The sequence below is a fragment of the Xenopus laevis genome, chromosome 8S (genome assembly GCF_017654675.1).
Source record: "Xenopus laevis strain J_2021 chromosome 8S, Xenopus_laevis_v10.1, whole genome shotgun sequence".
Classification (NCBI taxonomy): Eukaryota; Metazoa; Chordata; class Amphibia; order Anura; family Pipidae; genus Xenopus; species Xenopus laevis.
The window spans coordinates 102,214,085-102,358,054 of record NC_054386.1 but is presented as its reverse complement, the minus strand read 5'-3'; the positions used below and the strand labels follow the sequence as shown (position 1 = coordinate 102,358,054).

Here is a 143,970-nt window from a genome sequence, read left to right as displayed (position 1 = left end):
TCCCCCTCTCTTGGTAGGGAATCCCATAACCTGACTGTCCTTACAGCAAAGAACCCCTTCCTATGCTGATGGTGAGATCTCCTTTCCTCCCCACCAATGAATGGCTGAATATAAAACATGAGCTGAGGCTTCTGGGAAATTCTGAATCTGCACCACAGACCCCCTCTCTGTGCAGTGCAGGGGCAATAACATATACAGTAAGTGTTCCCATTGCCTAATGTATCTATAATTAGCTGCTAGTGGTATTATTGGAACCCTGGCCCAAAGAACTTACACTCTAGAGGTATAATAAAAGACCCTGTCCCAGGGAGCTTACACTCTAGTTGTATAAAAGGAGACCCTGTCCAAAGGAGCTTACACTCTAGTGGTATAATGGGAGACCCTGCCCCAAGGAGCTAATACTCTAGTGGTATAAAAGGAGACCTTGTCCCAAGGAGCTTACACTCTAGTGATATAACAGGAGATCATGTCCCAAGGAGCTTACACTCTAGTGGTATAAAAGGAGACCCTGTCCCAAGGAGCTTACACTCTAGTGGTATAATAGGAGACCATGTCCCAAGGAGCTTACACTCTAGTGGTATAATGGGAGACCCTGCCCCATGGAGCTTACACTCTGGTGGTGTAATGGAAAACCCTGCTCCAAGGAGCTTACACTCTATCATATAATGGGAGACCCTGCCCCAAGGAGCTTACTCTCTATTATATAATGGGAGACCCTGCCACAAGGAGCTTACTCTCTATTATATAATGGGAGACCCTGCCACAAGGATAGTTAATTACTTAATTCAATGATTAATTAGTAAGAACTGAAATGCTGTATTAATAAGTAATTTTCTGTGTTAATGAGTAATGAACTAATAAAGTTGGCAGGTGCAGGGAGTTGGAGGCAGTGTAGGTATGTGACCTGACAGATATGTGTGATGGGGGGGGATTATTATCTACTCCCTGCAACTCCCCGCACCTCCCTGCTTTGTTCTGTACATTCCTGGCTGTGCAAGTGGGAGGGTTTGGAATGGGGATAAAATTCTTGGAATGGGAAAAGCTTTTTCACCAAAAAGAAGAGAGAGAACAGGGCCTTGTATTTGGCTGGAGGAGAGGGAGGGATATTATGGGATGTGACTCAGCCTGAGATTCAGATTTCAGGGGCAGGTCCTGTTCATGGGAGTTTCCTTCCTCCGTGTATAGAGCAGCGCAGAGTATCTCACCCACAGCCCAGACACCAGCTCAGCCCAAGGCACAAGGTGAGTCCAATTTACCCCTGTACTCTGCATGCAGAAGAGCTTACACTCAGTGTGTTACTTGACAACTTCCTGCCTGGTGCCTGGATTATTCCTGTATAATCTGTATAATCTGTTTAATGGGGTAATCTGTATAATCTGTATAAGGGGGTAACCCTGCTCTTGCCAGCGGGGGGTCAGTATAAAGGAAAAGAGACCTGTGGCTCTTGGGGATACAGAAAGACTAATGTGATTTGTCATTGTAGCCAATCAGTGTGGAGGATTCTGGGCCCTAAATCTGCTGTGGGCCCCGTAATGTTACTGAATAATCCCAGACACCCGTCTGCCCCACCCCAACGCCCTCCAGCTCTTCCCTAATCCTCGTTAATCTCCCCAAATTACCTCCCCCCACTGGGTGCCCAGAATTATTGTCTCTAAGGGAAAATTCTTATTTTTTATCTGACCAACTGCAGAGAAGTAGTTGGAAGAAGTCGGGGTGAGGGGGGGCAGCTCTTATTCACTTGCTCAGTAGAGACCTGATTAGTCTGATATTTCGGGGCACAAAGGGTGTCGGAGCTGCCCCACCCCGGCATGTGAGGAGCCCTTGGGGGCTGGAAACATCATTACAAAGGGGAGATTATTTGATGCAGCAGCTGTGAGATGTAAATTCAGTGTTGGTGTAAAACTACAAGTCTCAGCAGTGTGAGAGCTGAACAAGAGCAGAGGTAGTGGCAGCCCTGGGGCGATTGCATCAGAGTATTGAGTGGCAGACAGTACAAGATGCCAGGGCTCAGCAGTTAGTAGCCACAGGGAGGGGCAGTAGCCACAGGGAGGGGCAGTAGCTTTCTTGTGCCCAGTCTGGGAATGTCCCTGGAATCAGTCTGGGGAAGGTCAGTTATTTGTGTAATAAATACAGACAATTGTGTCTCTTTCTCTCTGTACAACTCAATATTTGTTCATATCAAATACAATGGGACCCAGGGATTGGGGTGATACAATGGGACCCGGGGATTGGGGTGATACTATTGAACCCAGGGATTGGGGGGATACAATGGAACCCAGGGATTGGGGGGATACAATGGGACCCAGGGATTGGGGTGATACAATGGGACCCAGGGATTGGGGTGATACAATGGAACCCAGGGATTGGGGGGATACAATGGAACCCAGGGATTGGGGAGATACAATGGGACCCAGGGATTGGGGGGATACAATGGGACCCAGGGATTGGGGTGATACAATGGGACCCGGGGATTGGGGAGATACAATGGAACCCAGGGATTGGGGAGATACAATGGGACCCAGGGATTGGGGAGATACAACTGAACCCAGGGATTGGGGAGATACAATGGGAGCCAGGGATTGGGGGATATGGTGTAAAACAAGAATTGGGGGGATACAGTGTAACACATTCACCCCATATGTTCCAAGTTGCACAGGTTTTTCTATTTTCTGGGGTTGTAACAGGAAGAAATATTAGGGTTCCCTCATCTGCCCCAAAACAAGGCATTTTGCTCTGTATACCACTCGTTATATATGTGAATCCTACTCTGCACACATCAGTACTGAGCATCTCAGCTGCAGGCCTAGGTGGGGCCACCCTGCTTGTTGTTTGTATGTAAATGTGTCCCATCCATCATCTCTCTGGGTGTCTTCATTAATATTCATGTGCCTGTGGGAAACATCGGCACCTCCCGTGAAACCTGAATTCAAAATTCTCTATAGATCATGAGAGTTGGAGCGTAAGCTCTGCAGCCAAGAAAAAAAAAATACCTTCTGTTTAATGCACCTTTGTATTAGCCGTAGTTCCTGAACCATAAAGCTTTTATTGTATTGACATTTCTCTGTGGGGTGTCGGGTACATGGGGAGGGCTGTGGGGGGGGGGGCTGGTGGCAGTTTGTGACAAGGACACGTCCATTGCAACTGTCAGGTCACTCCCTGCAGAGAATCCTATAACCTCCGGGCAGGGTGGGAATCCTACACAAAGGTCAACAATTTATAAATTAAATAAACCAGGGCACAGGCGGACCTGCAATTGGTCTCTATAAACAGAGAATCTACAACTGACAATGGACTGATAACCTGGGGCTGAGAGTCCACACTCACAGTAACTGCTGCCACACCTTGTTACACTACAGTCTCACGGATTTCTTACTCAACACTTACACCCCCCTCTGTTACACACTCTTACCCTCTCCCTGCACACTCACACGCTTCCATATTCTATATTCATCTGAAAATGCTCAAAATAAAAGGAGAAATATCAGTTCCCCCCCCGCACATGAGCTCAGAGTGGAATTTTCCACTGCAATTGACCAGTGCAGGTAGAGGGTGATGACGACACAATCCCTTTGGTGGTGATGAAACAATAACGAACCATATGGGGGTGATCAGAATATATTAACTGTGCCTTTGGGAGTAGTTAGAAGATACAATTGTTTTGATATTGATGACAAGACAAGAACGATCGATTTGCAGGTGATGATGACACAATAACCATATTGTTTAGCCAAGTAGTTAATTTTATGGCTCATGATCCTGTAGGACCCAGAGTTTGTTTTCCTCACTAGGGAAAGGGTGCGGCAGGGAAATTGTTGGGATTCCTGGAGTTCTGTTGAGTATCTGTGATGATGGAACAGTGAGACCCTCCCTACCTGAGCCTGGGAAAGGGCAGTACTGTGGGCAGATAAACCCTGGGGGAGACATAGATAAGCCTGTGCCTCTAGATCAGTGATCCCCAACCAGTAGCTCGTGAGTAACATGTTACTCCCAAACCCCTTGGATGTTGCTCCCAGTGGCCTCAAAGCAGGAGATTATTTTTGAATTCCAGCCTTGGAGGCAAGTTTTGGTTGTATATAAACCAGATGTACTGACAAACTGAGCCTCAATATAATTTTGCAATCCACATAGGGGCTACTAAATGGCCAATCACAGCCCTTATTTGACACCCCAGGAACAGTTTTCATGCTTGTGTTGCTCCCCAAACCCTTTTACTTCTGAATGTTGCTCACGGGTTCAAAAGGTTGGGGGTCCCTGCTCTAGGGCATCGTATTCCTTACTGGCTGCTCATTCATAGAGGGTATGGGAAGAGGGTACAGTATGAGTACAGTAAGAGGGTATGGGAAGAGGGTACAGTAAGAGGGTATGGGAAGAGGGTACAGTATAAGAGTATGGGAAGAGGGTACAGTAGGAGAGTATGGGAAGAGGGTATAGTATGAGAGTATGGGAAGATGGTACATTATGAGGGTATAGGAAGAGGGTACAGTAAAAGGGTATGGGAAGAGGGTACAGTAAGACGGTACAGTAGGAGAGTACGGGAAGAGGGTACAGTAGGAGAGTACGGGAAGAGGGTACAGTAGGAGAGTATGGGAAGAGGGTACAGTAGGAGAGTATGGGAAGAGGGTACATTATGAGGGTATAGGAAGAGGGTACAGTAAAAGGGTATGGGAAGAGGGTACAGTAAGAGGGTACAGTAGGAGAGTATGGGAAGAGGGTACATTATGAGGGTATAGGAACAGGGTACAGTAAAAGGGTACGGGAAGAGGGTACAGTAAGACGGTACAGTAGGAGAGTACGGGAAGAGGGTACAGTAGGAGAGTACGGGAAGAGGGTACAGTAGGAGAGTACGGGAAGAGGGTACAGTAGGAGAGTATGGGAAGAGGGTACAGTAGGAGAGTATGGGAAGAGGGTACATTATGAGGGTATAGGAAGAGGGTACAGTAAAAGGGTATGGGAAGAGGGTACAGTAAGAGGGTACAGTAGGAGAGTATGGGAAGAGGGTACATTATGAGGGTATAGGAACAGGGTACAGTAAAAGGGTACGGGAAGAGGGTACAGTAAGACGGTACAGTAGGAGAGTACGGGAAGAGGGTACAGTAGGAGAGTATGGGAAGAGGGTACAGTAAAAGGGTATGGGAAGAGGGTACAGTAAGAGGGTACAGTAGGAGAGTATGGGAAGAGGGTACATTATGAGGGTATAGGAACAGGGTACAGTAAAAGGGTATGGGAAGAGGGTACAGTAAGATGGTACAGTAGGAGAGTACAGGAAGAGGGTACAGTAGGAGAGTATGGGAAGAGGGTACATTATGAGGGTATAGGAAGAGGGTACAGTAAAAGGGTATGGGAAGAGGGTACAGTAAGAGGGTACAGTAGGAGAGTATGGGAAGAGGGTACAGTAAAAGGGTATGGGAAGAGGGTACAGTATAAAAGTACAGTAGGAGGGTACAGTAAAAGAGTGCAATAAGCAGGTATGGGAAGAGGCTACAGTATGAGTACAGTTACAGTTTGAGAACATAAGAGGTACAGTAGGATGTTATGGGGAGAGGTTACAGTAAAAGGGTATGGGAAGAGGGTACAGTAGGAGAGTACAATAAGGGGTACAGTAGGAGAACTTAGGTATAGTACGAAGGGATAGGGAAGAGGGGAGAATATAAAGGTATAGGGTATTACATGCTCAGACTTTTCTTTCATTTATAGTCATAAGTGGGGGCTGCCATATTGCTTCCCTGTCTTACACAGTACAAGGTACAGCTTATTGGATGCCCAGTACTTCTCTTCTGTATAATGTTGTGAGGGGGGATTGGGGGTCAGATCAGGAGACAATAAGGCCCAGGATAAACAAGTCATTCAGTGCAGATTAAGTGAAGTGATTTCCTCACTGTCAACTTTCCCCTCTGGGCATCTGTATCAGTTTCATCTGAAACTACAACTCCCAGCACTGGCTGTTATGCAGGGAATGTATCCACTGTACCTTATATACCTGTATGTACCTTGTGCTTGCTAGGGATTCTGGGTTTTGTAGTCTGTTTAGCAGAGTTACATTATCACTGTTATACCTACTGACACAGTGAGTATATGAGTGTGAGCTCACCTGTCTAGCAGTCCATTGATGGAAACAACAGAAACTCTGAGTCATTAGGGAAGAAATGTATTTGCACAGAGACCCCTGTTATAGAGACTTTATAGACGACAACATGTAGAGATTTACTGCCATGTATTTCCCACATTATGGTCCCCGGATATACGGGCTAATTATACATTTTAAGAGCTATTTTCTAATTGCACAGAATTACCCCCAATTAAGGGCTCTTAGGAGCCATCGTCTTCCCATTTAGAGCTCCAAGTTTCCGGCTACACCGGGAGTTAATTGGCCACTTCATCTGGGCACGTGCAGAATAATAAGGACTGGGCTACAGGAGGAGGAGAATAATTGGCCCCTGACTCATCCCTTTCCATTAGACGAGACACGGGGCCTAAATATCCCATTCATTTGCCTTTGTACCGGAGACACAAGCTTCCTCCTACACTTCCCTCACCTGATCATTAATTCTAATACAAATAGTATTGGGCTGTTATTTGCCCTGATCAGTTTTATTTTGATCTTAATTAAAGGTACAATACACCAGATTTATTTAAAAAATTATTGGCCAGCCTTTCCCAATAACTGATCCCTTCCATTTCCTTTATCAGCTTAGTCGCTCTTCTCTGTACTTTCCCTATTTTATTACTGTCCCTTATATATTTATATATAGTGATCATATCCCCCTTATATATTTATATATAGTGATCATATCCCCCTTATATATTTATATATAGTGATCATATCCCCTTATATATTTATATATAGTGATCATATCCCCTTATATATTTATATATAGTGATCATATCCCCCTTATATATTTATATATAGTGATCATATCCCCCTTATATATATTGTACCTCACACACTTGAAAAAGGGCCTTTTTGCTGCCCGAAACATGTTGTGTGGACGCACAATAAAGCACTGATTAGCAGGTATTCTGCTGTTTGCCTCTGATTTCCATACCCATGATTGAAGTACTTTTGTGGTGACTTGACGGAACACCAGAGGGAATCAAGGCTTGCAAATAATGCTGGGCGATTGTGTGTTACCCTGTGAGTGAAACAAGTCATTCAGTGCAGATTAAGTGAAGTGATTTCCTCACTGCCGCATAACTGATCCCTTCCATTCCCTTTATCAGTTTAGTCGCTCTTGTCTGTACTTTCTCTATTTCAATCTCTTTTGAGCAGTGGGGACCATAACTACGCTAAACAGTCTAGATGAAACCAGCACCTTCACATTTTATACCTATAAAATGACACCATTAAGACCAATAAGACCAGTAGCAATGACACCACTGACACCTCATGCGCGGGCTTCTATCTAGGCTATTAATGAGACAAGGATAATCCTTACTCTCCAGGGGGCAGAATGACCAGAAACCATATCTTGATGGGCCTTGGCAGCTGCAGACTGGCATTGAGTATTATCAGTGAAGCCATAGCAAATATTCCTGGATTTCAGAGATCCAGATAAAGCCATTAGGGTGTGGATCAATCAATCAATGTGTTATACAATAAGATCAAATAACATTGGGGTGGTCTCTATTTTACAGAACCAAAACCAGGACAAGTCAAGATGGTGGCCCCCTCTGAGCTAGAACATGCCATGGAGAAAATGATGTTAACTTTCCACAAGTTTGCCGGAGAGAAGAACTACATGAACCGGGAGGATCTGCAAAAGCTTCTGGAGAGTGAGTTCTCCGAGTTCTTGAAGGTGAGTATGAGTTGGCCCTCAGCCTGCAACGACCATGTGACTGTTTGGCCCAATTGACTAGTGACCTGTTGCTAATGTACTAAAACTAAAGAAAATCAGGCCAAGATCTAGTCTCAAAAGACCAGCTCTTGCCTTCATGATGTCATCATACATTAGATGACCTAATCTTATGCATCAAGATGGGGTCATCACATCATCTGATGTTGCGCCAGATGATGCATCACAATTTTTGAAGAATGTTTGGCACCGGTTCTGCTCCACACCAGCCATCAGGAACCTGTGCTGGTAAATGGATCTAGAAAAGTCAAGACATATTCAGGAACCCCCATTGATCTAGAGTTAGTGTGTCGTATATATAGATATCAGTCATATTCCATAACCACAAAGCACTGAATACAGTTGGTCCCATACAGTGGTTGCTGGGCCACATTCTCTCGTGTGTGTGAAAAGGACGGGTAACAATGGCAACTTAGGCAAGGCTGAAACTGCATTTGTGTTTGTAGTCAGTCTATGAACGTCACGCTAGCCATGCTACTGTTATATTTCCCGTCAGCTCTTTAACCAATTACCCTGTGTCCTTTGCGCCTGTTTAGAACCAAAATGACCCACTGACCGTGGACAAAATCATGAAGGATCTGGACGATTGTCGCGATGGGCGAGTGACCTTCCACAGCTACTTCTCCCTCATAGCCGGTCTCCTCTGCGCCTGCGACGACTATTATGTCAAACACATGAAACCCTGAAGGAAGTGAAGACCCGGAGAAGGACCAACATCTTGATGTTGAAAAACTCACCAGAACCCGGAGGCCAATGTCTCATTTCCTCAGCAGCAACTCCCACTGTCACATGACCAAATCCTAAATAAACCCCCAATCTTGCTTTTTTATATTTTTGCCTTCCAGTGTCGTTCTTTTCTCTGGTGCCCAAAAGGTCCATTTTAAACTTCATGGTTAATTGGAAAATACTGAACCAGTTTGCCCCACAGCAAACCAGTGTGGAACCAACTGGACTCAGTACTCGGTTTCAATGACCGTTGTTATGGAATACGACTGATACACGGGGAGTTCTGAAAGTAAAATATTTACAGAGTCAGGGGACCCCGAATGTAACGTGGGGGAAGAACTGGTCTTGGGTTCTTTTCCAGATTCATTTCTCAGAATGAGTTCCTGGTGGTTGGTGGGAAGAAGGAGGATTGGAACTGTGCCAGGGTTTGTAATGAAAATAAAACATTATCCCAATGGCAATTCCATGTATAATACCCCAGAACCCACAGCAGATAAATACAGGGCCAATTCCATGTATAATACCCAGAACACACAGCAGATAAATACAGTGTCAATTCCATGTATAATACCCCAGAACACACAGCAGATAAATACAGTGTCAATTCCATGTATAATACCCCAGAACACACAGCAGATAAATACAGTACCAATTCCATGTATAATACCCCAGAACCCACAGCAGATAAATACAGTGTCAATTCCATGTATAATACCCCAGAACACACAGCAGATAAATACAGGGCCAATTCCATGTATAATACCCCAGAACCCACAGCAGATAAATACAGGGCCAATTCCATGTATAATACCCCAGAACACACAGCAGATAAATACAGGGCCAATTCCATGTATAATACCCAGAACACACAGCAGATAAATACAGTGCCAATTCCATGTATAATACCCCAGAACACACAGCAGATAAATACAGGACCAATTCCATGTATAATACCCCAGAACACACAGCAGATAAATACAGGACCAATTCCATGTATAATACCCCAGAACACACAGCAGATAAATACAGGGCCAATTCCATGTATAATACCCAGAACACACAGCAGATAAATACAGTGTCAATTCCATGTATAATACCCCAGAACACACAGCAGATAAATACAGGGCCAATTCCATGTATAATACCCAGAACCCACAGCAGATTAATACAGTGCCAATTCCATGTATAATACCCCAGAACACACAGCAGATAAATACAGTGTCAATTCCATGTATAATACCCCAGAACCCACAGCAGATTAATACAGTGCCAATTCCATGTATAATACCCCAGAACACACAGCAGATAAATACAGTGTCAATTCCATGTATAATACCCAGAACACACAGCAGATAAATACAGGGCCAATTCCATGTATAATACCCAGAACACACAGCAGATAAATACAGGGCCAATTCCATGTATAATACCCCAGAACACACAGCAGATAAATACAGGGCCAATTCCATGTATAATACCCCAGAACACACAGCAGATAAATACAGTGCCAATTCCATGTATAATACCCAGAACACACAGCAGATTAATACAGTGCCAATTCCATGTATAATACCCCAGAACCCACAGCAGATTAATACAGTGCCAATTCCATGTATAATACCCAGAACACACAGCAGATAAATACAGGGCCAATTCCATGTATAATACCCAGAACACACAGCAGATAAATACAGGGCCAATTCCATGTATAATACCCAGAACACACAGCAGATAAATACAGGGCCAATTCCATGTATAATACCCAGAACACACAGCAGATAAATACAGGGCCAATTCCATGTATAATACCCAGAACACACAGCAGATAAATACAGGGCCAATTCCATGTATAATACCCAGAACACACAGCAGATAAATACAGGGCCAATTCCATGTATAATACCCCAGAACACACAGCAGATAAATACAGGGCCAATTCCATGTATAATACCCAGAACACACAGCAGATAAATACAGTGTCAATTCCATGTATAATACCCCAGAACACACAGCAGATAAATACAGTGCCAATTCCATGTATAATACCCCAGAACACACAGCAGGATAAATACAGAGCCAATTCCATGTATAATATCCCAGAACACACAGCAGGATAAATAAAGGGACAATTCCATGTATAATACCCCAGAACACACAGCAGATAAATACAGGGCCAATTCCATGTATAATACAGTCTGTATTTCTTTAAAGGGGAACTCCACTCAAAATTGTTTGCCTAATGAAAGAAAATGAAACTTTATTAGCAGGCTCATGCAGCCACTACACAACAGGAAGCAACTCTAACACCACAGAAACTTTAAACAATTTACCAATCAGATAGATGAGTACATATGGACATATAAATATTCCTGTGTGGGCATGGAAAATACTAGTCACTGTTGTGTGAGAGCTAGAGAGTCAGATCTGATGGCGGAACTGCTTTCTATTTAACATGCTAATTGTTGCTATTCCCAGTAATTAGGGAATGAGTTTTATTGGCATGCCTTTGTGTTAGACGTTAAGTCAGCCGAGCCCTGTGCCAGAATAGACCCCGCCTCTTGAGCGAGCCCCATCTTGTACATTAGTATTTATTATTCTGCACCTTCCAAGGGCGTAACCCACACACATGGGGAGAGGGGTGGGAGTGGTGTCAGGCACAATATCAGGGGAGAAGGGGAAATATTGGATTCAGCTGAGCAGAGGTGCCAGCACTCAATTCTGTGAAGCCATGTTGAATCACAGTGGAACTAGAGTCAGTTGGTAGAACAGGCAGCTTGGCCAGGGTTGAACCTGCAGTGAGACATCTTATGGTTAAACATTCATCTCATCTATTTCTTTTGGTCAAATATAATGAAGAACATATAAAAAGTCACTAAATTAAGGTTATCGGTCACTTTCAGGGAAAACAATTCCAGTGAGTCTGACCAATGAATACAAGCTGGTCTGTTAATAACAAAATAACAATATTACTGGGACTTTATCCTTCAGCTTTTTTTTTTTTTTTTTACCAATTACCCCATATTCTTTGCGTCTGTTTAGAACCAAAACGACCCCATGACCGTGGACAAAATCATGAAGGACCTGGACGACTGCCGCAAAGGGCAAGTGACCTTCCACAGCTACTGCTCCCTCATAGCCGGTCTCCTCATCGCCTCCAACGAGTATTACGTCAAACACATGAAAAAGAGGTGAAAGAGTGGGGAGGACTCAACACCTTGATGCCGCCAAACTCGCCAGAGCACCGCAACGCCGCAGTCAATATCAAAATTCGCCCATTGTCCCATGACCAAATTAACAATAAACCCCAAACTTTTTTTTTGTTGTTATTTTGCCTTCTTTTATTCTTCCTTATTTTCTTTGATTCCTGTCCATAGGAAATAAAAGGGACCAGTCATCCTTAAAGGGATAGTGTCATATAACCACGCCCCTTTGTGAATAGCCTGATTTATTATTCTACACAAGCTTTATGGAGAAGGTTTTCTGCCTCAATTAGTGGTTTGGAATTTTTTTAATGTTATTTTGAAATTGGGTTTGTCTTTTACACTCTCTAAATCTGTCAGGGCCTTTCCAGCCAGCAGTGCTGTAAATGTTGGCAGGTCTTTAGCAGGGGTAAAAAATTGAGAGTAAATTGCCATAAAGCAAGATCAGGCTGTGTTACTGTTCTTTAGCTTCTGCACTGAGCTGAATCATTTCCTGACTAATGAGCAGTATGGGGAAATGCCATACTGATTGTATGAGCAGAGCAGCACCCCTAATAAATGTCAGTGAAGCAATATGGCAGCTCCTGTGTCTCCATAGGAAAAATAATCCCTGGCTTCCTTCTCCCATATGTGACATTCCCACAGAGCAGGTTACGGGTGGCTCTTCCTTCTCAACTCCCCCTGTTATAGTTGGCGCGGGTGCAGCAGATACGGTGGCGCAAGTCCAGTTGGCGCCATTACTGGTGTGGGAGGGGCTTCCTTTGTGATAGATCCAGGAATTGACAGTCAGTTCATTAGAGGCCCGGGCCCTATCTGAGAGCCTCCTGTTATTGTTTTCTCTTATCTTTCAGTTGAGATCTTCTCCTATCCATCTACACTCCACTGCCTAGTTGCTAGGGTAGCAGGACCCTAGCAACCACATGTTTATATGAAATAAAAAAAATAGATTAAGTGGCCTGACAAAGGATAATTCTATTTAAAGGGAAAGTTCACTTTTTAAGGTAACTTGCAATACGATGTGGCCATTACTATACGAAGAAACATTGCAATTGGTCTTCAGTTTTTATTTGTAACATTTATTAAAACTATTTACAGTTCTTGAACCCTCGGGAGGGCAGGTTCGCGTGAATTGATTAAATGGGAGGAGCAGCAGCCAGATCAGCAGGTTCCACCCAAATTGCCCAAGAATAAATTGAATTTTTGTATAAGAAATGGAAATGTCTCGCAGGGGAATTGTAATAATGACGGCGGCAGGAACCAGCGCAGCGAGTCTGGGTGTCACCTCGGAATTTGTGCCGTTTTATTCCCTGGTTGCAAATTAAATCAATTTCTTCCCAGGAGAAACAATCAAACAAAGCAGGGTCCCTTTAAGAGAAGTCCTGCAGGTATAATATACTTTATATTGTTCCCAGGGATCTGCACTGGCCTCATAAAAATTCCTCCCAAATACCCACAACATGTCACCAACATACCAGGGATTAGTCACTCCCGCGGGCAAAGGGCCACATTTATGGGTTAACTGCCAATACTGTCTGAGAAGTCAATGTTCCCTTTAACAAATATCGCTGCAGAACTAAACTGGCTCAAGAAGCTTACACTCGAGTTGTATAATGGGAAACCCTGTCCAAAGGAGCTTACACTCTAGTGTTATAATGGGAGATCCTGCCCCAAGGAGTTTACACTCTAGTGGTATCATGGGAGACCCTGTGCCAAGAAGCTTACACTCTAGTGGTATAATTGGAGACCCTGCCCCAAGGAGCTTACACTCAAGTGGTATAATGGGAGACCCTGTCCCGAGGAGCTTACACTCTAGTGGTATAATGGGAGCCCCTGCCCCAAGGAGCTTACACTCTAGTGGTATAATGGGAGACCCAGCACCAAGAAGCTTACACTCTAGTGGTATAATGGGAGACCCAGCACCAAGAAGCTTACACTCTAATGGTATAATGGGAGACCCAGCACCAAGAAGCTTACACTCTAGTGGTATAATGGGAGACCCTGCCCCAAGAAGCTTACACTCTAGTGGTATAATGGGAGACCCAGCACCAAGAAGCTTACACTCTAATGGTATAATGGGAGACCCAGCACCAAGAAGCTTACAGTATAATGATATCATGGATAACTTGTGACACAAAACTTACATGATAGTTGTAGAATGAGAGTGATGAACCAAAGAGCTTACAATCTAGTGCATTATAACGAGTAAAATAAGGAACTGGATCAGAGAGTGGGAAGGCAGAAGGGAACTGGGGAGGGTAAATATTTACCCAGAGTAGAAGAAACAATGAGGCTCAGACTCTGCTCAGACTGTGGTCCTTGTTCTTATCAGCGACATTGGGAAGGGCAAATATTTACCCAGAGTTCCTGAGGACAAAGAACAATCCCTTTTATCCGGGTTTATGGCAGTGCGAGGGTGCGGGGGGGGGGGTGCGGGGCAGGAAGGATTCTGGGACATGGGGCCATAAAACTTCTGAAGTGAACTTGGCCAGGAATGCTGGGAGTTGTAGTCACACAACAACTGAACTGTATTATTATTTCCTTGCTGAATGTCAGGGCTCAGGGGACTTCTGTTGTTTCAGCAATAAAATGTAGCGAGGCTTTTGGCTAATCCCCGGCCCCTTTGGCTACTCATCCTATTTACTTTGGACTGGGACTCTCTCCCCCCGGTGATGCTCTGACTTTGCTTCCTCAGCCCTGCCCTGTTTGTGCAAAATAGTCCCAGTTACCGTGGCGATGAGGCTGAGCTCCCCCAGTGAGCGAGTGAGCGAGTAGGGAGTGAGGGAGTGAGTGAGTGAGTGAGTGGGGAGTGAGTGAGCGAGTGAGTGAGTGGGGAGTGAGTGAGGGAGCGATCGAGTGAGGGAGCAAGTGAGTGAGGGAGCTAGTGAGTGAGCAGGTGAGTGGGTGATTGAGTGAGCAAGTGAGTGCGTGAGAGGGTGAGTGAGTGAGCAAGTGAGTGAGTGAGTGAGTGAGTGGGTGAGTGAGTGAGTGAGTGAGTGTGTAAATAAGTGAGTGGGTGAGTGAGCGAGTGAGTGAGTAAGTAAATAAGTGAGTGAGTGAGTGAGCAAGTGAGTGAGTGAGTAAATAAGTGAGTGAGTGAGCAAGTGAGTGAGCGAGTGAGTGGGTGAGTGACTGAGTGAGTAAGTGAGTGAGTGAGTGAGTAAGTAAATAATTGAGTGAGTGAGTAAATAAGTGAGTGAGTGAGTGAGTGAGTGAGCGAGTAAGTAAATAAGTGAGTGAGTGAGCGAGTGAGTGAGCAGGTGAGTGAGTAAATAAGTGAGTGAGTGAGTGAGTGAATGAGTGAGGCGTGGGGAGATGTGAATGAGTCCAGTATTTAGGAATATCCTCTTAACTACTGAATGACTAAATGTAACCTTCGTGCACCAGCATCAATGTACTGACATGCTCTGGGCACACACTGTACTGACATGAACTAAACACACAAAGTATGGCAGCTCCTGCCCATGTGAATCAATACAATTATCTTTGTTCTTTTTCAGTCTCAACTTCTAGGGCCCCAAGTATCAGACTTGTGTCACCCCCCTCCCCCCAAAACATGAGAAGTGATTGGGCAGTGATGTGGGGGCTCTGGGCCAGTGAGAGATCAGAGGAAATGAAGCCCAAGGTGGGGCCCTTCAGCACTGGCTCAGGACAATCCATGGAATATTCATGTGTCTCTGGGAGGAACTGGTCTCATACAGTGACCGGCACATTGTGGGGCTCATTTACTAACGGGGCGCAATTCACAACGTTTCTTTACCCACAATGCAGTGTTTTTACTTTCTTTTCCTATAAATGTTCAGTAAAACCTACTGCCAGTTATTCTGCCCCACAAGTGTCATTTACCTGCAGGTTTGGATTTATTTGCCAGCGGGAGCTGCCATACTGCTCTGTACAAAGCTGAGAAACATCGCCCTCTGGTGGCCTGGTGATTAAATGACAGAGCAGCCATGTTTATATCATCTGGGAAAAATAAATATTTGAAATGATTACCCCTCATTAGTGTCCTTTCCCTTTAACTGTGTATTGTCCTGGATTGGTGAGAGTGTGTGACATCACCTGGGAACAAACCAATAGCCCCAGCAGGAAGTAAATCTGCTCCTCCCCTCACTTGGTTTGCCCCGGCAGTGCATGGAAGGTCTCACCCTGCTGTTTATTGACTTGTTGGGCCCCAGTGCTGATTGGCCGAAGCCTGGGAATGAGACAAGAGATCTGCCTGCAGGGGGCGCTGCTTCTTATTCTAATTCATATACCCCTCCCCCAATTATTATTTACCCCTGTGTCAGGTATTTATAGGCTCAGTAATTAGCTTGGCTCTCCCAACAGCGCCCCCTTGTGTCTCTAATAGGCTCCTCCCCCAATATCAATGGGAGGGGTAAGAGTTTTGCTGCCCCTTCCCTCCTTTGTACTCAAAGCACAAGGAAACTTCTCCTTTACTATAAACTGGATGCGCCCCCTGCTGTTTGTTCTGCAGTACTGCACCCTATTCCTTATCACTCATGTTCCTTTCACTGGGATCTGTGCACCTGCTGTGGCTTCTGGGGGTATTTAAACATGGAATTGCCCCTGTGCCGTCCATTGGGGGTATTTATGGACCTGCTGTGTGTTCAGCCTTCAGTTTTTATTGTTTTTAATTCATTTGCCTTTTTCTTGTGGCCTGGCTTTCAAATTGGGGTCACAGAATAGACCCCCAGCAGCCCTGAAACTATAGACTGTAGCTTTAAGAGACTAAATGTTATTGTTATTGGAATTTATTACTAATCTCATTGAAACCTGGTTGGCAGGGGAATTCGGACCTTAGCAACCAGATAGCTGTTCAAATTATTTTCAAAAAAGCTAAATAATTAAAAACCACAAATAATAACAAATAAAAACCAATTACAAATGGTCTCAGAATATCCCTCGCTACATCATACTAACAGTTAATTTAAAGGTGAACAACCTTTGCTGCTTGATCAGATTTATGTTTTCTTAGAGTTGCTTCTCTCTTGGCTCAGCCAATCACAAGTCACACTTTCTGTTCATGTTTCAGTGATCTCATTTGCTTGTCTGGGATCAAGAGACAGAGCTCATTGGCCGTTTCTGTAGTGATTGTAGTGGCACAGCCAGGGTTAATATGCTAATTATCCATAAGATCTGCAGTTAATATTCTGATTATCCATTTAATACTGGCGTGACTGAGTTATGTTTTGTTAGACTGGTTGTGTTATTTAGGGGGTGTGGCCAAAAACCACCAAAAAAGGGGCCCACAGTTGCCTCTTTGCCCAGGGGGCCCCCCAAGGACTTAAAATGCCGCTGCTTGGGTCTCATTAGAAACCACTCGCCCACTAGAGTTCAGCCTTGGGAATATCTGGAATCTCTGGGCTGGAAATGAATGAAAGTTGCCAAGTGTTGGGGGGGTCTCCGCAATGTAACTGAGGGTGTGACTGGGAAGAGAGGGGCGGGGTTGTCGGCTGAAGGGGAGGTGCTTGGTGTCACCTTAGCTTGGGCGGAGTTTGCTGGGAGCTTCTCTATTCATTAAAGGGGAAGTTAAGCCTCTGGCTCCTCAGGCTGCGAGTGTGGGAATGGGGAGGCCCATTGGGGGCAACAGTGAGTTGAGGCTGAGGTTATTAATAGGGAAACAAGAGACTTTATTATTCGGAGGGTCCCATTCTGCAGTCACTACACAGGGCACAGAGACCCCTTCCCAAACACTGAGGGCCCCATGCAAAGTTGCCTCCCTATATTTATATGTTTCTCTACCAGTGTGAACTCACTGCCCTCCCCTGTCACCTCTCCCCCAGAGACATCCAGTCAGCACCCAGTCAGCACCCAACCTCCCTGCTGTACAATACTCACAACGTGCTGATTTGTCTCATTCCAGATCTCTCTGTCTGATTCACTTGCAGGTGCCACAATGATACAGAGCTGAGCCAGACTCATCTGTAAGGACATTGCCCTCCCCAGGCATCACCAGACTCTCCACTCACTTCCCTGCTCTTATACAGTAAGTACCATCTCTGCTGGGCTCCCCCTCCTGCCCTGCACTCCTACATCCCAGGCAAGGGCCTCTGTTATATGGTCCAGGCTGTTCCTGCTGGATTAGGGCCACACTAGAGGTTGGACTCTCCGGTCGTCCTGCAGTTGCTCTATGAGGTCTCAGAATTGAATCACTAGAGGGCGCTGTTCTATTGGAGTCAATATAATGTGTCCTGGTTCGCTAGAGGGTCTTTTTTCCCTTTAAAGTACAAGGAAAGTTAAAATAAAGAAGTAGGTAGAAATGTTGTACATGATGTTTTGTGCTTCTGTACCAGCCCAAGGCAACCACAGCCCTTTAGCAGTAAAGATCTGTGTCTCCAAAGATGCCCCAGTAGCTCCCCATCTTCTTTTCTGCTGATTCACTGATTCACATGCTCTGTGCTGCTGTCACTTACTGAGCTTAGGGAGCCACTCACAATATACAGTACACATAGAATAGAAATGTCACAATATAAGGCTGATTAGTAATTAATACACATAATTACTACATGGCAGCACAGAAACCAGTGCAATTAGCATCAGAATTGAATAATCAGCAAACCTGTAGCATCAGCTTATATTACAGCCAGGGAAGCTCATTTTCTGCTGGATAATTAGTGACGAGCCCTAAGCTTAGCTTCTCAACAGCCAATCAGAGCCCACTGAGCATGTGAGTGTCACAGACACTTTCCAAGATGGTGACCCCCTGTGACAAGTTTGAAGTCCTGGATCATTGCTGCTATTGACAAGCTCAAACTTTAGCCTCGTGCAATAAGTTCACTATAGAAAATAGGCCATTTTCAGCCTCATTCATTTTTAGGGTTTAGTTCTCCTTTAATTGCATGCATAAGGGGTGGGGACAAACTTGGGCACTGAGCTTGTTATTGAATTGGGTTTCTTCCAGGCTCCGAGGTTCTACTCTCAAGAGGCGCCGAGAGATTACGGGGTCGCCAACGCAACATGGAGCAAGAACCTGCTGGATCTGTACAACAAGTACATGGAGGGGAGCAAATTCGGCCCCTCCTATAACGCTACTGTGCACTACATAGAAGGCAAGTTGGGTTTCTTGTTTCCATGGAGACAGAAACATATCCCATAATATAGGCTAAAGCTAGCAAAGGCATGCGGGGAGTTACTCTAATCTTCCAGTAACCCTCCCTGTACTGCGTAGGGTCCATATCAGTTCATAGGGCCCGTTCTATATTCCCGTCTCGCCAATAATGACTCCTCCCACCATTATGTTTCAGGGGCCCCTCCAGTCCGCAAGAGAGAAAAGAGACTCTTCACAAGGAACCTGGAGCAGGATGGAGTTGGCTTTGAGTATTTCATGTTCTCCAACAAGGTTTGTCTCTTCCAGCCTGGGCCTTATCTGGAGGGACCCCCGGGGTAAGTGCAGTGTGGACCCCATGGGATGAAATGTTGGGGTGCAGTGGGCATGGTCAGTAGCTGCTCCTTCGTCTCTGTATAACTGCAGATTGTGCCCAAGCAGTGGTGCTGCCCAGCTCCTGTTTATGGAAGAGATTTGGCGCCACCAGCAGGCACAGGGGGGTACTGCAAGTAACATTCACAGTAACTGATGATCACAAGTCGCTCCCTAATCCTTTCCCTCTCCAGTTTCACCCACGGAGGCTGCATAGCAACCATAATCGACAGCACCACCGGCGCCGGGGTGGTTTACCTGTGCGGCAGCATCATGACGGCCAATTTAACTGTCGATTGTCACCGCCGAGCCGCCAGTTGTATTGGGAGCACAAGGCTTGGGGGCTCATTCAGGCTCTTTGCTATAGAAACAGAGTAACAACGGGGCATATTTATCAAAGCGTGAAGTTAGAGATCACCGCAGTTCTCCAAATTCCGCCACTCTCCATTCATTTCTATGGGATTTGTGAAAGGCGTATTTATCAATGAGTGAAAGTTCGTCCTTTGATAAATAAAAAAAAATGCCATAGAAATGAATGGAGAGTGGCGGAATTTCACTCCAGCTAATAAAATATACCCCTATGACTTCTTATTTATATGTATTGATGCTCATATCTCTCTCCCCCCGCAGTCCTATCCCCTAGGGGTACATTGTGATCCTCTATAGTAAAGTGTCGTGAGTGGAGGGCAGGAAAGTGTTCAGCAACTGTCACATCCGTAGCCACGACGACTCCACAGGTACCTACATGTGTGTATGGCAGCTCCCGCCCTGCTGTATGAATAGAGAGAAGGATTGAGCGAACACGAGACTCAGGAGGTTACGTAACGTTACACACAACACTGGCACGTGCCACCCCACACTGAGTCCCTTCTCTTCCTGATGCCCCTGGGCCTGTGCCAGTTGTAGTTACACTATCATTTGTTTTCTTTCAGTTCTGTTTGTCAAGTTGGGCCCATGAGATGCCGAATGCACGTGTACCCCGGGGCACCCTGGTTTGGGATTCAGTCGTGACGGAGGGAGATTAAAGTGACCAAGCGCATGCCGACGCCTCCTGCTGCATCATTATAAGCCTCCCCGGACTGTACCATTCTAGTGTGGCCACCCCCTGTACTCTATAGGCCATGGTGTATGATGGGCATTAGACTTATAGTAATATAGTGGGTTTATTACTGAGATGTTACATTCCAGGGGGGCAGCTGGGAATTTAATTCATTTAATTTCAGGGTATCATCTGTAACCCTAAACTAAAACAACTGGGTATTGGATCCCTGAAACGGAGACCGAAGCACTGGCCATTTTGTTTTACTGACCCTTTAAAGTTTCTACTTACTCTTTAAAGCACCACCTGTTCTCACTGTGACCACTTTAGAGAACCCACCGTATCCCCTTCTGCTAAATGACTCAATATCAGTTGCCCCGGTGATACTGCCCAATTTATGGCCCATTCTGGGGCCCACCAGCCACACACTGCCCAGGACACTAGTTATGTAATAAAAGGCACTACGTTTGCCCGGGGGCAGTAACCCATAGCAACCAATCAGCAGTAAAACAAAATGCCCAGTGCTTTGTTCTCCGTTTCAGGGATCCAATACCCATTGGGTAATAAACCCAATCCATAAAGTGCTGCTGTGGGCTGAGGCACAACAAGGGTTAACAGTGTCAGTAGTGATTGGGCCTGGCTGTGAGTAAAAGTAATCACGTGTGTGTACCTCGCTACTGTACTCGCCAGCACCACTGCCAACCTCGTGCCCAGGAATGTGCAGGAAAGAGTAAAACTTGGCACAAGGGATGGGACTTGTTCCTCCTACTGGAGACAATTATTCCAGAACTTGGCCCAGGCCCAGGAGTGAAGCCGCTGCTCAGCATTGCACTGCAGGGGTCTCATTTGGTGCTGCTCAGCGGGTCGGGTCACCAGCCAATAGGAAGCTTCTAAATACCGTAATGGGGCAAATTCACTAAATGGCAACATTTTGCATAAACTGAGCACTTTTTCCTATAAATAATGCACCTTCCTGTTGCGCCTCCATCTGACGTGGAACCTGGTTGCTAGGGTCGTTAAACTCTTATCTGGTTGCTAGGTTGCTTATGTACATAGCCATCCCAGGCCCATTAACAGAGCTGCTTCCCTGTTTGCTTTCATACTGGGACATGGAATCAGCTATGTGTGCCTTTAAATCCCGCCGCTGATCAATCATCACCACGGTCTTCAGCAGGTATGAACTTAGTGAGCGTGTCTCTTTAATATCCGACTATCAACCTTCCAGCAGGTGATAGTGAGCTCGCTCGCCTTTTAAATCCACTCACCGTGTCAACTAACCAGGAATGAAATAGTGAGCTTGCTTGTCATATCCCATCAACTCACGCAGGATTTGGATTAGTGCCAACACCTGTGGCTTTAAATCCGCATCACCAGCTTCAGCAGGATCGAATCAGCTGAGCTGTAGCCTTTATAAATGCCCCATCAACGCGACGCACATCCACCAGGATCGAATAAGTGAGTCGCTGTGCTATATAAAATCCATCAACTCCAGCAGGATGAATAGTGAACTGTGCCTTTAAATCCCATCACCTTCAGCAGGATGAATAGTGAGACACTGCTGCCTTTAAGATCCCATCCGGATCCTCGGCAGCAGGATGAAGTAGGTGAAGCTCGTGCCTTTCGAAATCCCATCACTCCAGCAAGATGAATAGTGAAACGTGTGCTGTGTATATCTCCATCAACGCTGTACAGCAGGAAGTGAATTAGTGGAGCGCTGTGCCTTTAAAGTCCCATCACCTCCGCAGCAGGATGAATCAGGTTGCGCAGTCTGGTTGCCTTTAAAGTCCATCACATCCCAGCAGGATGAATAGTCCGAACTGTAGCATTTTAAGAGATCCCGGATTCACTCTTCGCGTAGGCAATGAATAGTGAGCTTGCTGCTTTAAATCGCCGATCGAACGTCTCCCAGTAGGCATGAATAGTTGAACTGATGCGTTTAAATGCCATCAACGTCTTCACGCCAGGGATGAATAGTGGTATGTCTGTGCTTTTACTAATTCCCCATCACGTGCCAGCAGGGATGAATAGTGAGCTGTGTTCCTTTAAAATGTCTGCCAGTTCACCGAGTCCATGCAGGGATGAATAGTGAGTCTGGTCGCCTTTAAATCCATCAGCCTCGCAGGAATAGGAAGTAGTGAACCCTGGTGCCTTCTACACCTACCTCGGATCACCTTCAGCCAGGTGCACTGAAATAAGTGAGCCTTGGTGCCTTTAAATCCACATCACCGACTCCCAGCGAGGATGAATAATCGTGAAACTGTGCCCGTTTAAATCCCATCAAACTTCAAGTCGAGGATGAATCTGCGTGCAGGCTCGTGGCCTCTTATATCCCATCACCTCAGCGTAAGAGATGAAAGTAGCTGTTGTAGCATGTGGCTCTTTAAATCCTCCGAGCATTCACCGGTCCAGCAGGGATTGAATAGTGAGCTGTGCCTTTAAGCCAAATCCCTGATGGTCAGCGGATGACGGCCAGACTTCCTCAGGAAGATTCCCTGTGACTTTACAATCTGCTCTTCAACACATGTTGCTTTAAGGAGAGTAATACGAATGGTGTCTGCGCTGGTCTTTCATGTGTTGAGAGCTCACTCGTCCCAGAGACTTTCTTTGCTTTGGTTTTACTTCCCCTTTAACCTTTAATGTAGATGAGGGCTGAGCGCTGCAGTCAATCAGTAGTATAAATGTTTGTGCATTCCCAGCCAGGGTCACATTTCTCACATTATATATATATATAAATCCCTGCCATAAAGCAAAACAAAACTGCTGTGATTTGATGGGAAGGAAGCAGCGTGAGTAACAAAGAGAAAATGAATGTCTGACCTGTAACTGGACCTGCAGAGGAATTAATGATTGAATTGAATGGAAATGTAGTTTTTTTATACAAAAATTGAGAAGTTCAGCAAAACTGTTGCCCCCGGTGTTTCAATTCACTGTGGTACCGCCCAGCCCCCTCCCCTCTCTGATGTAAAACTGCACCAGGGCAACAGAATAATGAGCAGCTAATTCCCAGGGTTATTTATATCATGGCACAAGCAGTGCAGCACCTTGATTAACCAGCTGTGCGGCTTAAAGGACTGTGCCGTTTAAATGAGTGTGTTAATGAGTAAATGCACGCGATAACATTAATTAGGAGCCATTGTGGTGTGGAATTAGTCATGTCTCGCACACTGGTCCCAAGTGAAATTACACTCTAAGTACGGTAGATATTGTGAAATGGGAGATTGCCCTGCTCCCAGTAGGAGCTTAAGTCTTCTTCTACGAGTCGGTATACTATACGGCAGACGAACTGGCGCCTTTAAGCAACGAGCTTACACATGCTAGGGTGGTATTTTACTATCGAATAGGGAGACCGCCTTGGCCCTGAAGGCTTTATCAGTCTCGCTAGAGTATATGCATCGGGAAGAGACTCTGCCGCCAAGGAGTTTCACTCTGTAGGTATAACTCAGGGGAGGAGCAGCTTGCTACCACATCAAGGAGAGCTTTACACTCTACGCATGGTTATATAGATGGGAAATGCCTGACGCCCAAAGGAGTCTTACAAATCTAGTAGGTATGTGGAGACATAGACCGCTGCTCCATAGGAGCTTACACACGTGGTAATACATGTGAGAGCCCTCTGCCCGCCAAAAGGAAGGGTTTACACGGGTCTAAGTGGTATACTGGATCGAACAATAGTAGGACCTGCCCTAAGGAGCTTACACTTGTGGTATTTTCTTTGGGAGACTCTGCCCCATATTGACACTCTAGTGGTTTATAATCGGGAGACCCTAGCCCATTAGTGTAGCTTACATCTATTGATAGAGTATAGGATGGGAGACGTCTGCGCAAGGAGCTTCTTACACATCGTTTGTATAAGTTCTATGTTAGGGTTGTAGGTCCTGCCCAAGTGAGCTCTTCACTTCTAAGTGCGTATTTAAATTGGGGAGAAGCATGGCTCTGCCGTCCAGAGGACAGCTTAACACTGCTAGTGTGTTATTATATGGGATAACAACTTACGCTTCCTCAATGGCTTAGCTACTCTAGTGGCTCATGAATGGCGCAGATACCACTGTCTCAAGGAGCTTACACTCAAGTGGTAAAATGGAAGACTCTGCCCCAAGAAGCTTACACTCTAGTGTATAATTGGAGACCTTGTCCCAAGGAGCTTACACTCTGTTGGTATAGGGTATAGGAGCTTGCAATCTGCAGGTTCCTTCCAGTACATTTTCGCTGTGTTGTGCTGGAGGAAGGAGTGGGGGCCCTCAGGCACCTGTATACGGCCGCACAGACAATTCAGAAGCAGATGAATGAGATGAAAGGCGCATAACTGAAGTGCATGCTCATTAGCCGAGCGCAGGGACGTTACCAGGAGAGACACTGTATCTATTCATGTGCAGTTCCATTGTGTAGAGCAGAGTATTAGTAGAGACCACTGAGATACTGGGGAGAGACAGAGCTGAAGAGACAAACAACTGAGCACAGGCAGAGAAGGTAAAGAAGCAGGGGGGCCCCACAGCCAAACAATAAAGGGGCCCCACAACTTCCAGAAATTGACCTGCTTTACTAATATATATCTCAAAAGTGCTCATTATTTAGGGACCCGTGGGCCCCCCTGCATCTGAGAGGGAGATTAGGGTTCCCTATTCACAAGAGCTCACAATCCGAAGCTTGAGGAACAAGTGGGACCCAGGGGAGTTGGGGAAAGTGATGATCCAGAGCAGCACTGCCACTGAAGGGTTAAATCCGCTGGACTGGGACCAGGAAATTTAGAATAGAAAACAAATTGTTGCGGCAAAGCCAACGAGTCGGAGCAACGAGCTTTCCTAGAAGGAAGATTCCCACTCGGAAGACTGAAGCCGAGCCAAGGCCGGGGGGCCGGCACCCTCTAACACTGGTGCCAAACACGAGGCGTGGGCCGGGCAAGTGACGTAGCACCCAATGTGGCTATAAAGGTGCTCACATCATTACACCACTCACTCATGGAACTCAGCTAGCCAGGTAAGTGCCCCACTGGATTCTAATAGTCACCCGGGAGTTGGGGTGTCTCCTGTCTAACTGGGGGTTCCTTCCATGTGATAACTGGCAGCAAGGAAAGGGTTACTTTTGTGCCTTCACATTTTAACAGAGATTCCCAAAAAGTTGTCTTTTTCTGGAAATAGGTGTGGGAGTTGTAGTTCAACAACAGATGTGATGCCTGCGGAATATATTATTTCTGTACTACAGAACTGCAACTTCAGCCTATACATACCTGGCCTACTGAGTGCAGCCAATGCAGAACAGCAACATGTGCTTTGATATGGAGTGTCTTTGTATTTATATAATGTATATATATATATATGTGTGTGTGTATATACTGTATATAGATATATATATATGTGTGTGTGTATATACTGTATATATATATATTATATATATTATCTGTGTGTGTATATACTGTATATATATATATATATCTGTGTGTGTATATACTGTATATATATATATATGTGTGTGTGTGTATATACTGTATATATTATGTATAATATATATATATATATATATAATATATATATATATATATATGTCTTTGTATTTATATACTGTATGTGTGTGTGTGTATTTATATACTGTGTATATATATATATATATATGTGTGTGTATATACTGTATATATATATATGTGTGTTTTGAATTTATATACTGTGTATATATATATATGTGTGTGTGTGTGTGTATATACTGTATATATATATATATATGTGTGTGTATATACTGTGTATATATATATATATATGTGTGTGTGTGTGTGTGTGTGTGTGTGTATATATATATGTGTGTGTGTATATACTGTATATATATATATGTGTGTGTATATACTGTATATATATATATATGTGTGTGTGTGTGTATATACTGTATATATATACATGTGTTTGTATTTATATAATGTATATATATATATATGTGTGTGTGTGTGTGTGTGTGTGTATTTATATACTGTATATATATATATATATGTGTGTGTGTGTAGGACCCCCATCCCCAAGAAACCCCTGCGCTGGACCCACAGGGAGACCATTTCTGTGCTTGGCCAATAGGAGGAGGCGGCACAGGTCACACTGCGGTGACTTCCTTTCATTGAGCCACACTTGCCTTATGGGACTAGTAGGAAAGCCCAGGACTGAGTCACCGACTGGACAATAAGGAGCCAATGGGGAAGCGGATGGGAGGGAGTCCTGGGAATTGTGTCTTAACGGGAAGAGGCTTCATTAAGGAACGAGTCATATTCCAGGGAAATGGGGGCGCAAATGCCATTTAATTCTCGAGGTTCCACAAGGGCCACATTTCAGGGATCTCCCTAATTAGTGATGAACAGTGTGTGACATATACTTGCCTCTCTGTAATGAACTGGGGGTTCAGGGGGAACGATCAGGAGAAGAGGGAACGTCAGCAGCTAAAGTACAACCCCTGCACTCAAACTAAATGGACTGATCAATGGAAAGTTACACTTTAATGATAATATTGGAGGTTACACATTCATTATTTGATTCTGTTTTGTTATTTCTATGTTTTCATTATCCTGTGTTCTGAGCAGTATTTATTGACTTGTTACTGTGTTATAGTATTTTATCAATAAATTGAATTCCTACATATAAAGTCCTGCATGTGGTATATACAGTAACTCATATTAGTCCTACCACCCCTGCTGGGAGTCTGTTCCCTGTATCTATCCCCCTTTCACTCTCCCTCCTATTCCTTTACTGTATTAGTCCTACCACCCCTGCTGGGAGTCTGTTCCCTGTATCTATCCCCCTTTCTGTAAAGTATCACTTCCTTATGTTCCCTTTCACTCTCCCTCCTATTCCTTTACTGTATTAGTCCTACCACCCCTGCTGGGAGTCTGTTCCCTGTATCTATCCCCCTTTCACTCTCCCTCCTATTCCTTTACTGTATTAGTCCCACCACCCCTGCTGGGAGTCTGTTCCCTGTATCTATCCCCCTTTCACTCTCCCTCCTATTCCTTTACTGTATTAGTCCCACCACCTCTGCTGGGAGTCTGTTCCCTGTATCTATCCCCCTTTCTGTAAAGTATCACTTCCTTATGTTCCCTTTCACTCTCCCTCCTATTCCTTTACTGTATTAGTCCTACCACCCCTGCTGGGAGTCTGTTCCCTGTATCTATCCCCCTTTCACTCTCCCTCCTATACCTTTACTGTATTAGTCCTACCCCCCCTGCTGGGAGTCTGTTCCCTGTATCTATCCCCCTTTCACTCTCCCTCCTATTCCTTTACTGTATTAGTCCTACCCCCCCTGCTGGGAGTCTGTTCCCTGTATCTATCCCCCTTTCACTCTCCCTCCTATTCCTTTACTGTATTAGTCCCACCACCTCTGCTGGGAGTCTGTTCCCTGTATCTATCCCCCTTTCACTCTCCCTCCTATTCCTTTACTGTATTAGTCCCACCACCTCTGCTGGGAGTCTGTTCCCTGTATCTATCCCCCTTTCACTCTCCCTCCTATTCCTTTACTGTATTAGTCCTACCACCCCTGCTGGGAGTCTGTTCCCTGTATCTATCCCCCTTTCACTCTCCCTCCTATTCCTTTACTGTATTAGTCCTACCACCCCTGCTGGGAGTCTGTTCCCTGTATCTATCCCCCTTTCACTCTCCCTCCTATTCCTTTACTGTATTAGTCCTACCACCCCTGCTGGGAGTCTGTTCCCTGTATCTACCCCCCCCTTCACTCTCCCTCCTATTCCTTTACTGTATAAGTCCCACCACCTCTGCTGGGAGTCTGTTCCCTGTATCTACTCCCCTTTCACTCTCCCTCCTATCCTATTAGAGGCAGTATGAGGCCAGACAGCAGATATACAGAGACAAGTGATACCAGGAATACCTGCAGGGCACATTGTTAAAGCTGCCAGTAGACAAATAAGGGGGTGGGGCTACCAGACGTTTATGGGAGGGGCAAAAAATAAAAAGCCGCAGGCACAAAGGCTCACACTCTGTCCCGTGTGTCTCTAGGCAAAGGAGTGAATGGGTGAGATTCTTTTTTCAGTCTGAGCTACAGTGTCGCTGCTTTCCTTTCTCTGTGTGACACTTGTCTCTGTGCCGGATCTTTACACTGACAGTTAATTGCACCAAACGCCCCCGGAATGTCCAACCAGGAGATTTATATTGTGTCGCCTCCCACTCACATCCACTTATTCCTTCTGTGATTGGCTGTCTATTGTATCTGCCCCAACCTCTGCCCCTATGTCTCTGCACATAAACCTTTTTATCTGGATATTAGTGTGTGTCACATCTGCTCCCCCTCTTACTAACCGTACAATCATATATATATATATATATATATCAGTAATAATATCCTTATCATTTACAGTAGGGGGTACATTATCCTTTATAATACATGAGTGATACTCAGAGTTCCCTGTATAACTCAGCCTGCAGCCTTGTGCCTTTATATGGTCACAGAACAACCCCTCAGTGACTTCTAATATCCTTATCATTTACAGTAGGGGGTACATTATCCCTTATAATACATGAGTGATACTCAGAGTTCCCTGTATAACTCAGCCTGCAGCCTTGTGTCTTTATATGGTCACAGAACAACCCCTCAGTGACTTCTAATATCCTTATCATTTACAGTAGGGGGTACATTATCCCATATGTTGATAGTACAGTATTTCTTGTTGAATACATATAATAATGATATATATATATGCTGCTTCTTTGTATATTAGGGTAGCCATGGAAACAGAGGCCTTTGGTTACACAGATCCAGTAAGGATTTCTGAATGATTTTTACAGGTAAGCCATGGGGGTGGGGTATCAGATTTGGGGGTGCAGGTTTTGTGTAATCCCCTCACTAAATCTCTATATTTTGGTGCCATTACAGACCCAGTGTCATCTGGCATCACATTTCCACCCAACCCCAAGAAGCCTCTTCCAAGGTCATGTTCTGCTCCAAGAAGAAGGTGGCGCACTCCTACCCCAATATCCTCACCCCTGACCAGATCCCCAAGTTCTTCATCCCTCCAAAACTTTCCCCAGCGCTGGTCAGGGCAGGACATGGCAGAACAGGGATGGAAATGAGACATGAAGGGTTCAAACCCAGCCCCAAGGCTTTGCTGAAGTCAGCGCACCGCCATGTTATTCAAGTTGAAGATGTAGAGGGTGAGATGGAGGCATCAGATCCAGTGACTCACGGGCCTTTCTCTGCTCCTCTAATGGGGGGTCTCTATTTGTCTGAAAGTCCCAACACACGCAGAAGAGAGTCTCTCTTTCATGAGAGGTGCCCCACTCATGGACCTTCTGAGATGACCTCACTGGATGGAAGTACCACACCAAGCTGGAGAAACTCAACCTCAGACTTGGGGGTACATCAGGTCTCACTCGGAGCCATGGACAGTGACACCACTTCTTCTGCCGACTCCTCTCCCTTCAATTCTCCTCTGCTCACCCGTTCCATGGCTGGGAGCTTGGTCGGCCAAGTCTATGATAAGCAACGCCTGTTTGGTCGCCCTCTAAGCAGCAAAGCCTTGGACCGGACAAACTCCCTGTCCACCGAGGAGACCAGTTCAGCAGACACCAGCCCCTTTGTCACTCGCAGAGACAGCCAACGTGGGCTAGGACTTTCCATGGTCCATCTGGTCCCACCACAAGTCTTTCATTTGGACTTTATCTGCTGCCAGGAGAGGTTGACCAAAGAGACGGAGATCCTGATGGACAAGGGAGGGCTTCTGCGCTTGTCTGCTGAGCACATAAAGGAGATGGGGCGCCTTAGGGTGAAGCTGGTCAGTGCAGAGAACCTGTACCCACCCTATCAGGACCCCAAGAACATTAGCTGCTGTGCAGTGATGAGCCTACAGCCTGGGAAGCAGCAGAAGCAGAAGAGCACGGTCATACGAAGAAGTCGCAACCCAATCTTCAACGAGGACTTCTTCTTTGAAGGGGTGGAGAAGTCAGAGCTGGACTCCAAGAGCCTTAGGGTGAAGATTGTTAACCAGGGGTCCGGCATGCGCAGAGACCAATTACTGGGTCAGACTGAGCTCAGGCTCTGCTCCATTCTACCCCCTTAATAGATTGGCCCAGGGTCATGGAACCTGTTGTGGTTGGACAAGGCCAAACATTATTCTATCAGACTTAATGACTAAGCACCGACTTTAACCAAGGACTGGTCGCGGTTTATATATATATATGTGTGATATATTCCCAGTTATACATGTAATATCAGTTAGTAGTGCATAGATACGCTCCTATCTGTAACCCTCCATAGTAACCCACTAACTGTCCCAGTGACCCCAGTTCCCTATACACCCCATTAGACTCATGGGAAGTGGATCTACTCACAGGACTTGGGGTTCCCCTTTAAAGTTACGTTTGCAGAGTAAGTGTTAGGGTGCTGCTGTACAACAGTGGGTGGGGCAGGGCACATGGGGGTGTAACTGGGAAGACTGGGATGTGGCATACGTTGCCTTTTTATCCACGGATTTGTATCCCCATCAGTCTGTCCATCATAAAGTGCGACTGTAGCGTTGCTCCTGTGTGACTTGTCTCATTGACTTACATTGAACAGAAATGTATCTACAAGGGAAGGGATAAAACAGCAGCTCCTCAAGCTCTAACCCAAAATATCTACAAACCAACCATGCGAGGAGGATAAAGGCAATATATAATATAATACACAAAAACCACAAATATCTTGTAAATTATATCCTTATAAACGGTGACTAGTGATGTCATCAGTTATAAACGGTGACTAGTGATGTCATGACTCACTGAAACTTGTGTATTATAATAAATAAAGCGCCCCTTGTTGGAAAATATAAGGATATTAGAAGTTCCATGACCTGTATAAAAACACTCGGCCAATGGTCATGGAACTCCTCAGTGACTTATAATGTCCTTATATTTTACAATAGGGGGCACTTTATTGACTGTATATAACAGAGCTGATCATTATAGGGAGAAACGCTAATAACTGCCACAAGGGGGCGGTACAACCCAATGTTCTTTGCCGTTTCAAGGTAAACTGATCCCTCTCTGAGAAAGAAAACCATTTCTAATTAGATTATAAATGTATTTATATGATTATAATTATCATTATTATTATTATTATTAATAATAATAATAATAATACAACGACTACATTGTGTCGGAAGTCAGAACCAGAACTGCGCAGAATATAAAGGGCCAGACGCAATTACACACAAACTGAGGAATGATGAATAAATGGATATTAGGGAGTGTGGAATTTTAATTTCTTTTCTGAAAAAAATGTTTTTGTTTTTTTTTTGCTCTTCCACCTGTCTGGTTGCTAGGGTTGCAGCTGTTAGCAACCAGGCAGTGGTTTGGAGGGTCTGAATGACAATAAATGACACATTAATGACCAAGTAATTCTCACACTAACAGCACATTCTTCCAATCATTCCTATTGGTCATTGTGATGCCGCTGGCTCAGCAAATGGGAGGAGTCTGAACTTCAGCGCTCCAACTCCCGCCCCTCTGTTTCCCTGGGCTGAATTCTGCTTATAGAGGGGAAAGTCTTTAAAGAGACGGCGTCTGATGCTCTGGGGGAAATATCTGTGGTTTCCCCTGTGTCATGTGACAGTGTCTGTGGTCCTGCTGTCACTTTGTCTGTCATTCTCCACCTGTCACAGAGGAACAAACTGATAAACCACGAGATACAGGGACGATCTTGTATCTTCTTTAAAGGGCCAGTATCTGGTTATATTGGGCTCTTGTTGTTTAGTAAACTAAGGGAGCACCAAAGTCTGACTGTTTCCCTACCAGGAGAGGGGGAATGAGTGATTCATTGGTGGGGAGGAATGGAGATCTCACCATCAGCATAGGAAGGGGATCTTTACTGTAAGGACAGTCAGGTTATGGGATTCCCTACCAAGAGAGGGGAATGAGTGATTCATTGGTGGGGAGGAAAGGAGATCTCACCATCAGCATAGGAAGGGGTTCTTTACTGTAAGGGCAGTCAGGATATGGGATTCCCTACCAAGAGAGGGGGAATGAGTGATTCATTGGTGGGGAGGAAAGGAGATCTCACCATCAGTATAGGAAGGGGTTCTTTACTGTAAGGGCAGTCAGGTTATGGGATTCCCTACCAAGAGAGGGGGAATGAGTGATTCATTGGTGGGAGGAAAGGAGATCTTGCCATCAGCATAGGAAGGGGTTCTTTACTGTAAGGACAGTCAGGTTATGGGATTCCCTACCAAGAGAGGGGAATGAGTGATTCATTGGTGGGGAGGAAAGGAGATCTCACCATCAGCATAGGAAGGGGTTCTTTACTGTAAGGACAGTCAGGTTATGGGATTCCCTACCAAGAGAGGGGGAATGAGTGATTCATTGGTGGGGAGGAAAGGAGATCTCACCATCAGCATAGGAAGGGGTTCTTTACTGTAAGGACAGTCAGGTTATGGGATTCCCTACCAAGAGAGGAGGAATGAGTGATTCATTGGTGGGGAGGAAAGGAGATCCCACCATCAGCATAGGAAGGGGTTCTTTACTGTAAGGGCAGACAGGTTATGAAATGTTCTTCTGTGTCAGATTACTTATCTTTCCGCCCCTCTCTTATTTATCCTTTGTTCTTATTTCTAAGCAGCTATCTGGTAGCTATGGTAATAAGCCCTAGTAACAAGGTAACAACCCTCAGAGATTCAGAATAAAAATTTTCTTTTTCTTTTAAAATACCAAAAATGAAGATTGATCGTTTCAGAATATCATTTACAGGTATCAGGTACATTATTAAGGGGAATGTACTCAGTGTGTGGATGTTGCAGAACCAGTAGATCAGTGTGTGGTGCATTTATATATAGACTGGCCAATTTACTTTTCAATTGGTCTTTATTTTTTATAGTTTTTTATTATTATTATTTAGCTCTTCTTCTGATTCTTTCCAGCTTTAAAAACGGGGTCACTGACCCCATTTAAAAAACAAATGCTCTGTAAGGCTACACATTTATTTTTATATTACTCATCTACTCTCATTACTCTTCTATTCATATCCCAGTCTCTTATTTAAATTAGTGCAGGGTTGCTAGGGGAATTTGGACCCTAGCAACCAAATTGCTGAAACAGCAAACTGGGGAGCTGCTGAATAAAAAGCTAAATAACTTGGGGGGAAGAGGTTGGTTAGTTCAGTCTCACTCCCTGGGTGTTACACTAACCAGTATTTGTATATGTTGATTCTGTTCGGACTCACCCCCCAGTACCACTGCTGGTTCCAGTAGAGTGTCAGCTCACTTGCAGTTTGTCTCTATGGTGGGCACTGCTCATTAGGGATGTAGCGAACTTCGACTGTTCGCGTCTGCCGAATGTTCGCGAACGTCGGGCGACGTTCGCCAATAGGCGTTCGCGTCAAAATCGTTCGACCGTTCGACCATTCGACCATTCGATCGCTAAAATCGAAGGATTTTCGTTCAAATCGAACGATCGAAGCCATTGGATTGAATGAAATCATTCGATCGAATGGCTTCGATCGTTCGATTCGAACGAAAATCGTTCGATCGAACGATTAAAATCCTTCGATCGTTCGAATCGAACGATTTTCGGATGTTCGAAGTTCGCGAACAGTTCGCGAATTGTTCGCATTTTTTGCCGGTGTTCGCGAACGGCGTTCGCGAACACATAAACGGCAGTTCGCTACATCCCTACTGCTCATAATGCATGTGCCAGCACTGAGCTCTGCGGCTTTACTTCTAATGGATAATGAGTATATGAACCCTAGGTGTGCCGGTAGTATTACTACAGAAGGAGCATATTAACCCTAGGTGGGTCGGTAGTATTACTACAGAAGGAACATATTAACCCCAGGTGTGCTGGTAGTATTACTACAGAAGGAACATATTAACTCTAGGTGTGCCGGTAGTATTACTACAGAAGGAACATATTAACCCCAGGTGTGCTGGTAGTATTACTACAGAAGGAACATATTAACCCCAGGTGTGCTGGTAGTATTACTACAGAAGGAGAATATTAACTCTAGGTGTGCCGGTAGTATTACTACAGAAGAAGAATATTAACCCTAGGTGTGCCAATAATATTACTACAGAAGGAGCATATTAACCTTAGATGTGCCGGTAGTATTACTACAGAAGGAGCATATTAACCCTAGGTGTGCTAATAGTATTACTACAGAAGGAGCATATTAACCCTAGGTGTGCCAGTAGTATTACTACAGAAGGAGCATATTAACCCTAGGTGTGCCTGTAGTATTACTACAGAAGGAGCATATTAACCCTAGGTGTGCCAGTAGTATTACTACAGAAGCAGCATATTAACCCTAGGTGTGCCGGTAGTATTACTACAGAAGGAGCAAATTAACCCTAGGTGTGCCTGTAGTATTACTACAGAGGGAGCATATTAACCCTAGGTGTGCCGGTAGTATTACTACAGAAAGATCATATTAACCCTAGGTGTACCGGTGGTATTACTACAGAAGGAGCATATTAACCCTACGTGTGCCGGTAGTATTACTACAGAAAAATGATAACAGGCATACTAACCCCAGATGCTTCTGTTTTATTAATACTGAAACTAGATGATGAGAATTATAACCACAGACATGCCAGTATAAATATGACAGACAATTGATAATGGGCCTATTAACTAGGGATGCACCGAATCCTTCTGCCTGGCCGAACCAAATCCGAATCCTAATTTACATATGCAAATTAGGGACGAGGAGGGAAATCATGTGACTTTTTTGTCACAAAACAAGGAAGTAAAAAATGTTTTCCCCTTCCCACCCCTAATTTACATATGCAAATTAGGATTTGGATTCGGTTCGGTATTCGGCCGAATCTTTCACAAAGGATTTGAGGGTTCGACCGAATCGAAAATAGTGGATTTGGTGCATCCCTAATATTAACCCTTGATGTGTTTTCATGAATACAGCAAATGGATAATGACCATATTAACTCTAGATGTGCCAGTATTATTTCCACAGAAAATGGATCATGAACATATTAACCTTAGCCATGCCAGTATAATTACTACAGAAAACGAGCATATTAACCCTAGATGTGCCAGTGTTAATACAGAAAATAGATAATAAGCATATTAACTTTTGACATTTCAGTATAATTACTACAGAAAATGGATAATGGCCATTTTAACCCTAGGTGTGCCAGTATTATTACTGCATAAAATGGATAATGAGCATACATACAAGTATAATAACTAAATGAAGAAGATAATGGGAATATTAACCCCAGATGTGCCTGCATTATTAATACAGAAAGTGGATAAGGAGCATTTAAACCTAAGGCATGCCAGTAAAATAATTAAATGAAATGGATAATGGGCATATACTGTAAACCTTAGAAATGCCAGTATAATAACTACAGAAAATGGATACCAGGCATATTAACCCTTGCTGTTCCATTATTACTGCTACAGAAAATGGATAATGAACACATTAACCTTAGCCATGCCAGTACTATATAACTATAGAAAATGGATAATGGCTTATTAACCCCATATGTTCCAGTATTATTACTACAAAAAAGTGGATGATGATCATATTAACCATAGACATGCCAGTTTAATAACTACAGAAAATGGACAATGGGAATATTAAACCCAAACAAACCAGCAAGATCAGCAGGTTAAACACATTCGCTAGAGTCGCACAGAAGACCAACTGCAACATTTTCTTCTTTCCTTGTGCCCCCCCCCCCCATAGTGTTTGGCATTTTTCTTCCTGGAAAATTAAAAAGTAATTGAAAAAAGTCGTTTTTTTTCTGCTGAATTCTCTGAAAACAACTGAACTGGACTAAAAAGTATTGGAAGGTAACTGGGCACCTTGTGTCCATAACAGGGTGTGGTCTGGGCAGTTTGGGGGGAGTCACCTTTAAAAGGTTGGTGTTTCTGTTACTATTAGTGGGATTCAATGAGGTTGGATTTGGGGAGACAAGTGTGGATTTGGGGAGACAAGGCCTGGAGCCATATTGTGTCTCTGGTTCTGACTTTTGAAACAATGTAGAAATCAGTTCTGCTTAAAAATCTGTGTTCTGCTACATTGTTTCAGGAGTCAGAACCAGCAGAGCAGATAATATAATCACATATTTAATCAGACGCTGCATCCAATGAATGACATTTCTCATGAGGTAAAGTCTCTTGTTTGGCTTTATTTCCCCTTTAAGATAACTGGCAGCTGCCGGAAAGCATCGAATGTGTCAGACATTATGGGGAGAGGAATCTCAGTGCAGTCGTGTTGTTTTCCTTCTCACTGTGACATTTAGATTTTTTCTCGGTTCCTTTCTTGTTTCTCATCAGACTCAAGAGAATCTCCCGTTTGTCCCCCCAAAGTCTCACAATGAATCAGCTGCCGCCCCCAGACTGGAATCAGAGTCTCTCCCTCACTGAGTCTCACTGGCGCTCTCTCATCTCACTTCAAAGGACAAGTCTTCCCTTTTCTCACACTCACATGTCTCACTCACATCTCACTTAGAGGTCTCACTCACATCTCACTCAGTGCACTCACTCACATCTCACTCAGTGGTCTCAATCACATCTCACTCACATCTCACTCAGAGGTCTCACTCAGAGGTCTCACTCACGTCTCACTCACTTCTCATTCAGTGGTCTCACTCACATCTCTCTCAGTGCACTCACTCACATCTCACTCACATCTCACTCAGTGGTCTCAATCACGTCTCACTCACATCTCACTCACATCTCACTCACGTCTCACTCACTTCTCATTCAGTGGTCTCACTCACATCTCTCTCAGTGCACTCACTCACATCTCACTCATGTCTCACTCACATCTCACTCACATCTCATTCAGTGGTCTCACTCACATCTCACTCAGTGGTCTCAATCACGTCTCACTCACACGTCTCACTCACATCTCACTCACGTCTCACTCAGAGGTCTCACTCACGTCTCACTCACTTCTCATTCAGTGGTCTCACTCACATCTCTCTCAGTGCACTCACTCACATCTCACTCACATCTCTCTCAGTGCACTCACTCACATCTCACTCACGTCTCACTCACATCTCACTCACGTCTCATTCAGTGCACTCACTCACATCTCACTCACGTCTCACTTAGAGGTCTCACTCACATCTCACTCACGTCTCATTCAGTGCACTCACTCACATCTCACTCACGTCTCACTCAGTGCACTCACATCTCACTCACGTCTCACTCAGTGCACTCACATCTCACTCACGTCTCACTCAGAGGTCTCACTCACGTCTCACTCACTTCTCATTCAGTGGTCTCACTCACATCTCACTCAGTGCACTCACTCACATCTCACTCATGTCTCACTCACATCTCACTCACGTCTCATTCAGAGGTCTCACTCACATCTCACTCATGCCTCACTCAGTGCACTCACTCACGTCTCACTCACATCTCACTCACGTCTCATTCAGTGCACTCACTCACATCTCACTCACGTCTCACTTAGAGGTCTCACTCACATCTCACTCACGTCTCATTCAGTGGTCTCACTCACATCTCACTCAGTGCACTCAGTGCACTCACTCACATCTCACTCAGTGGTCTCACTCATGTCTCATTCAGTGGTCTCACTCACGTCTCACTCACGTCTCACTCAGTGGTCTCACTCACATCTCACTCACGTTTCACTCAGTGGTCTCACTCACATCTCACTCAGTGGTCTCACTCACGTCTCATTCAGTGGTCTCACTCACATCTCACTCACGTCTCACTCAGTGGTCTCACTCAGTGGTCTCACTCATGTCTCACTCAAGTCTCACTCAGTGGTCTCACTCACATCTCACTCACATCTCCCTCAGTGGTCTCACTCACATCTCACTCACGTCTCACTCACGTCTTACCCTGACAAGATTCGATAGTCAGACTCATAAACACGTCCCCATCATCATCATCATCATCATCATTTCCCCTCTCAGTTCGTAAAAGAAACTCATTCCAGACACGGGGGCACATAACAAGGCGACATTTTTGAGCACACCCATTTTTCTGGCCACGCCCTCTAGTTACCATGTTAATTTACATATTTCTGTGTTTTTTATGTGTTATTACAGTTTTGCTAATGAAGGAGAAATGTCCTTTAAGCTGCAAGTCACAGTTTCCCCAATAAACCTGCTTATCTTAAATTGTTACAATTCATTATCTGCTTATCCTAAATTTTTACAATTAATTATCTGCTTATCTTAAATTGTTACAATTAATTATCTGCTTATCTTAAATTATTACAATTCATTATCTGCTTATCTTAAATTTTTACAATTAATTATCTGCTTATCTTAAATTATTTCAATTAATTATCTGCTTATCTTAAATTGTTTCAATTAATTATCTGCTTATCTTAAATTGTTACAATTAATTATCTGCTTATCTTAAATTGTTACAATTAATTATCTTCTTATCTTAAATTGAAATTAAATTTCTGGCTGTTCAGTGCTGGAGATCAAAGAGAAAGTCGGAAGATTTCAGTAACAAACTTGGGACTGCGGGTTGAGCTGTCAAAATCAGGACTGTCCCGTGAAAACGGGACATTTGGCAGGTGTGTTATATGACTTAAATCTCAGCCATAAAGCAGAGCAGAATTGCTGCATCCACACTGCTACTTTACATAAGAGCTGTACAACATACATAATATGTGGGAGAATCCATCTCTGTTAATAACGTTCCTTTAGCCTCTGCCTGGAAGCTCAGCCCTGACTGTATCACTGCTTCAGTCCTGCCTTTGTCTTTCCCCAGATTATGGCTCAGGACTGGGTGCGGATCCTGTAACACGAGTATCGAGTTCCTTGTCCCCAGCTGATCTATATCAATTACAAGGACGACAGTTACAGGAGACAGCTCAGCGGTGCATCCAAGTGAACCTTTAATTAATTCAGCAAGTTTAACACTTCCTTCCGCTTAAGCCCAAGGATAAACCTAAAGCGATGATCATACTACATTTCCCATCATCCTCAGGCAGCCACGGGTTTCACTTGGGTCCATCTCCTTAAATATCTTTGAAGATTGCGCAAAGCAGAGCAGACAGTAACCCTTCCAACACTTTCCTCTTGTCTCTATATATTAGGTACCTATCTAGTGTTACCAATCCCTATTTCTGTAGGGAAATGAGAGAGAGCAGACAGTAACCCTTCCAACACTTTCCTCTTGTCTCTATATATTAGGTACCTATCTAGTGTTACCAATCCCTATTTCTGTAGGGAAATGAGAGAGAGCAGACAGTAACCCTTCCAACACTTTCCTCTTGTCTCTATATATTAGGTACCTATCTAGTGTTACCAATCCCTATTTCTGTAGGGAAATGAGAGAGAGCAGACAGTAACCCTTCCAACACTTTCCTCTTGTCTCTATATATTAGGTACCTATCTAGTGTTACCAATCCCTATTTCTGTAGGGAAATGAGAGAGAGCAGACAGTAACCCTTCCAACACTTTCCTCTTGTCTCTGACTCTGTCTCTATATATTCCCCCGAATTGAATGAGAGTCGGATCCTCTAATCTGTTCTGAGAAATCCTTTCAGGAAGAAGCAGTGAGAATAATGTTCGGAGATTAGAGACGGGACACATGTAGCTAATGACATGCACGCTGGCCGCACGCTATAAGATCCACAAGATATAGTAGACAACATGATCCTCTGCCGAGATATAGGTCAGATTTCTCTTTTTTGTCATCAGAAGTCTCCAGGCAGCTAACGGACCCTCCATGGGAACTCAATCACCGTGATGAAATAGGGACAATAGGTGCTGTAATGTAAATCACTACCTGCTCATTCCTGCCTATCTCTTATACACTGAGAACTTCAGTGATAGATGTCCGACCATGGAAACAGCATCAACTGCAACTGAAAAGCTCTCTATAGAATCTTCTCTCTGTCCCCTGGGGATCGGGTCTGTAGAACTGAACCCAGAGCTCTAGGTGAGACCTTACCAGGGATCTATAAAGTGGTATCACTGTCTCTCTCTGTCCCCTGGGGATCGGGTCTGTAGAACTGAACCCAGAGCTCTAGGTGAGACCTTACCAGGGATCTATAAAGTGGTATCACTGTCTCTGGCCCCTGGGGATCGGGTCTGTAGAACTGAACCCAGATCTCTAGGTGAGACCTTACCAGGGATCTATAAAGTGGTATCACTGTCTCTCTCTGTCCCCTGGGGATCGGGTCTGTAGTACTGAACCCAGAGCTCTAGGTGAGACCTTACCAGGGATCTATAAAGTGGTATCACTGTCTCTCTCTGTCCCCTGGGGATCGGGTCTGTAGTACTGAACCCAGAGCTCTAGGTGAGACCTTACCAGGGATCTATAAAGTGGTATCACTGTCTCTGGCCCCTGGGGATCGGGTCTGTAGAACTGAACCCAGGGCTCTAGGTGAGACCTTACCAGGGATCTATAAAGTGGTATCACTGTCTCTCTCTGTCCCCTGGGGATTGGGTCTGTAGAACTGAACCCAGAGCTCTAGGTGAGACCTTACCAGGGATCTATAAAAGTGGTTATCACTGTCTCTGTCCCCTGGGGATCGGGTCTGTAGAACTGAACCCAGAGCTCTAGGTGAGACCTTACCAGGGATCTATAAAGTGGTATCACTGTCTCTCTCTGTCCCCTGGGGATCGGGTCTGTAGAACTGAACCCAGAGCTCTAGGTGAGACCTTACGCAGGGATCTATAAAGTGGTATCACTGCCTCTCTCTGTCCCCTGGGGATCGGGTCTGTAGAACTGAACCCAGAGCTCTAGGTGAGACCTTACCAGGGATCTATAAAGTGGTATCACTGTCTCTGTCCCCTGGGGATCGGGTCTGTAGAACTGAACCCAGAGCTCTAGGTGAGAACCCTTACCAGGGATCTATAAAGTGGTATCACTGTCTCTCTCTGTCCCCCTGGGGATCGGGTCTGTAAGAACTGAACCCAGAGCTCTAGGTGAGACCTTACCAGATCTATAAAGTGGTATCACTGTCTCTCTCTGTCCCCTGGGGATCGGGTCTGTAGAACTGAACCCAGAGCTCTAGGTGAGACCTTACCAGGGATCTATAAAGTGGTATCACTGTCTCTGTCCCCTGGGGATCGGGTCTGTAGAACTGAACCCAGAGCTCTAGGTGAGACCTTACCAGGGATCTATAAAGTGGTATCACTGTCTCTCTCTGTCCCCTGGGGATCGGGTCTGTAGAACTGAACCCAGAGCTCTAGGTGAGACCTTACCAGGGATCTATAAAGTGGTATCACTGTCTCTGTCCCCTGGGGATCGGGTCTGTAGAACCGAGCCCAGAGCTCTAGATGAGACCTTACCAGGGATCTATAAAGTGGTATCACTGTCTCTCTCTGTCCCCTGGGGATCGGGTCTGTAGAACTGAACCCAGAGCTCTAGGTGAGACCTTACCAGGGATCTATAAAGTGGTATCACTGTCTCTCTCTGTCCCCTGGGGATCAGGTCTGTAGAACTGAACCCAGAGCTCTAGGTGAGACCTTACCAGGGATCTAAATGGGCTAGGCATATGGTATTAACCCATCACAATGCATAAGTAATGAGTAAGTAGGGGACATGTGATATGATAATAAATTACAGGGCTTGGAAAGCCCATAAAGCTCCATCATGTAATTGAATCAATCTCCGGTATGAGTGAGATGAGTGAGAGCTGGTGTGGAACCTACTGGTCACTTCCCCTGTGGTAGGAAGGGAGAGTAATTGAGGACAGACAATGTGAGAGGCAGTTATTGTGGTCAGCGATGAGTTGCTACAGCTCAGGCTCTGGTGGAACAACTGCAGGTACGTCCTGGTTCCCATTACACAATTCTTAACATCGCCTGCTTGTTCCCCACCCTCTGCTCAGTATCTGACCTGCACAAAACGGCTTCCTCTGAGCAAACCACAGGCTCTGCATCCCCTGCCTGCCCCCGGCAATTGCATAAACTTGCCTGTAACAGTATTTGCAATGGGACTTTGTTGTCCACATATCCTGTTAGGTCAACTCTCACTAACCAACGTGATAACTAACCGCCCAACGGTGAAGGAATAGGGCAGGCCAAAGCCCCCACCATCCTCTCCCAGACCACAATGAGTAGTTATTGGCCTCTAGGAACAAATATGACCCTTATTAAACATGTACATCCTGGGCTTTGAATGCAAAACGTATGAAGACCACCACTCTGGAGAGGTCTTTCCCCCGGATGGTCTTCATGAGGGACCATGAATAATGCCAATGCTGGGTCTCCTTCTGCCCTTCTATAATAAAAAATATGTATCACAGGTGCAATGATATTTTTAGTCTACTCAGAACCAACATAGAGGAGGGATTGAGCCAAGGAGCTCACTCACAGCCATCACCCCCCCCCCCCCAAAAAAGCTGTTTGTTTCTTTAAAATAACCTTTTGATGGTGGCACTCATCAGGCTGACAGCTGACAAATGTAACAAGCCACAGATTTATCCAGATAATGTGAGAAGTGCCTCTTCCTTTCTCTCTGCCTCCCTGTCTCTCAACTTATGCCTTGTCACCTGGGCTGGCCTCGTGGTATAGGGGTCCCCACACAATGAGGATAGATAGGGGGCTTCATTAAACATGGAGCCACTTTCAATAAAAATGAGACTTTCTGAAGGTCAGTGTTTCTCTGCCCTCGCTGTTGTGACTTTCCCTAGCGTCTACATTGGGGGGTGCTGCTTCTGCCATATTGAACCCCAATAGCATCACCCAGATGGCAAACATTTCAGTTAAATCACAAAGGATCAATAATAGGAATGTTTATCATGTGCCCTGTTTTGAGTTCCCATGGAGCCCACCAGTAGGGGTCAACCTGGGCTCCCCCAAGATGTCTGGAGAAGATGTCTGGAGAAGATGTCTGAAGAAGAGGTCTGGAGAAGATGTCAAGGTCTGTTTGGTTAGGGTTAAGATGAGACTGGGGAGAAGATGTCTGGAGAAGATGTCAAGGTCTGTTTGGTTAGGGTTAGGATGAGACTGGGGAGCACTTATATAAGGGCTATGGTATTTTGATCAGAGGGGCTCTATGACACCCCATGAAGTCCCCAGATCCCCTGGCAGTTGACAGCAGTGGTTGTACCTGGAGAGCATCGGCCAGAGCCGTGTGCCGAGCACCTACTGAATGTGTGAGTCTCCTCCTATGAGTAACAGTTCTCAGTGGCATACGTGCAAGTTGTGTTCTTGCTCAGGTTGTGGTGAGGCAGCTTTCCCCCAGCCCGATGCTCAGAAATTACACTCTGTTTTACTGCACTTTGCAACGACCTACCTAGACTGCAACTGTCATCTACCAACTGTGCCCCCACATTTACTAATTCTACCAATGGTTTACCCTTTGCCCTATGAATTCAATGTTATATTCTTTTCTGAAGTGACTGTGTATCCCCATTTCACTCCCATGAGCACAGAAAGTACCTACCCCAGATACCCACTGTAGGGAAGCAATCTTATGCCCACCTTCTCAGACCCCTCTAACATCCATCTCCCCTTTCCCAGCGCCCGGCTAATAGTAGTAGTGCTCGGTGCCTCTGTACATAGTGCTGTGTAAGCTTTTTATAAGTGCTGCTGTGGTTAGGGCTTGAATGTCATTGCTGTGTGGTTAACACGCTACAATAGGTGTGAAGTCTTACAAATTTGAGAGAGCAAACAAAGGGTTTGATACCCCAGGCCGGTAGTGTTAAGGAGCACACAAGGCACGAGGCAGGCGGGAGGCTGGGGAGGTTAGTGGAGGTGTTGGGGGACAGGCATTTCATAAATGAAAGGGCAGATAGGAACAGTGTGGAGGTGGAACTAATAATAGCTATAGAATTTGCTATGTGGCTTCCTCAGTGTGTTTCTGAGAATTCTGGGAGATGTGATTCTTTATTTATATCTGTGAATTCACACTCACTTTCACAAACTTTCGTGGGAGCCCTTCTCGGATCCGTACCAGCTGCCCCTCCACCTGCAGTGCCTCCCACCTCACATTTTGCAGTTGGTTTGATTCATGTGCTACTGGGGGTCTTGCAAGATCTTGTGCAGCTGTGTTCCCAGAATCCCACTGTGCAAGCACTTAACTAACCCCACTGTGGAATTCCTTAAACCAGGGATCCCCAACCAGTAGCTCGTGAGTAACATGTTACTCCCCAACCCCTTGGATGTTGCTCTCAGTGGCCTCAAACCAGGAGCTTATTTTTGAATTCCAGTCTTGGAGGCAAGTTTTAGTTGTATAAAAACCAGTTGTACTGCCAAACTGAGCCTCAATGTAGGTTGATAATCCACATAGGGGCTACTAAATGGCCAATCACAGCACTTTTTTAGCACCCCAAGAACATTTTTCATGCTTGTGTTGCTCCCCAACTCCTTTTACTTCTGAATGTTGCTCACGGGTTCAAAAGGTTGGGGATCCCTGCCCTAAACCCTTCCACCATTATAGTATTCCTTCCAAGCCAAATGTATAGGGGGGCCCATATGTGCCCCATGGCAGATCCTTGCTACTGTTTATGTGCAATGGAGTTCTAAGCATAGAACTTTCCACCATTGTCATTGGTTATTAGAGTTGACAAAAGTCTCTGCCCCCTGCGCGTCATTGGCTGCCTCCCAGGCAGAGGGAAGGATGTCACCTGTGGTGAGATGACCACATGGAGAGGATGAGAAGTTGCAAGAGTGTAGGGGACTTATTAGAGGTGACAGAATGGGACGGACATCAGCTATGAGAGGTAGGTACCCTCACAATCCTTATTGTACAGTTTAGGGACATCTGTAAGAACATGTAATGAGGAAGAAGAAGAAGAAGGACGCAAAGACTTTCGCATCACCACCTGAATCTCTTTATCAGACTGAAAGCAGCTAAGCTGGGGGGTCTACATAATAGAGCACAGGTAATAGAGTCACTACCTCACCAATGGGTAATCTGGCCACTAAAATTCCCCTAGTGTAACTAGTCACTTTGTATGATATCTGCTCTCTATAGTCTATTGTTCTACTGAAACAAAAACACTTTCTTCTATTGAACTTTCGGTATCGGTGTATGAACGGTGCGTGCTATATATATGCTCCCCTTTTTAGGTCTACTCTCATAGCCTGGGTAAGGATTCTTGCAATGTAAAAGCAATGAGAGATCCTTGTAAATGTAGACTAATGTACAGTGTTAGACTGTAGATCATGCCAAGAAATAAGAAGGGATGATGTTCTTCCAACAAGGTATTCTTGCTCTTCTCTATATACTTGTCAGTGCATCGTCAGCGAATTTCCTCTTCAAACCAACACAAAAGAGATACAAATAGGCTTGAGGAGATGTGCACGGGGGGTTATACAGCAAAATGTTGAGGTTCAGTGCTGTTTAGAGACTCATGTGCTTTGAGAAGAATGATGAAGTTAAGGATGGAGATATCTGTTGTGTAAGATGAACGGGGGTCAATGACGTAGTTAAGGTTGGAGATGAAGACTAAACCATAAGACCAGAGACAGTGTGTTAATTAGCTCAATATACTATAATGGATGAAGAAATAGGATCACTAGTCTAAAAGATCTCAGTTTACTAATGTTGAGGAGGGAAAGGTAGAGTAAGAGCACACAGGCCACTTATGTTAAAGGGATACTGTCATGGGAAAAAAAAATTCTTTCAAAATGAATCAGTTAATAGTGCTGCTCCAGCAGAATTCTGCACTGAAATCCATTTCTCAAAAGAGCAAACAGATTTTTTTATATTCAATTTTGAAATCTGACATGGGGCTAGACATTCTGTCAATTTCTCAGCTGCCCCTGGTCATGTGACTTGTGCACTTTAGGAGAGAAATGCTTTCTGGCAGGCTGCTGTTTTTCCTTCTCAATGTAACTGAATGTGTCTCAGTGGGACCTGGATTTTACTATTGAGTGTTGTTCTTAGATCTACCAGGCAGCTGTTATCTTGTGTTAGGGAGCTGCTATCTGGTTACCTTCCCATTGTTCTGTTGTTTGGCTGCTGGGGGGGGGAAGGGAGGGGGTGATATCAGTCCAACTTGCAGTACAGCAGTAAAGAGTGACTGAAGTTTATCAGAGCACAAGTCACATGACTTGGGGCAGCTGGGAAACTGACAATATGTCTAGCCCCATGTTAGATTTCAAAATTGAATATAAAAAAATCTGTTTGCTCTTTTGAGAAATGGATTTCAGTGCAGAATTCTGCTGGAGCAGCACTATTAACTGATGCGTTTTTTTCCCATGACAGTATCCCTTTAAGGATGAACAATGGAGTCCCTAAGATCAGGAAAGGTGCTGTTTAATAGGAGAAATTGGGTCCATGTATGATCAAAAAGTATAGGGCAAGAGATGTTTGACATTAAGATCTACTTACATTAAAGAACAAATCAACAGGAAGAAGCCAGGAAGACCATGACATTAAGGAGAGCCCTGTCTCTTATCTTGTAGATCATTCTCGCTGCTGAACAAGGAGGGAATATGTTGTGTTAATGAGCGAATAACACTCTGCGTTCTTGTCAAGTGGTTTGAATTTCCTCAGTAAATCCACAGAAAGGGGACAAATAGACTTGTACAGATGGGCAGAGGTTAGTATTTTATGGACGAGTCTCTGTATATCTCTGTCTATGTAGCTGATGATGAGGGTCACCCTAAACTTGTGCCTTCCTATTAGAGTGCATTTCCTTGCCATGGAATGGCCCTGAACTTCAACTGTGTGTAACACACCAAGATCTTTATCATAACAAAGTCTTACAGTTTCACGAGGCATAAACGGTGTTTGTTTTGTACCAATCTCATTATGTGTCACTATGGGGACAAGAGAGTAGACAAGACAAGCACAAGAAAATACAGTAGGGGGGTCTATATTTGCATTGCGGTTTATCACATTGTGTTTAACTAGATTCTATATCCTTCCTCAGGTGCCACCTGTTTATATTACCAACCTGTAAACTGCCCCCATTACTTCATGGGTGTTTTATGTTGCGCAAAGGGAGACCGATCCAACATAATAGAACAGAGAAATGGAAATTCACAATTAAAACTGAAATCTAATGTTTCTGTTTAAGAATTCCAAAAAGCTGTTCCACGCCTTAAAATGAAGCCTCTTCTTTCTTTTAATTTCAATTGTGACTTCTGGAAAGATTTTCTAGTGCACCAAGGAGTTTACACTATATAGGGGCCGATTCACTAAATGCGAGTGAAGGATTCGAAATAAAAAAAACTTCGAATTTCGAAGTATTTTTTGGGCTACTTCGACCATCGAATGGGCTACTTCGACCTTCGACTACGACTACGATTCGAACTAAAAATCGTTCGCCTATTCGAACATTCGATAGTCGAAGTACTGTCTCTTTAAAAAAAACTTCGACCCCCTAGTTCGCCATCTAAAAGCTACCGAAGTCAATGTTAGCCTATGGGGAAGGTCCCCATAGGCTTGGCTAATTTTTTTTGATCGAAGGATATTCCTTCGATCGTTGGATTTTAAACCTTCAATCGTACGATCGCAGTATTTGCGCTAAATCCTTCGACTTTGATATTCGAAGTCGAAGGATTTCAATTCCTAGTCGAATATCGAGGGTTAATTAACCCTCGATATTCGACCCTTAGTGAATCAGCCCCTAACTCTACAAATGGGTCTTAGTCCCTTTAAGTAATGATTCCTCCAACAATCCCAACTTGACCAGCCATCCTCCATAAATAAGATCTCTATTCCCTTTACTAGTTTTCTCTTTCTTGTCCCATAATGCACCTTTCTAAGACCGACATTTTTTTACTGCATATTCTAAATGGGGGCTTTCCACTACTTTATAAAATATACAGTTTTTCAGGTTTGCGGCATGTTACCCTACATTTTATTCCACATAATAATTCAATATATCATGTTTTACAATGCCATCGCTGGTCACCTTTCTAAACTGGTCCTATAGTAAATGTAACATCGTGATCATTTATCAACTCTTTTATAATTCTCACTCTATAATATAATTCTCTCTCTAAATCATTTCTCTGCTAATAATTTGTAAATGTCACAAGGTGACGACACTGATCTTTTTTTTAGCAATTTATAATTAAATGCAATTATTTGATTTTATTTTATAACTTAAAAAACTATTAAAATGGATAATATTTTTTCACCTCTTTAATGATACTGCAGTTTTTATTTGTAAAATGTTATATAAACGTCAATTATAATTTAAAAAATATCACTAGAGGCGGGAAATCAACGTTACAACATGTTTATAATAATATATATTCAAATTTGCATTTCATTATACTCATTATTAAATATTAAAATTAGCATTTAGATGAATTAAAAATGGTCCATTTTTACTGAGTTTTTACTGTCACAAAATAACAAAAATGGCATTGATACAAAAAAACTGAAATTGCATTAACTTTCTCCAAACAAAATCCTGTGATCTGTCCAGACCAGTGATAAAAATATTTTGTGAATGTAGTTTCAATATAAAAGCAGTTGACTGTTTAGATTTATTTTGGGACACTAAAGATAATTTGTTGGACCAAAAGGTGAAAACCTAAATTCTATAAACTCTTTTTAAGAATTTGTTTTCACTTTCTTTCCTACGTGTGAGAAGAAACGCAGCAAATTGCTGAATGTTGCTTGAAAGAAAAAGTCATTTCAGCCAAATAGACATCTAGACGATGCCCTTGTGAGAATGTCTATAATTAGGAATTCTGCTTTTAATTAGAAGTCACCTTTTTAGTGTTTTTTTGTTTTTTTTTAAAAAGAGAGCACTCAAACAGAGCTGTAAAATTAGTTCTGTATTTTTCCCGGTGGGTAAAATCTAAAAGTAAATTTTTCCAGAGACTTCAGACCAAGTAATTTACTGCAGTGTAAAGTTTATAATTAATCATTGTAATTATATAAAAGAGAATCAATCATTTCATATAGTGTCAAATAATTAAAGGATAATTCAAAACTGTTTGTGTAAAAATAATGCACGTGCATTAAGTGTGTGTGAACAATAGGTTTACTATTGCATTTTTCACTTATTGTATTTCATATATTATAATTAATTTTTAGGGGGGCTGTTGATTAAAATTCTTGTTGATGGAAAAAAAATTAAATCAAAACAATAGGAAATTTAATATGGAAAGGACTGAAATTCTATTGTTATAACACTGATATTTACTTCTATCTTCCAAAAACAATTTTTATAAATTCAGTTTTTAATTCACGTAGAACATAAATAAACTTTTCACACTGAGAAAAAATAAAATAAATGCTATATGAATGGTATTTAAGAAAGGAAATTAATCACTGAATTAGTTACCTCAAAAACAAAAAACTCATAGCACGGCCTATGCGATTACAAGTGAAACCATTTAGAAGAGGACATACACAGGATAGTGGGTAATAGTGCTGGGCTTAAAGTTTGTGTGAATAAGAACAATAAACAGGGCAGCAATGTGATAATTAGTTACTGAAGGAGATTTATGAGGGAATAGGGAGGGAAAACAGAGGGATTATAGGGGAGTGGGGCAGCTTGGGAGGGAACTGGTAGATAGAAAGACAGACATATAGATAGAGAATAGATAAATAAATATATGATAGATAGATAGATAGACAGATAGATAGATAGATAGATAGAGAATAGTTAATTAAATATGATAGATAGATAGATAGATAGATAGATAGATAGATGATAGATAGATAGAGAATAGATAATTAAATATGATAGATAGATAGATGATAAATAGATAGATATATGATAGATAGATGATATCTGATGATTGATAGATAGACAGATGATGAAAGATGATGATAGATAGATGATAGATGATATCTGATGATAGATAGATAGATAGATAGATAGATAGATAGATAGATAGATAGAGAGATAGATGGATAGATAGATAGATGATAAATAGATAGAGAATAGATAGATGATAAATAGATAGAGAATAGATAGATGATAGCTAGATGATGATAGATAGAAGATGGGGGAAGAGAAAAGGGGTTCGGGAGGAGATGAAAAATATAGGAGGGGACAGAAGACGGAGGATGGAGAGAAGGGAAAGAGTCGCAGATCAGGAAGCAAGTGTGTTTAGTAGAGCAAGAACCAGGAAAGAGTGTGTGTAGTAAAGCAAGAGAAAGGACAGAGTATGTGTATTAGAGTAAGAGTCACGGTAGAGTTTGTGTAGTAGAGTAAGAGTTAGGAACGAGTATGTGAAGTAGAGCAAGAACAAGGAAAGAGTGTGTGTTATAGAGCAAGAGCCAGGAGTGTGTGTATGTAGTAAAATAGAGTGTGTGTAGTAGAGCAAGAGACAGGACAAAGTGTGTAGTAGAGTTTACTCATACCAGAGTGGGGCCATGCTGTTGTTCAGATGAAAAAAACATTATTATTAGTTTTGCCTCAATTCCCATGTTACAGGGAAATCCTAAAATGTCACATTTCTGCTCCGTCACACATCACCCTGTTGTTATCTCTTACCCCCCCCCCCCCCAGCATCTGGATCCCATTGATGTGGTGTGTGGGGGTCTCTATCTCTCTGATAGGTCTCAGAGTACTGAAACAGTTACATTGTGACACCTGTGGGGGAGGCCCACCCGAGTGTGTATCCTTAGAGGGTGGGTGTGCAAGTTATAAATACACTGGGATAGTGATCAGGGGTGTGTTTTATGTTCTCCGCAGCCCTGACACTTCTTGCACACATAAAGGGTAACTTGAACATAGACTATATAACGGTATATATTTTATATATGACTGTTAGCTGTTACTATAAGAGACAATAGTGTGCTGACACATTCTATCCTCACTTATATATCCTTTGCAGGTCTTTATCTGGTTGCTAGGGCCACACTTAATTAGCAACCAGGCTGTGGTTTGAATGACAGAATGTGACGCACTGATATTGTAGTGAATGTTAATTGCAAGGCATTTCCTGAGAATGATTTCCCATATTGAACATACCCAAACTTATATGGCAATTGTACACAAATTTGTTGTGACAATGGTTTTTATTTCCCCCATTTTTTTGTCGCCGTCTCTTTAATATTTTTAGTGGATGCCTTCAGGAAATGTAGTTACAGAACCCCTTCCCGTAGTCACTATAATTATACTTCTACTTATATATACTGTGTGGGAGGGAGCTGCCATGTTGTTTCCTATAGTGCAATATTAGGGGTTTGGGCTCAAATAGATAAGGCTCAGGAGGGAACACATGCTTTACATATAGCTATCAAAAAGTTGGGGGGGTAATAGAAAAGAAGAGGGGACAAGAGAAATATAGAAGGGGAGAGAAGAGGGAGGATGGGGGAGAGTAAGGCCAAACAGTTGGGGGAGAAAAGGAAAGGAGAGGGGATGAGAGAGAGAAGGAGAGAAGGGAAAGGGGGTTAGGGAGTAGAGAGACCGATGGGGGAGAGGAGAAATATAGAAGGGGAGAGAAGAGGGAGGATGGGGAGAGTAAGGCCAAACAGTTGGGGAGAAAAGGAAAGGAGAGGGGATGAGAGACAGAAGGAGAGAAGGGAAAGGGGGTTAGGGAGTAGAGAGACTGATGGGGGAGAGGAGAAATATAGAAGGGGAGAGAAGAGGGAGGATGGGGGAGAGTAAGGCCAAACAGTTGGGGGAGAAAAGGAAAGGGGATGAGAGACAGAAGGAGAGAAGGGAGAGGGGGTTAGGGAGTAGAGAGACAAATGGGGGAGAGGAGAAATATAGAAGGGGAGAGAAGAGGGAGGATGGGGGGAGAGTAAGGCCAAACAGTTGGGGGAGAAAAGGAAAGGAGAGGGGATGAGAGACAGAAGGAGAGAAGGGAAAGGGGGTTAGGGGAGCAGAGAGACAAATGGGGGAGAGGAGAAATATAGAAGGGGAGAGAAGAGGGAGGATGGGGGGAGAGTAAGGCCAAACAGTTGGGGGAGAAAAGGAAAGGAGAGGGGATGAGAGACAGAAGGAGAGAAGGGAAAGGGGGTTAGGGGAGCAGAGAGACAAATGGGGGAGAGGAGAAATATAGAAGAGGAGAGAAGAGGGAGGATGGGGGAGAGTAAGGCCAAACAGTTGGGGGAGAAAAGGAAAGGAGAGGGGATGAGAGACAGAAGGAGAGAAGGGAAAGGGGGTTAGGGGAGCAGAGAGACAAATGGGGGAGAGGAGAAATATAGAAGAGGAGAGAAGAGGGAGGATGGGGGAGAGTAAGGCCAAACAGTTGGCATGGATAGAAGAGGAGAAGAAGAGAAATACACAGAAGGATAAAAAGATATATCAGAAGAGAAATAGGAAGCAGACAAGGAAAGATAACATTTTAACCATTACCGAGTGGAACCAACAAGCCCAGTCCAATGCTGTATCATCACTAGCAGTTGGGCAGGTTTTATTTGGACAACATGTTGACCTTGAGTCTTTGTTCAAAGTCATCTATTATGTAACTAAGAGTGTAACTAAGAGTGTAACTAAGTGTGTGTATGTTATTATATACACACTGGCTAAGGGAAGGTTGGAGAGTGTAGAGACACTGGTTATTAGTTAGAATGGGTCAGTACCATTATTTATTGAGTTTTGAGCCAGGTGCCCCAGTAACAGATGAGGAGGACGTAGCACCTTGGGGTGAGAGCTCAGGGGGGATGGAGAGCAGGGGGGCTGTGGCTGGAGGTCTCGCTCCTCGAGTGCTGGGATGTGGTTGACCTTTTCTAGGGCTCAGGCTTCCCGTCAGGATGGGGCAGATAAAAGGGAGAGTTACCGGCAGCCGTGGCTGAGAGAGGCTCCTGAGTAATAATATGTGGCCGCAGGTTTGTCATTGTGACTCAGAGTGAGATGTCGCCTCTCGCTCAGCTTTGTTTCACACCCACAGAAAAACCTAGACTTACACAACTGCCACCCGGGGGGGGCAGCTTCTGAAATATCCTGTCTAGGGCCAGCACTTTGTGATGGGGGGCCACTAGGGGGGTGGTGACAAGTAGGGGGCATGGGGGGCCCTGTGGCAGAAGCCCTGGTGGACCTCAAGTCTGATACTGTCAGTTAATGTCTGCTTTATTGTTTCATGAGTCAGGATCAGCAGTGCAGGAGTAGAAAATAACCAGACAGATATTGCTTTCAAACTTAGGGGCAAATTTACTAAAGTGTGAAGTGATAATGCGCCAACATGATGTCATTTCGGTCCTTTGACGATTTACTAACGGGGCACAGGCGTAACTTCGCTAGCAAAAGAGATCGACACTAGCGCAACTTTGCACTCTAACGCAGGCGAATTTGCGATCTGGCGAACGGACGTAACTGCGCAAATGCGAATTTTACTGAACGTTAGCTGTTCCGCCAAACTTGCCTTCACCACCTCAGATCAGGCGAAGTGCAATCGAGTGTATAGGATTTCCTCAATCTTTATGTTGAAAAATGTCCCAAAAAACGCAGGCGTCTTTCCACTTTTTCAGGGTGACAGGCTGCAAAAGTGCATAAAATTTTTTTTGGGTACCCAGGTTCCCCCCTACATTTCCTAAGATATGGCACATAAACTATACAGTGGGCTCATGTGTAGGGCAATATAACAACTCTATTTTATTTTATTAAGGTTCCCTGGACTTGTGTAGTGTAATGTATTTGCTGCAACATATACGTCCATTGTACTTTAACTTCCCGCCATATGCAAATTAGTCAACGCTAACGAAACTTCGCTTTTGCTTGGCGCAGTAACGATAGCGCAACTATCTGGGGACGTTGCTTAGAATTACATTTTCTCTACATGCCATAGGATTTTAATATTGCCTTTACTTTCCCTTTAATAGTTAGATTTCTGCGAACCTCCTTTTCAATAAGATTTCAATAAGGGAGAGAACTTTCGCAGAACTCTAATGATAGTGGGCTGTGCCAGTGATAGAGTCAAAAACGATGTTGTGGAATTATCGATGCAATATCTGCACAGTCAGACGGTGGGAGGTCTCCCTTGTAGTGGGTTTGTCAGTGGAAATGTTCAAGAAACAAACAATTGCAAGAATCTATCTCCCCACTATTGTTACTTATTGTGTCTTTATCCCGCCCTCTCCCCCCCGTAGCTCAGATTGAAGTGATTCCGTGTAAGATTTGCGGAGATAAGTCATCGGGGATCCACTACGGTGTCATTACCTGTGAGGGATGTAAGGTATGAAACCCTGGTACTGGCTTGTTCTGGGCTAAATAAGGGAGAAGGAATGTTCTGGGCACACAATAAGCTATACCCTCATACTGTACTGTCTAAGGGAATCAATATGGCACCTCCCTCCTCCCATATGTATAAATACAAATATACAGAGAAGGAATGTTCTGGGCACACAATAAGCTATACCCTCATACTGTACTGTCTAAGGGAATCAATATGGCACCTCCTCCTCCCATATGTATAAATACAAATATACAGAGAAGGAATGTTCTGGGCACACAATAAGCTATACCCTCATACTGTACTGTCTAAGGGAATCAATATGGCACCTCCCTCCTCCCATATGTATAAATACAAATATACAGAGAAGGAATGTTCTGGGCACACAATAAGCTATACCCTCATACTGTACTGTCTAAGGGAATCAATATGGCACCTCCTCCTCCCATATGTATAAATACAAATATACAGAGAAGGAATGTTCTGGGCACACAATAAGCTATACCCTCATACTGTACTGTCTAAGGGAATCAATATGGCACCTCCTCCCATATGTATAAATACAAATATACAGAGAAGGAATGTTCTGGGCACACAATAAGCTATACCCTCATACTGTACTGTCTAAGGGAATCAATATGGCACCTCCTCCTCCCATATGTATAAATACAAATATACAGAGAAGGAATGTTCTGGGCACACAATAAGCTATACCCTCATACTGTACTGTCTAAGGGAATCAATATGGCACCTCCTCCTCCCATATGTATAAATACAAATATACAGAGAAGGAATGTTCTGGGCACACAATAAGCTATACCCTCATACTGTACTGTCTAAGGGAATCAATATGGCACCTCCTCCTCCCATATGTATAAATACAAATATACAGAGAAGGAATGTTCTGGGCACACAATAAGCTATACCCTCATACTGTACTGTCTAAGGGAATCAATATGGCACCTCCTCCTCCCATATGTATAAATACAAATATACAGAGAAGGAATGTTCTGGGCACACAATAAGCTATACCCTCATACTGTACTGTCTAAGGGAATCAATATGGCACCTCCTCCTCCCATATGTATAAATACAAATATACAGAGAAGGAATGTTCTGGGCACACAATAAGCTATACCCTCATACTGTACTGTCTAAGGGAATCAATATGGCACCTCCTCCTCCCATATGTATAAATACAAATATACAGAGAAGGAATGTTCTGGGCACACAATAAGCTATACCCTCATCCTCCCATATATATAAATACAAGCACCCTGAGAAGATCTTTCTGTGTATAACAAGCTATAGCCTCATACTGTACTTTACATTTAAGAGAAAACACATTAAATAATAAATAAACACCTTTTACCTTTTCTCAGCAATGTGGGAGACTGTTACTTGACCTCTATTTTACCATAGGGATTTTTCCGGCGGAGCCAGCATGGAAAGTTGATTTACTCGTGCAGCCAACAGCAAAGCTGCCACATTGATCGTTCCAGCCGGAACCGTTGCCAGCACTGCCGGTTGCAGAAATGTTTAGCTCTGGGCATGTCACGGGAAGGTGAGACAAGTAGTCTATCAGCCCCACACACCCAGGGCCATGCTACTGAACATGCCTGTCCTCCAAAGAAATTCATCTTCTCTCTACACCATCCCATGTAACTTCTCACTTTTTTTCTTCAGTTTCTCTTCTCAACTTACCTTGCTCTTTTCATTTCATTAGCTTTACGTTTCAACTTCCCCCCTCTATTTTATTTCTTTATTTTTATTTTGCATTCCCATCTCTCTTACTTCTTCTCTTGATCTTCACCCTTCTGATTCTTTCTCCATCATCACCTCAATCTTCTCCTCCCTCTTAATATACTTCTTCTGACCATCTGCTCTCTTATTATTCCTTCCACTTTCTCCCACTCTTCTCTCCATTCATTTTATGCTTGCTCTTCTCTCCATTCTGAAATTTAATCTTTCATTGATTTTCTCTTTTCTCAACCCCAAAAAATGGAGAAATGAATTGGAATTGACACGCTTGCTCACATATTCATAATAATGCACAGTTAGAGTGGGTCCCAAAGTTTTGCAGGTTTGTTCCTATTTATAGGCCTCCCTCTTCATGATGTTGATTTCTACAGTATCTTTGGGATAGGAGACTTAAATATTTCCCAACCAATGCGTCAGGGGCCAATATTCTTCCCCTTGTTTGATGAGAGAATGTGAGCACTTCATTGGTAAACACATATCTAAATCATCACAAAGACATTTTCATTGCACAAATTCTTTGTTGTTTAGGTGATTGTGGGTGAGAATTTGGGTCACCCAACTATCCATGTCCCCGGGCAACCACAGGATGTCTCTTTTGGCTAATGGGGGCTCTTGTGAGCAGGGGGGCAGGAAAGTGACGACACAATATGTATTGTGCAAACAACTGATTTCCATCACAGACCCAGGATGTTCTGAAGCCAGTCTTGCACAAAACAAAGTCCTACCAATTGGCCTGATTCATTAACCTTTATCTAGTAAGTCATGGATAGGGCCTGGTTCCCTGCTTGTAGAAATCACATGAGTTAATTGAATTATTTCTGGGGCCATGGTGAGGAACACACTCACACCATGCTTTGATTGGACTGTTAGCACACTACACTGTGTTTAAACAGGACTCAAAACTCCTCCTGGAGCCTAGAGTTAAGCAGAGGAACTATGGTTCTGGCAGGGAATTTATGCCAATTGTTTTTGTGTACTAGAGATTCCACTAAAAGACCTCAGCTTTCAACTTTCCATTGTAGCCGTGAAGTTTGGGCGCATGTCTAAGAAGCAGAGGGATCTTTTGCAAGCTGAGATGCAGCCTCACTTAATTCCCTTCAGTGCTGATACCCAAGGAGACATGATTGATCTTCCCTCATCTTCTGAGCTGCCAGCACCCTTTGTATCTGTCTCATGGACTGGACATGGCAAATGGGACACTGCCTGTTCAGCTCGGCCATGCCCAGGGCCCAGAACTCATCCTTTAGTCCAGAATTGCCACCCAGAGAAACTACAGACAGAGACGGTGAGCCGAAAGTCTTATCTTAGAGACCATCAGCCTTACCTTGAGCATTTAAGGCTAAACACCTTTCAAAGACTTCCTCCCTCTATCCAGAGTCCGGAATGTTATGGGAGCCCAAACTTTTCCAGCTGCATTATATTAGACCGTCTGAATTCTGCTGTAGAGCTGGGTAAGTACATGGGTTGGTATAACATCTCCTGCTCCACCAGTATTAGGTGGCCAGTGCCATTTACTGCACATATTCTTCTACACTAGTCATGGCCACCATTAAAGGGATACTGTCATGGGAAAAAAATTTTTTTTCAAAATGAACCAGTTAATTTTTTATATTTAATTTTGAAATCTGACATGGGGCTAGACATTTTGTCAGTTTCCCAGATGCCCCAGGTCATGTGACTTGTGCCTGCACTTTAGGAGAGAAATGCTTTCTGGCAGGCTGTTGTTTCTCCTACTCAATGTAACTGAATGTGTCTCAGTGAGAACTGGATTTTACTATTGAGTGTTGTTCTTAGATCTACCAGGCAGCTGTTATCTTGTGTTAGGGAGCTGCTATCTGGTTACCTTCCCATTGTTCTGTTGTTAGGCTGCTGGGGGGAAAGGGAGGGGGTGATATCACTCCAACTTGCAGTAAAGAGAGGCTGAAGTTTATCAGAGCACAAGTCACATGACTGGGGGCAGCTGTGAAATTGGCAATATGTCTAGCCCCATGTCAGATTTCAAACATATATATAAAAAAAATCTGTTTGCTCTTTTGAGAAATGGAATTCAGTGCAGAATTCTGCTGGAGCAGCACTATTAACTGATTCATTTTGAAAAAAAATGTTTTTCCCATGAAAGTATCCCTTTAAGGATGGAGCTGTTAATACTGTAGGGGTCTGGGCAATTTTAACTGCAGTCCTCCATGTTCCACGGAGTCTAACCAGTAAATGTCCAAGTGCTGACATAGGTATTTATATACAGGGAATTTCATTCTAGAAAAGTGGTATATTTTATGCTGCATTAATTGTTAGTATATAAGTGCAGGGAAGGGTCAGGGGTCATGCTCCTCCCAAGCTATTATTGGGGGAGGGAGCTGCCTGTATCCTAAATAATAATATTCCATGTAAGAATTATTTTTGTCGCCAGTGATGCCAACTTTCCTTATCAAATCATTGGCTCCTCAATGGTAAGTGAATATTATATAAACACTAGGAACAACACAAAGTTCACAGCATCTGCACTTACCTAAGAGCACTTAGTATTAAACGAGAATTTGATAAGGGAATTTGGTTGCATATATACCAGTGCAACCTGCACTCTACCTCTAAATTAATTAATTAGCCATGTAGGTGTGGATTTAATTATAAGTCCAGGCGAGGCAGCATCCTGTTAAATAATTAAATCAAATTTCAGGGTTATATATATTACAGCAAGAGGGTTAGTCAGCCCTCCAGAGGCTGCAGAACTACAATTGCCAAGAACCAAGGTAAACTGCTTTGTATTATGGACTGGCAGCAAGCTGTATGTCCTTCTACAGACATTTGGAAACAAACCTTTCCATTAAAAAGAGAAAACCTAAATTCAAGCAGAGGTCCCCTCTTACGGTCACCCTCCTCTCTCCCCATTATGGTAGTTTGGCTCCACCCCCTGCACAACTTTCAAAAATGCAGAGTTGCACAACTGGTGGTTGCCATGACTGATGCTCAACTTTCATTCCCCTGGGACCATTGAAAGGGGTTTGTGTTCGAACCTGAACATCTTCGAAAGTAAATACTGCTGGTCATCAATCTTTACCAGAGAGAAGAGGACCTGATGGGTACCAAGCTCATTGTGCAACTCAGCATTTTCAACTTAGAATGAAGAAGCAGGATCGTCTTCAGTTGTGGAGAAGGGAGGGAGGACAGTAGAAGGGACTCCTGCTTACATTTTGAGTTTGACTCTCTTTCAACCACACTGAGCAGTCGCAACTCTCATTTTACATTTCCTTCCACACCTGCAGACCTCCTCATGCAGAATGTTGTATGTGCCCACCAAGAGACGTGTAAGTTTCACCAGGAGAGTCTACAAATGAGGAGATGGGAAGCATTTAGCCCAGCTGAAATACAAAGCTTTCAACAGAAGGTAACGCCCCCAGGGTTGGCATGAGGCAAACACAGTGATAAACACCAATGAGCAGATGCTTGGATGGTTTAGAGCAGGGTTCCCCAACCTTTTTTACTGGTGAGCCACATTTAAATGTAAAAAGATTTGGGGAGCAACACAAGCATGGAAAAATCCCTTGGGGTAACAAATAAGGGTTGTGATTGGCCATTTGGTAGCCCTGGCAGCCTACAGGAGTCTCTTCTTGGCACTATACTTGGGTTTTATGCAATTAAAGCTTGTTTCCAAGACTGGAATTCAAAAATAATCACCTGCTTTGAGGCCATTGGGAGCAACATCCAAGGTGTTGGAGAGCAACATGTTACTCACGAGCTACTGGTTGGGGATCACTGGTTTAGAGGGTATTTGGAGATGCTTAGAGACAAAAACTCTTGCTACATATGTGCCTGTCTACTTTCTTCCAGTTATGTCCCTGCCATCTTTAATATCCTTCCAAACCCCTGTAAAGTCTATTTAATTTCTCAAACAACGGTGCAAATATAGCATCATAGAGAAGGTTTTGGTGGGGCATAGGAGAATTCACCTGTGTGTATATTTTTGGGCAGACCCTGGACGAGATGTGGGAACGCTGTGTGTGTCAAATCAACGAGGCCATCCAGTATATTGTAGAGTTTGCCAAACGTCTTAATGGCTTCTTGGAACTGAATCCCAATGACCAGATCGTTCTTCTGAAAGCTGGTAACCTTGCATTTTGTTCTTTTCTCTTCGTGTTTCTTCACCATTTTCAAGAAAAAAAAACTAGCCCTTTCTTTTTTTAAGAATATTCCGAAACGTAATAGATCTCTCTTGCCAAACCCTAACAGGTCACTAATTCATAAAGAACACCACAATACTTATAGGACTCCCCTTTATAGTTACAGATTCTTAATCCCCCATGTATATCTTTCATGGGTAGAGAGCTCCTCGACCATTACCCCCAACCTCCCCAACCCTCACCGTTATCTCATTCATGGGTACAGTCCCAACCCTCACAGGTCTCTCTTTGTGGATACTGGGCTCCCCAAACCTCATATGCCTCTCCTTTATGGGCACAGGGTACACACAAAGGCCTTGCCTTCATGGGAACATTGCTCCTCAACCCTCACTGGACTCTTCTTCATGGGTAAATGTCTTCCCAACTCATGGAGGTCTTGTTTTCATGATTCACGACCACCTAAACTTCAGAGCTGTCTATTTTATGGTTTCAGAAGTCCCAAAACATTACTGGTCTTTTCTTCATGTGTATAGAGCTTTCCATCCCTCAGAGCTCTGTCCTTCATAGGCACATATTATTCCAAACCTCACCTTAAGCCTCCTAGGTCTCTCCTTAAAAAATAATTAAACCTTTTCATGTTTATGTAAAATTGTTCAGGCTCACTTTTGCAAGTTATAATTTTTTCAGTTTCTGTGCTATTTAAGTTTGTATTAACTGCCAATAAAATTAATTACTTAACAGCAGAGACACCTTCTGGTCAGTTCCTGTAACTGTACAGTCAAAGAGATAAACCTTCAGAAGGAAAACAGAGATGAGAAGCCTCCGTTGTCCTTTTCCATCTCCTTCCTAAGCAGATCAACATCACAACAATTGGCTGTTTTTGTAGTTACTGGAACTGACCAGCAGGCAGTGCTGTTCCAAGATTAATTATAATCATATTTAATGAAAGTGTGCAAAGCTCTGAATTGGAAAAAAAGTAATTGTTAATTAACAAACTGCTTAGAAAAGCACTCTAACACCTCACAGGTCTCTTCTTCATATGTGGAATGATGCCTGTTTTACTCTTGGGAACAGATCATGAGTCTCATGTGTGTATATTGATCTCCATATTGCATTTTAAATAACGTTTGTGCATTTCTTGTAGGCGCTATGGAGCTGCTCCTTATTAGAATGAGCCGCGCTTTCAACTGCTACAACAGCACCATATATTTTGAAGGCAAATATGCTCCTCTGGAACTTTTCCAATCACTCGGTGAGACGCAGGAATCCTGCACGTTCCGATTGGTAAAAACACGTGTATGATACAGTATTACTGAACTGATAGAGTGACCCTGACATGGGTAATTATACAATGGGGCTCATTTATCAACACTGGGCAAATTTACCCATGGGCAGGTACCTATAGCAACCAATCAGTGATTAGCTTTTTAAAGCCAGCTGCAAGTAGAATAATAAATGCAGCAATCTGATTGGTTTCCAGGGGTTACTGCCCATGGGCAAATTTGCCCAGTGTTGATAAATGAGCCCCAATGTGTTGACTTATATACATTATATTTCTGGTCGGCAGCAGAACTGCACTGGCACGGCGTCTCTGACAAATGAAGATGTTTGGAATTAGTACTAAGGGATCTACAGAAAGTATAAGAGATGCCTAGGGGCTGATTTATCAAGGGTCGAATATCGAGGGTTAATTACCCCTCGATATTCGACTAGGAATTGAAATCCTTCGATTTCGAATATCGAAGTCGAAAGGATTTAGCGCAAATACTACGATCGTACGATCGAAGGATTATTCCTTCGATCGAACGATTAAATCCTTCGAATCGAACGATTCCAAGGATTTTAATCCAACGATCGAAGGAATAATCCTTCGATCAAAAAAAGTTAGGCAAAGCCTATGGGGATCTTCCCCATAGGCTAACGATGACTTCGGTAGGTTTTAGCTGCCGAACTAGGGGGTCGAAGTTTTTTTTAAAGAGACAGTACTTCGACTATCGAATGGTCGAATAGTCGAACGATTTTTCATTTGAATCCTTTGATTCGAAGTCGTAGTCGTAGGTCGAAGTAGCCCATTCGATGGTCGAAGTAGCCCAAAAAACACTTCGAAATTCGAAGTTTTTTTACTTCGAATCCTTCACTCGAAGTTAGTGAATCGGCCCCCTAATGTATGACATCATTTCTTTTTTCTTCCTACAGGCTGCAATGACCTCATTAGCGCCATGTTTGACTTGTGCCATTCATTGTGTGCTCTGAATCTATCTGAACATGAAATGGCCGTCTTCAGCTCCATCATTCTTCTGGATCCAAGTAAGAACTCGCCACTGTTTCTCTCCACTCTCCGATGTGTCTGATATTTATTATATTAGGCCATAAAGCTTTTCCACAGGCTGTTGGCCTCACATCAAGTACACTCTCCTGTTCCCCATATCACTGACACGAGTGCAGCCATTGTGTTCACTATAGACAGACTGAAACTGTTTATAATACACAAAAGCCATGAATATCCTGTAAATTATATCCTTATAAACGGTGAGTTCTGATGTCATCAGTTATAAACGGTGAGTTCTGATGTCATCAGTTATAAACGGTGAGTTCTGATGTCATTTCTGTCACATGACTCACTGAAACTTGTGTATTATAATAAATAAAGTACCCCCAGTTGTAAAATATGAGGATATTAGAAGTTACCTCGGAGTTCCATGACCTGTATAACTCGGCCTTCGGCCTCGTACTTTTATATGGTCATGAAACTCCTCGGTAACTAATAATATCCTTATATTTTACAAGAGGGGGTACTTTATTCACTATATAATGACAACTTATTTAAAGTCCAATAAGTGCAGCCATAATCCTTAGCCTAGAAACTAATGGCGATGTATGACCCCGGACTAGCGCAGGTCGTTGTGTATTATTTATCTTCTGCACAGTGTCATTGGGTGGGGAATAAGTAAATAAGAAACAGGTGAACCATGGGGTGAGCTAAAATAATCTAAAGTGTGGGGGTAACAATAAAGTAAATTAAGTATTAATTACTTTAATATATTAAAAGGTTTCCTGTCCTCAACTCTAGCACATAACTAATCATTTAGGGGGCCGATTCACTAACTTCGAGTGAAGGATTCGAAGTAAAAAAACTTTGAATTTTTGTGCTCCTCGACTATCGAATTGCCGTAAATTCGCCTGAGTAGAATGATTAGAATGGATCGAGTGCAAAAACGCTGCGACTATAGGCCATTCGATAGTCGAAGTACTGGATCGAGCGCAAAAACGCTGGTACTATTCGCCCATTCGATAGTCGAAGTACTGTCTCTTTTAAAAATACTTCGACTGCCTACTTCGCCACCTAAAACCTACCGAATTGCTTTAAAAGCCTATGGGAAAGTCCGATAGGCTTGTTTTCCAAGTTTTTGATCGAATAAAAAGGCATTCGAGCGAATGAAAATCCTTCGAGCGAATATTCGATCGAGCGCCTATTCGCCTGGCGAATATTCGCCAATTCGACTATTCGCCAGCGCATAAATTCACCCAAATTGCCTATTCGATTCTATTCCCCACTCGAATTTCGAGGGATTTAACCCCTCGAAATTCGACCCTTGATGAATTTGCCCCTTAATGTAAATTGAATGAAGTCTTACAAAATGCCTATGTTGAACATTAGATGTGTGTTAGAAGTGTGGGAACCAGATTTGCCTTACCTTTTTTTTCTATTTTCCAGGCCAGCCCTGGCTACAAGAAAAAGAAAAGGTAGAGCGTCTCCATGTGAAACTAGAATTATCCTTCAGACAAATGTTGAGAAGGACTCGTCGAGAATCTATTCTTTGCAAGGTGACAGACTATCCTGTCTCAGTACTCTCTTTAATAGATAAGAGGTATAGAGCAGCTCTCTTAACCTTCTTAACCTCACAAACATCTCCTTCATGGGCACAGATCTTCTAAACCTTATGTCTCTCCTTCATTGGTGTATAGTTCCCTGAAGCTAAACCTCATTGTGTCATTCATGGACAGACATCTCCCTAACTCTCACAGCTCTGTCATTCATGGGTACACAGTTCCCCAAACCTCACATGTATCTTTTTTGAATGGTGCAGAGTTCACCAAACTATACAGGTTTTTACTCAATGGGTGCAGAGCTCTCCAACCCACAAGTATCTCATTGATGGGTGAAGACATTCACAAACACTACAAGTCTTTACTTATGGGTCCAATATCCCCAATGCTTTTAGGTCTATTATTCGTAGATGCAAGGCTTAAAAATACCACACAATGTTTCTTCATGCTTAGAGAGCTCCCCAAATTCCCTGCTTTCTCCTTCATGGGTGCAGAATGCCTTAACTCTTAGCTCTGTCACTCATGTTTATCTTTTACATGCACAGAGCTCCTTAAGCCTCTCAAATATCGTCTTCATTAGTAGTTTACCAAACTTCTACATAAATATAGATCACACAAGTTTCTCCATCATTAGTGCAGAACTCTTGAAACTCTTCAAAGTCCCTTCTTCATTGGTACAGAGCTCCCTAATCTGCATGGGGTTCTCTCTCTACAGAGGTCCTCAAACTTCACACATTTCTTGGTCATTGCTACACAGCTCCCCCAAAGTGCAGAGGTCTTTCCTTCATGTATACAAAGCTTCCAAGCTTTGCATGTCTCTCCTTACTGTGCATAGAGCGCCACAAACCTCATAGGTCTCTTTGTAATGAATTTAGGGTAATCTCATACCCCAAAAGCCGCTCCATCACAAGAACACTGCTACTTTAACCTTGCAAGTCTTTCCTACAGGGGTGTAAAGCTTCCCAAACCCCATTGACCTTTCCTTCATCGGTGAGAGATTCCTACGTCTCATAGAGTTATCTTTTCATGCAACTAACGAAATCTTTTTGTTTTTTTTTTACTCCTAATGTAGGTGAGTGATGCTCAGAGATGCACAATAGTCGCAGCTGTTTATTTTTTCAACTCCAATGTTAATTATTTGAGCAACATCTTGAACACTGTAGAAAGGTTCTCGATTTCCTTCATAACCCACAATTAAAAGTTATTTAATCCTCATTAATATTTACTGTATATTTCTCTTCCAGCTTCCACAAAAGGGGAGACTGCTCAGCATCTGTCAGCTGCATATGGAGAAGCTGAATATTTTCCGGCAGATGTATCCCGGCATTGCGTGGGAGAGATTCCCCCCTCTCTACCAAGAGTTGTTTGTTTCAGAGACAGAGAACCCTTGAAACATAATGGAGACCTGGATTTCTCTCTGCTCCTTTAGAAGATGTGTCCTTTTGCTCTCCACAATTTTGAAGGCATTCGGTTCTGTTAATGTTCAAGAGGAACAAAGGAACCAGGATTTTTCCTTTAATGAACCTTCATGCTTGATATCATATGAAAGTGCACAACTTAATATAAATGAACTAAACCAATCACTTGTTTAAGCAGATTCCTTGTTGCTCTAGAACTGTAGCCAGGGACAGCAGAGTACCGTATATACTCGAGTATAAGCCGAGTTTTTCAGCCCCCAAAATATGCTGAAAAACTCTACCTCGTCTTATACTCGGGTCAAAAAAAAAAAAAACGCAAAAACGGTCACCGGCGTCTAAGAGTAGTCGCCGGCGTCCAAGAGTAGTCGCCGGCGTCCAAGAGTAGTCGCCGGCGTCCAAGAGTAGTCGCCGGCGTCCAAGAGTAGTCGCCGGCGTCCAAGAATAGTCTCCAAGAATATTCGCCGGCGTCCAAGAATGGTCGCCGGCATCCAAAAACGAGACGCCGGCACCTCCAATGGGAGCAGAAACCCTCAATTTTTTGATTGAAACTTACCAGAAGCTGCTGCATTTCTCACCCTAGGCTTATACTCGAGTCAATAAGCTTTCCCAGTTTTTGGAGGTAAAATTAGGTACCTCGGCTTATACTTGGGACGGCTTATACTCCAGTATATACGGTAAGCCAAATGCATTCCAACCAGTGCTTTCACTTTTATAACCTGAATTCTGATTAGCTGACTGGCATTTGGCCTTGTGTGATAAGTATATCATAGGGCTACTATACTACCCACCATCCCTTCAGCCTTATGTCTCGTAGGTTAGAACCTCGCTTTTATTCCAGGACCTTCTTCAGCAGCTCTCTGTTTGTTGAAGCCTTCAATTCTACTTCCGTCCTAAGGGTCCGTAGTGTGGACCTCCTCTTCTCCAAGCCCAGGCTAATAAACTGGATAGTAAATATATCTGCTCTATTCATTTTCTGTTTGAGAAATGACATTGTAGGTGTAATACTGATCATGGATGTACTTAATCCTCTGATAATAACTATATACTGTAGCTTTTCTGTCCTAATTGATTTCTATAATAAAATCCATGATGACCATGCGTTGGCCAAAAGAAATGTTTTTATTAAACTCCAGGGCAGGGCAGATTTACTTAAGGGGGGAAGTGGCCGTCGATAACGAAAATTCGCCAGAAATACCGTCTGCAGGGACATTGGACAATGAATTTGACAGAACTTTAAGGGCCCGATTCACCAAGGGTCGAATATCGAGGGTTAATTAACCCTCGATATTCGACTGGGAATTAAAATCCTTCGACTTCGAATATCGAAGTCGAAGGATTTAGCGCAGATCGAACGATCGAAGGATTATTCCTTCGATCGAACGATTAAATCCTTCGAATCATTCGATTCGAAGGATTTTAATCCAACGATTGAAGGAATATCCTTCGATCAAAAAAACTTAGGAAAGCCTATGGGGACCTTCCCCATAGGCTAACATTGCGTTCGGTAGGTTTTAGATGGCGAACTAGGGGGTCGAAGCTTTTTTTAAAGAGACAGTACTTCGATTATCGAATGGTCGAATGATTTTTAGTTCGAATCCTTCGATTCGAAGTCGTAGTCGAAGGTCGAAGGTGCCCATTTGAAGGTCGAACTAGCCCAAAAAACACTTCGAAATTCGAAGTTTTTTTACTTCGAATCCTTCACTCGAAGTTAGTGAATCGGCCCCTAACTCTTTCGCCAGAGTTTCCTTCGCCACCTTAGACCTGGCAAACTGATAAGATGAAGCCAAATCCTCCTCAATCTTATGTCTGTGACATTATATCTTGTATGCTGGAAAATCATAAAAAATTGTTAAAAAATAAAAACGCTGGAATTTTTTCTGTAGTCTTATAATTATTATTGATTAAAAACTTTTGTTTTAACATTTTTTTAACATTTGAGGGGCATGCCACATTTGTTTTAGGGTGGGCTTATGTCTAGGACATTAGAGGATCTTTTGTCTTCATTTTGCTTCCTTGGACATGTGTAATAATAAGTGGTCACTTCCAGCATTTGCACCAACATCTCCAATAAAGACACTTATATATGTGACCTATATGTACCCGCCCTATTCAAATTGACCTAAGAGTACTTACAAAGTTTTACTAGGCAGAAATGAGCGTTAGCGAAAGTTCGCTATGAAATGCTCGCGCTGATGAATTTATGCTTAAGCGTTTGGCTGCAGAGATGCAACTTTGCATTTTAGTAAATTCGTGTAGTGAATTTACGCCTGACGAAGTGGCGCTAGGTGTGGTGGAGCCTTCGGAGCTGAAAATTTGGCTTTTAGTGAATTTGCCGCAACATATGTACAATGAAACACTCGCAAGTAGTTGTCAGTGCCATGCATCTAATACTTTGTCTCATAGTTTCCCAGAATACTGCTGAATTATTAAGTATCCTATAGGTGTTACTGTATCCTTTGCCCAATGATGACTTTACATTCAATCCCAAACAGCTGTTCAACCAGTTTTCCTGGGAAATGGTCACTTAAACCATTAGTGGTTTTACTTTGTAATGAGCAATTGCTTTTATGTAGCCTTGCTTACTGCATGTGTCTTTGCTTTGGGTCAGTAATGAAATAGAGAAAGTACAGAGAAGAGCGACTTAGCTGATAAAGGGAATGGAAGGGATCAGTTATGGGGAAAGACAAGTTGGGATTGTTACACTGGAGAAGAGACAGTTAAGGGGGATATGATCACTATATATAAATATATAAGGGGATATGATCACTATATATAAATATATAAGGGGATATGATCACTATATATAAATATATAAGGGGATATGATCACTATATATAAATATATAAGGGGGATATGATCACTATATATAAATATATAAGGGGATATGATCACTATATATAAATATATAAGGGGATATGGTCCCTATATATAAATATATAAGGGGGATATGATCACTATATATAAATATATAAGGGGATATGATCACTATATATAAATATATAAGGGGGATATGGTCCCTATATATAAATATATAAGGGGGGATAGGATCACTATATATAAATATATAAGGGGATATGATCACTATATATAAATATATAAGGGGATATGATCACTATATATAAATATATAAGGGGATATGATCACTATATATAAATATATAAGGGGGATATGATCACTATATATAAATATATAAGGGGATATGATCACTATATAAATATATAAGGGGATATGATCACTATATATAAATATATAAGGGGATATGATCACTATATATAAATATATAAGGGGATATGATCACTATATATAAATATATAAGGGGGATATGATCACTATATATAAATATATAAGGGGGATATGATCACTATATATAAATATATAAGGGGGATATGATCACTATATATAAATATATAAGGGGGATATGATCACTATATATAAATATATAAGGGGATATGATCACTATATATAAATATATAAGGGGATATGATCACTATATATAAATATATAAGGGGATATGATCACTATATATAAATATATAAGGGGATATGATCACTATATATAAATATATAAGGGGATATGATCACTATATATAAATATATAAGGGGATATGATCACTATATATAAATATATAAGGGGATATGATCACTATATATAAATATATAAGGGGATATGATCACTATATATAAATATATAAGGGGATATGATCACTATATATGAATATATAAGGGGGATATGATCACTATATATAAATATATAAGGGGATATGATCACTATATATAAATATATAAGGGGGATATGACCACTATATATAAATATATAAGGGGATATGATCACTATATATAAATATATAAGGGGATATGATCACTATATATAAATATATAAGGGGATATGATCACTATATATAAATATATAAGGGGATATGATCACTATATATAAATATATAAGGGGATATGATCACTATATATAAATATATAAGGGGATATGATCACTATATATAATATATAAGGGATATGATCACTATATATAAATATATAAGGGGATATGATCACTATATATGAATATATAAGGGGACCATGCAATAAACTCTGTAGTATCTTATTCACCAGTGGAAGATTTGAGCAATAGGTTAAGCTTGGTGGTTGTGTTCTTTTCTAACCTCATCTACTTTGTAGCCGTATAAGAAGTGCTAATTAGCTGCTTATGTTAAACATATGTTAAACCCTAATTACCGCCAGTTAAACCTGTGTCAGAAATGAAATGGGATTACAGAAAAGTGATACCGTCTGATGACAGTATCCGATTAAGCAAAGGAAACCAATTTTTTTCTATTTGGATAGACTAAGGCATTAATTTTTTAGAGGGGTAAAGGATCAAGCAGAGTGCGAGTTGTGACTCCAGCAGCAAAAGGCCACGGCGCGGGGGGATCATCTTCTATTCTGTGTAAGGTCTCACACCGCTGAATCTCAGCACGGCCTCTGGGCCTTCCATCCTACTTCACTAAGGCAAAGTGCATTAAATATGAATGGGCCATAGGTGTAAAGTGTCTGCGAGAGAGACATCTGCAAAGCAGCCGCTGGGCAGTCACAGTCTCGCTCCTGGCAAAAACAAGCTGCTTGCGGCTACATAAGGCAGACCCTGCCCAGAGAGCCAAAGAAGCAGCCGGGACCCTCAAGATGCAGGTAAGAGAACTGGGAGTGTTTGCTCCAGGGAGTCAGATCTGTGGCACGGAATATCTAGTAACAGCTCCAGTGAAGCCATGGCCTTATGGGCACAGTCATACACCAGGGATAGCAGAGCAGGAACATCATTCAAATTAGATTTAGTTCATGTTATTTCTTTCAGCTCTTTTCTGGGTATTTCTCGACTTTATTTGGCTAAAGGATAGCCGGCTTATTTGGCTAAAAAAAAAGGCATGTATCCTTCCAGTTCAACCTTTTGCACAAAAAAAAGCAAAACTTCAATTGGTAAAATTTGTTTTTCAATCGAGGCAGTACTGGGAATCAATATGGTAGCCGTTGTTCTGTGTATTTGTGGGCGCATTTGTCTATACCCTCCATAATGGTGCTGAAAATTCTGCACAGACTAGTTAGGCAACCGTCTACTATTCTCTACTATCCCAGTGATCTGTGCAGTATAGTCCTTCTTCTGATTTTATTATATTATACCAGTCTACGGTCCCAATGACTAATGAGTCATTAGTGTATTTCTTTTGAATTCTTCATTAATTACAGAAGGATAGTGTAATGGCAGCCATGGTGTGTAGGTGACATCAGAGGACTAGAATGAATGATATCTTGCCTAAGGTATGGAATAAGCCCAGGTTACAACATTCTTTATTTCAGACAAGATGACCCCTACGGTCTGAATTTAATAGGGTTAGTAAACTGGACACCTCAATCCAGCACGTGGGGTTATGGTGGCCTTAGACGCACAGATATTATCGTACAAAACCGATTTTCGTATGATATTCGGTAGGCTGGCTGATATCTATTTGAAAATATTTGAACGCAGCCGAACATTGCCCATTGTTAGTACTGAATGGTCAGATACAAGTAGAATTTCATTGTTTCTATATATATATATATATATCTGATGATTCAGCTCTACACGTGTGTATTGAAACAAAAGATTTTTCTTGGAAAGTTCTTTTCCAAAAAAGATTGCAATTACGTCTATGGCCACTTTAAGAATAGAGACAATAAAACCCAATTGTTGCTGCAGTAGTTGAACTATAACTATAGTAATGGAGAAGTCTGGAGTGGGGGAACAGAGGAGAATAACAGCCTGTCACTCAGATAAATAGGATTGCGTTTCGCCACCCACGTTGCAGTGCCACGAGATCCTGCGTTGGATGAGTCACCTGACTGCTTCATGACCCAATCCCCTTCATAGGTGTCTCTCCACCGACAGTAATTAAAGCTCTCACTAACCTGTGTAACCAGTGCAATTGTTACTACAAACAACTCATTCCAATGTCTCGAGTCAATGCTTTATCTTGTCCAAGTGCTGCTCATGGGCTTCTGTCCAAGAATGATCTGCTCGTCTCTCCCATCTCTCAGGGCTCCATATTCATCCAACTATTATTCCTGCAAAAAAAAAAAGATCCCCCACTATACCTCTTAAAAATAATCAGGTCCCCTCGTAGGCACCTTTTCTCCAGAGAAAACAACCCCAACCTTGACAGTCTTTCCTCGTAGTTTTATTCTTCCATTCCTTGCAAGTCTCTGCACTCTCTCCAGCTCATTTATATTCTGGAGCTAAAAACGGCACTGCATTCTCCGGGTGAGGCCTAACCAGGCATCTATATATCCAAAAAATATACTTCTCAGTTAATGAGTCCTCAAAACACTTCCATTTGGTGTATAACTTTGTATTTGTATTGTATTTGTTCCCAACTGCATAACCTTGTATTTATCAAAATCAAACCGCGTTTGCCAATTTTCTGCCCAGTTTTCTAATTTAGTCCAATTTCTCTGCAAAGTGGCAGCACCCTGAATGGAACTAAACAGATTTGTCCAATTTCATAACGTCAGCAAAAATAGAGACAGTACTTATAGCACCCACCTCCAGGTTATTAATAAGCACGTTAAAACAAAGGGCAAAAAGACAGACACCAGTAGTGCTCTATTAACAACACGGCAGGTGCGATTTCGGGCCCCTAAGCCTCCTTGAGACGGCTCCTGTGATTCGGGGGAGGCATCACTAGTGCAATTGCACTCTCTTGTACTTGAAAAAATTAATTTACAGTTTAAAACCCTTAAAGTTACCAGGAGCAGCTTTTTGATGCACCTGGTAACCTGTGTATTTGTGGGCGGTAAAATGGCACTCGAGGCAAGGTACGCCCATCTAATTAGAAACTTGCCCCCCTCTCTGTGTAATCTATGCTTTAGCCAGTTCTCTATTTAAGTACAACATCATGATCCAGTTCAATATTCCATTATTTAAAAATCAACTTGCTGTATGAAATGCTCTCAGGAGTCTAAGCAGATCATATCCACTGCCATCCCAGACCCCTCATTCGTGCTCATCTCCTCATAGAAAGCAATTAAAGTAGTCTGGCAAGATCTATTACATATGGCTTTAACACATAGTAATTTGCAATGTTTTCAAGTATCTTATCCCTTATTACCCCTTCCAAAAGCTTTCCTACCACTGAAGCCAGGCTAATATACCTATAGTTCTTAGGCTGAGGATTGGATCCCTTTGTGAATAGTGGCACCACATTATCAATCCCCCAATCTCTTAGCACCATGCCGGACCTCAAAGAATCCTGAAAGTAAAGTAGTTTCACAGTGTTAAGCTTGTTTAGTATCTATATCTTTCAGTACAATAGATGAATCCTCCTTCTGCTACTACACCTGCACAGTTACTCCTCTCTCAGTTCCCACACTTGGACTATGTTCTTATTGCTTACATCCCCAAATTCTCGTACCACTGAAACTTACTCATAATTTTCTCTCATGTTTCCACCTCTTCAAAATGTTACTTACTCATGCCTCCACCTCTGATTGGACCACTTCTCACTCATACTCCCTCCCCACTTTTCCCTTCACCCTCGTGAGATCTCATCATCCAACCTATCTCTCTACCTCCTATGAAACTTCTGATACTTCAGCCTCCCATGACACTCTTTCTCACTCATGCTTCCGGCTCCCACTAGGCCTCATTTTAGTTATACTCCCATCTTGTCTGAACCTTGCAATCACTCATATTTGTTTTATATACGTTTTCCCTTTACTTTATCCCCTTCTCGTTGAATCCTCTTAACTACGATTGCCTTAACTACAGTATTTGACTGACCCAGCCAGTAACTCACCAGCTGGGGCTGGCACCGTTATTACAAATTTGCCGGCAATACAATTTGCTTACTTATGTATAGCCTTTCCACTGCTGATCACCCCAGAGTCGCCTCTGCCTCACCTATTTCCATGTCCAATTTCCCACCTACTTTCCTGCCCCAGCTGCCTAATCCTGCCCAACCCAACCCACTCATTTCTCTGCCCCTATTTGTCATATCTCCACACCATGTGGTCAGCCCCCTGACCCAAAGGCCGTTATTAGTGGGAAAAAAAAGGTTACAACCCTACTCTTAACTAGGGTTGCCAGCTGGTTGGTATTTTACCGGCCTGGCCGGTAAAAATGATGGTTGATCCCAATGTTATTAATAGGGAAAAAGATAAATATATAGGAAGGCCAATATTTGTTTCCAGAAAAGGTGTCAACCCTACTCTTAACTCATGACTACACGCCTCAGATCCTGTAGGATTATGGCCTACTCTCACTGGGTGCTGGTGAAGTGGATGAAGTTGGAGCCCTACTGTCTCCACTTTCCCTGATAACACCATCTTGTCCTTCTGTTGCCATTTTTCCCAGTTGACCAGTTTTTTTGATCTGGTCCTTCTGTTTCGATTCTCCTCCAACCTTCTCTGTGCTGGAGGGGGGGGGGACTATTGGTTCTAAAACTAGAGGTTAAATATCCAAAGTAATGGCAAGCCAAGTATAGAAAGTAAAGCGTTTTGCCATCGCTCAGAGAAAACAATACAAACTAATCTCTTTCTAAACCAAAGTGAATCCTTTTTCTCCCAGACACTGATCTGTCTCTCTAGAAACATAAATCGTCCCAACCCTGAAATGCTACACCAGCTGTCTGCTTCTCTCGTCCCTTTCCAGGGAGGAATCTGCTTTCTAGGTGCTCATAGTCAGGTGCCCGCACAAGCCACTCAGTATTATCTATCTCTCCATACAGAAGGTCCATCTTCTGGGGTCTTGAGAGACTGAGGAAAATTAGATAAGATTTGAGTTGGCAAAAGTTAACAAAAGATGCCCTCAAGTCTTCTGGAAGGATCTACTGGTTAACGAGGCACCAGAATATATTGTGCCATTCTCTTTTGTGGCTCCTCAGTGGGATTATTATAAATTCTCTCATAGCTTGCTGATTGACACTTTATTAAGCCCTGGTTATTACATGGCTGCATTGCTAGTGGGTGATGTGTGAAGCCTCTGGTATAAATAGAGAAGACCCTCTTGGGTTGGTGACCTTCCTCCACCCAAAGGGCATGGTTTCTGAGTAGAAGACCTGGCAAGTTTTGGCTGGATAAACTGTACTTACTATTCACGAGAGCGAGCCGGTAACCTTACCCATCTCATTTCATATTTTTTCCTGTGGGCTCGGCACAACAATCCTCACCAGCCAGGGACTAACAAAATTAGCAGATTAAATATTAAGGATGTGCTCTAGGATTTCAGTTCACATCCGGGAGCCGAAATACAGCCACGAGGAGGAAGAAGGGGACTTTCCCTCTGGGCTAAAGACAAAGATTAATCTGCCAGAGGTGAGCTAAGGATATGGCTTAGAAGAGGGAGGAAAAGAAGACATTTATAGAGTTCAAAGTTTCATAAGAACCTGGTTTGCTCTTGGAAGGTGCAGGTGGGGTCATTCAGAATAAAACTGGATTTGCTCCTGGTAGGTGCAACTGAATTTCAGAAATGGATTAAACTTGGGGTGCCCAATGCAATAGGGGGAAAGTACTGCTTAATGAGTGCTGCTCATCTTATAATTAACATTAAGTAGGGGAAAGACAACAGGATTCTGTCATTGGGTTTCCTATGTTCATTTTTAGTGGTTTTGGAATCATTTATATGGGTTGTGCTGCCCAGGATTGGGTTACAAACTGCAGATCACAGTAGATCTCTGTTTCGGTTACCACGAAACAAGCTGCAGGCTGAATATGAAGGATAATAGCTCAAAAACCAGAAAGTTATTACAGTGTAAAAATAATTTGTATCTTAATCTTCACCAAAAAAATATTCTATAATAAAAATACCTTTTGTTTCCTAATGTATAACAGTTTCTTTGAGCCTGCTAGAAACAATATATATATATATATAAAATGAGGCTGAGGTTTTACAGGGGGGCAGAATTAAGGTTGGCAGCCTAACGTGTTCTCATACGTGTGAGATGTGCACTTGTTTTGTGTGGTTATCAGTTACACTGTGTGGCTTACTCGACATGTGTAGAGGTGCGGTTAGACTCTGTGTATTAATCCTACTTGAGTGACAATGCAGCCCTCCTGCTCTTGTTCTGGTACATGACCCATCATACTCAACAGGTTTTATATTCACAACATTCCTTCTCTGTATATTTGTATTTATACATATGGGAGGAGGAGGTGCCATATTGATTCCCTTAGACAGTACAGTATGAGGGTATAGCTTATTGTGTGCCCAGAACATTCCTTCTCTGTATATTTGTATTTATACATATGGGAGGAGGAGGTGCCATATTGATTCCCTTAGACAGTACAGTATGAGGGTATAGCTTATTGTGTGCCCAGAACATTCCTTCTCTGTATATTTGTATTTATACATATGGGAGGAGGAGGTGCCATATTGATTCCCTTAGACAGTACAGTATGAGGGTATAGCTTATTGTGTGCCCAGAACATTCCTTCTCTGTATATTTGTATTTATACATATGGGAGGAGGAGGTGCCATATTGATTCCCTTAGACAGTACAGTATGAGGGTATAGCTTATTATACAGTATGTATCTAAGAAGGCAGATTTTGAAGCCTACTTTGTTTCAGTCCTAGTGGATGCCCATTTGGCAACCTGCGAGTATAAAAATGTAATGGGTCACATTTGTATTGATCTCATAAGGCTTTCAAATGAGAAGGGGCATTTGTTTAATTCTTTATCATTTAACTTCCACAGGGTGATGGTCTCTAAGCTATGAAGAGTGATGCTGGACAAAGATGGCTCCTCCAATAGAGACAGTAACAGGATAACCTTGGTGAAGTGGAGGGCAAGATGGTAGTGGGAAGGAATACTCCAATGCCTAGCTTCCATCTGGACCCCCGAGTCTTTATTATGTGTATTGGAGTTTTGATCAGAGCCCTCTGCTCCTGCTGCCCTGCCCCCTGTGAGTGTCCCACTGGTGACAATTCCACCCTTTGTCGGCGCCGTTTCCTGAATATGGTTCCCTCAAACATTCCAATATTTTCTCAAAAGCTAGACCTTAGTCACAACTACATCAGAACAGTGCCATCCAATGTCTTCACATACCTCAAGTATCTCCAAGAACTGGACTTAAGTTACAATCAACTTTCTAGGGTGGAACCAGGACTTTTCAGCAGTTTGCCTGCACTGAGACTCCTGCTTCTCCACCATAATGAGCTCAAACTGTTGCCTCCTGGGATCTTCTTGGGGATGCCAGCACTGTCATGGTTAGATGTCAGGGGAAACCAGTTGGTCATCTTGCTAGACCAAACTTTTCAGGGTCTTAGGGAACTGAAGCACCTGGAGACTGGTGAAAACCCCCTGCTCTTCATATCTCCTGGTGCTTTTTTGGAATTGCCTCAGCTGCAAAGATTGGGTTTGGAGGAAACCAAACTCAATACTGTCCCCTCAAGTTCCCTCACCGCACTACTGCGGCTTTCCGAACTGCGTTTGGGTGGAATCAGCAACAGCATTCTTCGAGACCTTTCCTTCCCCAATTTGCCATTGCTGCGAGTGCTAGAAATGGACTGCTGGCCGTCTTTAGTGTTTCTGGAGCCTCACAGTCTGTCTGGTTTAAATCTTAGCTCCTTTTCTGTAACCCATGGAAATCTTACCACAATCCCACAGGAAGCCCTAAAAGCCCAGGTTTACCTCCGGACGCTGGACCTTTCCTACAACCCAATCTCTGAGCTCCCAGTCAGAGGTTTGAGCACACTGAGAAGGCTGGAGGAACTGAGGTTGAGCAGTGGGAGGCTGCGTTATGTACCTTCTGCAGCCTTCTATGGCCTGGGACACCTCCGCATGCTTGATCTTTCAGACAATCCACTCACTTGGCTTGCAGAGGATGCCCTGCCTTCTCCTCTAGGAGGCCTGGAGACTCTTCTCCTCTCTAATACCATGCTGTCCTGTGATTGCAGGCTCTGTTGGCTTCTCCATCGTAGACTTAGTTTTGGGGGGAAATCCCCCATATGTGCAGCTCCAGACTCACTAAAAGGAATGGTGATCCCTGACGATCCCGATAAACTTTGCCCAGACTTATTTACATGCGAGCCCCCAAGGATAGTAAATCCTGGACCACGCGAGTTAAAGGTCAGAGAAGGAGATATACTAAACATCTCCTGCAACAGTTTGGGAGTCCCTAAACCTTCTATCCAATGGGTGCTACCACAATTTGAGGACATCAGGACAACAGAAATAGTAAGTGCATGTCCAACTACCAGGCTGCCTTATAACATATCAGCACAAACAGTCTTTCCAACCAGAGATGCTCAGGAGATACCTGACCAGACAGTACAGGTACCAACTCCTGCAATGCCAGCTGCCAAGAGGGTCACCATTCTCCCAGATGACACTCTTCAGTTTCATCCTGTAAAAACAGAGGATGAAGGGGCTTATCTTTGTGTGGCCAGCAACGTGGTTGGAAATGACTCAACCTGGGTGCATCTGAAAGTCATGCCTTTTAATGGCAGCAATGTGCCCTCTTCAGTGGCCATACTGAATGGTCACCTCCTAGTGGTCATAACAGCTGGTGGCATTCTGCCCTTCATCAGCTCCGTGACCCTGTGCTTCATCTTCATGTTCCTTTGGAGCCGGGGAAGGGGGAACATCAAACACAGAGCTCACATAGAATATGTGCCACGGGGGAACCGAGGATCAATAGACACAGAGGAAAACAAATTCACAATGAAACTGCTCTAAGGACTGGCCAGTTTGTCGGTGAGGACATCTTGAACTTCAATAGATAAAGTGAGAAGTAAGCCGCCAGTGCATCCTTTGTATACACTTCATATAAGCTGGGGTTGCCACCAATCTATGGCTGAAGGTTAAATAGGAACATCACCATCCAATAAAGTATTATAAGTTATTGATGAGAAATATATAAGCTTTGAACCGACGGGTCTTCTTCTGCCTGTCCACAGTTTCAAATTGGAACTGCTCTCTGGTTACTTTGTTACTTAGTTCAGACCGGCATGGACCTTGATGTGATATGATATTAGTATTACTATTAGAATTACAAAAAGCACTTCACATTGGGTCTAGCACTTCTCCTATTCATTTGTCACTGACTCGTTGCTAGAGTAAGGCAAACCATAGCAACCAGATCTGGAGTTCGGCAGAAGAAATCAACAAATATAAAGACCAACTGTAATAATATTCTAGTCTGAAAAGATCAATTTAGAGAGGGTGTAAGCCCAAAATAACAATGTGCCCAGTGAGAAATGGGATTTTTTGGGTGCAGTTGTTCCCTTTTTTAATTAAATTTGTTGGTATGAAATTGTATTTTTTAGTGCCTTACCTGATGTAATGTGTAATATTCATTGCCATGTTTGATAACAATTAAATATTTTTGTAAGCATGTATTGTTCTTGTGTTATTCCTCCCAAAATCCGCTCTCAATCAGCCAAACCTTCCCTGATCTGCAGTTCTGCCCGGTCAAGATACAGTCATTCCTTACATATGAAAAGAAAATGGTAAATTAATGTAAACTATGTAATTAATTAATCGAAATTAGGGTAGGTCAATATGGACTATTAACGGCATTATAAAAAAATGGGTATTTTATTTTAGGAGCAGGGGTTTAACTACAGAGGAGGCAGACCCTGTGGACGCAGCAGGGCCCAGGAGGTATAGGGGGCCGCATTAGGCCCCCGATTTCAATATATATTGGTAAAACAGGACAAATAGTTGGGGGCCCTAAAAAGAATTTGCTGTGGGGCCCCATAACCTCTAGTTACACTACTGTATAGGAGTATTCCTTTAAAGGATAAGTAAACCTTTAAAGGGGTTGTTCACCTTTGGGAAAACTGTTAGTATGATGTACAGAGTGATATTCTGAGACAATTTGTAATTGTTTTTTTATTATTTAAGGTTTTTGACTTATTTAGCTTTTTATTCAGCAGCTCTTCAATTTGCATTTTAAGCATTCTGGTAGCTAGGGACCAAATTCCCCTAGCAACCATGCACTGATTTGAATTTAGAGACTGGAATATGAATGGGAGAGGCCTGAATAGAAAGATGAGGAATATAAAGTAGCAATAACAATATATTTGTAGCCTTACAGAGTATTTGTTTTTTAGAAGGGGTCAGCGACGCCCATTTGAAAGCTGCAAAGAGTCAGTAGAAAAAGGCAAATAACTATAAAACTATAAAAAAATAGATAATGAAGACCAACTAAAAGGTTGCTTAGAATTGGCCGTTCTATAACATACTAAAAGTTAACTTAAAGGTGAACAACCCCTTTAAAATAAGTGAATGTAAAACTGATGAGGGGGTTATTCTAAGCACTTTTATTTGTTTGATTCCAAGATATTAAGGGATACATGTACTGTTAATATGAATGAATTGTGTTACAACAGCGCCACCTGCTGGTCAGTTTCCCACCAGTCTGACCAGCAAGTAGTCAAGGAAGTTGTCTGAGGACTGCGGTTAAAGGATAAGTAAACCTTTAAAATAACTAAGTGTAAAACTGATGAGGGGGCTATTCTAAGCACTTTTGCAATGTACATTCATTATTTGTTTATTTTTTATTCCAAGGGATACATGTGCTGTTAATATGAATGAATTTAGTTACAACAGCGCCACCTGCTGGTCAGTTTCCCACCAGTCTGACCAGCAAGTAGTCAAGGAAGTTGTTAGGAGAAAGAAAGAGACTGATGTTCTTCTGCTTAGGAAAGATGTGAGAAAGGTTTCTAATTTTATTCCGCAGTCCGCAGTCCTCAGGCAGCTTTGGAGTAAAAAACAAATTCCATTGAAATGGTTGCAAATTCTCAGCAGAATATTTATTTTCATACATAGGAAAGTAAAATGTCTTGGCCAATTTTCCGATTTGCAGATTTATTTAAGAATTTCTATGACCAGCAGGTGACACCGCTAGAAAAGAAAGTCTTGGGCTCCCTCTAGTGGAACTGGATTGTAAGCGATTTCCTAGCCCATTCATCAGACTCCGTAAAGTGAAAATAAAACAAAATATAGGAACAGGAATAATGTAATTGTGCAACACAAGGCAGACTGAGAGGTGGGACCTATATGTTTAGTAATAGGATAAATTGCCTCCGAATGAATAGGCTGGCTGTTTGGATGAGCTCAGTAGTGAGAGGGTTAAATAGCAATTAGTTATGTAAACTTAAAGGCTCTTGCACACAGGCATTTTCCCACGTTAAAAAAACGTATTTGCTTATTGATTACATTATATTCTGAATGACTGTACTCACAAGCGTTCTGAGTTGCGTTTTACTCCATTTGCGTTTCTGTGCATTTATTTAGACGCAGCATTTTCTTGCGCTTGAAGCGTGTTCAGCTATCAGCAGAATAGAGGGTTGCGTTTGAAACGAGGAAAAAACGGGCTTAGCTGTGTTAAGAAAAACAAGTTTAAATGCAATATATGAGCCCTAACAGCAAGGAGAGATTTATTCTGTGTAAATCCAGCGGGGTGAGAGTTAGTAATATGTTGTGAGGACCATAAGTGAGATGATGTAGGCTTGGCTGTGAGAGGGTTAATAATTGTTACTTGTGTGGGGTCAATAGTAATTAGCTGTGTGCCCCAGAATGAATTATTAATTATTGTTCTAGACAGGAGACAGTTAACAGAGATAAAATGTGTGGGCCCATGAGCAGTGAAAGGGTTCATGTTAATTAGATGTGTGGACCCAGCCGGGGGAGGGTTAATAGGGATTAGGATTAGATGTGTGGGCCGAGCACAGAGTTGCGATGAGCTACAGGTGTCCAATCAGGAAAGGGTTAAATAGCAATAAACAGAAAAGCTGAAAGTGAGTTAGTAGTGATTAGCGATGTATGTACAGACAGGAGAGGGTTAATAGTAACTGTGTTGCTCCAGCAGTGAGAGGGTTAATGATGGGCTGTGTTGGTCCAGCAGTGAGAGGGTTAATGATGGGCTGTGTTGGTCCAGCAGTGAGGGGGTTAGTGAGAGGGTGGGCCCGGCAAGAAAAAAAGTTTTAATAGGACAGTGGCATGGAAAGGGGAGGGATCTCATTTTGATTGACAGCTATAGGCACCAACCTGCAATTAACTCATATGCCAGTGTGTTGACTGAGTCCCGCCCATCAGTTCTCCTATTGGTTCCCCACAGAGCCCATGTCAGCTATTCTGAATGATGATATCACAGGGGAGGAGACTAAGTAGATAAGTATGTGATTGGTTCCTGCAGGAAGTGTTGCTAGGGAAACCAAGAGTTCCCTTCTTTACCCCCATATCCCTAACTGCACCCCTGCTCCTCACAGGCACTCGGTTACCTGATAGCCCTGGTCTCTGTGTGTCAGTATTCTTATCCTTATTAATGGCCAGTTGTCTATGTGGCAGCAGAGAATGCAGTGCAGGCTGCAGCAGTGTCATTCCATGTGGAAAGGGCCCAGTCATTAGGCCTGCTGCAGACTGTACTGGTTTGGATGTGTACAGTGGGGTAATTGGGGCAGAATGAAATAGGAGCGGCCAATGAAATGGAATAAATAGGGGAGGAGGAGAGATGAGGGGAAGCCACATGTAGATAGGGTTGCCACCTGGCCGGTATTTTACTGGCCTGGCCGCTAAAAATGATGTTTGATCAAAATGTTATTTATAGGGAAAAAAGATAAATATATAGGAAGGCCGGTATGGTTTTCCAGAAAAGGTGGCAACCCTACACGTAGAGCAGGGTCAGCCTCAGAAGTGCCCAAGAGCTGACCTACACACTTACCTGCCCCACAGAATCTAGAGACAGATCCGGCCTAATCAGTCGCTTGGAGACAACTCGCCGAGCCCAATGGGGTCCGACTATGAACAACAACAGCCGGGACTGGCAGCCTGTGGGCTCTGGGAAATGGCAGAGGGGCCCCAAACAGCCTCAGCACTTTCCCTCCAGTCACTGGGGTAAATGTCAGTAACTCCCCTCCCCCCCCCACCTCTCACCTGCCCCCTCTGTCCCCTCATTACCATAAAGTTTTCCCCTTGGTCACACTCTGAGGAACTTGAACTTCTCTCCAACTGGTTCCTCACAGGTAAGTCTGGGCCCTTCCCACCTTGGTGCTAAATCCTTGGGGCAACGTCTTCCCTATAAACCTCATCTGCCCCAGGCTCCTCCCATCCCCTCAGGTGCCAGGCCTGGGAGTGAGTGAGACTTACACAGCTCCCTTATATAACTTCCTGGGCCAAACCATTGCTGAGAAGCTACAGGGGACCCACTCCAATGTTTCCTCCATTTCGCTCACATTCGTTTCCCCCGCAGCCAGACATTTCCCTAAGGCTCCCAGTGCCACATGGGGCGAGGGCCCTGTTCTGTAGTGAGTAGGGCAATAGTTGCTGAAACAACAGCATGGCCCCTGTCCATCAAACATACAGCCTTCCAAACCTGGGCCTCCTGTTAGGGACTGACTTGTATCAGCTTTGTGTTTATGTATCACTTTATCTGCAAAGTGTTGTGAAGGAGCGACAATGCTGTACGTTGCACTAAAGTAGAATATAACTAAAAGTAGGCAATAAATACAAGAAATATACACAGAGCTCATATAAGGACGCAGAGTTCAAGTGCCATGTGCTAAGAAACACTGCGGGGAGGAGGAGGTCCCTGCCCTGTAGAGCTTACAATCTAAGTGCAGAGACACCCTAGGCAGCTCTCTGCCCCCACAATTCCCACACTACCAACCTGCTCCCCACACATGAGCGACCCGGCAAGCAGAGGATAACCAGCAAGCCGAGAGGTGACGGGGCAGAAAAGGTTCATGTCTGGTGCCCCCTAGGCACAAGCCTCTTCTGCCCCTACTTCTGGCCCTGTCTAAGTGGGTGGGTGGCTAATATAAAATATTAATATACCGGCACAAACTGGGAAAAAGTGCACAAGTTAAAAGCATTGTCCAGTCAGTACCAGGACTAAATGTTTTAGTGCTCCAAGAGGGAGACTCAATGTCGGACTGGGATGCCAAGGGCCCCCCGGAAAACCTTAGGCTGAGGGCCCACTTTCCAAACTATTATACTTCTTCTTCTCACTCAACCTCTTTATTCTCATAGTCTCTTTTCTCTACATACTATACTCTATTCTTCCATTATTAAACCTCTTTGTTCCCATAAATAAGGAATGACCATGAAAAAGGCCAAATGGTTAGAAGCAAGAGGTCCACTGAAACATGGGCCCACCGGGAATTTTCCTGGTATCCCTGTGGGCCAGTCCAACACTGGGAAGACTACGTTTTTTCTTGAAGATATTGAGAGAGGATTCCTTACGGAGGAATACAGGGACAGAATCACAGAGGGAAGGAGCAGCAAGATGGAAGGGTTTGAGACGAGAGGTGGCAGTGGATGTGGATGGTGTGAAGAGAAGGGGCTCTGAGAGGAGCGGAGAAGACAACCAGGGACGTATAGTGAGACAAGAGAAGAAATGTAGTGAGGAGAAGAGGAGTGAAGGACTTTCAAGTAGAAGGAGTTTATATGCTATCATTTGCTTAACAGGCAGCCACGCTAGGGATTTTAGTTGGGGTTGAACACTACCAGGAGAAACCTAGTTGTGAAGTGTAAGATTGTTGGAGGGGAGGGAGAAGGGAGTCAGAAAGACTGGTTAGTAGGAGATTACAATAGTCTAAATGGGATAGGATGACGGCATGGATTTCTGTTTCTGAAAGAAAACAAACAAAGAAAGGGGTGTATCTTGGCTATATTGCACTGGAAGAGGTAACAAATAGTGTCAGTAGTATTAATATGATTAGAGAAGGAGAGGGACTGGTCAAAGATGACCCCCAAGCAGCGTGCTGAGTTAACAGGGTGAATGGTCATGCCATCAATAGTAATGGTGAAAGGAAGAGATGGGCTAGGTTTGGGTGGAAATACCATGAGCTCAGTTTTAGCCAAGTTGATCTTGAGTTGGCCTTGGTTCAGGCAGTTGATAGTTACTAGGCAGTTTGAGTGTCAGCACTTAGTGAAGGGCTATCTAGATGTGGCATACAGGTGATACTTAAGGCCAAATGAAGATATTTAAAGGGAACCTGGTGATCGTGTGGTGCAGCAGAGACGCCCACAGCACCACCACTTCTTCCTTGACACACATGTCCATTTATTTCGGCGCCGACCTGTCATTGCGTGCGGCGTGAATTTCAAATATTTAAAGGGGCCTTTACCTATAACTCTTTGCTCAACGTAGGTCTATTTTCATAGTTCCTGGGAGCTATTTCTAGATTGTCTTGCCTGTCCCTGACCATTCCTAGTTTGCTGCCTGTCCTGACCTTTGCCCGTTATTTGACTACTCTCTTGGGTCACAATTCTGTACTGCGCTACTGGCATGTTTGACCAGCCTGTGATCTCGACTGCCCTCTTGCCTTCTTATTTTGTACTCTGTCCAATTGGTACTGACCCGGCTTATCTACTGACGACGCCACCTGTTCCCTGACCTTCTAGTTTATGTTCAGTTCCCTTGTCTGTCCAGAACTCTCCCTTGGTCCTCTCACTATGAGACCTGGTGCCATCCAAGTAGCGGAGGGCTCCTCCCTATGTGAAAAGCGGCGGTTATAGGTGGAAGTGTGAGCCATGACCGGGCCCTTGGTGTTAGTTCTGGGTTTTGGGATACCCTACGTTAGATATAAGGTCTCCTAAAGAGAGACTGTACAAGGAGAACAGCAGAGGACCGTGAGGAACTACTCCCACACTAAGATGAAGAGGCAGAGAGGATTTGTTAGCAAAAGTAACAGGGAAGGAGCGGTCAGAAACGTAGGAGGAGAACCAGGATGTAGATCTATCCCGGATACCAATTGAATGGAGAATTTGCATTAGAACAGAATGGTCAACAGTATGAAAAGCAAAAGATAAGTCCAGGAGAATGAGATTAATGTCCAGTCTGGAGATCTTGTGCAACTCTATATAGAACAGTCTCAGTGGAGAGTGCGGGGCCAGATTGCATGGGGTCCAGCAGATTATTGGTGCAGAGAAATTCCCGGAAAGTAATTGTTACGTCTATAGCCACCATTCCAGTTCTTTTTTTAGTTCCCCTTTAAACGAGCAGCTTACAGTCGTGTTACACCAGCAGCTCTAAAAGTCCCATTAATTGCAATGTAAAGGGTCAGCCTGCGTGTACCTGTGCTATTTATAATGCTATTTACACTCCCCTTTCTCTTTAAGAGCTTGTTTATACTAGTGCGCCATTCACCTCTAGCTGCAAGTTTACTCTGAGGAAAGAAAAGAACCGGATATTTTTCCAACACACAGTAAATTCCTTCCAAGCCGCCTGAACCGCAAATCTCTGCCGACTCCATCCAGCGCTCCATCAGTAGCAGAAAGATAAGCAATAGGAACAAGGGTAACTAAAGCCTCGCAGTCTGTTTGGTTGCAGGGGTCACTGACCCTGACCACTAAATACCCATTTCAGCTGCATGATAGGAAGGCTGATTATTTACAAACCAGACAAAATCAACAATGAAGACCAATTGCAAACTGATTTGAAAAGGTCCATCTATAAGGTACTAAAAGTTAGGGTAACTTAATGTCACCCCTACTGTTAAATAATATCTGGGGCTTATATAAAATGCTTTCGAATACAAGTTTAAATCTATTGCTGATGGACAAATCTTTTCTGACTACAGCTCCCAGAATCCCTTCCCAGACACTACAATTCCCAGCTACAGTTTGGACAGCCCAGGTGTAAATTGACAGTGAAGGTTCATTTTTAGGGTGGCAGCACCCCTTCTTTTCTCTGCTCTCACTTCCCTTTTCTCTACTGTCCATCCTCCACCCATCAGTGAGACAGACACACCTATGCAACTCCCTCACCTGTCTCACTACTCCATTAGCAACTCCCAGCCAACCTGTGTGACAGGTGCAACGGAGAGAGACACAGGGGAGGGACACACCTGCGGGACTGGCCAAACAACAACCATGTTCCCCTGCTGAGCAGAGAGAGGGCTGGGTGTTTGGCCCTTTAATCCAGGATGTCTAGATCCTGGAACACATAGATCTCATCTACTGCTGCCACTGCTGCTGTCTCTCTCGGCTCACTCGCTGACACTCGGTAAGGGACTCCTTCTGCTCCTCTCTGCATTTAACCAAAAGGGTCCTAAAATGGGGGGCTGTTACCCCAATGTTTCTATATATCTGTAACCTTGTTATGAGCTAAGGGGGCCCAGTCTGAAGGTCAGTTAGGGGGAGATTTGGGGTGAGTGCTTATTTGTACCCTGGGTACCCCTGGAACTATAGCAGGGTGACACCCCAATGTTTCTATATATCTGTAACCTTGTTATGAGCTAAGGGGCCCAGTCTGAAGGTCAGTTAGGGGGAGATTTGGGGTGAGTGCTTATTTGTACCCTGGGTACCCCTGGAACTATAGCAGGGTGACACCCCAATGTTTCTATATATCTGTAACCTTGTTATGAGCTAAGGGGGCCCAGTCTGAAGGTCAGTTAGGGGGAGATTTGGGGTGAGTGCTTATTTGTACCCTGGGTACCCCTGGAACTATAGCAGGGTGACTGTTACCCCAATGTTTCTATATATCTGTAACCTTGTTATGAGCTAAGGTGGGTGATGGTGAGTTTTTGGGGTGTGTGCCCAATAAGAATAAGTGTAGGAAGCAGGAAAGGAATGAGCTGTATGTAAATATTGCAGATTTAGGGGTGGGGGGGTATGAGGAAGTGGATTATTATCAGTTTAGGGCTGAGGGAGGGTCAGTAATGTAGGGAATGTGTATGTGGGTTGGGGGTAAAGTGAAAGAACAAGAGGAAATAACAGATTTGTCCCACACATTCCTTGAGATGAGAATGGGAAATAAGGCCGGGTACACTGTATAAATACATGATGGTATATAAGGCTGTGGGGCACAGTGGGGTCTCTTTAGTACCTATTGGGGACCCACAAAACGTCACTACTGACTAACCCAGTGTTATAGTGACAGCATTGATTGTGCAAACAGCTTACATTCTGGAGGAGAGCAGGATAGTTTTAATTTGAGTACAAAGGAAAGGCCTTTTCTTCTCCTTGGCAGGTTTGTATGAGATGAAAGGGCCCTGAATGAGCCTAAGATTATTATCATTTGGGTACAAAGAGCACAGACACATTAGCACTACTGTAAATTCTGTTTATTTTGTGCTTATTCAGCTTGGGGCTGATTACAGACAACACCCCCCTATCCATGGAAAATGGACTCTGCCAGGCCTGACATGTTGATGGGGTCCCTGTTTGAGCAGACCGAGGAACTATTCCACTCGGAGGGGTTTCCGGGGTCCGAACACGGCAACTTCCCCCTGTCTGAGCTTCAGTTTCCAGCGGAGAAGATGTATGAGGAATGGCCAGTAAGGGGCCCCATGGTAAGTTGCCCCAGTATTCATTCACCAAGGGCCACAACACTGGCTCTTTGGGAACAGACAGACCAGGATGCAAGAAAAAGTAATACAGATGTTATGCCTATAGGTATCCAGAGGGGGCAGTAGGTCTGCATTTTGCCTTTATACTACCCCTCAGTGACTTCTAATATCCTTATCATTTACAGTAGGGGGTACATTATCCCTTATAATACATGAGTGATACTCAGAGTTCCCTGTATAACTCAGCCTGCAGCCTTGTGCCTTTATATGGTCACAGAACAACCCCTCAGTGACTTCTAATATCCTTATCATATACACTAGGGGGTACATGAATAAATGCGTTTATTTGCTGACAGTTAATTCTGGGTGTATTTGGGGTTTCAGGGCCTGAGTGAGAGGGAAGACACAGATGAATTCCTACAGATGATGATTAACCCCAATGAGGTTTATAGCAGTGGAGCTGCTGCTGCTGAATCTCCAGAGAGCGACAGTGGATTCTCAGACGACCCTCGGCCAGACACCCCCATGCAGAGTGAGAGCAGCCCCCCACTGCCCCAGCCCACCCCTGTGTATGAACTGGTTTATGACATCGGTTCCCTGGAGGAAAGGAAGTTACAGAATGACATGAGCAGCGTCATATCAATACAATTAGGTACTGTGGGAAATTAAAGGGGAAGTATACTTCTTTTGGCTTTCTAATCGTATATCCCACACATTCACCATGTTCAGCCCTTTTATTTTAATTTCTACAAGGCTTCTAGTTTATCCTCTGTCTCTAGTTTGCCTTAGAAGAGGGAAAACATTCTTGACCCCAAAACAGCAGTCGGACCAGTCCCTGGATCACTATAGTACTTACTATCCGGCCCTTTCTTGAATCTATCCGATGTCTCTGCCTCATTTCTCTTAATCTCATTGGATTCTCTGTCCCTTTGTGTCTGTTCTGCAGCCGACGACTGGAATTCTGCCCCTTTGCTGATCCCCGAGAGCTGTATAGTGAACACCCTGTCCCCTGCGTGTAAATCTACCCCATTGCCCATCCGAGTGACCCCATCGGATCTGATCGCTGTAGAAGCCCTAGTAAGTACTTCTTTCCTTTGCCCCTCCAACCCCCTAATCCTGCCCCAGGTTCAATAATGGAATTTATATTTGTAGTACCCAGAGCTCCACCTGACCGAGGAGGAAAAGAGGCTCCTGTCCCAGGAAGGGGTGGCACTGCCCAATAACCTGCCTCTTACCAAGGTAAGTTCAGGGAGGAGAATGGGAGTGGCCTAGATTCTTTCTGTGACATCACTGCCCACCTTTGGTGACATCACAAGAAAGTGAAGTCTCCACCAATAAACAACCCATCTCCCCATGGTGGTCATGGATTTTTAAAAGAGTTGGGTGCAGTTTTGGTTAGGGGCGGGACTTGTTATCCTCAATCTAATTTGCCCCTCCCATTCTGGCCTAGGCTGAGGAACGGATCCTGAAGAAGGTGAGGAGGAAGATCCGGAACAAGCAGTCGGCACAGGACAGCCGGAGGCGCAAGAAGGAGTATATCGACGGACTGGAAAGCAGGTCTGGGAATTGTCTCTGCCGACCCTAACACAATTGCAGTTGGTCCTTTGATTTTACTTTGACACTTTTTAAATAAATGGACCTTTTTGTTGTTGTTGTTGTGCCGCTGTTCAGGTTTTTTTTAGACTTCTGAACTGCTGGTTCTGACTTCTGAATCAATAAAGCAGAAACCGTCTGATTGACAAGGACGGAGAACCCAATTCTGTTATTGAGTCAGAACCGAAAAGAAACAAAAAAACAAGGATTCACAAATACTGCTTTCGGGTGTAAAACATCCACCCTATACAGTGCTTTTTATCCCCAAAACGACATCCCTTTTTAAAGGGGTTCAGCAACTCCGATGATCCCTTTAACAAATCCTTCCTCTGCTTCCAGGGTGGCCGCCTGCTCGGTTCAGAATCAGGAGCTGCACAAGAAGGTGGTGGAGTTGGAGAAACACAACATGTAAGTAGATGGGGGGGAGAAAGTCTTTAATAATGTAAAATCTCTCGGCTGCATGGCGGCTTGGAAGCTAGTAGAGTCTGCAGCATAATTACTGATCACTAATACAACTCTGACTCCCACCGCAGATCTCTGATCACTCAGCTCCGCAAGCTCCAGACCCTCATCAAACAAACGTCCAACAAAGCGGCGCAGACTGGCACTTGTGTCCTGGTACGTCCCACGCGGTAGCAATGCCACGCCCCCTTCCCACGCAGCCTGTCCTGTTGCATTTCTCATGCCCGCTCCTTAGCGCTTGTGCTTGTCACAGAGCTGACGCTCTCTTGCAGATCCTCCTCTTCTCTCTGGCGCTGTTGGTCTTCCCCAGTTTCAGCCCCTTTCGCTCCGGGCCCAACGTTAGCCCAGAAGACAGTTACCGGCCCAGCGGAGGTAAGAAGTTAGGGGGGCAGGGGAGTGGGGCACCATAGCCAAACACTAGGGGCAAAACTGGGCTCATGACTCCTATACACATAGATGGGCTGCTAAATGTTACAATTTTACTATGTTTTGGATCACCGACCCTGACAAAAGTTTATTTAAAGATAAAGAATCACTGCTCAGGGCCACAGCCAATGGCAATCTGCCCTTGGACTTTATACAGGGGTAGATCAAGGGAGCCTTGGGGGGACGCAGAAGACTACGCAGCAGACTACGCAGCTCGCTGGATTTTATTGGCGATTAATGGTATTGTCAGTAGTTCTGATGGGTTTTGCCTTTTCGCAGTCATATCCCGTAACATTCTCAACAAAGGAGGATTTTCCGAGGTCGCCGACTCCCTAGCGCCTCCTGATGCCCCTCCCCACGTTAATCCGCTGGAAGAGAGAGACAGTGGCCGCCATGTTGCTCCTCCGGCCAATCCCCAACCAGAGGAAACAGAACAGGAAAGTAACAGAGCTGGAGCGGCTCCAGAGGATAAAGGGGTTCCTATCGGACTGAAGACCGACGTCTTAGCCCCAAAAGGGGAGCCCCCCGCCAATGACTTGTCAAAATCCGCACGGACGGACGAGATGTGAAAACAGACAGACAGCTGCTAGTGATGTAAAGAGGCACGAGAAGAGGGGCTCCATGAATAGGGGTGTCACCTTTAAATTAACTGTTAGTAGGATGTACAGAGGGATATTCTGAGACAATTTGCAATTGGTCTTCATTTTTTATTATTTGTGGTTTTAGACCTATTTGGCTTTTTATTCAGCAGCTCTCCAGTTTCAGCCATTGGTTGCTAGGGTCCGAATTCCCCTAGCAACCGTGCACTGATTTGAATAAGAGACTGGGATATGAATAGGAGAGGCCTGAATAGAAAGATAAGTGATAAAAAGTAGCAATAACAATAAATGTGTCGCCTTATAGAGCATGTTTTTTTAGATGGGGTCAGTGACCCCCCATTTGTAAGCCGGAAAGAGTCAAAAGAAAAAGGCAAGTAATGAAAAAGATATAAAAAAAAAATCAAGACCAATTGAAAGGTTGCTTAGAATTAGCAATTCTATAACACTGAGATTGAATTTAAAGGTGAAGCCCCTGCTTGGCAATTCAATTAGGTGCATGCTGCAGACTGTACTGAGTTCCTTACACCCACACGGGATGTAGTTAAATTCATTGCTGATTGGCTGGGAATGGAGGCGGAACCTCTACAAATAAATAAGGGGCATGAGGGCACCCACACACAATACACTGCTGCTGATTTATCATTCATATGCTTTATTCTGTACACACGGGCAAATAATCATGGGATTAATGGCTGCTGTCTCACCCCTTTAAATCTGGCCAAGAAATGCTACATCTGCCATAGGCCTAAGAAATTCATTTATATGCGGTCTTCATGGCTGCACAGAAACCAGCGCAGTCTGCAGTGTGCACCTTAAATAAATCCTAATGAGCCAAGAAGGATGTATATTCCCTGATGTCCAGGTATGTGTGAGGTGCTACTCACACTCACACTCAGCACCTCTACTCTCTGCCTCTTTCATTCCACAGCATCCTCACCTGATACTCCCTGATATTCAGAGACTCTTATTCTATAATATTTATAATGAGAATAACTTTATATTGTTATTATTTGGGCTGAAAAGGGTTAATAAAATGCATTTAGTTTGTATCTCGTGTCACGTGCACTGATATGCGTATTTATTGGCACCCACACGTGTGCCAGGTATGTGCATAGATACAGGGAACAGACTCCCAGCAGGGGTGGTAGGACTAATACAGTAAAGGAATAGGAGGGAGAGTGAAAGGGGGATAGATACAGGGAACAGACTCCCAGCAGGGGTGGTAGGACTAATACAGTAAAGGAATAGGAGGGAGAGTGAAAGGGGGATAGATACAGGGAACAGACTCCCAGCAGGGGTGGTAGGACTAATACAGTAAAGGAATAGGAGGGAGAGTGAAAGGGGGATAGATACAGGGGAACAGACTCCCAGCAGGGGTGGTAGGACTAATTACAGTAAAGGAATAGGAGGGAGAGTGAAAGGGGGATAGATACAGGGAACAGACTCCCAGCAGGGGTGGTAGGACTAATACAGTAAACGAATAGGAGGGAGAGTGAAAGGGGGATAGATACAGGGAACAGACTCCCAGCAGGGGTGGTGGGACTAATACAGTAAAGGAATAGGAGGGAGAGTGAAAGGGGGATAGATACAGGGAACAGACTCCCAGCAGGGGTGGTAGGACTAATACAGTAAAGGAATAGGAGGGAGAGTGAAAGGGGGATAGATACAGGGAACAGACTCCCAGCAGGGGTGGTAGGACTAATACAGTAAACGAATAGGAGGGAGAGTGAAAGGGGGATAGATACAGGGAACAGACTCCCAGCAGGGGTGGTAGGACTAATACAGTAAAGGAATAGGAGGGAGAGTGAAAGGGGGATAGATACAGGGAACAGACTCCCAGCAGGGGTGGTAGGACTAATACAGTAAACGAATAGGAGGGAGAGTGAAAGGGGGATAGATACAGGGAACAGACTCCCAGCAGGGGTGGTAGGACTAATACAGTAAAGGAATAGGAGGGAGAGTGAAAGGGGGATAGATACAGGGAACAGACTCCCAGCAGGGGTGGTAGGACTAATAGAGTAAAGGAATAGGAGGGAGAGTGAAACATAAGGAAGAAGTAGATGACATGTAACACAATAGGAGTGAGCGACACAGGCAGTTCCTGTATAACCCGGGATGACACACCCAGTATTGTGTATTGAGTATAAAACAAACATATTGTTACAGGGAGAGTGAACTTTACACTTTGCCCCATAACTGACTTACAACTTGTAACTGTTCCAGTAACTAATCACATATGACGTGAGCTGCTCAGACTTCCCTATCTCTGTGTCTCAGACTGATGTAACTGGTTGGTCAGTGCAGTCTGCAGCATGTACCCAAGTTTTTTGTTTTTTTTTTGCTAATTAACCCTGTAGGGTGTGCATTTAATGTGAATTGAGCATAGTCTACGTAGCTGAACTACAGTTCTCAACATGCTCCAACAACCACTGCGCAGACTGCTAATAGCAGTTAATACAGGAGAGAGACTGCTCAGCATTGCAGGGAGACAGCACAGTGAACTGATTGTGTCAGTGATTATAATGGGGATTAACAGAGGAGTGAGCGTCATTTTATAATTACAGATGATTCTGCAGAGATTTATATAATCGATTGTCACCGAAGCCCAGGCTTAAACTTGTAAGTGAAATATGCGGCCTCCTTTTATTCAGCAACTGACACATCCTTATCATTTACAGTAGGGGGTACATTATCCCTTATAATACATGAGTGATACTCAGAGTTCCCTGTATAACTCAGCCTGCAGCCTTGTGTCTTTATATGGTCACAGAACAACCCCTCAGTGACTTCTAATATCCTTATCATTTACAGTAGGGGGTACATTATCCCTTATAATACATGAGTGATACTCAGAGTTCCCTGTATAACTCAGCCTGCAGCCTTGTGCCTTTATATGGTCACAGAACAACCCCTCAGTGACTTCTAATATCCTTATCATTTACAGTAGGGGGTACATTATCCCTTATAATACATGAGTGATACTCAGAGTTCCCTGTATAACTCAGCCTGCAGCCTTGTGCCTTTATATGGTCACAGAACAACCCCTCAGTGACTTCTAATATCCTTATCATTTACAGTAGGGGGTACATTATCCTTATAATACATGAGTGATACTCAGAGTTCCCTGTAGCTGCTGTTCCTTGATCATTTGTAAAGGAACGTTCTGTCACTGTTGGTTCCCATGTGAAACCGGTCAAATTCTATTGGTTGCCTGGGGCTCTGTAATGCTTAGCTGTCCTATCAGAAGCGGCCCCATGTCTGTACATTCCTTTATACTGTACCTGCTACAGGAACATAAAGGTTTAAATACGCAGCTAAATGGCTCATGTGGATAATAATAATGATAACTGGGAGGAGTTACAAATGCCCAACCCAATCAGAGAGCAAGACCATCTTATAGCCAATCAGAACATTAAAAAATAAGTATAGGACTTTTTTCATTTGATTTGGGACCCTCAGGCAATTGGTAGGTCTTTTAGTGCATCTGTCCCTAATATCTCAGTGTCAGACTCACACGGGGCAGGATCACAGCTCCAGAGAAGGATTTTGCACACGAGGAGCGTCAGGGGCCAAGGGCTGCATTAAGGAGCCAAGTCTGGTTATATAAGTGTTAAATCAGTCTCAGGCTAAAGCCAAGGGGAAGTGATTATCTGCGGATGGAAAGGTTACCTGATCCCGTTGGATCTATAATACAGATTCTATATATAACATTGTATACTGACACATAGGCAAGCCCCCTGGGGCCACAAAATTGGACCCTTGCGGAAAGGGCTTTGTTGACTTCCCTATGTTTTCTATGAAATAATAAAGGGAGTTGTAGCACAGCAACTGCTGGAGGGCCACACAAAGCCCTGAGAGAAAGGGTTAAGTCTGTTGGTACATTATGTGCCCTGTGCTGCACTGCAAAAATGTCTCAAATTAGGGATGTACTGAATCCAGGATTCAGTTCGGGATTCTGCCGAATCCTTCTACCCGGCTGAACCAAATCCTAATTAACATATGCAAATTAGAGGCAGGGAGAGAAATCGTGTGACTTTTTGTCACAAAACAAGGAAGTAAAAAATGTTTCCCCCTTCCCACCCCTAATTTGCATATGCAAATTAGTATTCGGATTTGGTTCGGTATTCGGCCGAATCTTTCGCGAAGGATTCGGGGGTTCGAATCCAAAATACTGGGGTCGGTGCATCCCTATCTCAAGCGTCTCATCGAATGTCAGCCCCCCCCCCCAATCATAATTCATGAAATGATTGGTTAGAGAAATGTGGTGAGAAAGGGATAAATCAGACAAATCCTTCTGCTTCTCTCTATGTGCCCCCGGGCGTCTTGTGTTTGTCTATGTGCGTTGGGGGGATAAGTTCCATTATATTACCGATGTGATGGGCCGATAGCCCCCCGCATATGATAAACACCCCCCTCACTAACCCAAAGAATAATCTAATCTTTCTTCCTCTATCTCTGATTGGCATCAATAATATGAGAATATGAGAAGCCAAATCTCATCTTGAAAAGGTAATTATCATATATAACAGTAATATAGGCTACGTAGTGTCACAGGAACAATTCCATTCCATGTATAATACCCCAGAACTCACAGCAGATAAATACAGGGCCAATTCCATGTATAATACTCCAGAACACACAGCAGATAAATACAGGGCCAATTCCATGTATAATACCCCAGAACCCACAGCAGATAAATACAGGGCCAATTCCATGTATAATACTCCAGAACACACAGCAGATAAATACAGGGCCAATTCCATGTATAATACCCCAGAACACACAGCAGATAAATACAGTGCCAATTCCATGTATAATACCCCAGAACACACAGCAGATAAATACAGGGCCAATTCCATGTATAATACCCCAGAACACACAGCAGGATAAATACAGTGCCAATTCCATGTATAATACCCCAGAACCACAGCAGATAAATACAGTGCCAATTCCATGTATAATACCCCAGAACACACAGCAGATAAATACAGGGCCAATTCCATGTATAATACCCAGAACCACACAGCAGATAAATACAGTGCCAATTCCATGTATAATACCCCAGAACACACAGCAGGATAAAATACAGTGGCCAATTCCATGTATAATTACCCAGAACACACAGCAGATAAATACAGGGCCAATTCCATGTATAATACCCCAGAACACACAGCAGATAAATACAGGGCCAATTCCATGTATAATACCCCAGAACCCACAGCAGATAAATACAGTGTCAATTCCATGTATAATACCCCAGAACACACAGCAGATAAATACAGGGCCAATTCCATGTATAATACCCAGAACACACAGCAGATAAATACAGTGCCAATTCCATGTATAATACCCCAGAACACAAGCAGATAAATACAGGGCCAATTCCATGTATAATACCCAGAACACACAGCAGATAAATACAGTGCCAATTCCATGTATAATACCCCAGAACACACAGCAGATAAATACAGGGCCAATTCCATGTATAATACCCAGAACACACAGCAGATAAATACAGTGCCAATTCCATGTATAATACCCCAGAACACACAGCAGGATAAATACAGTGTCAATTCCATGTATAATACCCCAGAACACACAGCAGATAAATACAGGGCCAATTCCATGTATAATACCCCAGAACACACAGCAGATAAATACAGGGCCAATTCCATGTATAATACCCAGAACACACAGCAGGATAAATACAGTGTCAATTCCATGTATAATACCCCAGAACACACAGCAGATAAATACAGGGCCAATTCCATGTATAATACCCCAGAACACACAGCAGATAAATACAGTGCCAATTCCATGTATAATACCCCAGAACACACAGCAGATAAATACAGGGCCAATTCCATGTATAATACCCAGAACACACAGCAGATAAATACAGTGTCAATTCCATGTATAATACCCCAGAACACACAGCAGATAAATACAGGATCAGTTCCAGATAGGCTAAACCTTGGGTTAACACAAATCAGGTCAATATAATTATGCCATTCTATATGTGTTACTATAACAAGATGGCACCAACTGAGAAACAGAGTGTTCATTTGGTAGACAGTGAATTAAAACAATGGATAATAAGGGAAAGGAGATTAATGAAGGGCAGAACAATGGCAGGGAGGAAAGTCACCTGTTAGGAATGGGGTGTGTTGTGTGAATGGCGGGTGCAGCGCCTTCTGTCAGTTTCAGTTTAGAATATTCATTCGTTGTATTCTATAGGCTCCAGCCACTGATCAGTGTGACCCCCCAATTTATAGGAGTAGTATCACTAGTATCAGCTGACCTTTAAAATAACTTTTAGTATATTATATACAGACCAATTTTAAGCAACTTTCCACTGAACTTTTCAAATGGAACATTTTGGGCTAAATCCTGTAGTTTCAATACAAACAAGAGTGAACTAATCTTCAGAATTTGACTTCTCATTACCAAATTATCCCTGACAGAGAAAACGACGGGGAGGGGTTGTTGTACTAAAGATCAAGGCTAATCAGGGGATATAAAGCCCTTTCTTAGTTTAACACCCCTTTGAGTGAAAGATAATCACTGTATTAATTCTCTCCAGTTAATCCTCCCTGCTCTAAAGATGAGGAAGAGCCACGGATAGAACCAGTGAGTCTGCTCTGCCCCTAGTAAAGACCTCGGAGAGGACGGGATGGCAAAAAGAATATCAGCCATTGCCCCATGTATGTGCCTCGTAGTCTACTTTCTCACCATCCAGGGAGTCCTCAAAGTAGAATCTGCAGAATTGTTTCCACCAAGAGAAGCACGAAGAGTCAATGAGAAAGAAATGGTAAGTTTCTACTACTTTATAGATCCCTGGTAAGGTCTCACCTAGAGCTCTGGGTTCAGTTCTACAGACCCGATCCCCAGGGGACAGAGACAGTGATACCACTTTATAGATCCCTGGTAAGGTCTCACCTAGAGCTCTGGGTTCAGTTCTACAGAACCCGATCCCCAGGGGACAGAGACAGTGATACCACTTTATAGATCCCTGGTAAGGTCTCACCTAGAGCTCTGGGTTCAGTTCTACAGACCCGATCCCCAGGGGACAGAGACAGTGATACCACTTTATAGATCCCTGGTAAGGTCTCACCTAGAGCTCTGGGTTCAGTTCTACAGACCCGATCCCCAGGGGACAGAGACAGTGATACCACTTTATAGATCCCTGGTAAGGTCTCACCTAGAGCTCTGGGTTCAGTTCTACAGACCCGATCCCCAGGGGACAGAGACAGTGATACCACTTTATAGATCCCTGGAAAGGTCTCACCTAGAGCTCTGGGTTCAGTTCTACAGACCCGATCCCCAGGGGACAGAGAGAGACAGTGATACCACTTTATAGATCCCTGGTAAGGTCTCACCTAGAGCTCTGGGTTCAGTTCTACAGACCCGATCCCCAGGGGCCAGAGAGAGACAGTGATACCACTTTATAGATCCCTGGTAAGGTCTCACCTAGAGCTCTGGGTTCAGTTCTACAGACCCGATCCCCAGGGGACAGAGAGAGACAGTGATACCACTTTATAGATCCCTGGTAAGGTCTCACCCTAGAGCTCTGGGTTAAGTTCTACAGACCCGATCCCCAGGGGACAGAGACAGTGATACCACTTTATAGATCCCTGGTAAGGTCTCACCTAGAGCTCTGGGTTCAGTTCTACAGACCCGATCCCCAGGGGACAGAGACAGTGATACCACTTTATAGATCCCTGGTAAGGTCTCACCTAGAGCTCTGGGTTCAGTTCTACAGACCCGATCCCCAGGGGACAGAGACAGTGATACCACTTTATAGATCCCTGGTAAGGTCTCACCTAGAGCTCTGGGTTCAGTTCTACAGACCCGATCCCCAGGGGACAGAGAGAGACAGTGATACCACTTTATAGATCCCTGGTAAGGTTCTCACCTAGAGCTCTGGGTTCAGTTCTACAGACCCGATCCCCAGGGGACAGAGACAGTGATACCACTTTATAGATCCCTGGTAAGGTCTCACCTAGAGCTCTGGGTTCAGTTCTACAGACCCGATCCCCAGGGGACAGAGAGAGACAGTGATACCACTTTATAGATCCCTGGTAAGGTCTCACCTAGAGCTCTGGGTTCAGTTCTACAGACCCGATCCCCAGGGGCAGAGAGAGACAGTGATACCACTTTATAGATCCCTGGTAAGGTCTCACCTAGAGCTCTGGGTTCAGTTCTACAGACCCGATCCCCCAGGGGACAGAGACTCAGTGATACCACTTTATAAGATCCCTGGAAGGGTCTCACCTAGGAGCTCTGGGTTCAGTTCTACAGGAGCCCGATCCCCAGGGACAGAGACAGGATACCACCTTTATAGATCCCCTGGTAAGGTCTCACCTAGAGCTCTGGGTTCAGCTTCTACCAGGACCCGATCCCCAGGGGGGACAGAGACAGTGATACCACTTTATAGAGCCCCTGGTAAGGGTCCTCACCTAGCAGCCTCTGGGTTCAAGTTCTACAGACCCGATCCCCAGGGGACAGAGAGTAGAACAGTGATACCACTTTATAGATCCCTGGTAAGGTCTCACCTAGAGCTCTGGGTTCAGTTCTACAGACCCGATCCCCAGGGGACAGAGAGAAAGTGATGCAACTTCCTAGAGTTCTGTGTTCAGTTTAATGGAGTAGAAATGTGTTTTCAGAAGGATTAAGCAAATACACAATAGTTCTTGCTCTAGAAAGTAAACACTGTGTTGGAAAATTAGTGGTTTGACCTAATTATTTTACATTTGTTGGTTGTTGTTGGTTCTTTGTTATACAGTTAATGGAGCTTCAAGATGTTTTGGAGAAACTTCAGTCTAAAAGGGTCTTGTCCTGGGAGTCTAAACTCAACCAAGTTCCTAAGGTGAGTATCAGCAATGTGACGTATTTATCCTTGTGTGTTAGTGCCTAATGGTGCAGGTAACAAGGTGTGTGTTCAACCCAAACTACTGGTTCCTCCTCCCAACTAAACAAAGGTGTTTTCTAAGCCAATCTGATTGACACTAAGCCTGTAATACAGGGGTGGGGATATGTGACTCCATTCCCCGGCCACGAGGCACAGAGTTTGCTGCTTATCTGAGCCTTGTGGTCTCTGAGGTTCTGGTCCCAGACTTTGGCAAAATAGTTTGTTGTTGATACTTCCCATGTCCAAAATTCTGTATGATTAACCGAGAGGCCTGATTCCTGTTTTGCAGTGCACTCTGGGGGACGTCTGCGCAGTAAAGAGGGGGGCGCGGATGGGAAAGCTCTGCGACTGCCCCAGGAGGAGCAACTGCAACTATTACTTCCTGAAATGTCTGTGACTTGTCCCTACTCATACCCCTCTACTACCTGTGCATCACATATACTGTATAAAGGACATGTACTGCAGTGTGGGAGCTGAACCCCACAGACATGAGGGTGCTGCAGCTCTGAATCAACCCTGAATAATCCAATACTCGCCCCCAAATACCCCAGTTGGCCCGGTTGATAATTTCAACTTCATACCGAACGGACTCATCCCCAATGGATTAGCGCAATGTGAGCTCACAGAGACTATTTAGAATTAGATTAGAATCTTCTTTGCTTTCGGAATCCTCCGGCACAGAGATGTCCACACCCCCCCCCCCCCCCATAGGGCCGACTATGAACCGATGTATGTGCTGAAAGCAGATTAGTGGAGTTTGTACAGGACAAACAGCACTGCAGCCGTACAACTGTGTGTAGCTTTGCTTATAAAACCTGCCTTTTACTTTTCCTTTGCTGAAGCATGATGCCTTTCTGTAGGGGGCCCCCAAATCCTTGTGTCCGGATAAAGCCTAATCCAAAATCCTTATTTGCATATTCTGATGAAGAAAACCCATTTGCTTTCAGATAAATAATATAAATCAGACATGCAGGGTCCAGTTCTGAACAGTCAGTCACCACAGAGACGTGTTACTCACATCTGAAATTGCTTTGGTTTCTTCTATAGTAACTGGCTATGTTTATTTGTACCCTGGGTACCCCTGGAACTATAGCAGGGTGACACCCCAATGTTTCTATAGATCTGTAACCTTGTTATGAGCTAAGGGGGCCCAGTCTGAAGGTCAGTTAGGGGGAGATTTGGGGTGAGTGTTATTTGTACCCTGGGTACCCCTGGAACTATAGCAGCGGTGACACCCCAATGTTTCTATAGATCTGTAACCTTGTTATGAGCTAAGGGGGCCCAGTCTGAAGGTCAGTTAGGGGGAGATTTGGGGTGAGTGTTTATTTGTACCCTGGGTACCCCTGGAACTATAGCAGGGTGACACCCCAATGTTTCTATAGATCTGTAACCTTGTTATGAGCTAAGGGGGCCCAGTCTGAAGGTCAGTTAGGGGGAAATTTGGGGTGAGTGTTTATTTGTACCCTGGGTACCCTGGAACTATAGCAGGTGACACCCCAATGTTTCTATATATCTGTAACCTTGTTATGAGCTAAGGGGGCCCAGTCTGAAGGTCAGTTAGGGGGAGATTTGGGGTGAGTGCTTATTTGTACCCTGGGTACCCCTGGAACTATAGCAGGGTGACACCCCAATATTTCTATATATCTGTAACCTTGTTATGAGCTAAGGGGGCCCAGTCTGAAGGTCAGTTAGGGGGAGATTTGGGGTGAGTGCTTATTTGTACCCTGGGTACCCCTGGAACTATAGCAGGGTGACACCCCAATATTTCTATATATCTGTAACCTTGTTATGAGCTAAGGGGGCCCAGTCTGAAGGTCAGTTAGGGGGAGATTTGGGGTGAGTGCTTATTGTACCCTGGGTACCCCTGGAACTATAGCAGGGTGACACCCAAATGTTTCTATATATCTGTAACCTTGTTATGAGCTAAGGGGGGGGTACAAATCCTTACATAGTACCTCTTGTGTATGACATTTATATGTTTATGGATTCCACTCTGCACCGATATTGAATCTCTGACTGAAGGCAACGCTGGAGGATAAGATAAACAGTATTATAATTGGAGAGACTACAATGAACTTGTTTATTTCCACATTAAAAAAAAATAAAATAGGAGCTCCGGCCTGGGATCCATTGTCACCAGAGAGAGGACGTTATAAATATGAGCCAGAAATGTACATCTTTTTTTCCAAACCACCCCATGCGCTGTGCACTCAGTCGCCCGTCTGTTGGTGAAGTGCTGGTAGTTAACACTATAGGAAAAGGTTTAGTCTATGAGCAGCATATAATGTATAAAGTCATATAATCGAGGGGGGGACAGAGCTGAGGAAATTAACATCGTCAGGCGACGGCACAATCATATCCCTCATGTCCCACTCTGAGCTTCCCACTTTGTTTATATTACAGGGTCTGTCCGATTGGGGATTAAATGGATTCTATTTGCTTTCGCACTTTCTCCAGCGCCCGCATGTCCAGGGTCCGCTGTCTGTACGTCACAAGAAGGGAAAAGAGCACCGTGACTCCCATCATGCAGCCCACAAACTTCCAGAATACCTGCTTCTCCATCTCAACAGATCGGCAGCTGGAAAAGGAGTTAGGCAGCCGTGTTATTGGGCAGTGTAGTAAAAACACAAACACCTGTGTGATGGGCACTATATACACACATACCTCTTATATTCCGCTCGCTTGGACACAGCACAGTTGATCTGCTGGATGAACCCAGTGTCTCTACATTCAGTTATTCTTCTCTGTAAATGGAAAGGGCGATTAGTCAGTAGCTGGAGCCGTGAGTTCCCTGCAAGAGGTCTGAGCATTCCAGTTGGCTACATGGGACCCCTCTCCTCTAGATCTGCAGCACTTCCACCTGCTCTCATTCCCCGATTCACTTACCCCAAACTAACAAATCTGACCCGTAAAGCTACCGGCACCAGATACACCACCTCACACTCCAACAGATCTGCCAAATGCCCCAGGCCCAAACGTCCCTAAAGCTGCCAAAAATAGATCCACTTGACCCAATACACTATATCTTATGGATCTTACCGTTTCAAACTCTGTGCAACTGTAACACTCTTTAGATATTATGAACTCCTCTGCCATCCAGCACTGAGTGGAAAGGACTTCTGTAAGGGAACATACACAGAGCATGGACCATGAGACCATATTGGGAGACTGAGAAGAACAATTAATGCCACACACTGCTCAGATCCCACACACACACACACACACACACACACACACACACACACACACACACACACACACACACACACACACACACACACACACATATATAAGACAGAGACACTTTGTGCTACTGCTACTGAAAAATGCCTTACCCTTTAAACAAAACAGGGATTGTTTGTCCATATATTGCAATATATTTAAGATGAACAACTACGTCAAAGTCATCCCATATCTGGCCAGTCCTACGCTCAATTTTCATCTGATTCATTAAGAATTCTATTGCTTCATTATACATTTTACAAAGTTTTACCTGCAACTTACTCGCTGCTTTCAAAGTAAAACTCCCAAACTTGGCTGCCCTTTTATTAGACACCAGTGGGATCACCTGACTATAGTTGGAGAGGGTGGGAGCTACAACATGGAGCTGGTCACTGCTCCTGTATAACTATAACAAACAAGGGAAAGTTGTGCTCAACACTAATTTTTAAAAACCATTAGGCGGGGTCATATTATTAACCGGCACTCACCATCAATCCATCAAGTCCCGGGTGCTCCTCAAAAAGAGCATGTACAGATGTAATTAGGAGCACTCACGGGTATCGTGAAATAGAAGTTTTATTGTAGTTTTACAGACTACCCCACATCAACGCGTTTCGGTTCTCTCTGAACCATCGTCAGGATCCAAACTTCTATTTCACGATACCCGTGAGTGCTCCTAATTACATCTGTATAAATATATGTGTGTGTGTGTGTGTGTGTGTATACATACACATATATGAACTGTCATGAAGGAGAACCAAAACGTATAGATCTGGGGGGATTTTATAAAACCTCAATAAATTCCCCTTTTGTTAACTCTGTGTGTGCTCCTAATATCTTCTACTATATGCTTCAAATGAGGAGCAGCCGGGATTAGATTTAAGTTTGAGGAGTGTCGGTACATACACAGACTCCACTTCTGTACATGACCACAATGAATTTTAAATGAAATAACTCAGATGCAGTTGAACTGCAAACTTTCGGCTTTAATTCAGTGGGATGAACAAAAAGATTGTATAAAAATGTGACGAACTAAAGTCTTTTTTTAACACAATCACTTCATTTCAGGGGTTCAAAACTAATTGGACCATTGAGTCAAAGGCTATTTCGTGGGCAGGTGGGGCAATTCCTTGGTTATGTCATTATCAATGAAGCAGATAAAGCCCTGGAGTTGATTTGAGGGGGGGGGGGTGTATGTGGAACAGACAACATGAGGACAAAGGAGCTCTCCATGCAGGTGAAACAAGTCCTCCTTAAGCTGCAAAAACAGAAAAAACCCATGTGAGAAATGTCTCCAATATTAGGAGAGGCAAAATCTCCAGTTTGGTACATGGTGAGAAAGAAAGAAATCACTGGTGAACTCAGCAACACAAAAAGACCTGGACGTCCATGGAAGACAACAGTGGTGGATGATCTGAGAATCATTTCCATGGGGAAGAGAAAGCCCTTCACAAGAGCCAAACAAGTGAAGAACAGTCTCCAGGAGGTAGAGTCTCCATATCCAAGTCTACCATAAAGAGAAGACTGTATGAAAGTAAATACAGAGGGGGCACTGCAAGGTACAAGCCACTCATAAGCATCAACAATACAAAGGCTACATTGGACTTTGCTAAAAATAAAATCTAAACAATCCAGCACAGTAGTGGAAAACCATTGTTTGGACAGATGAAACCAAGATGAAGCTCTAGCAGAATGATGGCAAGAGTAAAAAAGTGTGGAGAAGACTGGGGAAGAGCTGATGATCCAAAGCATAGCACAGTTGTGTATAAAACATTTGGGGGGCAGTGTGATGGCTTGGGGTGCATGGCTGCCAGTGGGACACTAGTGTTTATCCATCATGTGACACAGAAGCACAAGAATGAATTGTGAGCTCTTCAGAGACACTGTCTGCTCCAGCTAAATGCAGTCACATTGATTGGGAGGCGTCTCATAATGAGCCAAAACATAGAGCCAAAGCAACCCAGGAGTTTATTAAAGCAAAGAAGTGGAATATTCAGCTGATGTGAAGCCAATTGAGCTGCATTTCACTTGTTGAAGACTAAACGTGGGACAGAAAGGCCACAAACAAAGAGCAAGTGAAAGAAGCGGCTGCAGTAAAGACCTGGCAGATCATTAAACAGGAGCAAACCCACAATCTGCTGATGTCCATGAGTCCAACACTTCAGCCTGTCATTGCAGCAAAGGCTTTTACACCAACTATTAGACATGAACATTTGATTTGCACTTTTTTCATTTGTCTAAATACTTTTGAGCCCCTGAAATGAAGTGATTGTGTTAAAAAAAAGGCTTTAGTTTGTCACATTTTTATACAATCTTTTTGTTCCACCCACTGAATTAAAGCTAAAAGTCTGTAGTTCAACTGCATCTGAGTTGTTTCATTTAAACTTCATTGTGGTCATGTACAGAACCAAAATTAGATAAAAAGTTGTCTGTATTTATGGACCTAACGGGGGGGGGGGGTGTGTGTGTCTGTGTCTGTGTGTGTGTGTAATTGCTTTGAGATGCACCAAGCACTAATAAAAATCCTTTGATATATATTTGAGGAGTCAATGCCACGAGTGCTTTCGCTGGACTGATATCTACAAATTTGTTTAGCACCCGGCTCTTAACTATATGAATGGTGAGTGCCGATTTACTCGAAATATATATATATATACACACTGCCGTCATGACTTTAGAATGTGAGGCAAATGAGCAGAGGAGTGAACTGTAACAAGGTGAGTAAATGACTCTAATTCTGTGTTTTATTACACAAATGTCTCATCCATCAGGGACAGAATGTGGCCAATGAGCCCTGAGTATGGGCAAGGTCAGAGACTCACCTGGGTGGGTTTCATCCAAGGTCAGTGCTGATTCTGCCCATCTGTAGGGAAAACAAATACATATGAGAACTGGAAAATGAATCCCCTGAACAAAGCACATTCCAACACAGACCAATTAATAGAAATTGTCTGACACCCCTCAACCCTCTGCTGCATGAAACAGGGAAGAGAAGAAAGATGTGGAATGAGCTGCTGTTATTTACCACTCAGGAGCCACTTTACTTGTCTGTGTGTATTTGGCAACATGGAGAGAACCCACTCACTGCACATAGAGACACACACACACACACACACACACACACACACACACACACACACACACACACACTACTCTGCAGATATAACAGTGATCTGTATGTGGCTCCTGACACATGGGGCAAATTTACTAACAGGCGAAAATTCACCAGCCATGTCTTCAAGCACATCGCCAGGCGTAAATTCGACTGGACAACCATAATTCATGAAGATTGGAAGTTGTGCAGCAAAATTATGCTCAGCAGATTGAAGTTACGCTAGCGTTGGCTAATTTGCATACGGCGTGCAGTTAAAGTACAATGGACGTATATGTTGCAGCAAATACATTACATTACACAAGTCCAGGGAACCTTAATAAAATAAAGTTGTTATATTGCCCTACACATGAGCCCACTGTATAGTTTATGTGTCTTATGTTAGCAAATGTAGGGGGGGAAGGAGGATACCCCCAAAAAAAATTTACGATCTTTTTCAGTCTATCACGCTTTAAATAGGAAAAAACTCAAGTGTTTTTTAGGACTTTTTTTAGGAATTTTCAACTTTTTTTTGAGGAAGTCCTATCTACTCTATTGCACTTTTTCTGGTTTGAGGTGATAAAGACAAGTCTGGCGATGGAGGTAACGGTCAGTAAAATAAAAAACGTTTACCGTAAATTCGCCTGGCGTTAGAGTGCGAAGTTGCGCCAGAGTCTATCTCCTTGGCGAAATTATGCTAGCGAATTTATGTCAGCTACCGTTAGTAAATTGGTGAAGTGCCAAAATGATGTCACGTTGGCGAATTTTCGCCAGGGTTGGTCGCTTCGCCCTTTAGTAAATTTCCCCCTAAGAGACATCACCCCCAGGCTCCCCAGTATTGCTGTGTGACACGGTTATTGTGCACTATATGTGACCCAGATATTATGTTCTACTGTACACTATATATACATCTCCCACAATTCCTCCAACACATGCTGGGAGTTGTAGAACACCAGGAATACTGGGGAGGGATCACACTTACACACTCTATGGAAACATACTGGAACCCACTCAGGCCCCATGACACGCAGGGAGGCCCCATGACACGCAGGGAGGCCCCATGACACGCAGGGAGGCCCCATTACATACAGGGAGGCCCCATGATACGCAGGGAGGCCCCATGATACGCAGGGAGGCCCCATGACACGCAGGGAGGCCCCATGATACGCAGGAAGGCCCCATGATACGCAGGAAGGCCCCATGATACGCAGGAAGGCCCCATTACATACAGGGAGGCCCCATGATACGCAGGGAGGCCCCATGATACGCAGGGAGGCCCCATGACACGCAGGGAGGCCCCATGACACGCAGGGAGGCCCCATGACACGCAGGGAGGCCCCATGACACGCAGGGAGGCCCCATGACACGCAGGGAGGCCCCATGACACGCAGGGAGGCCCCATGACACGCAGGGAGGCCCCATGACACGCAGGGAGGCCCCATTACATACAGGGAGGCCCCATGATACGCAGGAAGGCCCCATGATACGCAGGAAGGCCCCATGATACGCAGGGAGGCCCCATGATACGCAGGGAGGCCCCATGACACGCAGGGAGGCCCCATGACACGCAGGGAGGCCCCATTACATACAGGGAGGCCCCATGATACGCAGGAAGGCCCCATGATACGCAGGAAGGCCCCATGATACGCAGGGAGGCCCCATGACACGCAGGGAGGCCCCATGACACGCAGGAAGGCCCCATGATACGCAGGAAGGCCCCATTACATACAGGGAGGCCCCATGATACGCAGGGAGGCCCAATGATACGCAGGGAGGCCCCATGATACGCAGGGAGGCCCCATGATACGCAGGGAGGCCCCATGATACGCAGGAAGGCCCCATGATACGCAGGAAGGCCCCATTACATACAGGGAGGCCCCATGATACGCAGGGAGGCCCCATTACATACAGGGAGGCCCCATGATACACAGGAAGGCCCCATGATACGCAGGAAGGCCCCATTACATACAGGGAGGCCCCATGATACGCAGGAAGGCCCCATGATACGCAGGGAGGCCCCATGATACGCAGGAAGGCCCCATTACATACAGGGAGGCCCCATGATACGCAGGAAGGCCCCATTACATACAGGGAGGCCCCATGCGTAAAACAGTAAGTAACTCCCCGAGTTTCTGACATACTGACCGGCCAGTGACGCTGAGGAGCAGTAACAGTCTCAGCAGACAGTAAATCAGCCCCATCGCTGCCGGTAGCGGCTACTTCCTGTCCTCGGAAGGAACCTGCGTGACGTCAGGGTCATGTGATCAGACCATGTGACCGCTCCCATTATTGAGCGGGACATTGATACAGACAGAAGCTGATGGATTGTACTGACAGGGAACATTTGTAATGGCGATTAGTTCCGGCTGTGACTTCTGCTCTCGACTCTGGGCCAGTTATTGTGTCAGCGGATATTTGTGAGGAGATCACTGAGCCTCTGATTGTCTGTGGATTCAAACTCAGAGACAATATCCATTGCCCAGGGAAGCGGAGAAGCTCGTACAGCCGATAATCTCTGAGTTATTAAAAGATGTGCTTCTCAGACTCCCCCTGTCATTCCCCATTCATAAACCTGATGGGAGTTGCCATATTGTTCAGCTTCTATTATTGCCCCGAAGGAAAACTAATCCTGGTCACTATATTGTGTCACTGTGCTGCAAGTGTGGGTCATGGGCTGAACCATCTGATCAGGAGGGATGGTAAATACTATAAACAAAGTCTTTACAACATATGGCTCCTATGCTACACTTGTAACATATTTAATGCCCAGGGCTCTTTGTGTCCCAAACCAGCAGCACATTCATCTCAGACAATTTGTATGGACTTTATTGAATAAACGTGAGAAGAAGAAGAAATATTTGTAATTATAGATGGCGGCCTTTCCATTAGACTCTCACAAAAGAGATTATTTGGGACAACACATCTATAGGGATAACACTTCCCACTTCATAAACCAGATAATCACCCAACTAACAAAACATTTTTCTGTTTCACTAAAACACAAATCACTTCTCATCCTCAGTCAATAAAGGTTAGTGGAAAGGCACATGTTATAAAAGTCACATTAGTAAAACAGGCGAAGGGAATGAATGGAAGAAACAACGTGAGGCTCAGGCTGCTCTCACTTCATTCTGCATTGTGACATCCCAAGTTCACAGCGACTGTATTAGGGGGTCTACTGGAACATTAGGGGGTCTATTGGAACATTAGGGGGTCTACTGGAACATTAGGGGGTCTACTGGAACATTAGGGGGTCTACTGGAACATTAGGGGGTCTACTGGAACATTAGGGGGTCTACTGGAACATTAGGGAGTCTACTGGAACATTAGGGGGTCTACTGGAACATTAGGGGGTCTACTGGAACATTAGGGAGTCTACTGGAACATTAGGGGGTCTACTGGAACATTAGGGGGTCTAGTGGAACATTAGGGAGTCTACTGGAACATTAGGGGGTCTACTGGAACATTAGGGGGTCTACTGGAACATTAGGGAGTCTACTGGAACATTAGGGGGTCTACTGGAACATTAGGGGGTCTACTGGAACATTAGGGAGTCTACTGGAACATTAGGGGGTCTACTGGAACATTAGGGGGTCTACTGGAACATTAGGGGGTCTACTGGAACACACAACCATGCATGCTGGGAGTTGTAGTCTGACAACAGCTGGAAGCCCAAGCGTTAGAGGGGCATATACATTAATTTATATCCCCTAATTGTGAGATATATACATTGCCATTTGTTATTTTTCTAATCCCCCTCTTTTTCATCATCACTTCATTCATTTACTTGAATAATAAGCAGATTCCCCATTATTTCTCCTTCCTGATACTTTCCTAAATATCACTTACTACTCCCAATATATATAATTGATAACCTCTCCCAGTCACACTCACACTCTCCTTCATTCATCCTACACATTTAAAGGGATACCGTCATCTTAACATTATATGCAGGGCCCCCAGGTGGTCACTTAAGGCCCATAATTCCCAGGGGGACCAGTGTTGCTGGATGGGGATGAGGGGGATACAAACTGGGGCCCAATGAGGAAAAATCCACCTCTGTTTCCATTTAACTGGTTACAGCAGTAATACTAAGGTGGGAGTTTAGTGGGTTGGGCAGGGTTAAACAGTAGTAGGGTGGGGGGATAGAGGGAAGGCTGGAGTGGAGACTGGGGCAGATCTGCATCAGGGTCGGCAAATCTACCCTCTTGTCTCTGCCACAGACAGGCTATTGCTATAAAATCTAGAATCCCGACCATAAAGCAAGAGAGCACTGCTGTGCTTAGCCAGAGAGGAAGTAGAGACGGTCACATGATTAACCAATAGCTCAAATCTCTCTATTCAGGAGCACAGTCACTTTATAGAAGTGTATAACATATCGCTCATAGTCTACAATGAAACGCTGTAATCCGGCGGCAGTATCCCTTTAAGACTGGTCATTTTTCTGCAGGAAAACGTGATCTTGATCAATTTCTGCTCAAATAACGGATTTCTATAAAATCCTTGAATTGGCTCCCCTAGAATTCCATGTGATTCCCTGTATGGAGCCAATTGTCCCATTAGAGTTGCATTTGTCTCAGTGTGCAGATGTGATGCATTAGGTGTGACTTTCCCTTTAAGGCTGCAATAGAAAATATTTGGAATATCCCAAAGTTCTGAGGGTTGTTTCGGCTTTTCTGACACCCCCTGAAACTGCCCGTTGTGTCTGGTCTCCTCCTTTCACCCCTGTAACGGAGTTCCAGCAGCCGCCACCAGGGGGCAGGAGAGTCCACTTGTGGTACCTGGATTCTCCTTGCTATAGGGTCTTGGCCCAAAAGGGAAAGTCTCCCAATAAAGTCCAGCAAATGGGCCGAGTCGGGGACCCCAAGACTTTCCTCTTTTCACAGCTGAGTCTCACTCATAATTTATAGTCCTCATATGGGGCCCGACAGCCCTTTCCTCTTTATCCCTTTAAAGCACCGAACACTTGGTATTTCCCTTCTTAAACGACCCCCTCCTTAACTCCCGGCACCTAAACACACAGGGACAGTCAATGTCAGGACTGACAGGGGGATTAATTCCCTAATTGTTCCATTTACTTACTGATCTCCTGGAGATTTTCATTAGGATATCCCTGGTCAGTGTATTAAATGCCTGCAACATATACATATGGGCAAGTGGTTATATAAATATGGGATAATGTACCCCCTACTGTCAATGATAAGGATATAAGAGGTCACCGAGGGGTTGTTCTGTGACCATATAAAGGCACAAGGCTGCAGGCTGAGTTATACAGGGAACTCTGAGTATCACTCATGTATTATAAGGGATAATGTACCCCCTACTGTAAATGATAAGGATATTAGAAGTCACTGAGGGGTTGTTCTGTGACCATATAAAGACACAAGGCTGCAGGCTGAGTTATACAGGGAACTCTGAGTATCACTCATGTATTATAAGGGATAATGTACCCCCTACTGTAAATGATAAGGATATTAGAAGTCACTGAGGGGTTGTTCTGTGACCATATAAAGGCACAAGGCTGCAGGCTGAGTTATACAGGGAACTCTGAGTATCACTCATGTATTATAAGGGATAATGTACCCCTACTGTAAATGATAAGGATATTAGAAGTCACTGAGGGGTTGTTCTGTGACCATATAAAGGCACAAGGCTGCAGGCTGAGTTATACAGGGAACTCTGAGTATCACTCATGTATTATAAGGGATAATGTACCCCCTACTGTAAATGATAAGGATATTAGAAGTCACTGAGGGGTTGTTCTGTGACCATATAAAGGCACAAGGCTGCAGGCTGAGTTATACAGGGAACTCTGAGTATCACTCATGTATTATAAGGGATAATGTACCCCCTACTGTAAATGATAAGGATATTAGAAGTCACTGAGGGGTTGTTCTGTGACCATATAAAGGCACAAGGCTGCAGGCTGAGTTATACAGGGAACTCTGAGTATCACTCATGTATTATAAGGGATAATGTACCCCCTACTGTAAATGATAAGGATATTAGGAGTCACCGGTACCAATCTCTTCTACATTCAGACTGGACTTGGCACTTGTCTCGAAAAATCGGATGCCATGTTCCTTAGTGAGCTGGTGAAGGAGAAAAGAAAAGGATTTAGCAGGAGAGTTGCCCTTTAGGTAAGTCTGTTTGGCGGGTTATGAAAGTTTGAACATATTTCTGTGGTTTTTTCAGTTATTACAGTTTTGCTAATGAAGGTGAATTGCCCTTTAAGCTGTGAGTCTAACTTCTCCCAAGGGACCTGTTATCTTATATTGTTACAATTATTTATCTGCTTATCTCAAAATTGTTACAAAAGTATCTTATCTGCAGCAGTGGCTGATCTGGGCTATGCCAAAAGCCAATTAATTTAGAAACTTTGTTTCTTTTTCTGGCTGTTCAGTGCAGAGAAAATCGGGACTTTCCAGTACAAACAAGGGACTGCGGGTTGAGCTGTCAAAAGAGGGACTCTAAAAACGGGACAGTTGGGAGGTCTGAATTTTAAACAATGCAGCAAATTGTGCAGAACTGGAGGGGGTGTGGCACTCAGGGAATAAGGGGTTTATTACTCACCAGACCTGAAGTTTTATTTTCTTCCCCTCGATCTCAGTGGTTCTGATTTTAAAGTCAATACCTGGGGGGGGAATAAACATGTAAATCTCTCCGGCTGAGCAACGAAAAGAGAGGCCCCTGAGAAAGGGGTCTGGGGCCAAACTATAAAATCTGTCTGTAGAGCTGCCTGTAAAGAACAACAACCAATGGCAAAGAGACGTCAGATCGTAGAGTAGGGGGAAGTGACTGCCCATTGGCTGCTCATATAAGTGACCCTAGTGTGTGTGGGAGGGCCCTTAGAGTGTAAGCTCCTATGGTGCAGGGAGTGATAGGAATGATGTACTGCACTGCACAATATGTTGGTGCTATATAAATAAAGGATAATAATGAGAGTGGATCCCAGGCTGGGGGATTAGTTAGAGGTATATACATATATATATATTGGTTATTCAAGCGCAGGTATTTGTTGCGGTCGCATTTCACTGCTATAAATTCCCCCAGGCAGTGTAATGTGCAGTCTCCATTCAACCTCATCCGCCTGTTTCTTCTCTAATGACACTTTCATGGTGTCGTCTATAAACTTCATCCGAGGAAGGGCCAATAACAGCGCTGCTAGCGGGGCCCCGGGCATCGGGGAGTCTATTCCTCCAACCACAAGGGGAATCTCATATAAAGTACAGAGTGGCCAGCAGAGGATTCTGGGAGTGTTGCAGCATCTGAGAGTCAAGGTACATGCAGCCTCTACAGGGTTAAAGCTTGTCCCGCCCTATCTAACCCATAGCAACCAATCAGCAGTCAGAGCCTGTTTAGTACATAATGACTCTTATTTACTTCCTATTTCAGCAGGAACTGCACTAATCGCTTTCACTTACAAGGATGTCACCGGATTCCCTGCATGCTGCAACTCCCAGCACATCTGCGGAAGGATCATGGGAATTGTTGTCCAGCAGCAGCTTCAGGTTGTTGGCGCTCCAGTACATTTAGGTGGTATGTTGCAGTATGGCAGCTCCCACCCTAATGTTCCCCAACCCACTCACTGAATTATTTCCAAAGTTCTGCAGGAACCACTTGCTCTGCTCCCCCTGCTGGCCGACCCCTCATACTGCACTCACTCTATAGCTCATCCAATGGCAACGATTCTCCTTCTTCATATATTTCTCTTCTGTACAATTATATGAGTTTTCTCATAGACTGTACAGAGAGATCCCATAAAACTATGGTACATAGGTATTCCCTGTACTAAGCACAATTCAGCAGGAACAGTCCCCTAAGTTTGCTCATAGTCTGTACAGAGAGATCCCATAAAACTATGGCAGCATAGGTATTCCCTGTACTAAGCACAATTCAGCAGGAACAGTCCCCTAAGTTTGCTCATAGTCTGTACAGAGAGATCCCATAAAACTATGGCAGCATAGGTATTCCCTGTACTAAGCACAATTCAGCAGGAACAGTCCCTAAGTTTGCTCATAGTCTGTACAGAGAGATCCCATAAAACTATGGCAGCATAGGTATTCCCAGTACTAAGCACAATTCAGCAGGAACAGCCCCTAAGTTTGCTCATAGTCTGCACAGAGAGATCCCATAAAACTATGGCAGCATAGGTATTCCCTGTACTAAGCACAATTCAGCAGGAACAGTCCCTAAGTTTGCTCATAGTCTGTACAGAGAGATCCCATAAAACTATGGCAGCATAGGTATTCCCAGTACTAAGCACAATTCAGCAGGAACAGCCCCTAAGTTTGCTCATAGTCTGTACAGAGAGATCCCATAAAACTATGGCAGCATAGGTATTCCCTGTACTAAGCACAATTCAGCAGGAACAGTCCCCTAAGTTTACTCATAGTCTGTACAGAGAGATCCCATAAAACTATGGCAGCATAGGTATTCCCTGTACTAAGCACAATTCAGCAGGAACAGTCCCTAAGTTTGCTCATAGTCTGTACAGAGAGATCCCATAAAACTATGGCAGCATAGGTATTCCCAGTACTAAGCACAATTCAGCAGGAACAGCCCCTAAGTTTGCTCATAGTCTGCACAGAGAGATCCCATAAAACTATGGCAGCATAGGTATTCCCTGTACTAAGCACAATTCAGCAGGAACAGTCCCTAAGTTTGCTCATAGTCTGTACAGAGAGATCCCATAAAACTATGGCAGCATAGGTATTCCCAGTACTAAGCACAATTCAGCAGGAACAGCCCCTAAGTTTGCTCATAGTCTGTACAGAGAGATCCCATAAAACTATGGCAGCATAGGTATTCCCTGTACTAAGCACAATTCAGCAGGAACAGTCCCCTAAGTTTGCTCATAGTCTGTACAGAGAGATCCCATAAAACTATGGCAGCATAGGTATTCCCTGTACTAAGCACAATTCAGCAGGAACAGTCCCTAAGTTTGCTCATAGTCTGCACAGAGAGATCCCATAAAACTATGGCAGCATAGGTATTCCCCTGTACTAAGCACAATTCAGCAGGAACAGTCCCTAAGTTTGCTCATAGTCTGTACAGAGAGATCCCATAAAACTATGGCACATAGGTATTCCCCTGTACTAAGCACAATTCAGCAGGAACAGTCCCCTAAGTTTGCTCATAGTCTGTACAGAGAGATCCCATAAAACTATGGCAGCATAGGTATTCCCTGTACTAAGCACAATTCAGCAGGAACAGTCCCCTAAGTTTGCTCATAGTCTGTACAGAGAGATCCCATAAAACTATGGTACATAGGTATTCCCTGTACTAAGCACAATTCAGCAGGAACAGTCCCTAAGTTTGCTCATAGTCTGTACAGAGAGATCCCATAAAACTATGGTACATAGGTATTCCCTGTACTAAGCACAATTCAGCAGGAACAGCCCCTAAGTTTGCTCATAGTCTGTACAGAGAGATCCCATAAAACTATGGCAGCATAGATCCCATAAGTTGTGGCTGATTAATGAAATTCCCTGATGTGACTGAACCCGTCGGTTCTCACTGCTGCAGAATTGTACATACGAAAGTCTGAGGCTTTGGGGTGAGATGAGCAGAAGTCACATGGGGAACATAAAGTGATGTCACAATACAATGACTGTCACTGCTGCTCAGATAGAAGAATAAGGGGGAGTCTGAGAAGAAAGTGGGGTACAAAGGGGTCACTTACCTCTGTGGGGCCCCCGTCTGTATATTTTATATTAACTGCCCCCACTGTGGGGTCACAGGAAATAATCTTGTTCCTTTCTCTGAGGGACATGAAAATAAAGGGAATAAGGAAATATCTGGATCCTGCAGCCGTTACTTGTTTCTGATTGGTTGCTCAGTTAATTCTCATCCCATGTGCTTCCCTCCCGTGCGATTGGCTGAATATCTGCGTATGTGGTCACATGGCTCTCAGTCAGGGGAATTGACTGACAAATAAAATAGTAACACATATGGACTAACTATATGGCAGCTCCCTCTGTTACATTCATTGTACCCCATGGAGCAGGACTGTACCACTTTAAATCAGCAGCCTGGAATGTGGACTTTAAACCCCCGGGCTGATCCTATTGGCCAGCTGTCATTTCATCATTTCAAAAGACTATCCTATTGGCTGTCACATTTCTTTATATTCCATGTGCTTCTCACTTCCCAATACCAATACCAGTACCAATACCTACCGATAAATCAGACGTGTGCCGTGAGTCACATATGGAAACATTCTATCACTGGCACTTGTTTGTATCCAGCTCTGTATTTGAATGCTACACAGTTCAAGTGCACTAGAGTGTAAGCTCCTTGGGGCAAGGTTTCCAATACCACTAAAGTGTAAGCTCCTTGGGACAGGGTCTCCCATTTTACCACTAGAGTGTAAGCTCCTTGGGACAGACTATCCCATTATACCACTAAAGTGTAAGCTCCTTGGGGCAGTTTCCCATTATACCACTAGAGTGTAAGCTCCTTGGGGCAGAGTTTCCCATTATACTGTCAGGGCCCGAAGGCTCTGTTGTAGTGTGGACCAAGGAGGAGGCAATAACACCAAGTTCGCGGTACAAAAGGATTTATCAAGAGGATGGTAGTAAACAGGCAAATGGTCAAATACAGGCAGCAAGGATCAGAGTCGTAAAACAGGCAAGAAGTCGGTACACGGATAATCAGAAAGCAGTAAATCACACCCAGGAACTATGCAAGATAGACCTATAATTGGGCAATGAGGTAAAGGGCAGTCAGGAATAAATAGTCCAAAGTTGGCGCCAAAACTTGACGCGATGACGTCATGACGCCGGCGTCCTCACGTTAGCGTCCTGACGCCGGCGTCCATTCCGTCGCCGGCGACCAATCCGGGGGCGACTCGTTTCTGACGCAGTCACATTGCGACCAGGAAGAACCGCATGATGGAGCAGGAGGTCGCCATCTTGGACATCTCGTGGGGTAAGTTCACCATCTTCCATTACATATACCACTAGAGCAGGGTTCCCCAACCTTTTTCACCCGTGAGCAACATTCAGATGTAAAAATAATTGTGGAGCAACACAAGCATAAGTTCCTGGGGGTGCACTGCCAAAAAAGGGCTGTAATTGGCTATCGGTAGCCCCTGTGGACTGGCAGCCTACTTGAGGTTCTGTTTGGCAGTACAGCTGTTTTTTATACAACCAAAACTTGCCTCCAAGTCTGGAATTCAAAAATCAGCTCCGGCTTTGAGGCCACTGGGAGCAACATCCAAAGGGTTGGAGAGCAACATGTTGCTCGCGAGCTACTGGTTGGGGATCACTGCACTAGAGTGTAAGCTCCTTGGGACAGACTCTCCCATTATACCACTAGAGTGTAAGCTCCTTGGGGCAGGGTCTCCAACTATACAAATAGAGTGTAAGCTCCTTGGGGCAGGGTTTCCCCCTATACTAGAGTGCTAGCTCCTTGGGGCAGGGTTTTCCACCATACAGATAGAGTGCTAGCTCCTTGCTGAAGGTCTCCCACTATACAGAGTGCTAGCTCCTTGGGACAGGGGCGCACATCAAGTGACACTGGAAGAGCAGACAAGAGCCAGATAACAGGAGGCGGGTCTTAGTGAATGACGTCAGTGAGAGCTGATCACGTGGGTGAGACTTATAGAAAACATGGGGAATGTTGTATAACCCGCAATACACACAGTCACAGGGCACCAGCAAGAAACTACTCAGAGTTCATTCGTTGCCCCGTTATCCCATGTATCTCACATTCGGTTCCATATCTAGTATAGCTAAATTTTAAAACACTGAACAATGAAAATCTTCATAGTCATATTCGGTTCCATAGTCACTGTCCCTGGGAATTTCCCAGTGACCTTCCCAACATGGCGTCGCTCTCCTTCCGTGTCGTCACTTCTAGGCGGTCTCTGCGTTCTGCCTTATATACAGGGCTCAGCTTCCGGTCTCCCTCCTTTTCTGTAGCGACCGCATCCGGAGAACATGCCAGTGAGTGCGTGGTGCGCAGCGTGGGGCCCGGGAGGCCTCAATGTGACGGGGATGGGAGCCCGGGTCTCACGGGAGTCGGTTACGGGCGCATGAGTGTTGCTAGTGCCGCTTCCCAGGAGACCCGAGCGCTCACAGACAGCAGCGAAGTGCGGGGCCGGGCTGAGTAATGTGTCGCAGGAAGTAGTGAGGGGCTCGGGGAGGAGAGACGAGCGGCGCTGGTTATATCTGGGCCCCACGTGACTTCCCTATAGACAATAATGTGCTTATGGGACAATCATGTGATATCTCTGCTTATTATTTCTATTTATTCCTATTGCTCCGCCCACTGCTGGACCACTAACTCCTCCCCATGGAACTTCTGCTGGAATCTCAGGCTAATGGGGGGAAGCCCTAAGGTTTGGGGGGTATCAGTTTGGTTATTGGGGAGCCCTAAGGTTTGGGGGTTATCAGTTTGGTTATTGGGGAGCCCTAAGGATTGCGGGGTATCAGTTTGGTTATTGGGGAGCCCTAAGGTTTGGGGGGGTATCAGTTTGGTTATTGGGGAGCCCTAAGGATTGCGGGGTATCAGTTTGGTTATTGGGGAGCCCTAAGGATTGGGGGGTATCAGTTTGGTTATTGGGTAGCCCTAAGTTTTGGGGGTATCAGTTTGGTTACTGGGGAGCCCTAAGGCTTGGGGGGGTATCAGTTTGGTTATTAGGGGACCGAAGGGTTTGGGGGGGTATCAGTTTTATTGGGGGGGCCCTAAGGTTTGATGGGCTTGGGGGGGTTATCAGTTTGTTTATTGGGGGGCACGGGACTGATGATGCTCATGAGTGTGTGGGGTACAATGTAGTGATGTGGCTGCACTGCTGCTCCGTAATGTGACTCATGACACAATGTATATCCCCAATATTAATCCATGTGTCTCCCCCCCCCCCCCCCCAACAGCTCGCTAAGGATCTCCTGCACCCAACTCCCGAGGAGGAGAAGAGGAAACACAAGAAGAAGCGCCTGGTCCAGAGCCCAAACTCCTATTTCATGGATGTCAAATGCCCAGGTAAGTCTCTATTGTATCAGTGGGGTCGGTGACCCTGGCAACAAGGAATCAGTTATTGTTTATCTGACGTGGGCGTCTGTGTGTTACAGGTTGTTACAAGATCACCACAGTGTTCAGTCACGCGCAAACTGTCGTCCTGTGTGTCGGCTGCTCCACCGTCCTGTGTCAGCCCACGGGGGGCAAAGCTCGGCTCACAGAAGGTACAGACACGGCTACCTGCCCACTGGCTACTCACAACTTCATTACTGTTGTTAATTGGGCCCTGTGATTGGAATATAAAATGTTTCACAATAACTGCCATTAGACTCTGTCAGTTGTACTGTTTGTGCCCAAGAACGGCCAACAAGTGGCCAGTGAGAGTTTAAAGGCAAACTGTGCCACTGGCAATGCCCAAACACCACAATGGGAGGCTCAGCTGCTCCTCATGTTCAGAACTATAGCCATCCGGCCCCTTATATACGATTTATTCTTGGAGCCAGGGAATTGGATACTTTGTTTAAAGGGTTGCTTTACCTTTAATTTAACTTTTAGTATGTTACAGAATGGCTAATTCTAAGCAACTTTACAATTGGTCTTCATTTTTTCTTTTTTATAGTTTTTGAATTAATTGTCTTCTGACTCTTTTCAGCTTTCACATGGGGGGGGTCACTGACCCCATCTAAAAACAAATACTCTGTAAGGCTACAGATGTATTATTGTTGTTACTTTTTATTACTCTTCTTTCTATTCAGTCCCTTTCCTATTCATATTCCAGTCTCTTAAGATAATCCATGTATGGTTGCTAGGGGAATTTGGACCTTAGCAACCAGACTGCTAATACTGCAAACTGCAGGATAAATAATAATAAAAAATGAAACCGTCTCAGAATATCCCTCTCTACATCATACTGACGGTTTATTTGAAGGTGAACACCCCTTTTGGTATTTTAAGTTTATTAATCAGACTCTACTCTAAAACGATCTAATTGTAGGACAAGGCCTAAGGTTCACACTTGACATTTAGGGCAATAGATTTCAGTAGGGGGAGACCCTGAGAGTGACCCCCCTTTCTCTCATTGCAGGTTGTTCCTTCAGAAGAAAGCAACACTAATGTTCCTGGCTGGAGATACAATGGGGAGTAAGCTGTGAGTAAGGACTGGCCCATGGGAAGGATTATTACAGCGTGACTCCTATGTGGACCCTGTAGCCTCACCCCTGTCTCAATAAATTTTGGATACAAGTTACTTTCGGCTCGTACCTGTTATTTTAAGGGAGGTCAGTGGATCTGGATGGAATTAGGTCCCCCGTGTGCTGCTCTTTATCTCTACCTGTTGTGCTGCTATACCTCACTGACCAATGAAATATCAGTCTGGTGTCATGTGATGTCTGTTTCAGCTCCCGCCTCTTCGTAGGGTCCTCTTAGCTCATCACGAGGTTCCAGGAAATGTCTGGCCCCAAATCTTGTCTCTGTTTCTCTTCCGTTGGGTTTTCTGGGGAGGGAGTTCAGCAATGGCCTCAGGTTTCTCCTTCAAGTGTCTCTGCCTGGGGGTGGCTCAGTGTAGCAACCACTGCTGTAGGATTGGGTTATTTTGGCTGCAGCCTCTGAGGGGAGACAAGGAAGGAACAAGTGGAGCATGTTCTGCACAAAGTCTGAATGGGGGGGTAAAATTAAAGGGGAAACTAATGTGGGGACTTAGGTTTATTTTACTCGCTGCACTTTGAAATGGTTCAACTGGACTTTACTTCTCTGCTCTGAGTGAACAGTAGGGATGTGCTCAATCCAGGATTCTGCCAAATCCTTCTGCCCGGCCGAAACAAATCCTAATTTGCATATGCAAATTAGGGATGTGGAGGGAAATTGCGTGACTTTTTGTCACAAAACGAGGACGTAAAAGTTTTCCTCTTCCCACCCCTAATTTGGATATGCAAATTAGGATTCGGTTCTTTATTCTGCCTAATCTTTCACAAAGGATTCGGCCGAATCCAAAATAGTGGATTCAGTGTGTCCCTAGTGAAGTGAAGCTGCAGACTGCACTGGTTTCTTATACGCCCCCCATTCCTCCTGAGCTGAAGGACCATTTGCACACAAGGCTGGTGTATTTAGAAGTTTATTTAGAACTACTGTCTCACTATGGTGTCTGGGGGGGCCACACTCTGCTTCTCTATATTGAGTCTTTAGCACTGAAGCGAGGGCCTGTTGGATCTGGGCTCAACTATTGCTCTATATCAGGGGACCCCAACCTTTTTTTTACCCGTGAGCCACATTCAAATGGAAAAAGAGTTGGAGAGCAACACAAGAATGAAAAAGTTCCTGGGGTGAAAAATAAGGGCTGTGATTGGCTATTGATGGCCCCTATGTGGACTGGCAGCTACAGGAGACTCTACTTGACACTATACTTGGTTTTTATGCAATTAAAACTTGCCTCCAAGTCTGGAATTCAAAAATAAGCTCCGGGTTTGAGACCACTGAGAGCAACATCCAAGGGTTTGGGGAGCAACATGTTACTCACGAGCTACTGGTTGGGGATCACTGCTCTAGTGGTATAATGGGGTGCGCTACGCCATACTTTCATCTTAAAGGGGCAGAGGGTAAATCAGTTTTCCTATAGAATATCGGCCTCTTCCCAGACCAGCAAGTGCCCCCTGGTGTTAGACATGTTGTGGTCATATTAATGTGGTGGAATCCATGGATAAGGATATTGGTGGCCTCCATTATAGAGACACATGGGAAGGTCCTTATACTAATGGCTGACACGGGTCTGAGATTCTAATGGAAGTGGTCGGTTTGTGAGCATCTAGGGAAGCATCTGCCATCTTAGCTGTATTTCACTGTTCAGCGAAAACTGTCATTTCCCTACAACTATGGGTTTGCATGCAGCCAGGTCAGGGCAAGTTAAAAACTTTAGGCTAAATATTCTTACCCATTGCTTTGGGGCGAGTGAACCATGGCCTCCAGCACTTACCAAAAAGACTGTTCCTGAGAAGGCAGACCAGACTCAGTAGGAAGCGCTGTCCCAATTGATTGGCCAATTACCTCATAAGATGTCTTGGAGCAGATGAACTTAGTTTAGGAAGAAGGTCCCAGACAGTGGCCAGGGAACCATGTTCAATGTTTAGTCTCTTCAAGATCAGGGTCTCCCCAGTGCAGGAAGAGGGGCTAGTTTAGCAGACGAACTCTGTTACAACTGAGCATTGCTGGTGTAATATCAGGAGAATGTGGGTCACCATTGTCTTGCTGCAAAAAGCATGGCCTTCCCTGAAACAGACTGGGTCTTCTGGATGGTACCGTATGTTCTCCAAAACCCATAAATATTCTATATTAATGTGCCATGGCTGAACGGCCATATCATCATGGATGTGCTGCTCCCCATGCCATGTGCACTAATGCAGCGCTGTACCATCGAAGATGCTGCTGGTTTTGCGTTGTGCACGGATGACAATGGTCTTCTTTAGCCCAGAGGATGCGACGTCCATGATTTTCAAAAACAATTTCACATGTTCATCGGCCATCAAATCGTTTCAGTCCAGAGCTTTTGACCAGAGAAGGTGCTGGTGTTTCTGCATCATGTTTATAATTGGGTTCTTCTTTGCATGGTAGAGATATTAATTGCATTTGCAGCAACCAACTGGGTTCCCAGACAAATGTTTTTTGGGAAGTACTCCTGAGCCCATGCACTGAGTTCCACTACAGGTCGGTAGGGTCTGTTTTTAAGTCATGTAGGAGGCCTGAAGATCTTGGATGGCTTAGCCTTTTCCCTTGCGTTTGGAGAGTCTATGGAGTCTCTGACTCATCAAGAGATAACTAATGAACTAGGGGCTTGTTTTTGTACATTTTATGCATTCTGCACAGATGTAAGAGCAGGGTGTGACTCAAAGGAGGTGAAGGTTTGGAGTTATTGATAGTGTTGGCCAGTAGGGTTGGTGGAAGAACAAGTGAGTTTTTAGGAAAGAGAAGTAGAGGGGTGGAGAGATGGTGCAAGAAGCCAGAAGAGTGGATGTTCTGAGAGATGCAGTGCCCAACATGTGACTGTTTTCTCCAGGAAAGAGATGGAACTGTTAGACATCTCCATCTGTTGGATAGTGAGTCGTCATTTGGGCTGAACTCACAGATGATAACCCACTGCCCAACAGAGAGGTCAAGGGGGCATTAGTATGGGAAGTTGCAGAAGAACAGAAAGATCAGAAGAAAACATGGGAGAGATAAGACTGTGGGCTGGTTCCCACTAACTTCTGAGCATATAGTCCCTCTTATTTACGTAGGGCTGAATAATTCTTGCAATGGGTGATAAGCTGAATGGCTTAAAAAGGGCCAGAAACACAAAGGGGTAGTGAGGTCTCCTAGCTCTAAAGCTGGATCCACAACCGAAGCAGAATTACAGCAAATAGGGTACCAGGTATTTTGTTCAATTGTAAAGATAAATATAATATTAGATCAAGTTGCAACTGATAACTGGCCCATTTTGGGGATGAGGGTCTACAAACTATTGCGTTCTTGCAGACATTCATTCATCGTCTGCATTTTGACAGTCTCGGGGCCTTAGTGTCTCCCAACTTATCCGCTGATAGGAGGCAAAAGAGAAAGGTCAAGGATAAGGGGGAGGAGACAGCAGGGATACACCTTCAGAATGAGGGGGTGTTCTTCTGGCTGGCATCTGCATTGACTAGCACTTACAGGCCAAGTTCTCAAAGCATAACAGATCATCTTCCTCGGGTCTTCCACATGTGACCCATGAGAGCTCCGTGATCTTCTGGTTATCAAATGATGGAAGGAAACAGGTTGTCCACCTCTTGGTGACTGACGTGTCACCCTACAGCATTGGTGGTCAAGTCAACCTTGGAAGCTGAACCTTTGGTGAAGGCCCCCTTGGTAACAAGGTTAAGGGTTATTCAAAGACTTTCCTCTTAGCAACTCACCCATACTCTCTACAATATACAGATGAGCAAACAAGAAGTGATCCACAAAGCCTCCTCTTATTTGCCCTTCATGCTCCACATTCTACCTATATCTGAACCTCCAGAGTCACAACCTTAAAGCCTCCCTTAACCACATCACTACTATAGAGTGTAGCCAAGTTTCACACTCCAATGGCAATTTTACTGAATGTTTTCTGCTCTCTCTTTGAGGGGCATTTCAGATACTCCTTGGACAGAGCACATCTGTTGTTATTACAGGCTTTCTAAATCGGGTTCGTTTTTTTTGTAGTTCCACCTCTGTTACAAGATACTGCAAAAATGATCAAAGTAGATATACTTAAAGGACCAGTAACATCAAATTTTCTTTTACAAAAATTCGTTAGTAAACATCAAAAGATAAATACCAACACAAATTAAACTGTAAAGCCTTTATTAAAAAATAACTTACTGAAACTCCACTCCACTTTTTCTTCTTGAGAAAAGGCGAAAGGGCGACCATCCATCCTGCAGCAGTTGATTTCTCCTCCCTGGCTATCTCTCCTGGCCGCTCTGCTCTGCCGGCAAGATGGGGCAGCACTTCTAAGCGATACACAGACCTATGTATCCTCCAGCCGACGTCGCCATTGCCTGCCAGTTGCTCCACACCACTACACAGTATTGCTCCTCCGTCTCACCATGACGTTTTTTTTTCCTTGCAGCTTCTTGCCTTGCTTCTCAACAAGTTGCGCACACCCGTGTCAGTAGATGCTGAGCGCAATGCTGCGCAATGACTCTTGTCAATCATACCTGGCATATTTGCGTTTCGTTAGGGGTGGGGGATATTAATTCAGAGGCAAATTCGCAGAAGGTACAGAGGTAGAAATGTAGTGTTTGTACTGAAAGCGCAGTTTACAAAAAAGTTCCCACGGCACAACATAGCGCTCAATACAGTGCAGTTACACTAATGCGCTTTCATTTTCTTCCCGCACCCCCAGCCCCGCGCTGCCCCGCTGGAGCAGTGTAGGCAGCGTGGGGAGAAGGCAAATCTGGCAATTTGCAACAAGGACTTTTCACTTCTGCAACCTCTGCGGGCAGACGAGTAAATGTCAGGGCGGCAGGTGCAGGGCATGGCTGCAGTTCTCTCCTGGAGGCGGAGCCGGGCTTGGCGAGCAGCAAGGTAAGAAGCTGCAAGGTGCAGAGGAAAAAAAAAAAAAGTCAGGGTGAGACGGAGGAGCAATACTGTGTAGTGGTGTGGAGCAACTGGCAGGCAATGGCGACGTCGGCTGGAGGATACATGTCTGTATCGCTTAGAACTGCTGCCCCATCTTGCCGGCAGAGCGGCGGGGGGAGATAGCCAGGGAGGAGAAATCAACTGCTGCAGGATGGATGGTCGCCCTATCGCCTTTTCTCAAGAAGAACGGAAGTGGAGTTTCAGTAAGTTATTTTTTAATAAAGGCTTTACAGATTAAAAGTTTAAATTTGTGTTGGTGTTTATTTTTTGATGTTTACTAATGAATTTTTGTAAAAAATAATTTGATGTTACTGGTCCTTTAATGCATAGAAACACAACTGATTCGGTAAAGCACATACCTGCTGAGTGCCACAATTCCACAAATATAGAATTTTATGCAGATGTCTGACTTTTAGAGACTCAAAATCCAAAGCAGTACCTTTTAGACTGCAAGTTGACCCCAGAAAACCACATTTCTACACATTGTGACAGTCATAATTGGTCTTTCTGCCTTTGCTAAAGTTATCGGTTATGATATGAAATCACATCAAAGCTTGCACTTTACACCACCTTATCTTCCGCATGTCCTAAGAGATAGATACCCTTTCTGAACCCTGTGGTTCTAAGTATCTCAACAATGTAAAGACCCCCAAAATAAAGTGTGTTTGAATGTTAATGCTTTAGAGTGTAAGCTTTGTTGAGCTACTGGATCCTATTTCAGTAAGCAGCGGCATGTAACTGCCTACTAGTTATCTAACAAAATGCCCCAAACACTAAGCTGACCCCGGAAAACAATACAGATTTACAAAAAGAAACCATTCTGCAAATTTCAGGATTGTTAGTTTCGTGTGGAAATGAGACGGCCATCTTTAATTAACACTAGTCTTTAGTTTAGTTAATTCTATCTCCTATATTTTCTTAGCATCCTAAATATGAATGCCAGGGGTCTTCTGAATAAAGTGGTACTCAGCATTACAGAACCGAAATACAAAATATCGCACAGAATTCTGGGCAAAACCAACAATCGACCTAGCACAAGGGGTGCAAGTGACAGGGTCCATACACAATGGGAGATACTACTATATATAGAATATATGGAGATAAACTTAATTGTTCTACAAGGAAGGTCTGGGCACACAATAATCTTCACACTTCCGATGGATACAAACATCACTAGGTGTTCATGTTGGAGTATTTCCAGGGCTGGCCAATTATTCCCAATGGCGGGATTCTACCCCAACTGTCAGATCTCCCCCCCCTCCTTACTCAGCAGACAGGACACAAGAGCAGTCGTTTGAAAAGTGGCACATGAAATTTTTATTTGTTCTAACTGCACCAAAGCAGATCCCAGTAAGCCCCCCTCTCCCCCCAAACCAATACAGTAAGCAGAATGGACATGTATACAAGGAGGAAAGAAGGCGGCAGTGATACTCATCCCTTAGTAACTACATATCTACGCAGTCCCCTCCCAACATCATTTAGTGGAGCAGATAGAAGTCCAGCAGGCACTATACATGGACCCATAAGCCGATGACTCTAGAGAGACAAAGGCTCGTGTCGGCCAATGAACAGCCAGCTGAACTTCTAGCAACAGATGGAGGAGCCGGTGTGGAGTATTCCTGTTCTAGAGAAAGGTACAGGTAGATGTGGAGGAGGAGCCAGGGAAGTAACAGGGAAGACTTGGCACTATGGATAAAACGACATTAATAGGACACAATCCTCACACATGGCACCAGTAAGCACCATGAAGATGCCATAACAGCAGCACAATTTGGCCCATAAAAAGCAGACCTTGGATTGCTTCAGTCTGGGGACGGGGGCAGTACAAAAATCACACGCAAATTTATCATTTTCAAAGAGTTCACATGTTTGGTTTTTTTTTTCTTTTAGCAAAATGCCCAGGAGAGGGGCCAAGGCAGTGGGTTGTGTAGGCCGGTGGCAGAACTAGCAACAAAGACGACTGATCCCAGTCGGTGGAAGGTGGGTGGGTGAGGAGAGGAGGTGCGGAAGGAATGTGGTGGCAGCAGGAGGGATCGGGACTCCCCACCCCAATATCTACAAGCTGTTGAGTTGCTGCAGAGTGTCGTCCAACATCATCTGCATTTTGGCGTTCTCGTCCTTGGTGAGTCGCATCTTATCTGATAGGAGGCAAAAGAGAAAGGTCAAGGATGAAGGTGGCAGGAGGGAATGAGCAGGGTTACCCCTTGTGAATGAGCTTGGCTTCTATTGGCTGGCAGCCTGAGCGTCTGTGGCCAATCAGCAGGACTCACAGGATACGTTGCTAAAGCCAACAGACCCTCAACCAATCACCTTCCTAAGGAGAATAATGGGCTCATGGCTCAGGTACATGAAGGCCACAGACTGTTCATCACTAGGTTAGGAGCTTATTATTATTATTACCCTACAGACTCCTTTGCTATAAAGTCTACCTAACCAGCAGCTCAGACTCCCTTTCTGTAAACATAGCCAAGGAAGGGGCAACTTACATGCCTTTCATTGCAGAGAAGCAATAAGACCCCCTCAAAGCTCTAGCTGGGAATGAGACCAATGAAAGCTCTTAAAAATTGATGATGTCACTCAGGGTAATGAATACGAGCGCTGGGACTGGTTCAGCAAGTTTCCAGAAACAAATATGGCCCCTGCCCAGCTGGGAAGGGCCTAAAGCCCAGAGCCTGACTTGCCAAACAGCCAGTTCTTATAATGTAACTGTATAATTAATGTAACTGTATAATGGGGCTATGGATAGAAATGGCAGGTGAAGCCCTTTAATCAGCCTGGGGTAAGACAAGGGGAGGATGGATCAAGTCCCAACATACAAGGATCCCGGGCAGCAGGGAGTTGCCATATAGTGGGTGTCTGTGCACCTACTCACTACTCACAGCAATAACAACCGTAAGGATTTGGGGGATAAGTAGGTATCAGTTTAGCACATACTTTGGTCCCGGCAGATTGGTCCCTGGTGGTTGAGGTTTATTAACCCTTTAAGTGCCAGCAGAATTTCACATTTTGGTTACGCGAAATGCCAGCCGTTTTTAAGCATTTTGTGCTCTCTCACTTTAGGGGCATTTTCTGAGGGGAAACCTATAGTTTACCTAGGAAAACTATACATTGTTTTTTTCGGTAGAAACTGAGCTTTCTAAATCTGCCTGAGTTTTCATGTATTTCCACCTGTGCAAAAAAATTTATAGTGCTAAATAACAAAAAAAAATGAAAAATTACCATTTTTCATTGTATATCAATTTATACCAGAAAAATATTTCATTTTACAGATGAAAATCCAACTGATTTGGAAAGCCTTATGTCTCTCGAACGTGCCAATACCAGATATGTATAGTTTTAGGGAGATTTAGGATTTCTGTACAGCAAAAACTCCCGGCAGTATATTACTGAATTTTGAAAGCACTAAGGCAGAAAACGGCATGCTTTAGATTCCAAGGCAAAAAATCCTGAAACCATAGGTTTACCCCAGAAAACCATACATTTTTGAAAAGTACACATTCTGCCGATTACAAAATGGGTAACTATGTCTCTCTACTCCCAACTACCAAACAGAAAAGCTTGTCTGAACATAGCGGTTTTTCAAAATAAAATTCAAAATTTTGAAAAATCATTTCAAAGGTTTTATTTTGCTGCTCCGCATATCCCAAACTATATTACGTACCAAGAAAAAGCACCTGAAATATGATTGCCAGGGGTCCACTGAACAGTTTGATATCCATTATGCATAGGTTTACCAAAGTATCTGGCATTTAGAGACACAAATATGAAGTTAGCGCATCCAAATTGTTCAGGACTTTACTTCAGCTACTGAGAAATCAACACATTGACTGCATTTTTTGTGGGGTAAAAACACAGAAATATATGTTTACCCCCCAAACCCATATATTTTTGGAAAGAACACATTCTACAGAATCTAAAATGGGTACCCATGCCTTTCTGCTCCAAACTACTGAGTCGCAAGGCTTTCCCAAAATTGTCGGTTTTGGTGAAATATCTGAAAAATTGCCTCAAAACTTCAACTTCCCAGCACCATATCACCCATGTATCATTACGTACTAAGAAAAAGCACCCTAAATATGATTGCCAGGGTTCCTCTGAACATTTTGGTGGCCATTGTTCATAAGTTTACCAAAGTATCTGGCATTTAGAGGCCCCAAAATGAAGTTAGCGCATACAAACAGTCCCGTGAGTAACTTCATCTAATGAGAAATCAACACATTGACTGCATTTTTGTGGGGTAAAAACACAGAAATATATGTTTACCCCCCAAAACCCATATATTTTTGGAAAGTACACATTCTACAGAATCTAAAATGGGTACCCATGCCTTTCTGCTCCAAACTACTGAGTCGCAAGGCCTTCCCACAATTGTCGGTTTTGGTGAAATATCTGAAAATTGCCTCAAAGCTTCAACTTCTCAGCACCATATCACCCATGTATCATTACGTACTAAGAAAAAGCACCCTAAATATGATTGCCAGGGTTCCTCTGAACATTTTGGTGGCCATTGTTCATAAGTTTACCAAAGTATCTGGCATTTAGAGGCCCCAAAATGAAGTTAGCGCATACAACAGTCCCGTGGGTAACTTCAGCTAATGAAAAATCAACACATTGACTGCATTTTTGTGGGGTAAAAACACAGAAATATATGTTTACCCCCCAAAACCCATATATTTTTGGAAAGTTCACATTCTACAGAATCTAAAATGGGTACCCATGCCTTTCTGTTCCAAACTACTGAGTCGCAAGGCTTTCCCACAATTGTCGGTTTTGGTGAAATATCTGAAAATTGCCTCAAAGCTTCAACTTCTCAGCACCATATCACCCATGTATCGTTACGCACCAAGAAAAAACACCCTAAATATGATTGCCAGGGTTCCTCCAAACAGTTTGGTGGCCATTGTTCATAGGTTTACCAAAGTATCTGGCAGTTAGAGGCCTCAAAATGAAGTTAGCGCATACAAATAGTCCTGTGGGTAACTTCATCTAATGAAAAATCAACACATTGACTGCATTTTTGTGGGGTAAAAACACAAATATATGTTTACCCCCCAAACCCATATATTTTTGGAAAGTACACATTCTAACCGAATCTAAAATGGGTACCCATGCCTTTCTGCTCCAAACTACTGAGTCGCAAGGCTTTCCCACAATTGTCGGTTTTGGTGAAATATCTGAAAATTTCCTCAAAGCTTCAACTTCTCAGCACCATATCACCCATGTATCGTTACGCACCAAAAAAAAACACCCTAAATATGATTGCCAGGGGTCCTCCAAACAGTTTGGTGCCCACTGTGCATAGGTTTACCAAAGTATATGGCAGTTAGAGGCCCCAAAATGAAGTTAGCGCATACAAATAGTCCTGTGGGTAACTTCAGCTAATGAAAAATCAACACATTGACTGCATTTTTGTGGGGTAAAAACACAGAAATATATGTTTACCCCCCAAACCCATATATTTTTGGAAAGTACACATTCTACCGAATCTAAAATGGGTACCCATGCCTTTCTGCTCCAAACTACTGAGTCGCAAGGCTTTCCCACAATTGTCGGTTTTGGTGAAATATCTGAAAATTGCCTCAAAGCTTCAACTTCTCAGCACCATATCACCCATGTATCGTTACGCACCAAAAAAAAACACCCTAAATATGATTGCCAGGGGTCCTCCAAACAGTTTGGTGCCCACTGTGCATAGGTTTACCAAAGTATATGGCAGTTAGAGGCCCCAAAATGAAGTTAGCGCATACAAATAGTCCTGTGGGTAACTTCAGCTAATGAAAAATCAACACATTGACTGCATTTTTGTGGGGTAAAAACACAGAAATATATGTTTACCCCCCAAACCCATATATTTTTGGAAAGTACACATTCTACCGAATCTAAAATGGGTACCCATGCCTTTCTGCTCCAAACTACTGAGTCGCAAGGCTTTCCCACAATTGTCGGTTTTGGTGAAATATCTGAAAATTGCCTCAAAGCTTCAACTTCTCAGCACCATATCACCCACGTATCGTTACGCACCAAAAAAAAACACCCTAAATATGATTGCCAGGGGTCTTCCAAACAGTTTGGTGCCCACTGTGCATAGGTTTACCAAAGTATATGGCAGTTAGAGGCCCCAAAATGAAGTTAGCGCATACAAATAGTCCTGTGGGTAACTTCAGCTAATGAAAAATCAACACATTGACTGCATTTTTGTGGGGTAAAAACACAGAAATATATGTTTACCCCCCAAACCCATATATTTTTGGAAAGTACACATTATACAGAATCTAAAATGGGTACCCATGCCTTTCTGCCCCAAACTACTGAGTCGCAAGGCTTTGCCAAATTTGGCGGTTTTGGTAAAATATTCTGAAAATTGCCTCAAAGCTTCAACTTTCCAGCATCGTATTGTCCATGTATCATTACCAGCATAAAGCATCCTAAATATAAACATAGGGGTCTACTAAACAGTTTGATGCCCAATGTGCATAGATATACCAAACTATGTGGGGCACAGAGACCCCCAAATGACAATATGTATAGACATTTTCACGGCTGACGCGCTGGCTGCTGCAATATAACCACCCGGTGTGTGTATTATGCGACATTAGACCACCTAACAGTACAGAGACCCCAGAAAACCATATATTTTCAGAAAGTACACATTCTGACGAATCCAATATGGGTAAATATGTGTTCCTACTGCAAACTGTCAAACTGCAAAGCAATGCTGAACGTAACGGTTTTTATCAAATTTCTGAAAATCGTCACAAAGCTTGAATTTTACCCCATTATATGCCCCACATTTCGTAACTTATCAGCATAAAACATCCTGAATATGAACGCCAGGGGTCTACTGAACACTTTGATGCCCAATATGCATAGATATACCAAACTATGTGGCGCACAGAGACCCCCAAATGACAATAGTGTATACATTTTCACGGCTGACGCGCGCTGGCTGCTGCAATATAAGCACCCGGTGTGTCTAATATGCGACATTAGACCCCCCTAACAGTACAGAGACCCCAGAAAACCATATATTTTCGGAAAGTACACATTCTGACGAATCCAATATGGGTAAATATGTGTTCCTACTGCATACTGTCAAACTGCAAAGCAATGCTGAACGTAACGGTTTTTATCAAATTTCTGAAAATCGTCACAAAGCTTGAATTTTACCCCATTATATGCCCCACATTTCGTAACTTATTCAGCATAAAACATCCTGAATATGAACGCCAGGGGTCTACTAAACACTTTGATGCCCAATATGCATAGATATACCAAACTATGTGGCGCACAGAGACCCCCAAATGACAATAGTGTATACATTTTCACGGCTGATGCGCGCTGGCTGCTGCAATACAAGCACCTGGTGTGTGTAATATGCGACATTAGACCCCCCTAACAGTACAGAGACCCCAGAAAACCATATATTTTCAGAAAGTACACATTTTGACGAATCCAATATGGGTAAATATGTGTTCCTACTGCAAACTGTCAAACTGCAAAGCAATGCTGAACGTAACGGTTTTTATCAAATTTCTGAACATCGTCACAAAGCTTGAATTTTACCCCATTATATGCCCCACATTTCGTAACTTATCAGCATAAAACATCCTAAATATGAGCGCATGGGGTCTACTGAACACTTTGATGCCCAATATGCATAGATATACCAAACTATGTGGCGCACAGAGACCCCCAAATGACAATATGTATAGACATTTTCACGGCTGACGCGCTGGCTGCTGCAATATAACCACCCAGTGTGTGTATTATGCGACATTAGACCACCTAACAGCACAGAGACCCCAGAAAACCATATATTTTCAGAAAGTACACATTTTGACGAATCCAATATGGGTAAATAAGTGTTTCTACTGCAAACTGCCAAACTGCAAAGCAATGCTGAACATAACGGTTTTTATCAAATTTCTGAAAATCGTCACAAAGCTTGAATTCTACCCCATTATATGCCCCACATTTCGTAGCTTATCAGCATAAAACATCCTAAATATGAGCGCCAGGGGTCTACTGAACACTTTGATGCCCAATATGCATAGATATACCAAACTATGTTGCGCACAGAGACCCCCAAATGACAATATGTATAGACATTTTCACAGCTGACGCGCTGGCTGCTGCAATATAAGCACCTGGTGTGTGTATTATGCGACATTAGACCCCCCTAACAGTACAGAGACCCCAGAAAACCATATATTTTCAGAAAGTACACATTCTGACGAATCCAAAATGGGTAAATAAGTGTTTCTACAGCAAACTGCCAAACTGCAAAGCAATGCTGAACATAACGGTTTTTATCAAATTTCTGAAAATCGTCACAAAGCTTGAATTTTACCCCATTATGTGCCCCACATTTCGTAACGTATCAGCATAAAACATCCTAAATATGAATGACAGGGGTCTACTGAACACTTTGATGCCCAATATGCATAGATATACCAAACTATGTGGCGCACAGAGACCCCCAAATGGATATATAGTAGATAAAATTTACATAGGCAAAACAAAATAACACAGAACAGTGTGAAATGCAAATAAATCACCAAAAACTAATAAACCACAAAAATCAATGCTTTTTTTTTCACACTAGTGTAATCGGCCACCAGAATTACCGTTTGAATATTTTAGCTGGGCCAAATCGATTATACGGGCAGAAACAAGTGAACAACACAAATGCAGAGCTGAAAATGCAATAAAATGGCTAAAAATTCAATAAAATGGCTAAAAATGCACCAAAATACCCAAAATTGCAATATAACCACCAAAATAACATACAAAAGCTATTGCACAGTACGGTTAGCGAATACGCTATTCGGAACGGCAATAAAACATTTTTTTTAGCCCAAAAAGAGACGATGCGATAAGAAAAAAAAAAAAAAAAGCCACAAAGCCATATATGTACATATGCGTGTGCACAACGGGTAAATTGCATGTTATTTGCGCATGTGCGCGTGTGCAAGTGTACATGGGTGCTGTGAGTGTGTGTGACCCCCCCAATCCCCAAAAATCTATGTGTGAGTGTGTGTAAGTGTGAATGTAAGTGTATATTACTGTAATAAGTGTGTGTTGGTGTGTTTGTGTGTTTTTGTGTGTGTAAATGTTACACTTACCTGGGGTAGATGCTGCAGATCGATCAGAAAGGGTCCCACGCAGCAGATCTCCAGCTCCAACGATCATCAGCCATGTGGGGGCGGAGCTGGGCGGAAGTGCGGCGCAGGCAGCAGCAGGACGCATAGGAAACGCGTCCCTGCTGCTGCTTTGGGGCCCCTGGGCGATCGCGCCCCAGGGGCCACACGATCCCCTGCTCTGCTCGTTGTCTAGGGGCAGGGGATCGTGAAGGAGCGGAGCGAGCGGCTCTAACAGCCGCTCCTCCGCTCGCAAACCCGGAAGTGCTGCAGAACGTAGAATCTACGATCTGTGGCACTTTGGTCCTTTGATCCACAGAACGTAGATTCTACGTTCTGTGGCACTTAAAGGGTTAATGACACTGGCACCTCAGTTAAAGGGGTTGTTCACCTTCAAACATGTTGTTTTCAGATAGATCACCAGACATAAAGACTTTCACCAATTACTTGCGATTTTCTATGTGTGACCGTTTTTCTAATATTCAAGTGTAAAGTGTCATGTTTCACCTTCTAAAGCTGCTTTGGGAGGGGGGGTGGTCGCCGACCCTTTAACTGATCTGAATGGATACATTTTATTGATACATTTGTTTTGTTTGTCCCTGCTGAGCAGAATCCCTGAGTGACATTAAAGGCAACTGTTAGACTTGATACAATAGTTACACTTATATTCCCCATAGATCTGACTGAGAAATGGACCAACTAACTATCATCAAATACATTTATCATCAACCAAACGTATCAACTAAATTTAACAACTAAACGTATCAACTACATTTAACAACTAAACGTATCAACTAAATTTAACAACTAAACGTATGTATCAAACGTATGTATCAAACGTATGTATCAAACGTATGTATCAAACGTATGTATCAAACGTATGTATCAAACGTATGTGTCAACTAAATGTTGCAAAATTGTAACAGTTTAAAGTCTGTATTAAACTTAGATTTTGAAAAAAAATGGTAAAAAATAAATAATGGAAAGTGATTGAAAAAAGTCTTTATTTCTGGGGAACAATCTGAAAACAATTGAACTGAAAAAAGTGTTTGGAAGGTGAACATCCCCTTTAACATTGCTACAACTTGGGGTCAGAGCTGTGACTGGGCCATTGTAGCTCATTGAGACCCCGTGTTACTTTACCTTTAGTGGGTGTCCTGTGGAAAGAACCAATACCCCCAGCCTGGCACTGCTTCTGCTTCCCCATAGGATGCCCAGACCCTGCTCATGGGATACAGAGAGTAGTAGTTCAGCCCTAGGTCGTCCCGTTGGGAAAGGATCACACCAATGAGCTGATATAGTCTCCAACCAATGGGATTCTCCAGCCTAGACAATATCTATCAGACTGGCTGACTAATGGGCCAATAAGCCGTCTGTTTGGTTTGGAGAGGCCAATCGCTGCAGCTCGTAATGCATTACGGACTTCAGGTACCAGTAAGTCTATCCCTTGGGAAAAGGACTACTCCTTCAGCTCTATAGGAGGAGCTACTGTAGGAACAGAGCAGACAAGGTCATATCCCCATTCCTACTAATCCAACAGACAGGGCCAATCAGAGCTCACGATCCAGAACAAGCAAGGAAATCGCCCACAATGCATTTCAACATGGGATTTTATTAGGTATAGTCCAAGTATGAGATGATGGCGGGGGTACAAGCTCAGTCAGTAACATTATACAATACAGGGGCTGCCGTATTGGTCAGTAGAGCCCCCCCCCATGCTGGAACGGACACAATGTGGGAACAGCCGCGGTGTCTTAAAGAGCCGGGAGAGCCGAAGAGCAAGTCGCTATTGTATGAAAGAATGTTCTGGTATCATCAGACAAGATGCCACAACATGGCAGGACTCGGAAATTCATTTGCTGAGTGTCAGACAGTCGAAACCCACTGCTGAAATACTCTCACCCACCCAATATCTGAATAGAGACTGGGATAAAGGGTGACTGGTCACGACAGACTATGGAGTCCTATCTAGAATACTTGCCATAAAGCAAGACTGGGCTGCTGTGATTTAACCAGACAGGAAGTAAGATGTCATAAATAATATCAAAATATTTGTCTGCTACCCCCACCCAATTAGTACATTATACATCATATTCATGTGGGAGGGAACTTCTTACTTAAATGTCAATCAATGTGAAACAGCCCATTTACATTAAAGGGGCACAGTCTGGTCTTCCCCATACAGATAGGCTACCTGGTTAGTACATACAAGCACCCCCAGGGTTACGTTACTGTCCTTACGCAGAGGAGTAACGGTTTAAAGTGCAACAAAACAGACCACGTCTATATTTTAGTATTTTAACAAGCGGCCCCAGTCTTAGAGTCCAAGAGGGCTACTGGGCCAAGGTCGGTGTTGATGCCATATAATGATGGCGGCCATATTGACTTCCCCCAAACTGATAAACTAAAGTGACTTTCATGAAGATCAAAGGGAATAGAGAATCTTTTCTTGTTATGTATAGTCAACTGCCAGCTGGAGCCCGACAGTCACTAGTCATGCACCTTATTAATAGGAGGGTCGGAAAGGGTCGGCACACAGACAGAAGAGGAATCAAGCTGACAGACGGCACCACTTTCATTCCTTAGAGATACAACGAGAGGTAAGTCATGCGCTAAGGTACAGTTCCACAGCACAGGGAGCCCACCCAGAGTGAATACGGAGAGTGGGAGCTCAGTCACACAGGTCATGAAGGGTGACCTTCAGCTCACAAGAGAGAAGCCGGTTCTTCTCCATTTGGCAGTACAGTCGCTCTGCGGGAGGGAACGGGTCGGGCAGGGACAGGAGAGAGAGAAAAAGAAAGAGAGAGATCAGATGTTAATGGAAGAGAGAACTGACAGCTATGAACAAGAGGGAGAATGAAAGATGGCCGCCCTGGTGTTTCCTGTCCCCGAACAGAGGGAGATACAAACCCCCAATAAACCATTCCTGAACACTGAAAGCAATTGTAAGGCCGGGCAGCTTCCCAGTATCCGTAACAGATGGTTCTGACTCCATATACCAGTGACACAGTCATGACTCCACTACCCACAATGCCTTGCACCGTCCTGCATTTTTCTCGTTTATTCGGGTCTAATAATTACAAGACTTGCTGGACATTATAGGAAGTAGGGTCTTGGCTGCAGGAGAGACGATTATGGAAACTCTGAGTAGTGCATGAAGTCGGAACCAGCAGTGCAATGCATAAGGAAAGACGCTCAGGCTAGGGGGGGCAGGCAGTCTTGCTAACCGGAGACTAAAGATAAAGCTGCCGGAATCCCCTAATATCTACCTAATATGGAATAAAGGAAGAGCCACAAATAATTAGGTTCCCCTGGAAGTATGAAAACAAGTACAAACAAGGAAAGCACCGAATATACTATTTTGAATTTGGCCGAATCCGTTGAGAAAGATTCGGTGAATACAGAACAGAATCCTCATTTGCATATGCAAATTAGGGACAGGAAAGAAAAATACTGGAAAACATTGTCAAAAAGCAACATATTTTTATTTCAACCTGTAACTCGCATATGCAAATTCGGATTTGGATTTGTTTGAATCTGAATCCTGCTGAAAAGGGTAGAATCGTGGACTCGGTGCCTCCCTAACACAAATGCCCCATATTCACCCTAAACAACTGCACAGTTGAACTTGTAGGGTATACTCCCTAAATGTCCTCCCAACTGCTGCCCACCCCCACCTCAAGCCTCACAATAAGAGGATAGACTAGTGCTGGCCACATTACTTGTTTTATAATGGAAAACAGCAGTCGTGTCTTGCTTTATGGCAGTGATTGTAGATACAACACAAGGGACGGAGCAATCCTTGATCAGAAAGGCACATGAGCAACACTGCTGCCTGGAGAGTCCCATTGCTTTATGAATATATATGTTATTAATGACACACCACTGCCCCCCTATATGAACAGTTTGGGGGATTAAGGGCCTCCATGTTACGCAGATTCCCAGGAGTGGGCAAGAAATAAAAGGGTGCAACCGAACAGCAGTTATTGTCTGGACACCCCATAAGCATTGACTCCACACGACAGCTAGAGGGTGCAATGGGACCATCACTCCATAGTCCCTACAGTGCTCTATATTGCAGCATTGTTTAACCAAGAGCAATGAATTCATTTCCTTTTAAGGGATTCTGAAATGATTTTTATGATGTAGATTTTATTTCTAAATGACACTGTTTACACTGCAAATAATTGACTGTACAATATAAAATGTCATTCCTGAAGCAGCAAGTGTATTTAGTTGTAATATTGGTGTGTAGGTGCATCTCAGGTCATTTTGCCTGGTCATGTGATTTCAGAAAGAGCCAGCACTTTAGGATGGAACTGCTTTCTGGCAGCCTGTTGTTTCTCCTACTCAATGGAACTGAATGTGTCTCGGTGGGACCTGGATTTTACTATTGAGTGCTGTTCTTAGATCTACCAGGCAGCTGTTATCTTGTGTAAATGAGGCTATACAGGGGCAGATTAAAGCTGCAGATATCAGCCCGTTAAACTGATTCGGCAGCTTATCTGCCCATGTGTGGGCTCCCGATGGGGTCCCCCGATCGAAAAATCGGCCAGATATTGATTGGGTAAGTTTGATTTATTTTTTTTGTTCGATCCAGGACCACATCGGCTAGTGGATGTGGTCCTGCGACCCGTCGGCACCCATTCGCAGCCTAGTAATCCAAACATTGTAATAACCCGATATCGCCCTGCCGTTAGTCAGCATATCGGGTTAAGATCCGCCAATCGAGCAGATCTAATAGTGTACGGCCACCTTTAGGCAGCTGGGAAACTGACAATATGTCTAGCCCCATGTCAGGTTTCAAAATTAAAGATAAAAAAAAATCTGCTCTTTTGAGAAATGAATTGTTTTCGAAAAAAACATTTCCCCCATGACAGTATCCCTTTAATTATAGGCTTCATTATAGAGAGAATGTGAGAGCGTGCAAGAGAGAGCGAGTGAGCGCGCGCAAGAGAGAGAGAACGAGTGAGTGAGCGCGCAAGAGAGAGAGAACGAGTGAGTGAGCGCGCAAGAGAGAGCGAGCAAGAGAGCACGCAAGAGAGCGCGAGCGCGCAAGAGAGAGAGTACACGAGAGTGTGAGAGAGCGCAAGAGAGAGAGAGAGCACACAAGAAATAGAGAATGTGAGAACACGCGAGAGTGTGATAGCGCGCACAAGAGAGTGTGAGAGTTCGCGCGCGAGAGTGTGAGAAAGTGCGCGAGAGAGAGAGAGAGAATTCTGCTGGAGCAGCTCTATCAACTGATTTTTGAAAAAAAAAACAAAAAAAAAAAAACCATTCAGTATTCCTTTAATTACAGGCTTCATTATACCATTAGAAGTGACTTTATCATGATGCTGGAAACAATAAGGTGCAGTAAGGTGGTGACAGACAGGTAGGAGTGGGGTCCAATCACTTCAGTGTCTGTAGATAAGTGGAACAAGTATGGGCACATTGGCCCGGCGTGACATTTGGGTGCTAAAGACGCGTGACAGCCAATAAAACGAGTGGATCACTAGCGCACAATGAGATGCAAGAACATAAGAGGCCTGTGTGCAGGAGCGGAGGAATGTGCCAGTGAGAAGGAATGAGGCCAATCAAGTTACAAGCCGACACCTACAGCCAATTGCACTGCTGGGACCTGCTGCAGTCACACGAGCCCCAGGGGAACAGAAATGTCTCCTAAATCTATTATCACTCTAGTAAAAGCTTCTCTCTGGCCACCCAATGTCTGGGAACCTCGGTTATAAATCTGACCAAAGGGTTCAATGATATTGGCAGCAAAAGAGGTAATAGTTCCCCTTTAACAGGCTCGGGGAGCAGCAGCAGGCACCAATCAGCATGCTCAAGCGCTACAATAATCCACAATAAATAGAATTACACACCATTTGTGTCTGACGATTAGATCTCTTTCCATTGTAAGCGGGAATAGGATCTCCTATCAACCCCTCCAAAGTCACACTTTACACTAATGATACAAAACACACACAGTCACATTTCTGTCCTTTTGTTTCTCAGTGAGAATATGCACAACCCCTGCCGTGTTCATACAGCATATTGAGAGAGAGGGGGGGGAGAGAGAGTGTGTGAGAGAGAGGGAGAGAGTGTGAGAGAGAGGGAGAGAGAGTGTGAGGGAGAGAGTGTGAGAGTGTGAGAGAGAGAGAGGGACAGAGTGTGTGAGAGAGAGAGAGGGACAGAGTGTGTGAGAGAGAGAGAGGGAGAGAGTGTGAGAGGGACAGAGTGTGTGAGAGAGAGAGAGAGAGAGAGAGGGAGTGTGAGAGAGGGAGGGAGAGAGAGAGAGGGAGGGAGAGAGTGTGAGAGAGAGGGAGAGAGGGAGGGAGAGAGTGTGAGAGAGAGGGAGAGAGTGTGAGAGAGAGAGGGGGACAGAGTGTGTGAGAGAGAGAGAGAGAGAGAGAGAGAGAGAGAGAGAGAGAGAGAGAGAGGGAGGGAGAGAGTGTGAGAGAGAGAGGGAGAGAGTGTGAGAGAGAGGGACAGAGTGTGTGTGTGAGAGAGAGAGAGGGAGTGTGAGAGAGGGAGAGTGTGTGAGAGAGAGAGAGGGTGTGAGAGAGAGAGGGAGAGTGTGTGAGAGAGAGAGAGAGAGAGAGAGAGAGAGGGAGAGAGTGTGAGAGAGAGGGACAGAGTGTGTGAGAGAGAGAGAGAGAGAGAGAGAGGGAGTGTGAGAGAGAGAGGGTGTGAGAGAGAGGGAGTGTGAGAGAGAGAGAGAGGGTGTGAGAGAGAGGGAGAGTGTGTGTGAGAGAGAGAGGGAGAGTGTGTGAGAGAGAGGGAGAGAGTGTGAGAGAGAGGGACAGAGTGTGTGAGAGAGAGAGAGAGAGGGAGAGAGTGTGAGAGAGAGGGACAGAGTGTGTGAGAGAGAGAGAGAGAGGGACAGAGTGTGTGAGAGAGAGAGAGAGAGGGAGTGTGAGAGAGAGGGTGTGAGAGAGAGGGAGTGTGAGAGAGAGGGAGAGAGTGTGAGAGAGAGGGAGAGGGAGTGAGAGAGAGTGTGAGAGAGAGAGAGTGTGAGAGAGAGAGTGTGAGAGGGAGAGAGTGTGAGAGGGAGAGAGTGTGAGAGGGAGAGAGTGTGAGAGAGAGGGAGTGAGTGAGAGAGAGGGAGTGTGAGAGAGTGTGTGAGAGAGTGAGAGAGAGGGAGTGTGAGAGAGAGAGAGTGAGAGTGAGAGAGAGGGAGTGTGAGAGAGGGGGAGAGAGAGTGTGTGAGAGAGAGGGAGTGTGAGAGAGAGCGCGAGAGAGAAGAGACCGGCAGAGGACGGAGCAGTTCAGGAGAATCCCTGGGTTCATCTGTGTGAGACAGAATGAGAGAAAAGTTGTGAGAATAAAAGCATGGGGGGGTGCAGAGTTATTAGTTGGAGGTGTATCTGCTCTTATGTGGCTTTTCCCACCTGATTTGGTGCCCTGAAACACATTGGGGAGAATTCACAAAAGTGCTGATATTGAGACAAACTAAAAGTGGAGATAAAAGTGTCAGATTTCCCACCAAATTCACAAACCTCTTTCTACTCTTTTGTGAATTTTTCTTTTAAACAGTTTTCAGATTTTGTCTATTGCACAACATTTTTTCTGAATTTGTCTTTAGCTCTAACTAACCTTTCAGTCAGTCAAATTGGAATTTTTGGGGGAGGGGGTTTATTTTACCCAGGAAAATTCTACATCATTTATTTTCAGGATAACCCGGGCTTTCTAAGTCTGCCCAAACTTGTGTAATTCCACTTGTGTAACAAGATATAAGGGACTAAATACAAGAAATGCTATTTTGCATAATATAGGGATTTGTATCAGAAATAGGTTTTATTATCTTAGCTCAAGTGTCTAATTGCTGCTTAAACTATAAAATTGCCTGGGAGGCTTTACTTCTCCTTTAGATAATATATTCTCTCTAATTGCTAATATTGCCTCGTTCATTACTAGTAAAATAACACAAGTGCGAGTTATAAACTTTTTACATATCAAATTGTATAAAATACACATATTTGTATGTAATCAGTGTTTTACTTGTTTTGTTAACGAAGATTTTCCACCTATAGGGTTAGACACAAACTTGTGCCCTGACTATAAAATGCTGATCCCTATTAAAATGAGAATAATTCCCCAATGGGGCACCTACAAGAGGGGTGAAATCAGATTGGCTGAACCAAAGCAGAGCAGATTATATTAGAATTACTCTGACGCACAGGGGAAGAATTACTCCATTTTTAAAATGTCAGGAGAAAATGTTGTTTAAGGGTTGGGGCAGATTTGGGGAGATTTAGTTGCCTGGCGACTAATCACCTCTGCTGTGGGGCGACAATCTCCCCGAACTGCCTTCTGTCTGCTTGAATGAATGAAGGCAGTTCGGGAAGATTGTCGCCCCACAGAAGAGGTGATTAGTCACCAGGCAACTAAATTAGGGATGCAGCGAATCCAGGATTTGGTTCGCGATTCAGCCTTTTTCAGCAGGATTCGGCCGAATCCGTCTGCCCAGCCGAACCCTAATTTGCATATGCAAATTAGGGACGGGGAGGGAAACCGCGTGACCCTTTGTTAGAAAACAAGGAAGTAAAAAATGTTTTCCCCTTCCCATCCCATTCGGTATTTGGCCAAATCTTTCGCAAAGGATTCGGCCGAATCCAAAATAGTGGATTCTGTGCATCCCTAAACTAAATCTCCTCGAATCTGCCGTCTGCATCAACCCTAAAATGTCATTTATGTTCCATTTTTATGTCGTTTGAAAGACAAATTCATAAAAGTGTCTGTAAACTAGGGATGCACTGAATCCACGATTTTGGATTCGGCCAAACCCCCGAATCCTTCTTGAAAGATTTGGCTGAATACTGAACTGAATCCTAATTTGCAAATGCAAATTAGGGGTGGGAAAGGGAAAACATTTTTTACTTCCTTGTTGTGTGACAAAAAGTTAAGAGATTGCCCTCCCTGCCCCTAATTTGCATATGCAAATTAGGATTTGGATACGGTTCGGCCGGCCAGAAAGATTTGGCCGAATCCTGCTGAAAAAGGCCGAATCAAAAATTCAGTGCATCCCTACTGTACACTCTTTCTTTCACTAAAATAAGGAAAGTGGCAGTTGAGTGGGAACTTAGGCGGATTTCTGTTTGTGAATATGGAGAAAGTATTTTACTCCAGTTTAGCACCACTTTTACTCCAAAAATGAACTCTCTCCACTTTTGTGAATTCCCCCCAGTGTGTTACCCAGAGAATCTGCAGCCACTACAGGACTCCCATCCCCCCCAGGGGCCAAGCAATGAGAAGCAGCCATGTCTTAGTCCAAAGTCCCCACCCCACTAAGCGGAGTCCCTGGGAAGTCACAACAAGCAGTCCCAGCACTCGGGGGGTTAGTAAGAAGCCAAAACAGCCCCCAGTGGGTATTTACATGGAGGTCATATCATTGAGGGCGTGGTCGAGCTCCTCGCTGATAGCTTTGTACTTGAGCTTCTGAGAGTACTGCTCGTCTGATGGAGAGGAACAAGGTCACAAGAGAGAGAGAGGTTTAGAGAAGGGAGGTACAGGCTGAGCCCCCCAAATCAGCAGCACTCACGTAATGTCCTGGAATCCACAAACATTCACAGCAGAGGAGCTTTCATTTTCCTCAGGCTATAGCAGCGTTAAATAGTTTACTGAACAGAATCCTCACATTTTTCACAACGCCCCCCCCCCCACCATTTCTCCAACAAGAAAGATCTTGTTTATGTGGCAACACAAGCCCTGCACTTGATTAGAGCGCTGTTTGACATAAAGGGGAAGTAAACCACATACCCATAGAATGGAATCTAAGCAATCTGATATAATATGACAGGAAGGACATAGTGTGGCCTCAGCTTTTATTTCCCTTCGGCAGCCTCACAGCTCCAGCCTTTTATTGGCACATGCATTAAATAAGCTTTTCTTTTTGCCTTTCCAGGGGCAAAGGAAAAGCAGAAAAATGTTTTATTGGAA

The 143,970-nt window shown here is 43.9% G+C and overlaps 9 protein-coding genes across 16 annotated transcripts in view; 7 read left to right on the top strand and 2 right to left on the bottom strand.

Annotated features, from left to right (window-relative positions):
- The first annotated feature begins 1,082 nt into the window (after window positions 1-1,082).
- Window positions 1,083-11,902, top strand: s100a10.S (S100 calcium binding protein A10 S homeolog). Of its 2 annotated transcripts, none has more exons than XM_018233592.2 (3): window positions 1,083-1,241; window positions 7,633-7,793; window positions 11,616-11,902. In XM_018233592.2, the coding sequence occupies exons 2-3, from the start codon at window positions 7,656-7,658 to the stop codon at window positions 11,766-11,768; spliced, it is 291 nt and encodes a 96-aa protein (XP_018089081.1). In that variant the 5' UTR covers window positions 1,083-1,241; window positions 7,633-7,655; the 3' UTR covers window positions 11,769-11,902. The 2 variants fall into 2 exon arrangements, with proteins under 2 accessions (XP_018089081.1, XP_018089082.1); XM_018233593.2 differs by lacking the exon at window positions 11,616-11,902 and adding an exon at window positions 8,387-8,681.
- A 12,411-nt stretch (window positions 11,903-24,313) lies between these two features.
- LOC108700419 (C2 calcium-dependent domain-containing protein 4C) lies at window positions 24,314-30,965 on the top strand. The gene is made up of 3 exons (XM_018233584.2): window positions 24,314-25,203; window positions 28,925-28,991; window positions 29,080-30,965. The coding sequence occupies exon 3, from the start codon at window positions 29,138-29,140 to the stop codon at window positions 30,260-30,262; it is 1,125 nt and encodes a 374-aa protein (XP_018089073.1). The 5' UTR covers window positions 24,314-25,203; window positions 28,925-28,991; window positions 29,080-29,137; the 3' UTR covers window positions 30,263-30,965.
- A 15,391-nt stretch (window positions 30,966-46,356) lies between these two features.
- Window positions 46,357-65,530, top strand: rorc.S (RAR related orphan receptor C S homeolog). The gene is made up of 10 exons (XM_018233589.2): window positions 46,357-46,644; window positions 54,057-54,142; window positions 55,562-55,703; window positions 56,923-57,351; window positions 59,161-59,282; window positions 59,867-59,999; window positions 61,160-61,267; window positions 62,212-62,322; window positions 63,731-63,840; window positions 65,088-65,530. Exons 1-10 carry the CDS (start codon window positions 46,635-46,637, stop codon window positions 65,232-65,234), a joined length of 1,398 nt encoding a protein of 465 aa, XP_018089078.2. The 5' UTR covers window positions 46,357-46,634; the 3' UTR covers window positions 65,235-65,530.
- Window positions 65,531-76,066: 10,536 nt separating this feature from the next.
- Window positions 76,067-78,390, top strand: lingo4.S (leucine rich repeat and Ig domain containing 4 S homeolog). The gene has a single exon (XM_018233578.2). It carries the CDS (start codon window positions 76,067-76,069, stop codon window positions 77,951-77,953), a length of 1,887 nt encoding a protein of 628 aa, XP_018089067.1. The 3' UTR covers window positions 77,954-78,390.
- Window positions 78,391-86,021: 7,631 nt separating this feature from the next.
- Window positions 86,022-91,645, top strand: creb3l4.S (cAMP responsive element binding protein 3-like 4 S homeolog). The gene is made up of 10 exons (XM_018233580.2): window positions 86,022-86,231; window positions 87,311-87,519; window positions 87,901-88,168; window positions 88,463-88,593; window positions 88,669-88,755; window positions 88,967-89,073; window positions 89,449-89,517; window positions 89,643-89,727; window positions 89,844-89,943; window positions 90,277-91,645. Exons 2-10 carry the CDS (start codon window positions 87,352-87,354, stop codon window positions 90,564-90,566), a joined length of 1,305 nt encoding a protein of 434 aa, XP_018089069.1. The 5' UTR covers window positions 86,022-86,231; window positions 87,311-87,351; the 3' UTR covers window positions 90,567-91,645.
- A 5,522-nt stretch (window positions 91,646-97,167) lies between these two features.
- LOC108700423 (cocaine- and amphetamine-regulated transcript protein-like) lies at window positions 97,168-100,337 on the top strand. The gene is made up of 3 exons (XM_041574579.1): window positions 97,168-97,407; window positions 99,382-99,465; window positions 99,797-100,337. The coding sequence occupies exons 1-3, from the start codon at window positions 97,270-97,272 to the stop codon at window positions 99,902-99,904; spliced, it is 330 nt and encodes a 109-aa protein (XP_041430513.1). The 5' UTR covers window positions 97,168-97,269; the 3' UTR covers window positions 99,905-100,337.
- A 1,236-nt stretch (window positions 100,338-101,573) lies between these two features.
- Window positions 101,574-108,120, bottom strand: jtb.S (jumping translocation breakpoint S homeolog). The gene is made up of 5 exons (XM_018233591.2): window positions 107,966-108,120; window positions 105,552-105,592; window positions 102,547-102,626; window positions 102,172-102,251; window positions 101,574-102,085 (listed from the first exon to the last, which is right to left on the bottom strand). Exons 1-5 carry the CDS (start codon window positions 108,019-108,021, stop codon window positions 101,929-101,931), a joined length of 414 nt encoding a protein of 137 aa, XP_018089080.1. The 5' UTR covers window positions 108,022-108,120; the 3' UTR covers window positions 101,574-101,928.
- A 9,615-nt stretch (window positions 108,121-117,735) lies between these two features.
- Window positions 117,736-120,029, top strand: rps27.S (ribosomal protein S27 S homeolog). The gene is given in 4 exon segments (NM_001087225.2): window positions 117,736-117,771; window positions 118,699-118,807; window positions 118,897-119,007; window positions 119,868-120,029. Coding segments are annotated over 4 exon segments (255 nt in total). The 5' UTR covers window positions 117,736-117,765; the 3' UTR covers window positions 119,897-120,029.
- Window positions 120,030-126,202: 6,173 nt separating this feature from the next.
- The window catches only part of tpm3.S (tropomyosin 3 S homeolog), a 27,645-nt gene continuing 9,877 nt past the window's right edge, over window positions 126,203-143,970 (bottom strand). For 2 of the 7 annotated variants that reach the window (XM_041574142.1, XM_041574141.1), the window contains exon 8: window positions 135,642-136,800. In XM_041574142.1, coding sequence (XP_041430076.1) covers window positions 136,721-136,800 — 80 coding nt within the window. In that variant the 3' untranslated portion in view covers window positions 135,642-136,720. 7 annotated transcript variants of the gene reach the window in all.

What these genes read in the sequence shown, in the direction of transcription:
- creb3l4.S (XM_018233580.2), top strand. Translation starts at nt 87,352, where the DNA reads ATGGACTCTGCCAGGCCTGACATGTTGATGGGGTCCCTGTTTGAGCAG. An exon ending in GGCCAGTAAGGGGCCCCATG is followed by an intron (nt 87,520 to 87,900) that starts GTAAGTTGCCCC and finishes TTGGGGTTTCAG; the next exon opens with GGCCTGAGTGAGAGGGAAGA. An exon ending in ATAACCTGCCTCTTACCAAG is followed by an intron (nt 88,756 to 88,966) that starts GTAAGTTCAGGG and finishes ATTCTGGCCTAG; the next exon opens with GCTGAGGAACGGATCCTGAA.
- LOC108700419 (XM_018233584.2), top strand. Translation starts at nt 29,138, where the DNA reads ATGTTCTGCTCCAAGAAGAAGGTGGCGCACTCCTACCCCAATATCCTC.
- lingo4.S (XM_018233578.2), top strand. Translation starts at nt 76,067, where the DNA reads ATGGTAGTGGGAAGGAATACTCCAATGCCTAGCTTCCATCTGGACCCC.
- rorc.S (XM_018233589.2), top strand. An exon ending in TCTGGGCATGTCACGGGAAG is followed by an intron (nt 55,704 to 56,922) that starts GTGAGACAAGTA and finishes TTTCCATTGTAG; the next exon opens with CCGTGAAGTTTGGGCGCATG. An exon ending in GATCGTTCTTCTGAAAGCTG is followed by an intron (nt 60,000 to 61,159) that starts GTAACCTTGCAT and finishes CATTTCTTGTAG; the next exon opens with GCGCTATGGAGCTGCTCCTT.
- s100a10.S (XM_018233592.2), top strand. Translation starts at nt 7,656, where the DNA reads ATGGTGGCCCCCTCTGAGCTAGAACATGCCATGGAGAAAATGATGTTA. An exon ending in AGTTCTCCGAGTTCTTGAAG is followed by an intron (nt 7,794 to 11,615) that starts GTGAGTATGAGT and finishes GCGTCTGTTTAG; the next exon opens with AACCAAAACGACCCCATGAC.
- jtb.S (XM_018233591.2), bottom strand. Translation starts at nt 108,021, where the DNA reads ATGGGGCTGATTTACTGTCTGCTGAGACTGTTACTGCTCCTCAGCGTC. An exon ending in CTCCTCAGCGTCACTGGCCG is followed by an intron (nt 105,593 to 107,965) that starts GTCAGTATGTCA and finishes TTTTCCCTACAG; the next exon opens with ATGGGCAGAATCAGCACTGA. An exon ending in CTTGGATGAAACCCACCCAG is followed by an intron (nt 102,627 to 105,551) that starts GTGAGTCTCTGA and finishes GTTCCCTTACAG; the next exon opens with AAGTCCTTTCCACTCAGTGC.
- LOC108700423 (XM_041574579.1), top strand. Translation starts at nt 97,270, where the DNA reads ATGGCAAAAAGAATATCAGCCATTGCCCCATGTATGTGCCTCGTAGTC. An exon ending in GAGTCAATGAGAAAGAAATG is followed by an intron (nt 97,408 to 99,381) that starts GTAAGTTTCTAC and finishes TTTGTTATACAG; the next exon opens with TTAATGGAGCTTCAAGATGT. An exon ending in AACTCAACCAAGTTCCTAAG is followed by an intron (nt 99,466 to 99,796) that starts GTGAGTATCAGC and finishes CCTGTTTTGCAG; the next exon opens with TGCACTCTGGGGGACGTCTG.